A 143,845-nucleotide genomic window follows, 5' to 3' on the forward strand; every position below is an offset into this window, starting at 1 on the left:
TTGAATAAGTAAGACAGGGTTCCATACTTGTGGACAGAATGATGTAACATCCTAAAGATGCCCAATTCAGCTTATTCTTATTTAACTAGATGAAAAGAAAGTTCATGGGGGGGGAAATAAACAAAGCAAATGGCCCTTAAATAGGAAAAAGAGTTCATTTATAATCAAAGTAAAGGGCAAATTAAAACTATATAGAGAACATCCATTTCTTCCTATCAGAAGGTCAAAAATCACACAACCCACCCAAGTTGACAATGTTGAGGAGAAATGGGCATGCTTACATGCTGATGGGAGTGTAAAACAATGTAATACATAGAGTATTTAGGACATTTAGAAAACTTTAACAACATACACCTTAACCTTGGGCCCAGGAATTCCACTTCTAAGAATCTGCCCTGAAAATACAATTCCACACATCTGAAGTAACAAAGATGTACAAAGTTGCTCATGTAGCATTATTATAAATAAAATATTGAAAATAGTGTTAATGTCCATCATAGGGGAAAGGATGAATAATCTCCAGGACAAGATTCACCCTAGAGCACCCGGGAAGCCATAAAAAATGAATGAGAATCATCTTGAAGCTGGGGATGGAAGCCCCCAAAGACCCCACAATTTAGATGTATGGCTCCTAGCCGCCTCGGACCAGAGTCACGTAGACCTGTAAAACCCGTAAAATTGCCTCAGGAAAAACATAAAGTTGCCTCCCCCAAAAGTCTGTGGGATGCTGTTCTGCCTGAGATAACAAACATCATGTGCCATATTTGCAAGAAAAAAATAAGAATAGTTTGCTGCTTAATAAGTCACAGGATATAGAACTTCAGCCCTTGACCTCTAGCTATGGCATCACCACAGCAATCTGCCAAGAATGTTCCCCAGATCCAGTCCCTAAAGCGCAAGGACCAGGCCCCTTGAAGCCGGATGACCACCTCCCTACAATCACACCAAAACCAGAAAGGAAGACACCACAAGGGACAAAATGATCAAGAAAGGAAATATTTCAGCTGGCCTAATCCCTAATGAATCAAGACATTGATCCAGGACCCTGACACCCTTACCCTGAATTTTCACCCTTTAAAACCCCTGCTTATAAGCCATGGGGCAGTTCAGGGCTTTTGAGCATTAATTCCCTGTTCTCCGGGGTGGGCATCACACCAGTCAAAAAACACCTTCCTTCACTGCAAAAGCTTCATGTCAGTTTTTATTGGCTTGCTGGGCATCAGGTGGATGAACTCTCACCTGGTTGGGATCACGTCTTCTTGTGCTGATAGAGAAAGAGCTCCATGATACATTGTGAAGTGAATAAACAAGGGAAAAAGATTGTGTATCAAGTGTTACTTTTGTGGAAAAAAGAGGGAAGTGTGAGCCATGTTAATGTTTCACAGGTTCAAGAAATCAAATTAAATCGAAAGGGAAATAAGCATATTCTGAAATGGAAAACTGAAACCAAATAAGACTAATTATATATTGTGTAGGTAACACAGTCACACAGAGAATAGATTATTTCTAATGACTTTTGAATACAGTTCTCTGATGATACATTCTTGGTCAGATGTCTCCTATTTCTGCCGGAAACTTAAAAAAAAAAAAAAATCCCGGTTTCTGTAAACCGATAGAAAAATACAGTAACTTCTATCTAGAACATCTTGAAGAAAGTGTGGATTAAACTTAAAAGCGGGATGTAGGGTCCTGGGTGGCTCCATTGGTTAGGCATCTGCCTTCAGCTCAGGTCATGACCTTGGGGTTCTGGGATAGGGCATCGCATCAGGCTCCCTGATCAGTGGGGAGTCTGCTTCTCCCTCTCCCGCTGCCTCTCCCCATGGCTTGTGCTCTCTCTCGCTTGCTCACCCTTTCTCTCAAATAAATAAATAAAACCTTAAAAAAAAGTGGGGTGTATCTGTAGCTATTACACTGTAAATAGCCCAAAATATTTTTAAAATATTCCTCCAGTATTCAAAAACTATCTGATTCAGCAAGGTAGTTGCTCATGTCACTGACATCTGAGTAATATTCTGACATAAATTTTTCTGATTTGGTGAAATTTTTAAAAAAGAAATAATAGAAAATAACCAACATTTATGCCAGCACTAAACTCATTGGTCAGGGTATGAATGACTTCTGTGATGAAATGGATGGTAGTCAAAAGCAGTTATTTGTAGTTTGATGTGTAAAAATGGATAGTAGACTTTGCAAGAAATAGCAATTCATTTGAAGTTATATGTCTAACCTGAAAATCAAGGAAGCATTTTAGCTTAAAATTTATTTCTAGAACTATATAAAGAAATATTTAATGGAAATTTTTGCATCAACCTTCAAGCAGTATCATGAATTTTATTTATATGTGTGTGTGTGTGCATGCTTATTTTTCTCATAGAGCCAGTCATTAAACATTTACCAGCACAACCCTGTCTAAACTATGAAACTGAGTAAATAAAACCTCATTTAAAAATGGAGGCAGGTCTACGGCCATACCACCCTGAACGCGCCCGATCTCGTCTAAAAATGGAGGCAGGTGGCAAGAAGGGCGAACTCTGATGTTTTATCTCTTCTGCTCCATTGCATTCCCAACAGGAAGAAGCATACTTTACTACTCCGGCAGAAGAAAGGAAGACTTTCTCCTTGCCCAGCAACAAGCTCAGCCAATAAGAAAATACTACAACTCAGCCAATGAGAAACTGTCACCACCCTGAACTCTCACTTTCCTCCAATGGGCTTTCCTTTGAAGCAGCCCCTTCCACCCTCCGCTTTTTCTCTACCCAGTAATGTTCCTCTCCTCCGATCTCTGGACTTGCCCATGGTTTACCACAGCCGGTGTGTCCCAAATTGCAATTCCTCTGCTATTCCCAAATAAACCCATTTTTCTGGCAAAATAACTGGCTGTTTTACTTCTATAAATTCTATCAATGAGCGAACAAGGACAGGCAAAAGTATACTTTTAATGCTCACTTGTTCTGTGGCTTCAAACCCCAACATGTTTCCTGAGAGGAGGGAGGCCAGATCATGAGAAGAACTCCTTTTCCCTGCACTAGAGAAAAGAGAGGGGAAATAAAATCTGCTCATTATTCCTGTTATAGACTTTCCTAAGTTGAAGACTTTTTTCCCAGGCTCCAAATCCTTGTATCTCAGACCTATGGAATAACAATGATTTAAGTAGCAAAAACAGATGCTATGGCCCCTTTCCAGAAAGGACTGACTCAGGGCTCACAATACTCTGGTCTTGTGGCTGAAAAATCTTAAAGACCAAAGTGCATGGGCACCATGGGGGCATTTACTGGTTTTTCTCCTTAGAGCTCCTTTTATTTGAGAAACTCTCTCTCCCATACCTATTCCAGGTAACAAATCCTCAGAGGCTTTCTAGAAACAGTGCCTTTGCACAAGACTGCTTTGGTAGAGCTAAAAGACATGCCTGGAAATAAATTCACATATTTGACTTAAAGACAGAAGGGATCACTCATGAGCACATTTTGCAAACCTAAAAATAAGTAGAATTAATTGTAATCAACCTGGTGAACTTGAGTGTTTATCACATCTGCAAATGATAAATTCAACAAAAAGATGCACCAGGTCTTATCAAAGGAACAGTGTGATTCAGAGCCATTATAAGCAAGGAAGACATAGTTAATCACAGCATGTTAATCACAGCATGTATTTTGGAAACCTACTTGTTTTGAGAACACTTTGGTTTCTGATGATCTTTAAGTAGCTTATCTGCAGCTGGAGGCCTTGAGAACTATCTCATGGGGTTCCTCCCTGAAACACAAGGATGATTCAGTACTGGTACATCCATAAAGATGATTCACCGACTTAGTAAATCAATACTGCTACATTTTGAAATGTATTTTTAGTAACCATTGTTAGGAATTTAGTGCTGTAGCAGTATTGATTTGGTGATATTCTCAGCGAGCTGCTTTGGGAGGCCCTTGTCCTTCAAATCAAAGACTGTTTTTATAGAGTACTGTGAATTTATAAAAGTTGTGATAAATGAAAGTATCTCTTCATATTGGCAGTGTGTTGCTGGGGATCAGACAGTTGCTACATTCTGACACTTTCTGACTAAAAGAAGCTGCATTATCTGATCACCAAAGGAGCGCCGCCATCTTAGAAGCTGGCTACCACACTGGGTATACAGTTGAGTCATGGGAATGTATGATATTGTCTTAGAGTTGACCATGGTTAAATGCTATACTTAATAATTGTGTCTAATATTCCACAACAAGACATATGGTGGTGACAAGGACTGTTTTTCGCAGGTTCTTGACTTTGATGACAATGAAACTCTTATTTCCCTATTGAAAATATGATGCTGGGCTCTTTTTTATCCATTCAATAACTTTTTAGAATTCATCCCATTATCCTCAGTTTATTAAGCGTTTTTACCTTGAAAGTACTGAGAATATCACCAAGAGAGGAACTCCTGATGCCCATGGCACAGAGGATGCAGGTAGGAAGTGAGCCCACCCAACAGGGTCTTGAGCAGCACTGCCATCCTTTTTGGTTAGGCCATTTGTGGAAGTATCCTAGGGTAACAGAGCAAAGTACAGGTTTTTTTTTTTTGGCATCATGACAACAACACAGTGCTTGAGAAAGAAAAATAAATATGTGCTAATAGTTGCTGGGTGGGGAACTTTATTTTAGGGCTTTTCTTTCAATGATGTAAGGAGCTGGGCTTACAGGGTGGTGGGATTAGCAGCTATAAAAGGAGGCGTGTAAACTTCCAGCCTTCAGCTCGACTGCCTCATGGCAGAATACCCCATAAGGTGGTACGTGGCAGTCTGTTGCTGGTAATCAGTCAGTTGCTATGTTCTGACACTTTCTGACTGAAAGAAGCTGCTTTATCTCTATTACAACCTGATGGCCAAAGGAGGGCCGCCATCTTAGAAGCTGGCTACCACACTAGGTGAGGTGGCTCATGACAAGTACCCCCTTACCTCCAAGGCTGTATAATTTCTCCAAGTATCTTCTAGTCGGGATTAACCTTCCAAGAAACTTAGTATATATTTACATGAGGAAATGTATAGTAGGGGACTTATAATACCTAACCAAAATATTTCCTTTCAATTCATCACCAGTGTTATTGAGAACCTAGAGTTGGTCCTTATTCCCATTTTATTCATTATTCTTCTCCATAAAAATTAATTTTGCTCTGGCTTGTGGCTCTTGAGACAATGGTCAAATGAATTTTATGACTGCCTTGCTCTGGGTAAATATTAGAATGTAATAACTCTGTCTTGGAATTTTGATATATTGGTCATCAACATTCAAGTCTGAGAGAGAATCTTCTATTTAAATGGTCTTAGATTTATGTAAATAAAATGTACTTCCTTCCTATTGAAAAAAAAAAGTAAAAGATTAGTGATTTGAAGAGAAGCCAAAGCATGGAAAAAGAAAAAAAACCCTACGAGTGGTTAAGAGGTATAATGAAATCACAGGTGATTGTAGTGTGATTATAGTTTATCACACTTGGTCCTAAGGCTACAGTGAATATAAAATCACACAATCTATGCCACATTACTGATATTTTTCCTTAGTGAGACTTTATTTTTTACTCTTTCAAAAAGAATCCATTTTATTAAAAATTTGAAATTGTTTTTACTTAAAGTTACGTGACAGTAGTTTCTCTGACATAATCTCATTTGAGAAGGAAGTGACTAGGGAGCAGAGTAGTAGGGGCAGGACTGATATGTAAGACCAGCAGGTACAAAGACTTCTCAATTCTTCTTTCAGAACTAACATTTGGGAAACCTCCATACTGTTTTCCAGAGCGGTTGAACCAGTTTGCATTCCCACCAACAGTGTAAGAGTTAAAACTAGAACTCCCTACCATCCAGCAATTGCTACTACTAGGTATTTACCCAAAGGATACAAAATACTAATTTGAGGGGATACATGAACCCCGATGCTTATAGCAGCATTATCTACAATAGCCAAATTATGGAAACAGCCCAAGTGTGCATTGACTGATGAATGGATAAAGAAGATGTGGTATATATATACAGTGGAATATTCCTCAGCCATCAAAAAGAATGAAATCTTGCCATTTGCAGTGACGTGAGCTGGAGAGTATAAGGTTAAGCAAAATAAGTCAGTCAGAGAAAGGCAAATGCTATATGATTTCACTCACATGTGGAATTTTAGAAACAAAACAAACAAACACAGGGGAAAAAAAAAAAGAGAGGCAAACCAAGAAACAGACTCTTAACTCTAGAGAACAAACTGATGGTCACCAGAGGGGAAGTGGGTGGGGGGCATGGGAAAAGCTATGTGATGGGGATGAAGGAGGGCACTGTGATGAGCCCCAGGTGTTGTATGGAAGTGGTGAATCATTATATTGCACACCTGAAACTAATCTTTTTTAAAGATTTACTTATTTGAGAGAGAAAGATAGAGAGAATATGCACACGAGCCAGGGGGAGGGGCAGAGCAGCAGACTCCCCACTGAGCAGGGAGCCTGATGTGGGACTCGACCTGAGCCGAAGGCAGACACTTAACTGAGCCACCCAGTCACCCCACCTCAAACTAATATTACATGTAGGTTAACTACCTGGAATTTCAATAAAAACTTGAAAAAAAAAAGATTTGGTAGAAAGATTTTCATAAATTTTGGGGTTGTTTAACAATTAGAAACAATTAACAAATTGTTTCTAAAAGTGTTTGCTCATTTTTTTCACATGAATGCTACATTCCTCAGTTTTCATCTTCACAAGTCATTTTTTATCTTAAGTTGCACACAGATAAATCCTTTATTTCATTGCCTTCCAATATAATGTCCTGAAGCCCACTGTTCAAAGAAGAGGGGCTATATTTTTGAACATGAAGCACTTTAATATTGATTTGGTAGTAACTAGTCTATTTTTTCCGGAAAACAAATTGGATATATATGTATAATGTATTAAATTTACATGGAAATTTCAAATAGTAGACCACAAAAATTATATCTAACCCCAAAATGTCATGATCAAATATCCCCTTCCCAACTCATTCACTTTTTATGTTATTAACTATTTATTGTTAAAATTTAAAAACATAAATTTTAACATAGATTTGCTTTCAAATCAAATGTAGCATTTGTGCTAAAAAAACAAAAAATAAAAAACCAAGACCCAAAAATGTGTTAAATTCAAAATTTGCTCAAAGGGCATATGAGCCTACTTATTACTTATTTTACTGAAAAAAGCACTTAGTAAAACAAGACTAATAGTATTCATAACTTATGGACCAAATATATCTCAATCTTAAGTCCAATATCATGTTTGATGACAAAATATCATACTGTTTCCAGGAGAGACGAGATGTAGCAACATGAAATCTTTGTATCACCATCATTATTTGATGATATTTTGTGATTTATTTAGAAATATTAGTCAAGAAATTTTCCAGGTAGTTTATTTATTATTTATTGCACGATATTTAAAAATCTAAAAAAAAAAAAGAAATAAAAACAGAAATGACCATTTTAGCAAAGTGGCCAAAGACATTTCTGTGAGAAAAACAAACAAAAAAACTTTTTTTTTTAACTATGAGGCTATGAGGTAAGACAATGTAATCCATATATCCAGTAAATTATCACACACATCCAAAAGTTACAGAGATTTGGAGCACACATCACAAAAATGTGTAGAAATGGGAAGAAAAGTCTATAGCTCTTTAAGTGGATTAACCTAAGGAATGCCTGGGTGGCTCAGTCAGTTAAGCATTAACCTAAGGAATGCCTGGGTGGCTCAGTCAGTTAAGTGTCTGCCTTCGGCTCGGGTCATGATCCCATGATCCCAGGATCCTGGGATCGAGCCCCACATCAGGATCCCTGCTCAGTGGGGAATCTGCTTCTCCCTTTGCCTCTGTGATCTCTCTCACTTTCGTTCTCTCTCAAATAAATAATCAAATTTTTTTTTAAAGAGGATTAAGCTAAAATTAGAAGAAATGACATACCTTGATAGCTAAGAATAATCACACTTATGAAATCACTTGTTCCCTGAATTAAGCACACGTGTTCTCTCTCCTTTTCTGTGTGTGTGTGTGTGTGTGTGTGTGTATTGGCTGTGGGGTTTTTTCCTTCCCAAAAAAGGCAGAGGAATTCTGGAAAATATGGAGAGAAAATGGAATTACAGATAAATTATACAAAAATACATTTCATTTCATTTTATTTATGTAGAAAACATAATAGTATGTCAAACCTAATGAAGAACATGCTTGAAACTGATCAATATTGATCAGTGTATTTCCCACATTAGAGATTCGATGTCAACTCTGGGAGAACATTAAATAATGAGCATGTAAGGCCAAACTATGATCCAAATGGTTCAATATTCAATAACAGGCAAAAAGACAAGTCTACAGTTGTATCAGTCCCTCCAATCAAGAGAGAGAAACCACACAGTGAACCGAATGAGGAAAGTTTAATAGGAAGACTTACCCACTGAGCGCACTGGAGAAAGGAGGGGGTGGCTCGTGAGAAGAGAGCTCCAAGTACCAGAGGAAGGGCAGAGGTAAGGGCCCGCTGCCACCCCTGGGGCTGAAGGAAAGACCAAGCCTGGGGATCCAGACATTACTAGGGAGGGTGCCTGTGGAGCTCACTGGGTTGCAGAGAAGCTTCCAGAGTTTTGCACCTGCAGGGGTGGCTGGAAATGCAGGCCCCAGGGGGTGGGGTGAAGGAAAGCTCGCCCCTGGGAAGGGTCTGCTGGTGGCCTGAGAGAGGGCGGGCTGGGAGCTGAAGGCAACTGTGCCCTGAGGGAGCCAAGTTCTCAAGACATGCAGCTGCAGAGACTCCACACCTCTCCGGAGAAGCTCGGGGTAGCCCTGGAGTCTGGGGGTGGGGAGGTGGGGGGGTGCACATCCAGCAAGCAAATGCTTCTCCTCCATGTGTCTCTCCAGCGCCCCTGTCTGATGAGGCTTCAGTACCAGCTGACAAAGGCCTAACCCTTAACGGGGGCCAAGTCCACTGCCCAGAGCAGGCGCATGGTAAGTGAAGCTGAGAGCAAGAACATCAATTACTGACACAACGGTCAAACACGGGGCCGCAGGCCCCTCGGAGGACAAGGGCGGTGAAGCCTCAGAGCACTCCTGACATCATCTGCAGGGCTCCCTCTCTCCAGTTCTTGCCACTGCAGCTCAGAATGACCCGAGGAGGTGAGACCCACAGCTGCTTTGTTATCGTCCTGTTATCTTTACAGAGCTGCTCGGAACTGAACATTAATTCAACTAGGTTTACTTCCAAGGCCTTTCTGCAGAGAAGAAATAGAAGCATCACTCTAACACATACCCCACAGGAAACTACACTCCTTTACCCTGGCCATCCCAAATCACCAGTGTTACGGAGTAATTTACTAGCCAAATTTAAGAGATATAAAGCCAGCACTAAGAGAGCTACAGAGTTGTTTCTTTCCAATTATATTTACCAACTCAATTGAGAATGCCCATGACTCTCAATTATTGTTTATCGACATAAAAATTAAGGTCCCTACGACGGAAGGTCCTCTCCTCATTGCTTGTCACACAAAGCCAAGACCTGTACAAAGCCACAGCTTCTCTCATGGGCAAACTAGAAAAAAACACATCTATTCACCTGCTCAGAGAGACGAAAGCTTTTCTCGCTTGACCCACATTCTAGATGGTAAAAACAAAACAAAACAAACCAGACAAACAAACAAAAAAAACCAAAACAAAACAGAACCCTCTCAATAAAATTAATAACTATAGGCTTCTGCATATGTTAGTTTTAGATTCACATATATGCTATTTACAGAGTCCAAGAAGACTAATGACATAAAATGTACAGAAAAGTGGCCTCAGGTTGGTATTACTTAGCAGAAGCAAACACAAAAATCTCTCTGGAGGAATAATCCCTCAAACCCCGACAAGATTCCTTGGAGTAAAGTTTATTGACCATGAGGTCACAATCTGAAATTACACAGCACAGCCAGGGACCCTCCAGCATGAGCAAGAGTCAGGTGAACACAAACAAGATAGAATATCCTTCCCCAGAACTTCAGATAAGAGAACAGCATAAGAAATTTTACAAACTAAGAAAACAGAACATAAGCAAGCACTTCTCAGAGGACAATCTGAGAAGTAATCAGCTGGTTTGCAAATGGGATTGAAAGAAATTGAGAGAAACTAAAAATTCTAGACTTACAGAGTTGAAAGAAGCTACTTCTTCTCAACTCCAACGGTGAAAAAGTAAAATAGAGAAATGATTTAAATAAGAAAGTCCTTTTTAAGCTTGGCCTTGTGCAAATACCAAATCAAGGTGTGATTGTCTTGTCAGTTGTTAAAAAAAAAATTCTCTCAGTAGACTAAGATAATGTCCTGTAAATAACTTTAGTTGGCAAAATGCCCCCCAAAAATGAAACTAAGGTGATGGTTTTCCTATTGAAGTGTAATAGGCTCAAAGTATCCAAAATCAAGAGGGGGGAGGGGAAGGGAGGAGAGGGGAGGAAGGGGGTAGGGAGGGAGGAAGAGGGAAGGAGGTTACCTTGAGCATCAAATGTCAAGAGGAGTTCTGGGTGTGGCTGTTGGCATGTGTAACCAAATATACAAGAAACTGATTAACATTCTGAGTGATAGAATCCCAAAGATTTGTCAACCTGGATAAAAGAGGCTAAAGGAGGCTGTGACTGATCATAGGGGTCACCTGGGGTCCTCCCATTTTTGTATTGTCAGAGGTGGGCCAAGAAATCTGCTCAGTCTGCAAGGACTCTTCAAATACGGCCAAAGAGGATGACAGACAAGGAAGAACCACCCAGAGGGTAGAGCCATGAGTCTTGAAGAAAGATATTCTGGGGGTACCACTGTCCTCCCCATCAAGTGCAGAAGCGCCATCAGGGACCACGCACCAGCTCTTGAAATAGCTACCTACATGATTTCAGATTTCTTTGAACTAGCAACTACCGTGCGTTCCCTCTGTTTGCAATTGCGTTGTCTGTGTTCTAGCCTCACACACTGGGCGAGAAGACCTTTCATTAATTCATGGATTTCGGGAACAAGAGAAGCCACATTCAGACGGATGAGATAATATGGTAAAAATCTTGAACATCAGGCCTGGTGCCATGGTTAAACGGGACTTTTGAGTTGGCTGTCTTGGGAAGGAAAGGATATTTTATGTGCAGAAAGGAGAGTTCACTGAACACAGTTTAACAGAAGGCTGGACTGTGATATTAGTGGTCAGAAATATTCCCTCGCCTTTCTTTGGAAAGGATTGTTATTTCTCTACCTTGGTTTTGCTGAGCTTGGCCATATGACTTGCTTTGCCCCATGAAATATGAGTGGAACTGACATCCAGGCAAAACTTTTACAACTTTTTTAAGCCAGGACCCCGTTCTGGCTTTATCTTTTAGTTCTGCCATTAGACCAACTGTGTTCCAGATAAGGCCTCATTCATCAAACTGAGTCTCAGAGTCAGGAAAACATGGTACACAGCTACAGTCAGAATATAATGGACACGAATCTCCAACATCACATAAACCTTTGCTGTTATAAGCAACTGAGACTTGGGGGCCATTTCTTATCTCATTCCAATCTAGCTTATCCCAACTGATAACAGCCATCAGTTTAGCAGCTTTCATCTGCATCCTGTCATCTCATGGTCTTCACACAGTGCCACATGTTCAGACCTCACATCTACAGTCAGGACAGCAAAAAAGGGGAAAAAAAGACGAGGCACAGGCCTACCTTTTTAATGCATCAATGGCCAAAAATGTGTAGTTCCAAGGCAGGCACAAAAATGAAGTTTTTTTGTTTTTATAACCATTAATGGTAGAGAGGAAATCTAGGACATACTAATTTAGAAACTCTACCTAAAAGTCATAATTTTTATAATTTATTAGAAGTAATTTAAGTAAAATGCTTTGCTCAAATCTGGTCTTCCTCTCCAACCCTTCTGCTACTATTCACTTTTCCGAGTTCTCGAGTAACTCTTCCACGCATCTTGCCCGGGTTACAAATGTGCATTCGTGTTTTTTGAACCTATTTCTTTAGATCTGGGTTTGGAATTGCATGCTTCAACCTTTTTTTTTTTTTTTCCTCTTAATAATCTTTTGGGATTCCTATCCAAACATCCTATTAGAGGTTTCCTGAAAAAAATATTTTCAAGTGTTTTACTTTTTAAATAACATCATAAAACACTGAAATCAACTTGGGGATTTGGGCATCTTGGCAGGAAGAACAGTAAGTGTAAAGGCCCTGAGGCAGGAAAGAGCTTCATGGGGAAGGCAAAGGGAGAGTGGATGGAGCAGACGTCAGCAAGTAGCATGGCCAAGTCATGAAGTCTGGAAGCACCTTAAAGAGATGGAATTTGGTTCATTTTGTCCTAATTTTACTGAGAAGGCTTTGGAAGACTTTAAACCAGTAAGTGATGTACTTGCATATTTACAGGTTTATGTAAGTTACATATACGTATATATATTTTCAACATTCTGCCTGCTGTGTGCAAGTGAACTGAAAGAGAGAGAGAGAGGAGAAATGATGGGGCCAGGTAAGAGTCTGTTTTCTTTCCCCCAGCGACAGGTGACTGCATTAGGACTGGAGGAAATGAAAAGCGACAGGATTTGGGAAAAGGTCTGAAGGCAGAGCTGATAGGACATGCTGGTGGAGAGAATGCTCGCCGAGGAAAAGAGCAGACTGATAGAGGAAGACTCCAAGGTTTGCGGCAAGATGAACTGGCAAAATGGTGATGCCATCAGCCAAGATGGCAAGCCTGGGGCAGGCGTGGAGATGGAGGGGGTTCGGGCATTCTTCTTATGGTCGTGTGAAGCCTGAGATACCCACTGGATACTCAAGGAGAGGTGAGGGCAGGTGAAGAGCCGAAGTTCTGGCTCAGGAAAGGGTCTGAGGAAGGTCATGTAAAGAAAGGAGACTGTGTGGGCTCACCTTGGGAGTGAGTTTGAACAGGGAAGAAATTCAAGGCCACAGTCCTGGGCACACCAACATGAGAGTGTTACAGAAAACATGAGGACCCGCTAAAGGATTCAGAAGGAGGACCCAAGAAGGCATGAGGAAAATCAGGCCTGAATCATGGGTGACAATCAAGTGGAACAGTCCAGGGAAGGAATGAGTGATGAAAGCTATCAGGCCTGACAGATAAGGTCTTGGGACTGGCCACTGGATTTACCAGAATGGAAGTCAGTGATGGCTTTGCCAAGAGCTTTCTTGTCTCGAGTTGGGCAGGGGGACAGGGCACAAGTATGTGTGAGTCTCCTGAAATGTTCTGCCACAAAAGGGAGCAGAATCACAGACTGTGAATGTTCCCAGAAAGCTCAGTGGTCTTTGGCGCCAACAGCTATAATCAGTAAACCACAGAAGTCACTTGAGTCAACCAAAATGGATATTAAGTGTCTGCTCTGTGGAGAGCCTGGTTCTACCAAGCAGTCCCGGCGGAGACAGGACTCAAAAGCGACAGGACATACCCCATCCTAATGAAGAACATAATGAACGGCACTGCAGACAGAGGGTGGGGGGTGTCACGGTCCTACGGGCAGGAACACTCGTTCTGGCTGGAAGATTAGGGAAGATGGACGTGACTTCAGTTGACTTTGAAGCCTGACGAAGATCTAATGAGCTTGGTCTACTTGTCAATTAATAAAAGTTAAAAATTAAACCATCCACCCCCCGCCCAAAATCTTCCCATTGAGTAACATACAGGCTAAAGGTTTTTTAAGGTAATAATTTACCTCCTGGGAGTGTAGGGCAATGTAGAAAATTTTGAAAAGCTTAAAGGAATTTACCGGAAAGGAAGGAGGGACCCCACATTCTAACTCACTCAGGTTAGTCTTCAATCTTTCCCCTTAATATTCTGCTTTTGAGATGATGGGAAGGGGTTTTTCTTTCATTTGTTGCTCTGGGGTGGACGTTGTGGGATGGGGAAGAGAACTCCTCTTTCCTAAGATAATTCTGAGAAGTAAGAGAGGATATCACCTTATCCTAAAAGAAACAAGAGCCCAAACTCCAGAGAATAAAACCTCAGGGAATAAATCCATCCAAAAGAATAGTTGCAGAGACAGAGAGTCTGAATTATCTGAAGCATGTGGAAGTGAACCAGCAATTTTAAACTACGCTTTTAAGGGTTAACGTCACCCAAATACTGGGACCAGACTAGATACCTTCAGCTTAAGATTCATATATTGGGCTTATTTTTGTGGGATGCATTAAGAATAATAATAGTAGTAATAATAATAATAAAGCACTGACCACATCTGTGGTGAGATAGTAAATGTAAAAGCTGAATTCTGGCAAAGGAAGTTTTTTTATCAGGGCTAAAAGATCAAATTAATCAAAACAGATGAGACCTCTCCAGTGAATTTATGCAAATGGAATCCCATGACTTTGGGACGTAGTTATCGGGTGAAGAGTTTGGGGCAGAGGACTCTGATTTTGGAGCTACGGATATGAGCCACAAGCTACTTCTTATACGGGGGAGGAAATGTTCAGTGCTGAGACCAGATATAAAAACATGTGAGCCACTAATAGCTCAGTGCGGGACCTTAAGGAAACGCCTCACTCCACAGTGAACTAGTGAAGAGCAGAAGAGCAAGACAAGGGTTCGTGCAAAGAATAGACACAGAATCAGTCTTGGCCAGGGAGTCGGACAGTAAGTTGATAGAATGACTCATTCAATAACTTTGCAGGTTGTTCCTCATTTACTTAGTCTGTAAGTAAATAGATAAAAGTGATGACTTTCAAATTTATATTTCTCCTTTGGCCCCTGTCTCAAGCTATAGAGTCACAGACACCATGCCTACTGGGCCATCTTCCCTTCTGGGTCTAACGAGCAACTCAAACCCAACAGCGTAGAATGAAACTCTTCTTTTTTCTTCTGGAAACCCGCTTCCCTCTCACTCGCTTTCCCATCTCTATGGAGCATAACGCCATTTACTCATTTGTACAAGCCATAAATCTAGAAGTCTCCAATGATCTCCCCCATTCTCTCTTCTCCTACCCACCTCATTAGCAATTCTTGGTGACTTTCACTCCAGAGCAGATCCCCAGTCTGGTCTTTTGTACCATGACCCGCCTCCCCCATACATTAACTCTTGCCTAGGTGACCACCACAGCCTCTTCCTGACTCTCTTGGTTCCCAGTCTTGCCCCGTAGAGATCATGCATCACCCAGCAGCCAGGTGAATCCAGTCCCCTTACCCAGCCTGTGGGTATGGCCCCTCACCACCACTTTGGTCTCCTCTCCCATATCAACATTCTCACTCACTCTGCATTAGCACTGGGCACACTTGCTGGTTCCTTTGCCCGGAAGGCTTTTACTCGGAGCTCCTTTCTTCTCATCATTCCCAATTTAGCTCAAATAGACCTTTCCCAAACCAGGTAAAGCAGTTGCCCTCTTCTTGTTAGTTACCTAGTGGCCGTCACTGTGACTCTCATTTTCTCCAGAGCATGTCATTCTCACGTTTTCCTTTTCATACTGGCCTCTCCCAGAGGCCTCGCTGGGGTTGACGAGGCAGTGGGAGTTGGCAGTGGAGGATGAGGGCAGGACAAATCTGATGTAGGGCAAGGGATGCAGCCATGGACAGTATGTGAGACATCAGTGCTGGTTACCAGACAACCTGACATGTGCTTCTAATAGTAAGTATAGAGGGGGGACAATTTAATGAGAACCAAGCACTTCAGTCATAAATGCAAGAGAAAGAGCAAAGACATCTGCTTTTGGCTCAGGTCATGATCCCAGTATTCCCGAATCGAGCCCCGCATGGGGCTCCTTGCTCAGCGGGGAGTCTGCTTCTCCCTCTCCCTCTGCCCCTCCCTACCATTCGTGCTCTCTTTCTCTCTCTCTCTCAAATAAATAAATAAATATTTTTTTTTAAGAGAAAGAGCTAAGGAAGCATAACATTCCATTCACTGGTTCAACAAATATTTACTCAGTCAATGAATGAACTAGTGGTCAGTGAACTCTCAGGCACTGGTAGGTGAGAAGAGTCCTTATAGTTATGGCCGTGGCAAAAAAAATGTTAGTCTGAAAGCTGGGACTTCAAGCCTTGTGACTGATATTCTCCTTTCAGTTCAACTAACTGCCCTAAATGTGGACAGACATGATAAGCAAATTATTTTTACAGCAAAATATCCCATCCCTTCATTTGACGGATTTCTTCTCAGAGTTACCAGGGCGGCTCAGAATAAAAGTCCATTCATTAGTCTTAGCTTCCAAATAATCTCATGTTGTAATGAATAGGTCCCGTCTGATGAAGAGCACGAAACTCCAAACTTCATCTAAAAGTAGAGCTTCTCCCTAAATTGATAAAGGGGATCGAGAGTACACTTGTTGTGATGAGCACTGAGTAACAGATAGAACTGTTGAATCACTATATTGTATACCCGAAACTCTGCACAGCCTGGTGCCCGTGGATTCTGAGGCCGGTGTCACGCACCAGTCCCCTTCTCTCTTTCTCTCTCTCTCACACACACAATCACACAATTTGTAAAGCTGTTAGGGTAAAAGATTCCCATGCCCCAGACACTGTGGCCACAGGTTTTAGGGTAGTTTTTTTGTTATTGTTTTAAATATTTTTTAGAAGATTTTATTTATTTATTTGAGAGAGAGAGAGCGCATAAGCAGGGGGAGCGGCAGGCCGAGGGAGAAGCAGGCTCCCCGCTGAGTAGGGAGCCAGATGCGGGGCTCCATCCCAGGACCCAAATGCGGGGCTCGATCCCAGGACCCTGAGATCATGACCTGAGCCAAAGGCAGATGAGCCACCCAGGTGCCCCGTGTACCTTAATTTTAAAACCAGGGCTCAGGACAACGTACAGGAGCGCTGTCATCGTCTTAATGTTGTGATTTTTCTTTTCATAATTTTCTACTCACTTAGAAACATGTAAACTACATAATGAAATGTTGTATGTATATATGTTTTACTTATTTTATTACCTTGGTACTTACTGTTCTACAACTTGCTATTTTCTTTTTTTTAATTTTTATTTTAATTCCAGTTAGTTAACGTACAGTGTCATGTTAGATGCCGGTGTGCAATGTAGTGATTCAACCCTTCCACACATCACCCGGTGCTCATCACAACAAGTGCCCTGCTGCACCCCCGTCACCTATTTCTCCCATCCCCCACCCCCGTCCCCTCTGGTGACCATCAGTTTGTTCTCTGTAGTTAAGAGTCTGTTCCTTCCTTCTTTCCTTCCTCCCTCCCTTCCTTCTTTCCTTCCTTCCTCCCTTCCTTCCTTCTTTCCTTCCTCTCGCTCTCTCTCTTTTCCCTTTGCTTGTTTGTTTTGTTTCTTACGTTCTAAATAACAAATGAAATCATATGGTATTTGTCTTTCTGACTTATTTCGCTTAGCATTATACTCTCTAGCTCCATCCAGGTGGTTGCAAATGGCAAGATTTCATTCTTTTTGATGGCTGAGTAGTATTCCATTGTATATATATACCACCTCTACTTTATCCATTCATCCATCGATGGACATTGGGCTGCTTCCATATCTTGGCTATTGTAAATAATGCTGCTATAAATATAGGGGTGCATGTATCCCTTTGAATTGACAATTAGCTTTTTTCACTTAATACTTCTTTTAAAACTCTAATATGTATATAGATTTTATTAGTTCTTTTTGATGGCTGTAGAGTATTCCAAAATATATGTACTTTACTTTATTTAGCTATTCAAACATTAATGACCATTAGTTAGCTGCTAATTTTTCACTTTTACAAATATTGCTACAAGGATTGTCTTGGGACATGCTTTTGTGTGTCTGTACAGATTATTCCCTGGTAGACGCCACGAAGCAGCAATACCAAATGGAAAGATGCCCTGACTCCTACAAACAATAGCTTAGTTCCCCACACTTTTGCCTAAACTAGGGATAAGTCTCTCAAATATTTATGGAAGCGGACAGGTAAGAAATAATAAGATCTTGTTCTTCTAATGTTCCTGTCTTTGATAGTAAGGCAGGGTGCGTTCTGCATGTCTGTTCTTCATCTGGTTTACGTACTGTACTAATAGTTATGTACTCTTCACCCACTTTCTTATACTTTGTCTTTTTTTATTATCTTGAAGTTTAAAAAGAACACCGCACCCTTATCTGGTATCATACTGTAATCACTTTCGACTCCCCTCCCCCCCACCAAGAACCTCTTATGGTATGTATTGTTACAGATAAGTTTCATGCTTTTTGTATCCCTCAGGATCCTTATGCTATGTCTAGGTATAGCTTTAACTTCATTTCTCTGGCTTCAGACTCCTTGTGATTCCTGAATCTAAGAAATCTTGTTTCCATCTATTCTGGAAAAGCCCTAACCATTATTTCTTAAAGCACTACCTCTCCTCAATTCTGTTCATTTTCTTTTTCCAGAAGTCTTATTCAACATATACCAGACCTTTCAACTCTATTTTCCAAGTCCCCTAACTTTGCTACCATATGTCATTATGTCCCTGAGGTTTAATCTGTATAATATACTTATTCTGTTTAATATTCTGTATAATTATTCTGTATAAATTACTTTATTCTGTATAATTTTGTTCTACCTTCTGTTTCACTAATTCAGTCATTAGCTAGTTGTCTAATGACTAATGACTTCGTTTCTAATTTCAATGCCTAAATTTGTCTTTTGTATTTCAAGTACTGCCTTTCTTAAATATGCCTGTTCTTTTGGGTATCTTCTTATGTTTTAGAGCCTACCTTCTATTTCTTCAATTATTTTAAGCATGGTTATATGAGGCATTTATCAGTTTATCTGACTCTTGGAAGTTCTCAGCAATTTGCTCCTGCTATGTGTTGAGTCTGAGGACTTGCCTTGGATGGTTGCTTCTGTGAGGGTTTCTAATTTTGGATCTGGAAGTCATATTAAGTGGAGCTTCATCTTCAGTAATTCCATGTGATCTGTGTTAAGGAAATCAGCCTGGGCCCAGTTCTTCGCTCAGTTTTTCAGCCGAGAGAGAGTTCTCAGACAATAAAAACAGTATGAATTGAAACCCCTAGCTCCCCATGACATAGTTGCGAATTTTTGGAATTTGAAGGAGAGGCTCTTTCTTTTCAAACCAGAGCTCAGTACGATGTAAATTATCACTGTCCCACTGTTGCAATGGACAGAGCCTCTTTAACTCAGTTTTGAACCCCTTTGAGGGCTCTGGTTCTAAAATAGGATCTCCATTATAATCCCCGTCATGGTGGAAGTCTAAGGCTTTATCCCTCATCCCTAGGGACCTAGATCTCAAGACCCTTGCATCACTGAAACGATGTCTGCTCCCCACCCCAGTCCCAGGGCCACTGAAGAGTTAGTTCATACTGCAAACTCTTCATTACATCCATGGGGATATCTCTTACTATCTTTGGAGCTACGTATTTAAAAAGATATTTGCCATATTTTAACTGGTATATCTAGATGTTTATAACACGCAGTTTTTCAGGTAATTTAAGATATCAGAATCTTCCAGATGAAATTTCAAAGAAGACTGTCAGGTTTTAACATCCAGTTGATACATATATCAGTTGAGAGACAAAGGAACACAGAACTGGAAAGAATATTACAACCCATTAAGGCAGTCCAGGCCAGACCATTCATTTCAGAGAAGCAGAGACTAAGACCCAGGGCAACTATGACCTTCCCAGGGTCACACAATTGTCTAGTGATAAGTCTGGGCAACAGATCAGGTCTCCTGAACCCCAACCTAGCACTTTTCCCACCAAATAGTTCCTCCTAATTTGTAGAACTGGGGCAGCGTCATGTGTGATACAGGACACTTGTCGCCCTGTATTTGCTTTTGCATTCTTTCATTTCAGTAGGTGAACGCCAGTCCCTGGGAGAAAAGCACCAAAATGTCTACTAGAGCAGAAACAAAGGGAGTGGGAGCTATTTCCAGTGACGGGAGTTTAAACATGGCTCACGTGCAAACCTCCAGGAAAGGTAAACTCATGTACTGGCTACGGATAAAACTGGTATCTGTGTCACCTCGACTTCCCTTGTGGTGATATAGAGCAGGATGCTCCCACCAACTGCCAAGGGCTCTACATAGCTACAAAGCCTTTTTTATGGAGAATTATTTCACGTCTTGCAAGAAACCTTGAAGGTATATAGGACAGGTAGGTATCACGACAGTATTTATAGATGAATGAAAAAATTCAGAGCAGATGCTAGGTAGAAAATATGGAAACCGGTCTCGGGTTTTCCGATTCTAAGTCCAGGAGCATCCAATTAGGTCTCTCTGCCCTGCCTCAAAGAGAACAGGCTTTTCCTTTCCACCATGTCACAAAAGTCGCTTTTCCTCCTCTACATTGTCTCTATCACAACCAGGTGCTTTTCTATAATATGTCCTAAGAAAACCTGGTGAACACCTTATTTTCCCCTAAACTTTCAATGGTTCATAATTACGTGATTCATTAATTCTCTTATGGAAATAGACTTTTCATAAGATAACACCTTTGAACAGTAAAGCACTAACTAAGGTGGCATGCTTTACAATCCTCAACGTTTTAGCCAGTGTGTCTGCTCGGAAGTGAGCATGTCTCAAGGACTAGAGGATTCTCCTAATCTTACCCATCAAAGGAGAAATAAGGGGATGTGCATTCTAATACTCAATCTACAGTTAACTAGGAACTGTTTGACCTGGAATGAATCCCATTGCCTCACCTTCCTCATCTGGAGAATGGGAGAGCTTGATTCTTGTATCTCGAGGACCTCATCCACATCTAAGTAGTTAAGAGTCTATCAGCCAAATTCTCCTATCCTCTCTCTCAAAATCAGTAATATAAAGAACTTATAGATAAAATTTTCCATGTTTGCAATCCTGATTTTGCCATTTATGAGCTAGGTGACCTTAGGAAAATTACTTAAACTTTGTGTGTCTCGGTTTCCTTATTCATAAATACATGATAATAATAGTACCTACCTCACAGCATCTCCATGAGAATTAAATTTGTTATAATATGTAAACCACTTAGAACAATGCCTGGCACACAGGAAACACTCTATCAACTTTAACTGTGATTATCACCTCTCACACAGCGTCATCCCCCCCCGCCCCCTTTTCGGCAGTGGTGGGACTCATATGTGGTCTTTCTGGTTTCTTCTACAGTCTTCTAGGGCATCCACCCCACCATGCTGCTTAGCCCCCTGCTGACACTCCAGGAGCTACAGCTATATCCAATCCCTTAGTAACCCATTTGACCTGTCATTACAAATGGCATCATGCTAATAATAATCCTTTTTTGGCTAAATCTTGTCCCGCCTGATAAGGCAGAGCCCCAGCTACTCTTCATAGTCCCACCTGGTTCTTTTGTTGAGTCTCCAAGTATTTCTCACAGTGCTTATGCATAAACCCTGCTGGTTGCTTCATCCGTTGGTGGCCGACATCAATTTCCACTCATCTCTCTCTGGCCCACACTTCCTGGGCACTCCTGGGTCCTCTTCCCACACCCTCAGGGCACTGCTGGGGCTTTCTCTAGGTCCCCGTGTCCCCAGAGGCTACTGACATCTTTGCTGGGCATGACTGCACTTCTAAAGAGACTCACAGAACCAAATCCAGCTATTCCGTGGGACAGAGAAATGCCCCTCCCCCATTACATGTCACATCCAGTCACCTGGCCCACATAATAGAGTTGCTTATGCTCCTGTACCCCTGGAGACCCAGGGAAAAGCTGGACCTTGAGGTTCTGCCAGAGGTCAGTGGTTTCTGCCCATTAGGCTCAGTTAAGGGTTCATGGGGCAGAGTGGGGACAGACACCACCACAGTGACCTTCCTATTCCCTTATCTCCCAGAGGCCTGTGAGATTCTGTCTGGGCTCACTCAGAAAAACAGAAGGCACTCTAGATATTTCAAGAAAAAAGGGGCTTTATATAAGGGACTGGAAGATTCCACAGACTTTGGAAGGCTGGGGAAGCAGAAGTCAGATGAGCCCCTTTCGGGAAATCCAGGAGTAAGGTTGGATGGGTCACTCTGATGACCACGTGCAGCCCCAAGTGGGCGATTTTCAAAAGCCACAGGCAGAAATCCCATGTCCACCATCACTGATCCTCCTCCGTGGACCTCCGGCTACCTCACAGCATCATGGCTTCTCACCACGTTCAGCCTTCCAAACTTTGCCAGAATGCCCTCATGGTTGGAAGCCTGTCTGTCTGCATGATAGATTGAGGGCTGTCACTTCCAGGTATTTGTCTCTCTGTGGAGAACTTGGAAGGGCAAGGATGGCAGCGAGAATTCATGAACAGCATCAGGCACAGCTTCCTTCCTCCCCATCCAAAGCCCACATGGAGGTGAATATACCCCAGCCCATGGAAAGAATGTCACCCAGAGGCCAGGCTACAATAACATCCCTCTCTGAAAGTCCCAGAAATAAACAAGGAATCAACCGCTTGGAGAAAGTATCTCCATCCAGGTTAAAACTAGGGAATTGTTCCACCACACACTATGAATTCTAAGGCTCATTGCTGGGTTGAGAGAAGCTGCCAAGAGCTAACAAAAGCCTCCTCCTTGGAGCATGGTACAGTGATATAGGAAGGAAGGGAGGACACCCATTACTGTGAAGCCTCGGCTCACGCTCCCTAGCTCCGAATGGCAGTGTCTAGAGGCCAGCAACCTCACCACAAGCAAGAGGAGTCTGGGATATGGCGGGTGAAGCTCACATGGCCCACATCCTGCTGTTGCCCCATCCACAGCTTACTCATCTTTCTGAAGAGCTGCATCTTAGCATCTTGGGCCAGTGCCACAGACCAAGGCAGTACATGTATGATGACAGAAATTAACTTGGAATTTTGGGGTCCTCAACATTGACCAGGTCATTGCAAAATTCAAATGGAAGAGTAGTTACTTCCCTTGAACTGGCAAAAGAATTCCAAGGCCTCCTCCTGCCTCCCACCAGCTGCCATCTCCCCCCCCATCACACACTGTCACCGCCACATGGCAGCAGCCTCAGGTCAGCAAAGGTGGCCCATTTCCACACACGGCAAGGGTTTCAACACATGGGAACTAAATCACAAATGACTGATCTTTATGGTCCAAGACTGGGGCATGATGGATGTGTAAATACGCTAGCACAAAGAAAAGAAAAAGAAAAGGAATGCATTAGATCCGAGAGTGATCATGGCATATTAAATGCATGTTTGGTGCCAGGCACTGTTCTAAGCACTTTATGTGGATTAATTCACTGAATCTTCACAACATTCCTTCAAGGAAGATACTCCTCCTAGCATCCCCTCCACTGAAGGAGACAGAATTCAAGCAGAAAGGAAGTAACTCATTTAAGTCATCCAAGCACAAAGAGGTGTCATCTGGATTCACACCAGAGCAGTCTGATTGCTAACCAGCATATTACATGGCTGCACTTCTTTTATCTGGGGAAACTGAAGAATATTTTCATTTCCAACTTAAGATCTCAAGAATAATAAGAAGCTCAGAGTATAGGAAGTAAATCGACAGGAAAATGTGCAAGAAGAGTCCAAAGTAGAGGAGAAAGGAAACTAAAGAGGAAAACATATGACTTCAGAATTAAAATGGAATAAACGGTAGCAAGGAAAGAAATGATCACTACAGAAAATCGAATCAGTGAGATAGAACCAAGGCTTAGAAAAGTCATGGAAGATGCAGAGGGAGACCAAGACAAGTGGTTCAAAAGATGATGGGTATGAAGAAGGGAAGAAAATAGAGACTGCATAAGAACAAATGAAAGCAACTTAATCAAGCATCCAGTTCACTGAGTCTATACCGTCAAGGAAAGTATGTGGAAAAACAAAAGAGATGGGTGCCTGGGTGGCTCAGTTGGTTGAGCGACTGCCTTCGGCTCAGGTCATGATCCTGGAGTCCCGGGATCGAGTCCCGCATCGGGTTCCCTGCTCAGCAGGGAGGCTGCTTCTCCCTCTGACCCTCCCCCCTCTCATGTGCTCTCTCTCTATCTCATTCTCTCTCTCAAATAAATAAATAAATAAATCTTTAAAAAAAAAGAGAGACAACCTCAATGTAGAAAAAAAGTAAACTCAAATCATGAAGGAAATCGCAATGAAAAATATACAAGAGCTGTCTTGGACAGCAGATGCCTTTCACGGCAATAAAATAATTCCTGACTCAGGTTGATCAGGCAGAGAGATTAGGCACACGTAATCGTGGGGACAAAGGAGACAGAAGCATTTCAAACGTGTAAGGTGTTAATCACGGGGAAGCAGATAATGTCCATGATGTCTATGGAAATAACGTTTATAAATTTGAATTAAGAAAAATTGCACACGTCAAAAAAACATGCAAGAAGTGAAGAGAGGTGTCAGAAAGTTAACCCTTTAAAAAAAAAACAATTTATGTCTTGGTGGTTTCACTAGAAAAACTCGGTGAGATTCTCCCAAGCAGAAAATGTCTCTGTATCCAGTGCCTTGAGGAGGTGGGGCATAGTTCCTCACTCCTTATGTGGGAACTGTGCGTGTGACTTCTTGCAGAGCCCAGCATGGAAAGGGACTGAACAAGAGCAACTTCACAGCGGAGAAAACTGACAAACACTGCTTCAAACAGGTTGTTGAGGGACGTTCTACAAAATGTCTGACTGGTACTCCTCAAAATCATCAAGGTCATCAGAAACAGAGAAAGTCTGAGAAACTGTCGTAGCCATAAATATCCCAAGGAGACATAACAATCAAAGATAACTATGCTATCCTGAATGGGATTCTGGAACAGAAGAGAGACGTCAGGTGAAAACTAAGAAGTCTGAACACAGTGTGGACTTTAGCTAATAATCATACATTGCAGTAGGTTTATCAATTGTGACAAATGTACCATAGTAACAGAAGATGCTCATAATGGGAAAGTGGGTGTGAGGTACACAGGAACTCAATACTTCAGCGGCACCTGGGTGGCTCAGTCATTAAGCGTCTGCCTTCGGCTCAGGTCATGGTCCCAGGGTCCTGGGATCGAGCCCCGCATCGGGCTCCCTGCTTCGCGGGAAGCCTGCTTCTCCCTCTCCCACTCCACTTGTGCTCTCTCTTGCTATCTCTGTGTCTGTCCCTTAAATAAATAAATAAAATCTAAAAAAAAAAAAGGAACTCAATAATTCTGTAAGTCTAAAACTGTTCTAACATAAAAAAGTGCATTAAGAAAAAAGAAAATGAGGGGCGCCTGCGTGGTGAGCGCCCAGGTCAGGTCATCATCCCAGGGTCCTGGGTTTGAGTCCCACATCGGGCTCCTTGCTTGGCGGGGAGCCTGCTTCTCCCTCTCCCTCTGCCTCTCCCCCTGCTCATGCTCTCTGCTCTCTCTCTCTGTATCTCTGTGTCTCAAATGAATAATCAAAATAATAATAATAATAATAATAATAATAATAATATTAAAAAAAGAAACTTGTGAGGCACTTAACTGAAGAGAACTAACTGTAAGAATGCAGCTCGGGCCAGAGAAGAAGACGTGAATCCACAGGGAGCCACCCCTGTTCTTGGCCAGGAGAAGACAATGCTCTCCGTGTGGCAATCCCTCGCAATGCCATCTGACACATCTATACGATGCTGATCAAAACTCCAACGTAAATTCGTGTGGATGGGAGAGGGGACAGTCTCATCTGAACGCCCTGCCCCCCGCCAGTTAAACCAAAGGTGGGGGTCCGTGTCTCCACTCCTGGAACTTGACAGGCATGCCATCACACAACAGGAGACAGCCCTGGCCACTTCAACTGCGTTTGCTCCCCCCGCATGAGCCAGGAAACGGGGCACCCACATGCCTTGAGGACAGGATCATATATTACGCTTCTGGAATTTCTCTAGAGGGACAGTCGATCAATCCTTCTAGCTGTTGCCAAACTACCGTACCTGGACTCAAGTCCAGGGATGACCCCAGACCCCTCATGGATCACTGGCAAATTTCGTTCGAGCCCAGATTACAGTATCAAGATGAAGCTGAAATGCTTCTGGAGTCCAACCTAGCCTACCTTTGGTGCCTCATCTCTTCCCAGCCCCTGACCTGCGAATCTGCCTCGTTCCCTGGTAATAGGGTGGGGTCCTTGGGAGTCATTTCCAGCAATTCCTCTCCCTTACTATCCGTAGCCCCTCGACCACTGCCTCCAGCCAGTTTTCTGTCCAATTTCACTTCTTTCCAGTCCCACTCTCATGAGCTCATCCCAGAACCCTGCCTCGAAAACCTTCCTAACACTTGCTCTGGCCAGTTCCACACCTTCTTCAAGTCTCTGCTCAAGTAATAATTCTGAGCAAGTTACTGACCCCTTCACCTCCCGGGGGGGACAGGTGTCCACCAGCCACTTGCAGAGAATGTCTGCTCTCTATTTCTATTTCTCCTCCACAGACTGCAGTCTTCTCCCTCTTCCAGACTTAAGAAAGATGGGAGAAAAGCACCCTGACTATAAGACTTTCTGTGCCCCTTCATCTCAGGCTTTTGTTCAGTCCGACATGGGCTGGCGCTCATCGTGCATCTCTGCAATTTTTCACTTAACTCCCAAAAGATGAGCCTGAGCATCGCCATGCCAGCTATGGTGAACAGCACAGCCTGGCCTGGCCCACTCAATGCCTCCACAGAAAGGCCTTCCGCCAACTCCCAGGACGGATGGAATGAAACTCTACAGCAACTTAAGGCAGTGGTAAGTTTAATGAGACTCCAGACCCTTTCTCTGACTAGGATGGTTTGACCTAAAGGGTTATTTATTAAGCATCTACTATGTTCAATGAACTATACTACACGAGAACATAATGTAGAGCTAAGGAGATTATATCTCTCTTTAGTGTCTAAGAGTGTAACCAGGAACTAAGTTAGAATGCAGGAAACCACTTCGATCTTTAGTGGACATACACTCTTCCCCTACGAGGATGAAAATCACAACCTAAGTTTCACAGATGTTTACTTTTACTTTCTTCCTTCACGTATTTTTAAAGTTACCTTGCCTATAATGCTTTCTTCTTTATAACCTTTCTTTCTTTATGGGATCTCTTACATCTTAATGGGTCAGTTAATTGTGTAACCAGGGAAACTGTGTAAAAGGAAAGAGTACGTTGGGCATATGTTTGGGTTTTTGGTTTTTTTTTTTTTTTTTTTTCATGAAATTTGTAGACTGGAGGAACTGGAGAGAAGTAGAAGGAGAGAGAACTGCCAGTTGTTTTTTTTTTTTTGTTTTGTTTTGTTTTGTTTTGTTTGCCTCTCAAGTTCACATGATAAACACTGTCAACTCTCTGGCCAAAGATGAACAGTGAGATTCTCTTTGTCCCCTAGGCTCCTCTGTATGACTGGAGTCCTGAAATCCAGGGGATCATTCTCAGCTCTACCAACTATGGCTCATTCTTGGCTCCAATCCCTACTGGCTACATAGCTGGACTCTTTGGAGCCAAGTATTTGGTGGGTGTCAGCCTGCTTCTTTCCTCAATCTCGGCCCTCTTTATCCCATTGGCCGCTGATGCAGGGGTGCTCTCGCTCATTGTCCTGCGGATTGTTCAAGGCATAGCCCAGGTACCGAGATGCTTTTAAATATAAGTGAGATATTGGTTACAAAACGACCTCAGATAGCCAGGAATGGAACTTTTTTTTTTTTTTCCAGGTTATGGTATTAACAAGCCAGTATTCAATTTGGGTCAGATGGGCTCCCCCACTAGAAAAGAGTCAACTCATCAACATTGCTTCATCAGGTAATTGATGCCCTAAATTGTCAACTTGTATGCACTGTGCAAGAGTACTCTGCAATGGCCTATCAGCACAAGCAAGACCTTATACTCCAACTACCCTGTCTCCCTGCTCGAAAGCACGGCCATGACTCTCACCCAAAACATCCTCACATCTTCTGTTTAGGGGAATTGATGGGAGCCTTCATTACTTTGCTCGTCGGGGGTTTCCTCTGCCAGACCAAAGGGTGGCCTTCTATCTTCTATATCTTTGGTGAGTTTGGGCTTCTCAAATCTCAGGATTTGGGTTTTTTTGTTTTTTTTATTTTATTTTGTTTTATTTTATTTTATTTATTTGAAAGAAAGAGAGAGCACGAGCTGGGTTGGGGAGGGTGCAGAGGGAGAAGCAGACTCCCCGCCAAGCAGGGAGCCCGACGTGGCACTTGATCCCAGGACCCTGGGATCGTGACCTGAGCCAAAGGCAGACACTCAACCAACTGAGCCACTCAGGCGCCCCTCAGGATTTTGTTTTGTGACAGAGAATGCTGGGCATGCTTTTTGTGATGCAAATCATCTATGGTTAACCAAATCCTAATAGATGTGACTATTTATACAACTAAAGTTGATAATGTTCAGAGCTAATCATGTGAATCTTGCAAAATGACATTTACATCTCAGGAGCCTGGATGCGTAGCTAGAATGACCTAATGACTTTAAAAGCATCATAATGTTCCGTTCTGCTTCTAAACCGAACACACAACGAACCCCAGAGGGATTTCTTTCATAAGATGTTGAAAATGGTATCTTGGTGGGATGATATTTTTAGTTATGCTTATTTATTTAATTCATATTTTAAACTTCTCCTATTATTAAAACCAGAATATTGTAAGACTGTGACCTAATCACAAAATGCTAATTGGCACAAAGAATCAACCAGTAGAACCTGCAAGACAGGGCAGACCGTGTGAAGCTCCAGAGTGGATGTAATGTATTAAGAGATGCTGCAGAAGGTCCCAAAGATGCTCGGAGTATTCCAGAGGCAGCATTCTATGGCTTCACAATTTTGCCTTTACCTGGTGGGGGTCTGCCCAGCTGCTTGCAGCGAATGTTTGTGTTTGAGTTTTAAAACATTCTCTGAAGTCCCATCTGCACCCTGTGTGATTCCAGTAAGACCACTGAGCACCACTGGTGCTTCCATTAGAGGATAATACTCTTATATCAAGGGTTCCTGTAACATCAGGTCAATATATTCACTAGACAAAAAAATGGGTGAAGATGGATTACTTCAGCTTGGTGACCTGCAAAGGCTTTGTCATGGAAACTTCAAAGGGCAGGTTACAAAAATTATTCAAGCAACATGAGAGGCTTACTCTGCTCATGGTTTTCAGAAAGGGAAGCTACAAATGTATATCTGCAAGGAAGGAACTCAGTAAAATACCTGTTGACATCCTCCACCCTCAACCTACTCCAGTGGTAATTTTCGTATCTATTCTTCCCTACTTGATTTTAAGTTCCTTGATGGCAAAATTGTATCTTTGTATTCTTATACTCTCAAAATCTCACAAAATGCCTGGTGTAGGGTAGTTCTATACTCTGTGGTAGCTCTTCACTCTCTATTTGTGAAGCAATGTGTAAAGGAGAAACTAGAAAGTAAAAAGAGCTATTACGATTAGGGCAAGTGTGGTGAGAAGCGCTGGGCGTTACACGCAACTGATGAATCATTGAACACTACATCAAAAGCTAATGATGTACTGTATGTTGGCTAATTGAACATAATAAAAAAGGTATTGGGAAAATTGGTGATGTTTATATAAAATCTATAGATTAAATAATATTTTCATTAAAAAAATAAAATCTACACTCTGCTTCAAAAAAAGATTTTAAGATTCTAAAAAAGAAAAAGAAAAATTTAAGATGAATTTTATTTCCACTCAATACTGGTAACATTGGGTTGTTCAACACTGTCATCATGTACAGACAGGTGGTGGGAAAGCACCCTCCACCAGTGATGGGGTAGGAGTCGAATATTGGGGTCATTCTGCCAACCCCAGGAGTCATGTCAGTGCAGAGTCAAACTGAAAGAACTCCCGTCAGGGGCTAATGGGATCTTCTTTCTAGGTGGAATTGGCTGTGCCTGTTCTCTTCTCTGGTTTCCTCTTGCTTATGATGACCCCATAAATCACCCATTTATCAGCACCAGTGAGAAGGAATATATCGTGTGTTCACTGGCTCAACAGGTGCGTTTGATGAACTTCTCTTCCGGTTCCCTGTGTCCGTCCGGGTGTCTCAGGGGCGGAAGAGGGCACTGGAGCAAAGCTCCTGTCTTCTGATGGAGGGGTGTTGATATCTGCTTTCTTCCAGGACTGTTCACCAGGCTGGTCCCTTCCCATTAAGGCTATGATCAAATCCCTACCACTTTGGGGCATTTTAGTCTTTTATTTCACCGGATTCTGGACTTTTAATATTTTGATGGCATACATGCCAACATACATCAGCTCTGTACTTCAAGCTAACCTCAGAGATGTAAGTATAGAGAAAGCCCAGTCTGTTCTTCTGTCTAAATGCCTCATTATATAATCCTCTGTCTCACTTACAGCCACAAAATCAGGGGATTAGGCCCAGGACCTTCGTGTGGGAAAAGCATCCTGGTTGCGTGAATTCTGAATCATCTCACTGCAACCTACTGCTTACTGGGGAACGCTGGGACGGTTCTAGGGAAGCGTGGCATTCACAGAGTGTCCCGTTTTCTAAGGGACCGATGCAAAACTTTTATGTTCAATCCAATCAGCATTTGCAAACAAGATATTCTGCCGGCAGCATTAACAATACAGTGTTAACAAAACAAATTCTGCCTTCGAGAAGGCTTGGAAGGGACCATGAACAACATCTCCTGAAAACACATCCCAAATAGGACTTCCAACCCAAACTTGCAGAGAATGGTCTTCTAAAAAATGCGTTATTCAAATATGATGCATCCAGAGAAAAGTGCACCTGTGTGTACAGCTGAGTTTTCACAGAATGAACAGGTACCCTGATGGGTGGACAGGAGCCTTAAAATTCCTACAAGATGGAGGTCTTAGAAGTGGCAAAGAGTGTATCAGATTTCAGAGCCTATTAGCGGCAGTTCACAAGGTTACTGAGTGACTGCTACATTCTTGTGTTTGGACTAAAAAAGCAGTGCTCTCATGTTGACTGCGCTCCCCTGCTAACCGGCCAACAGAGAGCTGACTTTCGGAGCAGAGGTCAGAGTCCAGGGCGCACGCATTGCAACAGGCTGGAGGTACCGAGATTAGAAAGCCCAAGGGCTGAGTGGCCATAGGTCTCCACAAAGGAGGAGGCCAGAAGCAGGCAGCGAAGTCAGAATCTCAGGTGAGGCCATCAGGGGACAGGAGGTCCGAACAGACATCCCAGAGGCCAGCTGTTGGGAACGGTTTGTCTCTGCTGTGAGGCCAAGGGGTCTCCCCATCTCAGAGGCCAAGGCTGAGGACAAGGAGGATGGCAGAAGGACTGGAGAGACCAGTGGAGACCAGACAGTTGAGACCAGGCTTTCTCAGCTTGGGAAGAGTCAAGAGGCCCCGACTCCCGTTGGTCTCAGGGTGGCTTCTCCCTAAGTCACAAAACCTTGGTGGCTTCGGTTTACTCATCCATAATATGAACAGTTGGGACACGGTGACAGTTAAAGCCTTTCCATTTGGGGGATTATACACAACACTTCTTTCCTTGCATTTTCCTTAATAACACTGTAATACAAGGGCTGAGCTGATCAAACCAGGGTTCAACATTTTTAAAACTATATCCAAAGATAGGAGTGAAAAATCTTCCTCCCTTTCCCGTCCCCAGTCTGTTCTGTTCTCCCAGCCCACTCCCAGCCACAGATAACTCTTTTTTTATTCATTTCTTATATATTCTTCTGCTGCTTCTTTATGGGGACGCAGGCATACATGAACATATCTTCTTATTTTGTCACTTTTTTTTTACACAAAACATTATGTGCTGTGTACACTGCTATTCTTTGCATATTACACGACTGTGATCTTTTCAGATCAGTACATGGGAAACACTGTGAGACATTTGGGTTGTTTCCAATCTCTGAGCAAAAAACCTTGCTCATCTGCCACACATCTGAGCAACTGTTTCTGCCTGTCTGAGTTCAGGGTAAATGCAGTACAAACTTTTATATCTATTGTCAAATTGCTTTCCATCGGGCACTGATAATATTTGCAAGTACCCAGTTTCCCACGGCATCTCCGTAGATCAGGTCAAAAAACTGTTGCTCGATGAAAAAGTAGTTCTTTTTACTATGAGGTTGGACACCTTTTAATATGTTTAGGAGTCCCTTGTTTTCCTTTTTCTGTAAGTTGTTCCTGTTTTTTGCCTATTTTTCTACTGGGTTTTGTTCTTTTTAAGAAATCTATTTCCAGGTGACCTTTACATATGAAGAGAGCATTGGTCTTTTTTTTTCCAAATCGAACTATATGCATATTTTCTCTCAGGCACCAAAATTGTGTTGGCTCATTCCAGTAACCTGAAATTTGTATTCAAGGAGATATGTATATAGAGAGGAGCTATACAAGTAGACAAGTCACGCACGGGTCAGTGTGTGTCACGGTGTGGGAAGTGAGGCATGCACCTGACTTATCTCTGGTCCTCAGAGTGGAATCCTGTCAGCCCTGCTGTTAGGTGTCGCCTTTATCAGCACTATCCTTAGCGGTCTACTGGCAGATTTTCTTCACTCCAGAAACATCTTCAGACTCATTACCATCAGGAAACTCTCTACCGCCATCGGTAAGGACTGAGGTGGATCCTGGGATGGATGCAGCAAGCTCAGGGTGGTTTTGATTCCCTCTGTGTTTGTCCTCCTGCTGCAGGGGTTCTTGTCTCATCTGTGGTCCTCGTGTCCCTGTACTGGGTCAGATCCAGCATCAGCACCAGTATGGGCTTGTTGGTGCTATCTTCTGCCACTACCACCTTCTGCCAAACAGGAGCCCTTATTAACTTCTTGGATATTGCTCCTAGGTAGGGACCCCTTTACCACATCCGCACAGAAGCTCAGCTCAGGTCCCACAGCCCTAAACTCACTCAGATGCCCCAGTTCCATGGGGGTGATGCGTGCTGCAGGTCACAGGAAATGTCAGCGTCAGCCCTACATCCAAATAATTCCTGGAAGGGACCCAAAGCTAGTCCACCACTGTGCACTCAGTTTTCCAGGTGAAAACGGGGAGGCAGTGGCCACACTCACAGCTCAACTGGGGACAGGAGGTGACTCACACCTATATCTCTGTCGGGAATGCAGCAGTCACATGGGGTTGGATCAGTGAAGGACCCTACGGTGCCGGTTCACTTAAGGCTTTAATAAAGGTAAAGCTTGACTAACAGGAGAGCAAGAGAAACACTGATCTCTGATAGAGGTAGAATCAAAGAGGACTGGGACTTCCAAATGTAGCTCCCAGGATCCTTTCACGGTCAGTAGAACATGCTCCATCTTCAGATAACCAAGCGCCATGACCCATGGGAGATGCCCTGGTCTCAAGGGAGCCAACAACTCATCCAGCAAGGGGTCTTTTTTACCCAAAAACAAGGCTGCAAGATCAGGTTCCGTAGCAGAAACTCAGAGAACGTACAAACTAGATGCAAACCATCCATCTGTACATTTTGTATAAACAATGTTGACAAGTCAATACAGGTGACCCCTGGGAGTCTCAGACCCTCAGGCGGGATTATACTAATCACTAGTCAGTACATTTCATTCAGGCTTGACCCAGGGTCGACTCTCGGCATCCCCAGAGACAAGCACAGAGTTACAACAAGTAAGCTGAGGTGAATGGTTTGCTTATATTGGAATATTCTTTTCTGTCTCAGGTACACCAGCTTTCTCAGGGGACTATCACAAGTCTTTGGCCACTTATCAGGAGCCATTTCTTCCACCGTTGCCGGATTCTTGATCAGTCAGGTGAGGTCGAATGCTCTGACGAAAATAGTCATGAGAGAAACCTATAGAGGTTACTCAGGAGAAGTCAGACTGAAGCTATTTTTGTTCCCTCCCCAACGGGGCTCAACTTAAAGCTCAAGAGTCCTGATCCCCCTCATGACTTCCCCCCAGGCTCAGCTCATGCCGGGCAATTACCACAGGTTTTGGGTGTGGAGCGATGATGAGCGTTCATTTTTATGAGTTTACACTTTAGGGGTTTTTAGAAGTTTTTCATGCTAATCATTGAAATTTATAGCAATATTCATGGCATTTCTTGCAAAGTATGGAGGGGCCAACCATTCTGGTTTGCCCGTGATTAAGGGGTTTCCCTTCCAGTCACTGACTAATACTGTCAGGAAATGACTTTTAATAGGGAAATTCTCAAACTGAATGTTTCCCTTGTCATCCCTTCATTCATCCATTCGTTAATTCCACTTTAGCATGTGCCATGCGGTTTAAGTGGATAAAACAAACAAAAGTCCCTGCCTGGTGAAGCTTATATTGTAGGAAAGAAACTGATGGAAAACTAGTGAAATCAGTAAAATATAGAGTATACTGAATGGTGGCAAAGTGCAAAGAGAAGAATAAAGCAGGAGAGGAGGGCAGGGCACAGAGGAGGGGGTGGGATTTCAAGTTTAAATAGGGTGGTCTTGGAAGGACTCACTGGAAAGGTAACATTTAGTAAGGACTGGATGCAGACAAGGGAGGGAGACAAATGGCTATTGGTAGGAGGACTATTCCGGCGGAGGGGAAGGCCAGGGCCCAGGAAATGAGCTGCGTATTCCAGGAACCACCAGGAAGGCCACAGAGGCTGGAGCAGGGGCTGGGAAGCTGGACATGCTCCAGACCTTTCTGAATATAGAGGGGGGGGGGCAAGAGCCAAGAGACCATTAACACTTTGTAATTTCCTGCTTCCAGGATTCTGAGTTTGGCTGGAGAAATGTCTTCTTGATTTCAGTTTCTATTAACATGTCAGGCTTGGTCTTCTACCTCATCTTCAGCCAAGCAAAGGTCCAGGACTGGGCTACAGAGCAGACCGTCACTCAGCTCTGAGCAAACTGGATGCCTCAGATCCCAATGTTTAGCCGTTCATCGTGTGCCCTCATGGACGTTCCCTCTTAGTACCTGCTTGACTGGTTAGCCATTTAATGTGCATTGACTTTGTTTCCAGTATCTTCTCAGAGAGCTTGGCTGTGGAATACTGAAGGTTCTGCCTGCAGAGGTTACAGTGGTGGGTGCGGGTTGGGGAAGGCCAGTTTTTAACTGTGAGCTCCGGAAAGCATAGGTGTGTCTGAATTTCCAGGTGTTGTCCACTCTGCCCACTATTATTGTGACTTAATAAGAAATATATATTTGGTCTCTGCCCCCACTTTCTGGAACAGAGCTCCAGAATTTCAGATTAGTGAAATCTCAGATTTCTTGAGGGGTGGAGATGATAGGAGCACCTTTTGTCATAATATTTGGACTCAGTCCCTGGTTCCCGACACAAGAGCTTCTGAGACGTTGGAATTTCTGGAGTGATGAGAGTGCCTTGGGTATTCTATTGAGATGACTGGCGGCTGGGGGCTACCCATGGCTTCAGGATGGGGGCTGGTCTCCAGAAAGACCAAGGCATGAGTGGAAGGTTGGAATTCCAGCTCTACCATCCCACCTCCAGGAAGAGGAGAGGGGCTGGAGATTGAGTTATTCATCAGTTGCCATTTACTCCATCATATCTATGCAATAAAGCCTCTATAAAAACTTGAAATGACAGAGTTCCAAGAGCTTCTGCCTTGGGGAGCATAGGGAGGTCCTGGGACAGTGGTGACCCAGAGAGGGCAGGGAAGCTCTGCGTCCCTTCCCACATCCCTTGCCCTGGGCATCTTTTCCTTTTGGCTGTTCCTAAGTTATATCCTTTATAATAAAGCAGTAGTAATAGTTAGCAAACTGTTTTCCTGAGTTCTGTGAATCATTTTAGCAAATTATCAAATATGGGGGGTCATGGGAACCCCCAACTTTGTAGCTAAGTCAAACAGAAGTGTGGGTACCTCAGGTACCCACTACTTTGGTGTCTGGGTGGGGGCCACTTGTGAGACGAAGCCCTTAACCTATGGGGTCTGCACTAATTCCAGGTATTAGTGTCAGAATTGACTTATATTATAGGACACCCAGCAGGTGCCCCCCAGAGAATGAGAGCACTGCCTGGTGTGGAGAACCCACACATTTGTTGTTAGAAGTGCTGAACACAGAAACCCTTTTCCTTTAGTTATCCTGGTAAAAGCATCAGGGGACAGAGGGCAATTTCTCACCAAAGCAAAAAAGGAAGCCAGAACCATGGGAGTGAGGACAGAGGATCACAAGAGGAATTGTGTCCAAAGAACCAGATGATGAACCCCGAGAGCTCTCTTCCAAAGAGAACTTCAAACAATGGAAGCCACAGTGTATACAATCCAAAGCCCGAGGCCAGGGGGTCAGAGCAGGTCGAGCTGCCCTCACATCAAGGAAGGATGGACACAGGGCCATTCTGGGGCTCGGCCTAAGCAAGACGCCCAGGAGAAAAAATACCAAGGAGGGAAGAACGATGAGAACTGAATCCACGATACACAGAGAAATGCTCATGCTTGCGACTGGTGACACTGGGGTAGGAAACCTGGAGCCCCCCCAGATAACTTGCTTTCTGTGGATGCTCGTGCTGGGGTCAGAGCTGCTCTGTCAGGCACGTAGTGCTCAGGGGTCCCCCAGACGCCGCTTTTCCCAACTACCTTCTTTCTGGCTGTCGTGACCTCTGCCCCGCATCTGGTCTGTGGATCCATGTAGAACCCTCGCACCTTAGGGAACAGACGTCGTCCAGGGTCCTTCCTCTGCCCTCGAACATCTGTTCCTGCAGCCTCAGCTGGTCAGGACCCCCTTGCTTGGCTCTTCTGGCTGCTGGACTCCCGCCTGCCTTCAGGGAGCCTCACTCCACGGTCACCTCATTTACCAGTTCTTCCTAAAGTGTGTGTGCGAGACCCACGCTGGCTTGACCCCACTCCACAGTCTGCAGAGTGCGTGCCGTGTGTCCGCTTTCATCAATCCCCCACGTGGGCAGGATCGGGACCGTAAAACAAAGTGACAGCATCGAGCACTAAATCAGTATTAATGAACACATAACATGGGTTCCCGGCAGAGACCAAAGTCAGGCCCAGCTTCAGGGAGGACAACATCTCAGGAGAGTGGATGACACACACACACATGTGGATGATGACTGTGGGAAAGGAAATAGAAAGGGGAACATGGGTGAGGGGTAAACGGATTATTCGCTGTAGGAGATACACCTGACAAGACTCGGATACCGAACGGGTGGCAGGTGTGTGGGGTGACTCCTGGGTTGTGGTTTGCTACTGGACAGATGGAGATGACTGTGGGACAGAGAGCACACCCAAGTGAAGGTGACAGGAAGGAAAGCAGACACGGGGGAGATCTGGGCTTCATGTGTAACTCTAGGAAGCTTCTAGATACAGGTGGTGATTGAAAGGCTTAGCATGGTGGAGGCTGCCCTGGGTGACAGGATGGCGTAAGGAGGGAAAGCCTGTGAAAGAGGCTTACAGAACTCTGAACACTGAATGGCCAGCCTGGAGGATCATTAGCCTTTTTAGGAAAAGGAAAAAAAGAGGAAACTAGAAAGAGAGAAGGAAAACCAAGAGAATATGGTGCTCAGAGAGAGAAGAGAGGCGTGTGTTTCAAAAAGGAGTGGACCAAGAAAGGAGCTTAAAGCAAGCATGATTCAAACCTGGGGGAAGAATCTAGCTGAAAGGAAAAAAATGGACTCTGCTAAAGAACACACACGAGTGCAGGTTCCCGAGGAGGCTGAGGGTAAGGGAGGAACGTGGGCCTGGAGCCCAGGGGGGTGGATGACCGGAGATGCGTGAGGGCCACTCCTGCCCTTTCGCAGCTGGCTCAAGACCACGTCCTGCCCTCAGGGCACCTCCAACACCTCCCCTAGTTCCTCCCTCCACACGCCCCCCCTCCACCCTTGGTTCATTTACAACACTTCCCTCCACCCCTCTGACTGTAGACTCCGGACGCGCAGGAACCATGACACAAATTACTTTGTAATGTCTTTAACACACAACAACCGCATCCTGTACACAGTCAATACGTGTGTGTGTGTGTGTGTGTGTGTGTGTGTTCAATCACCGTGTGCCTCAGTGCACGTAATGGCCTGTGGTGGTGTGGGAGACCAGTTAGGGAAGAAATGGCTGAGAAGGTAAAGGACCCAATTCTTCTTTAATTTCCTTTGTTTTTCAGAACATAGAATTATCTAAACCTACAAATTCCCTTCCTTATCCCATCTGGTGTTGAGACTGAGAGACTGGATCTCTCCTTTCCCCATCTCCGGCAATGACACAGCCAACCCCAGGCTCTCAGCAGCGAGGATCACGGGGTTTGCCCATCAGGGCAGAGGCTCGTACTTGTTTCCGGACCACCCCTGTGGGCATGTGTTTCTCTCCTTTCCTTCAGCGGACTCTTAGGTTTTTTTCCTCATCTGTCACTTTTAGTTGCTTCTGGAAACAAGTTTGATTTCTCTTCGGCCCTGACTAGTACAGTTTCCTCCAAAATGGGCTCCCTTAAAGTACAGAAACCTTCTCAGGTTTTCCACCGATCCACACACCTGCGACACAGAGGAGTGAAAGCTGAAAACAAGGGAAAAGCTCTTTCAGAAAATCTTAGAATAAAATTTATTTTCTTGTGTGTGTTTATTGGTTAACGTAGCAATCATTTATAAAGCAAAGAATTTGGAGTGGAGACAAACAAACCTACATTTATAAAATTCAGACCTGCTACCTGGTACAAACAATATATGGCACAAAAGAGATGCACGCGGGGTGTAGGGCGGGACCGGCCTCCTATAGGAAGGCGCATGCCATCTTCTTCCTCGGGCCGCTGACTGCCCCTTAGTCCCAGCTCCCAGGCTGGTCCCTCTTCCCTTCAGTGAGGAGGTCAGTCCCAGGCTCTCCCAGTGTTCTGCTTTACACGAAGTTTTGTAGAGAAAGAGAAAAGTGCACACAAATGTCACTGGTGAGTCCTTGTACCCTGCGGACATAGGAAAGCTTTAAAAACAGTTCGAAGGACTAGTCTGGCCAAGACTTTTTTTCTCAATCTGTCTTCCTCGTCCCAATGACAGCTTATCCTAGGCATCGGCTACTCTACTCTCCTCCCAACATAAAAATAAATATGACCGAACGATTCCAACATCGTGCTAGGCCCAGGCACACAAGATGAGACCGTCATCACTTGCTCTCTATCTGTGTGGTGTCCTGAAACATTGCACATCTTGGGGTTTGCAGCTCAAGCAGTTTGATGTTGCTGCCCTCCCTTATTAATAAGAATTCATTTTGTCTACAGCAATAACAAGGCCCAGTTTTTGGACTTCAGCAAATGCCTATTTTGTGAAATGAAAACTTCCCTTTGTGCCCGCATACGCTCTGGTCTTGCTCAGAAACATCCCCCGTCCCTTCAAAGAACAAAATGCTAGAGAGCCTGTGCCCACTGGCAAACCGGACTGAAACCCAGCTTCATCTGGTTACAAGATCCAGAGAGGGCAAGTGCCCTAGACACATCGTTCCTCTGCCTAACAAATTAGTCCAGGGCGGCCCAGCAGGGGTGAGGAGTGAGGTCAGGACAGCCTGACATAACGTGATGAAACCTGACCATGGTGTGGACAGCGTCTGTGTTGGCTGACAGCCTGACACAGGGTCTGGAGCTGACACGGGTGCGGAAGGCTAACGTCCATAAGTACCAGTTAACCAACCCAGGTGAGCTTCACATGGGCCAGCCCCCTTCCTGCTTTCTGTCATTCTTCACCTTTCTGACTCTCCTGAGCCCCCACTTCTCCCCTCTCCCCATTCCCTTCTCCTTCCTTTAAAATGCCCCTCACCAGGGCGCCTGGGTGGCTCAGTTGGTTAGGTGACTGCCTTCGGCTCAGGTCATGGTCCTGGAGTCCCGGGATCGAGTCCCACATCGGGCTCCCTGCTCAGCGGGGCGTCTGCTTCTCCCTCTGACCCTCTTCCCTCTCGTGCTCTCTCTCTCTCTCAAATAAATAAATAAAATCTTTAAAAAAAAAAAAATAAAATGCCCCTCACCTCTGTATGAATAAAAATTTGAGTTCGGATCTCTCTAGGCTCGTTTCCCTTTTGCAACAGTATATTACTGATTAAAATCTGTCCTTACCACTTTCAATAGCGTCTAGCTTTGTTTATCCTGGGTATTAGGGTAGGATGTCAGCACCCAAGAGAGATGAGGAGGGTTTCCATGGTCCAGGAGGGGTGCCCCGGGGTAGGGTGTCAGAGCATGGACAAGAAAGCAGGCAAGAACACACACTGGGGAAAAGACGGTCACTTCAATAAATGGTGCTGGGAAAACTGGGCAGCTAAATGCAAAACAACGAAACCGGATCACTTTCTTATCCCACATGCAAAATTTATTCAAAATAGATTCAAGACTTAAATGTAAGATCTGAAACCATAAAATTCCCAGAAAAAAAACACAGGCAATAAGCTCTGTGACATCAGTCTTAGCGATATTTTTTCTGATCTGTCTCCTCAGGCAAGGGAAGCAAAAGCGAAAATAAACGGGACGACATCACTCTAAAAAGCTTTTGCACAGTGAGGAAAACCATCAACAAAACAAAAAAGGCAACCTACTGAAAAGGAGATATTCACAAATACCGTATCTGATAAGAAGTTAACACCCAAAATGCATGAAGAACTCCTACAATTCAATGTGTTTTTAAAAAACCAACAATCCAATTAAAAAACAGGCAGAGGACCTGAATAGACATTTCTCTAAAGAAGACATCCAGATGGCCAACAGACACATGAAAAGATGTTCAACATCACGGATCATCAGGGAAATGCAAAACAAAACTACAATGAGGTATCACGTCATAATTGTCAAAATGGCTATGATCAAAAAGATAAGAAACAACAGGCTTTGACAAGAACGTGGATGGACAAAAAGCCTCATGCACTGTTGGTGGGATTGCAAATTGGTGCAACCTCGATGGAAAACAGTACAGCGGTCCCTCAAAAAATTAAAAACAGAACTATCATAGGGGCGCCTGGGTGGCTCAGTCGGTTGGGCGACTGACTCTTGATCTCAGCTCAGGTCTTGATCTCAGGGTCCTAAGTTCAGGCCCCATGCCAGGCTCCATGCTGGATATGGACCCTACTTAAACAAAAAAACAAAAAAATAATGAAAAAGAAATAAAAATAGAACTATCATAGAATCCAGCAATTCTACTTTGAGGTATTTATCTGAAGAAAATGGAAACACTAATTCAATAAACACATGCACCCTTATGTTTTTGCAGCATTATTTATAACAGCCAAGATAAGGAAGCAGTCCAAATATCCATGGACAGACAAAAGGATAAAGAAGATACAGCATATTTATACGACAGAATATTACTCAGTTGCAAAATGAATGAAATCTTGTCATTTGCAACAATGGGGACGGAGCTAAGATGCTAAATGAAACAAGTCAGGCTGAGAAAGACAAACACCAAATGATTTCGCAGATTTGTGGAATCTGGAAAAACAAAACAAGCCAAACGACAACACAAAGCAGAAGCAGATTCAGAGATTTGGAGAACAAGTGATGATTGCCAGAGGGAGGGAGGGTGGAGGGATGGACAAACAAGTAAATGGAATTCAGAGGTTCAGAGGTATGATCTTCCAGTTATAAAATAAATAAGACACAGGAATGTAATGTACCGCAGAGGGAATACAATCAATAATATTGTAACAACTTTTGAATGGTGACAGACGGTAACTAGACTTATTGCAGTGACCATTTTGTAAGGTAAATATATATCAAGTCACTATGTTGTTGTTTTTTTCAATCCTATGTTTTTATACCTAAAACTAATACAACATTGTATGTCAATTATTCTTCAATAAAAAATTATATAAATAAAAATAAACAACCAACTTATTAGAGTAAAACTAGAGGGGGCGCCTGGGTGGCTCAGTCGTTAAGCGTCTGCCTTCGGCTCAAGTCATGGTCCCAGGGTCCTGGGATCGAGCCCCGCGTCGGGCTCCCTGCTCAGTGTGGAGCCTGCTTCTCTCTCTCCCTCTGGCCCTCCTCCTGCTCATGCTCACTCTCTCTCTCTCAAATAAATAAATAAAATCTTAAAAAAAAAGAATAAAACTAGAGTGTATGCATTTGAAAGCATAGAGAATAAAGGAATACTAACATTAACACATTATTTAAGTTCGTTCTGGAAATTCTAAGGGCCATGATTCAAGAAGGGGAAAAAAGAGATAAAATATCAAAAGGGAGGAAAGAAAATTATTATTATTATTTGCAAATGATGTGATTATCTACCTAGAAACCAGAGAATCAACTCCCAAACTATCCTAACAAGATAACTTAGCCACAGGTAAGTTTTTCAGTTAAAAAAATATATTCAAACAATACCTTCCTTATATCCCAGCCCAAATGTGTGAGAAATTACAATAAATAAAAATCACATTCAGGAAATATAAATTAAATTTTGTTAAGGAATGTACGCTAAATACAGGAAGCAAATTGCAGCACTGGACTCAAGAAAAACTGAACCCACATTCGTCATGGGGGGGGTCTTACTATGTTCCTAGTTTCTCCCAAATAGATTTAGTGCAATTTAATGCAATTAAATTTTAATTTGGTGCAATTTAAATACTGCAGTTAAGTCTTTATTAAAATGGCCCAATGATTATAAATTTTCCTGGGAGAATAAACAGCTGATATTACACAATATCATCTTCAAAAATACAAACGAATAATGTTTGATTGGCCTGATATTTACATACATTGAAAATTTAGACCCATCAATATATTACGACAGGTCCCAGTACCAACAGATATTAAACTATATAGTAAAAGCCCAGAAATATCTATAAATATATAGAAGTTTATTTTACCAAAAGTTGGTATTTTAAACCAGAAGAACAAATGTGAAGTATTAAAAAAAAAAAAATGATGTTGTTAAAACTCACTGGCTTGGGAAACAAATCCAAACCCCTACTTCAGCTCTGCACTAAACTTCTGTAGATGAAGTAAAGACAATAAGGAAAGCATGAATTTCCAGGAACTCTTCTCTCCCTCCTTCCCCCTCCAGGTGAGCTCACCACTCCTTGATGGTGGCAAGGCCAGGGCCGCCCTAACTGGCTGACACAGCCCATTTACAAAGCTTGCAGGAGCCCTGAAGTCTGCAGTCACCACACTGTACACCTGAAACTAATATAACCTTGATGCTAACTCTACTGGAATTGAAAATTTAAAAAAAAAATAATAATAAATAAATAAAAATTAAAAATGAAAAGCTTGCAGGAGATTAAGCTCTGCCAAAAATCCTTGGTATCTCACTGGCCAACTGACCAGGTGGCTGACAGTGTCAGAGGGAGAAGCCACAGGACCGAGTCCACCCACGGGTGCCCCCACGAGGGGAACCTCTTCTGTCCCTCCTATGGCTTCTTTCTGGCCCACAGCTTCAGAGACAGCTGCAGAACTGAGCATTCTATTTCTCTTTACAGACCCCAATACATTCACCTCAATCTACTGGTTCAATAAAATCTATGTTTATCCTCAAAACATAACATGCCAAAATTTAAAAGATTCGAGGCCCACATAACTCTACCTTTTCATGGACAAACCCTTGAGCCAAGGTTTTTGTCACGCAGACTCCTGGAGCGCCTCACTGATAAGGCTTACCCGCAGGACTGATAGTCTCTAAAGTCCTGTGCTGTCTCCCCACGGTAGGAATTCCCCACCCCAACCCGACCCCTATAAAAGGCAACTAAACAGATACAGAAAATGAGGAAAACGAGGGAACTACGTCAAGCCAGAGCCTACACAGGCTATTTACTAAATTCGAGACAAGGAGGACCCAAAGGAAAGGTGACACTGGAATCAACTCACAGCTGCCTGCCTATGAGCTCTGCTCCTTCCTGAGAGGGAGCGGGAGAGGGACTCACGTCCCGGCGGGGGCTGCGGGGCCGGGGTACCCCACGGATGTGTGCTATTCTGGGGCCCAGGCCCTTTGGGCCACACAGGCTCTGGGCTCGAGGGGAGACACGTGACTATGACTCAGCCCTTTCCGATTTCCCCCCCACAGCTTCTTCAGTCAAGATGCGAGGTTGAGATGGACCAGCTTTGCTCCAACGTGTCAGCCTGTGCCTGGGAAACACTGTGGATGCTGCAAGCTGTTGAAGATGCAGGTTGTCCAAAAAGCCTTCCATTCTCCTCGGAGCGCAGCCAGACAGAGAGCGGGGCCAAGGGAGATGCCTCCGGAGCAACCCCGCTCCCTGGGCTGGGGTCCCCGCACCGGCTGTCATCTGGGCTGGGGCGCGCAAGGTGGATTTCAAACTCCCAGCCCTCCCGCGGGCTCCAGCCTGATGGAAGATGGAAGGCCACCAAGGTAAACAGGAGAAGGGAAATTGCACCCGTGGGATGTGTGGGGAATTACAAGCTCAGGGGGACTGGGTTCCAGCAGGAGAAAAGTTACTAGAAAAGTCCAGTGCGCGAGATATTTTCGAAGGGAAAAGAAGGCAGCCAAATATTGCATGCTAGTGAAAAATGGACTCGTTTTCAAAGATTTCATCAGAGCGTGGAAGCGCAACCGGCATTTAAAACATACCACAAACCTGAGTTACTAGGGCCAGGCCAGGCGGCAGGCATGGGAGGACCACGAAGATGGGGAGGGCATTGTTTTAAGGGGATAGAAAATCAAATGACAGAAAACGCAGTCTATTTGTAAGGGTAACAAATGCTGTTGGGTTAAACTCCTCTCTGCAAAGGAGGCAGCTCTCAGAGTGGGTGAAATATTTCTAAGAAACACAGATAAAGTGAAATGACGCAGAAAAGTAGAATTTAAAGGTGAAACTCTATTCCAGAGAATCTGGAACAAGCACACACACAAAGAACTTGAGATAATTTCCTGAGCTGAAGGCAGATGCTTAACCAACTGAGCCACCCAGGTGCCCCCGTGTCCTTAGGATTTAGTCCAACGCATTGTGCATTCTGTAGTCTCCGTATTTCCAACAAAACAGCAGCTGTCTCTACAGGCTTGATGGTACCCAGCTGGTGTTCATAGCAAGACCTTGGTGGAGGTGCGTTCTTTCATCAGGATGTACACAATTATGAGCAAATCTCTCGTTGTGATGTTAACAGCTGTTGATGCACAAAACCTGGATCCCTTCATTCACCGGAGTTTACAAAACTGAGGATATTCGATAAATATCAACTCTTGTTTATGTATTAGCTGAAATAATCCTATAAAGAGACATGTCTAGTCTTTAATTACCCCTGACAGAGTTTCAAGAAGAAAGACCTTTAATGGACCCTTTGTCTCCGTCATTCATTCTCATCAGGGTCAAATCCATGGGTAAATTCTCAGACCTCATGCAGTTTGACCCCTTGGTAGCATTTGCTGAGGGTGCTCAGGCCCACCTTTTTTACTTCTGTTCTAAGAGAACTCATTCCTCCGCTGTTCTTCTTGCTCCACCGAGGATCCTTCCCATCCCCTCGAAAGCGGCCCCTTGTCTTCCTCTCCCTTAATGTTAGAGAGGCCCAGGCTCCCAAAATGTCTGTGTCCTGGCGCCACTCTCGCCCCAGAATCCCAGAGCAGTGCCTCCTCTGGGCTGAATGTCCATCAGGGCACCAGAGTTTTAGATTCGACGCGGCCCATTCTAGTCTAAAACCCCAACTTCTCCCCGTCTTAGCACCCCGTCACCCTCAACCCCGCCCTCTCCCATGCCCCCAGTTTCAAAATCTGACTCAAGCTGATCACTTCTTACCTTCAGAGGCGTGTGTGTTCTTGTATATCTTTAGCCCAGTCCTGAATTTCTGCTTTTCCAAAGACGACACAGAAAAGTAGGCATATCACATTAATGACCGCCATCAGGAAGAAAATTTTAAACCAGGCGGATTCTGGATCCTGAGGGATTATAGTGCAAAGTGATTATAAATTAGTGGGCTTCCAATATAATATTAATTTCCAATATAATATTAAAATTAGTATAGATTCAATACAGGTAACTTAATAGACATGGAAAAACACACTCATAAGGAGCAAAAAAATTATAATTTCACTCTACAAAGATAATTACTATTTATCTTTCTATTTTTTAAAAAGATTTAGTTTATTTATTTGAGAGGGAGAGAGCATGTGAGTGGGGGGAGGGGCAGAGAGAGAGAGGGACAAGCAGACTCCTCACAGAGCTCAGAGCCCGACATGGGACTCGATTCCAGGACCTTGACATCATGACCTGAGCTGAAATCAAGTCAGATGCTTAACCAACTGAGCCACCCAGGTACCCTCTTTCTACTTTTTGATTTATGTCTATGTACATATAATTTTTCATGTATAAAAATAACATTATGATGTACATACTGCTTAAGCCAAGAGTACATATGGTTTTTTATTAGAAATATAAACATGCCTGCATATCAAGAAATATTCGACTGTATCATAACCTTTACTGACTGATTAGTAATCCAGAGTTTAGATTTATAAAATTTATAAAACATCCCTTATTTCTTTATATTTATGTTTTTCACTTTTTGCTACTACAAATCTGAGTATCTTGGTAGTTAATTACATAGCCATCAATGCTTTTGAATAAAATTTATCAAATACCTTTTCCTTATTTATAATGCATTTTCTCTTAAGCCTACCCATATGATCAGTTCCATTAATAGATTTTGTAATATTGAGCCACTTTTACTTTCACAGAAAATGCCTTAATTAGTCATGGTGTTATAGGCATATATTTTATTATGCTGGTGGATTCTATGCACTGATGATTTAGTTCATTTTTGCATCTATATTCAAAGATGACATTGAATTTTAATTATGTTTGAGATTTGTTTTTTACCTTTCTTATCAGCCGAGATTAAATTTTATGTAGTTTTGTATAATGCATCGTGATTGGGTTTAGGTGTCTGGTACAATGCTTTTGAAGGATGTCCAACCCAAAGTTTATATAATTATTAAGGCCTATTTTACTTTAGTATCTTTTTTTTAAGATTTTATTTATTTATTTGACATACAGAGAGAGATAGTGAGAGAGAGAGAGGGAGAGAGAGGGAGAGAGCACAAGCAGGGGGAGCGGCAGGCAGAGGGAGAAGCAGGCGAGCCTGATGTGGGGCTCTATCCCGGGACCCTGGGATCATGACCTGAGCCGAAGGCAGCGGTTTAACCAACTGAGCCACCCAGGCGCCCCTACTCTAGTATCTTTATTGTTTCTCTTCACTTACATTTTTAATCATCTAGAATTAATTTGGGGGTCAGGTATGAGAACAGAGTATAATCGTATTTCTCTACAAATGGGCTTCCCACTACGTTTTTTTTAAAAAAAACAAATCCATCTCCTCTGGTTTGAAATGAAACTTTATCATACAGAATGTATTTTTTTGGAACTTGACCAAATCATCATCAGTTTTATTTAAAATACGATTAAGAGTGGAGGTGCCTTGGTAGCTCAGTCAGTTAAGCGTCTGACTCTTGATATCTGCTCAGGTCATGATCTCAGGGTTGTGAAATCGATCCCCACGAACGGCTCCATGCTCGGTGTGAAGCTTGCTTAAGATTCTCTCCCTCTCTCTCTGCCCCTCTGCACTCCTACTCACTCTCTCTCTCTCTCTCGAAAAGAAAATTAAAATTAGAAAAATAAAATATATTAAGAGTAGACATTGAAAAAATAAAACAATGTTTCCTTCAGATAAGACATTAAATATATTTAATTACAGCGATTTCTCTAATTAAAACAGGCCAAGCTTAACAGGTCATTAGCAAACAGAAAGTCAAGAAAAGGACCAAGATGTGCCCAGAAATTTAATGGTAAATAATAAAGTTTTCAATAATTTTAAGTTGATAGAATTCATTGTGTTTTGGACCTGAAGTCCAACATAAAAACTTGATCTGCCTCCTTCTTCATATAGTTTCACTGATGTTGCTTTAATAGGTGTGCAGTTTTCTTCATATGGAGTTTGCACAATTTTCAGTGTTTTTCCCCCGTGGGTACTTTGTAATATTGGTTGATACTGTGCTTTAGATATTTATACAATATAATATCTAACTTTGATTCCCCCCCCCACCTGCCAGGACAGTCTGTTAACTGTACATAATGTTATTTTGTTCTTCTGCATTTACGTTGTATCTACCTGTAACTTACTTTTATTGACCAATTGGGTTTGCTAACCTTTTCAGAATGCTGCACAATAAGATAGATAGCATTTAAAAGAGTATGCAAATAATGATATTAATAGCTCTTATGGATTGAATACATGAGCATCTGGTACTTGCATGCATGATCTGATTTGGTAAGCCCCTGAACTCCATGAGGTTTCTCTGTCATTTTGGCCATTTATAGCTGGAGACACCAGGACTTAAAATGTTTCCAGGTCGCATAGCTTGTAAGTAGCAGAGTTGAGATTTGAATACACACTGTATATATTTTTAGGAATATGAATATATTTGTTTATCCAGTTTTCCCAAATTTTTAGCATAGAGTTGTTCTTACTGTTCTTAGCTTTTAATCTACAACATCTCCAAAAAAATTTCTCCTTCTCACTTGGTATTTCCGACAGTTTAATCTCGTCTCTTGTATCCTGCTCTAGAAAGATTGTCTATCTGATTAATCTTTTCAGATTACCAATTTTAAGTTTTGTGTGTCTTCTCTACTGTTTTATTAACTGCAGAATTTATTTATTTTACCCTTACTGTTTTAATCCTTCTTATTTGGGGTTGCTATGTTGTTGTTTTCCCCAAGTTCTGGAGTTGAAGGCTTATTAGCTTATTTATTTTTGGTTGGTTTTCTTGTGTTTTCTTTTATAAATTAGGTCAAGTTATAAATTACCTTAAATGTCCAATATATTTCCACATGTAACAATTTCCCTGTCATTCAGTTTTAAGTGTTACTGAATTCACTTTTTGATGTTCTTTTAAACCTAGTAATTATTTACTATTATGTTGTTCAGTTTGTAAATATATGTGATCTTTTTAGAAATCCTATTTGTATTAGTTGTGATGTTATTGCACTTAGGTTTTCTATAGAATATCGATCCTTTGAAATCTAATTTACCATCTATCCCCAGTGGAAGAACCGAGCCACATCACTGAACTTGCCAGTATAGGCAACTGACGGTCTAAAATGTTATTTCTTATTTTCAAAATATGTGTGGATTTTTCTGCTTATCTATTCTGTCTTTGATTTCTATCATAATTTAATTGTGATTGGAGGACACATTCTGTGTAATTACAGTCCTGTTACAATTGCTGGAATTTACATAGTAGCACAGTATGTAGTCAATTTTTACAAATGTTCTAGGACACCTTGAAAGGAATGAGGATTCTGTGGTTGTTGAGTGGGGCGTTCCATGACTGTCAATTAGGCCAAGTATGTTAATTGTATTGCTCAACTCTTTTATATTTTTACAGATTTTTTTCTCCCTGCTGCAACAATTATTACAAGTGATGCATTAAAATCTTTCACTATAGCTATCTTTGTGTCTCTTAATGGTTTGGTTTTGTGGTTACACTAGGGTGCACAGCAGGTTAGCTGGGAGCTGGGCTCTACATCTCCTCATCCCCAGATCCTGGATGGTAGAGATGCAGTCGCCATTCTCATTGTTACAAGTTGCTATGTCAAGAAGAGAATGACCTCCTGCCTCTTAAACTTCTCTTCAGAATTAACACATATAACTTGTGTCATTGGCCAAGCACATCTCATGTGTCATTGGCCAAAATAACGTGCATGAATACATTTAACTTCTCGCAAGTGGGAAACTGCCAAGAGAAGAACCAGAAAAAAATAATTTTTAATTATGTTTTTAAAAGATTTTATTTATTTATTTAGCAGAGAGAGAGAGAGAGAGAGAGAGAGAGCACACAAGCAAGGTGAGGGGTAGAGGGAGAAGCAGACTCTCCACTGAGCAGGAAGCCCGATGCACGGCTCCATCCCAGGACCCTGGGATCGTGACCTGAGCCAAAGGCAGACGCTTCACCGACTGAGCCCCCCAGGTGTCCCCAGAAAAAATTATTGTTGCAATAAGTAGCTGCAATAATTAGCTCCTAGTTCACCATTCTCGTCATGAAATATCTGATTCACTCACCTTACTCCACACAGAGCACACTAATCAAGGCAGACCACTCCAAAAGCCCCCCGGTCCCTACATTGTCACTTCAGGACCTGATCAAAGAACACTCAAGTGCACCCCGAGAGGTAGCTCTCAAAATGTCCCCCGAGCAGGGTGCCGGCATTACTGTAAACCTATAGCTACCGTCTGCACCCTGGTCTTCCTTTTCTGAAAGGAAGTGTTTACGACTAATGGATGGCGGTGCTGCCGCAGTACACAGCCTGATGGAGTACAGTGCCCCTGATGTGGAGGGTCGTTGCGCATGATCGCCCCGATGAAGACAGGACACAGTCTGCACTTTGCACTTGAGGTCATAACGAGGTGGGAGCCCGGGTCCTGACGGAGAAAGTGAAATCGTTCCACCCGCCCCGGGGAGAGTGAACTGAACGTTTGGTGGCCGGAGGAGTGAACCGATGTGACATTTTTGGTCCTCCTTCATGGCGCTCCACAGCCCCCCTGAAGTCAAGGTTAGCCGTGATTGCTTTGGACCATGACCCGGAGCAGAAGGGTAAAGAGCCCCTGCCCCTCACTGCACCCTCCGCTCTGCCTCGGTGACTGGGAGGGCTTAGAGGACCGGCTCTCCCCAGTTACCCCATCGGCTGACTCGAGTGGATCTACCAGTTGAGAAAGAAAGACCTCTGTAGTTTTTGCTGCTGGGATTTGGGCTTGTTAGCAGTGCTGCCATGTCTATCAAATTTGTTTTTAAACTTCAGTTTTAGTCCTTTTTTTCTCACATATTCTATGTGACTTCCTATAGTTCGAGCCTCCTACGGAGAATATCAAGCTTCACTTACCCTTCCCCGTGCAGTGTACGCGAGCTGGTGGCACCAGTCTGACTTGTCTTTGGGGTCCCTTTCTCCTGTCACTGTTATTTGCTCTTTGTTCTGCTGGTTTCCCCCCATTTTGCTGTGTCTCCGTCATGTGCCTGGTTATCTTTTGTTGTATGCAGAAGATTGTACTTAAAAAACGATTTCGGGTGACAGTCGGGTTGGTGATGCCTCTCCCCAAAGTGCTGTTTTTGTTTGCCTCCTGCTGACTCCTCTGGGACACTGTAAGTCCAAGCCCCTTTAAAGTAATATTGGGTATGTTCTGGTCTGCCCAGATGACTCAAGCGGACTGTGTGAGGACTGGTTTATTTCTGTTCACGCTTACTCCTTCCGTGCAACTCTTGGAAGGTCTCAGAGTAAAACAAGAGTTAATTTATTGGGGTCCTCTCCCTTGGCAGACCCTCAAAAGCAGCCAAAAAATCTGCTTTCCTCCGCCCAGTGGAAAATACCCCGTAGTCCTTTGCCTAATTCTTTCACTTCCAGGCTCCTCTCAGATCTTTCCTGTTAAAGTTTTCCATCTCTCTGGTTCTCTGAACCTTCAAAGAAGACTCTTCATATTTTTCCAACCTTTTAAATTGCTTTTACTAAGAGAATTGACCCAAATTATTTACTTTCATTAGTGGAATCAGAAACCACTAATTCTCCTCTTAGCTGTATTTCTTCTGAAATTTTTTATTTCAATTTTTCTCTTTTTAATTACCAGAGGTTAGATTTAGTTCTCTGTCAAATCTTATGCTTCTACGTATATTTTTGACCCTCTCTTTTGCTCCTTTAAACATGTGCATAGATTTCCAATATCTCTGAGGATCTGATTCCAAGGTTTTTTTATTCTTCTCTCATGTGACACCTCATTTCTTCACGTGTTTGGTGATTTTTAATTGATTGTAAAATTGTTCTCACTAAACCTTTATGCATGAGAAAATCCTAGAGTATGAATTTAGGGTGAGTTTCTCCAGAAAAACCTTACTTGCTTCTACTAGGCATCTTTGGACTACTCAAAATTCAATGCTTGGCTTATGGCATTTAAAACAAATAGAGTTTGTCTCTCATAGTTCACCTCCCCCTCTGATTTACCCCCCTTCATTCTTCCCCTTCTGCTATCTTCTTTTTTTTTCTTAACATATCTTGCATTATTTGTTTCAGAGGTACAGATCTGTGATTCAACAGTCTTGCACAATTCACAGCGCTCACCATAGCACATACCCTGCCCAATGTCTATCACCCAGCCACCCCATCCCTCCCACCCCCCCACCACTCCAGCAACCCTCAGTTTGTTTCCTGAGATTAAGAATTCCTCCTATCAGTGAGGTCATATGATACATGCCTTTCTCTGATTGACTTATTTCACTCAGCATAACACCCTCCAGTTCCATCCCACGTCATTGCAAATGGCAAGCTCTCATTCCTTTTGATGGCTGCATAATATTCCATTGTGTATATACGCACCACATCTTCTTTATCCGTTCATCTGTCAATGGCATCTTGGCTCTTTCCACAGTTTGGCTATTGTGGACATTGCTACTATAAACATTGGGGTGCACGGACTCTGAAAAACAAACTGAGGGTTCTAGAGGGGAGGGGTGTGAGGGGATGGGTATTAACGAGGGCACGTTCTGCCTAGAGCACTGGGCGTTATGCACAAACAATGAATCATGGAACCCTACATCAAAAACTAATGATGTAATGTATGGTGATTAACATAACAATAAACAAAATTTAAAGACAAAAAATAAAATAAATAGAGTTTGAATTTGGGCCTCAAACTGTTGGGAAAAATGGTTCATTGTTCCAGATGTCCAGAAGAGTCTTTATTCAGGTTTTCTTCTCTCTTTGAAGCTGAGGCGGAGACAGACAAGTGTCCTTACTGGGCAGAGACAACTTTGGACCGTTCTGGAGGCACATTTCCTCCCACCTTGTGAAAGTCCGCAGAGAAGTTAGCTCACCTTAACGCTTGGAAGTCTGCTCGGCATATCCGAGGGAGTTAAGTGGAAGAACAGGCTGAGTGGGCTCTATATGCAGGGAGAAATCAGCCTGGTCTCCTGGAATCCTGCTTTTCTATCCACTTCTCTGTCCAGGGAGATCCCATGGTTACAGTGATTTTTCCTGCCTTTCTGATACCATAAGTACATAGAACATGACGGTAGTGGGCTCTCTTCTTTGAGAAATTTGGCCGTGGTGAATGCAGACCATCTCTCCTTGGCCCAAGTCATGGGATAAGGAGCACGTGGAGGAATTGCCTGTATACTGCTACTTCTCAGCTCATAGCTTCTCCTCCAAATAAACCAAGTTTGCGTATAAGCTACATGGTACTACGTGTGAGGGTGTAGTGCTTTGTGATTACAGATTTATGCCAGCGTTTCCAATCTGACTTTTTTTGTTTGTTTGTTTTATGAGTGGTTTGGGGATATTATCTCTTATTCTTGATTTGTTCATCACAGCTGAAGTGACAGATCACCCAGCAAGGGTCATGTACCAAGGCATTCCAGGGCTTCAGCAGGCATTGACCTCTCTGGGATCAAGCTCTCCCTTTGTTTTTCATCTCTGAAATTTTCTCTTACATCTTTTTCAAGATCAGGTATGCATTGAAAATGATTGTTTAAATTTGATAGGGCATTTTAGTGTTCTTAAGAGAAGGATTTCAGATAACCTTGTCCACAGCACTTGTCAAAACACAAGCTGACCTTTAGAGAGGGGTTTCTTTTGATCACTAATTCTGTTTGCTCCCGATTTTTCATTCCTTTTCTAACAAAACTGTATCTTGTTACTTATATTACCATTCACCAGCCAAAATTCCTGTTTGGATCAAGCCACACATTCATTGTTAAAAATCACAGAGGTCTATTTCTGTTCCCAAGACCAATGACTGAACTGTTCCCGGCTTGACAACTACTTGACATCCAATTAGAAAGAAATTACATTATCTGTAGATTTGGAGGGATGCCTGATCTGACCAAGTTTAATGTGAGCAAATATCTCATTACTCACGTCCTGCTGATGTCGTGTCTACAATTGTTTGTATATATATTGCCGCCTCTCTCTGTATAAGTAATATTAGAAAAGTAACCACCCGTGTCTGAAGGCTTCTTACCTGATTAAGGATTACTCCACACAGAGTAGAAGAAATGAGTCCTCCTATCATCCCAATTACAGCTGTAACTCCTTTAAGAAATCCGTAATAACTATGCGAAAAAGAACGGCAGGACACAGATGTAAAGTCAGACAAATGCTGCAGGAAAAGACAACCTAACGAAGTGAAGCTTAAGAGTGATAACTGTTGATTTCCTAAATTTTTCATTCCTCCTCAAATTCCATTAAAAGTTGAAAAACTATGTGGGTATAAGTAACTTTCCAGTGGCAGTAAAAAATCAGAAAAGTTGGCTTTAACAGTAAAAACGATTCTGAGATTGAGAGAGAGCCTAGTGGAATGAAAGCCAGCAGGATTAGGAAATCTGTGAATCCAGTTGAGAAATTCAGAAGGTGATGTTTATTGGTGATAGGAACTGGTTTGGGGATAATACAAAAGTGAAGGACTCCATCCACCTGGTCTCCTCCCACGGTCCAAGAGCTACGGGCCCAGTGATTGTTCCCAGTACTTGGATGAGGAAGCCAGAAGCTTAGCTGCCAAGCAGCTGTGCTCGGCCAGTCCTGGGTACCCAAGCCCAGCTCAGCAGAAGGCAGGGAAGCCACGGAGAATGATCAACAGAGGAAGGGTCAGATCCAGCAGCCAAAGAGAACAAGGAAGTGCCTTCTGGAGAGCAGAACCAGTGTCTTACCAAGAAATTAGTTCTCTCCAGGGCGGGGAGTCTTGCCTTTCCTTTTCAAAAGATTTCACTATTAAAGGTTCTGTGTTTCCTTTTCTTCCCTTTTACGACAGTGAGGGTTTTCTGTTTGTTTTGTTCTGTTCGTTTTATTTCCCTAGGTCTATTTTATTCCTATTCTGCCTTCACCTGTTGAATATGGGAGGGAGTATATAGTTTGTCTATTAGTTTCTCTGTCCCTTAATCAGAGAGGCATCACATACAGACCGAAAGTCCCTGCATGTTGAACCGTATGCAGTCACTGGGTGGAAATTTGATTTGATTTTTAGGGGGAGCTGGAGAGTGTGTTCTAATATATAAATAAGAACATTTATGGGTATTAGCAATGATAGGTGCAGATCGGGGCAGAAATCACCAGTTGTCACCAGAATTGATAGTTGCCCTTTTCATTTTAGCAATAGGACCCCTAGGGTTTTTGTGGGGATAGAGCTACATATGCCATTTGTGAGCCTTTGTCACATTTGCCTTCATGAGCACCTCTCCCCCATAAAAATATTAAAAATTATATTTTATGACTCTGTGTGTGTGTGTGTGTGTGTGTGTGTGTGTGTGTGTGTTGAGGGACTTTTCAGTTTCATCTAAATTGTCAGATTTACAGGCACGAAGTTGTTCATAATATTCTGTTATTTCCTTTTTGTCTTCTAAACTTATCATAATGCATGCTTTTGCATTACTGACATTGATAATTTTTCTCTTTTTCTTAATCACCCTTCATTTTTCCATTACTTTCATTAATTTCCAGAGAACCAACTTTTGACATTGTTGATTTTATGTATAACGTTTTTGTCCTAATCTTCATAATTTGGGGGGGGGGTTAATTTGCTGCTTTTCTAGCTACTTGAGATAAGAAACATGATTATTGATTTTAAGACTTACCTGTTTTTCAATATATGTGTTTAAAGCTATACATTTCTCTCTGGGCATGATTTTTTAAAGATATTTTTATTTATTTGTCAGAGAGAGAGAGCACAAGCAGAGGGAGCAGGAGAGGGAGGAGCAGGCTTCCTGCTCAGCAGGGAGCCTGATGGGGCCTCGATCCCAGGACCCTGGGATCATGACCTGAGCCGAAGGCAGACGTTTAACCGACGGAGCCACCCAGGTATCCCTCTCTGGGCATGATTTTAAAAGCATCCCACATGCTTTGAAATGTCCTACTTCATTATGATTTAAAGTATTTTCTAATTCCAGTTGTGATTTCTTCGACTTAAACATTACTCTCAAAGCAATGGGGGTTATGTATCTTTTGCTTTAGATGGCAACCTTAATTCACTGTGATCAAAGAATATATTCTGAATGATTTCAAGCATTTCAAATCAATTGCAGCTTGCTTTATGACCCAGAACATCACCAATTTCAATAACTGTCCCATAGGCAACTGAAAATAACTTGAATCCTCTCCTTGTTGTGTGCAGTGTGATTTTCCACATATGTCAATCCGGTCAACTCTGTTAATTTTTGTTGTTGTTCTAGTCATCCATATCCTTACTGATTTTTTTTGTCTACTTCTGTTTTAGTCCAAGCTATTGAAAGAGGCTATGAAAATTTCTTCCTTCATTGTAAATTTGTCTAGTTCTTTGAGTTCTCTCAATTCATAATGATTATTAATTAAAGCTGTATTATTGGATTCAAACAGAGATATAATTCTGATAATTTTCCCTTCACCATTATGAACTAACACCCTCTATTTCTGGTAGTCTTCCATTTTTTTCTGATACTAACATAGGTATTTCAGGTTTCTCTTGGTTAATATTTGCTTGGACTACTTCTTTGTATTCTTTAATTGCATCCTTGCTATATCCTCATGTTTAATGTGTGTCTTTTATTTGCAGGATAGAGCTGCATTTCCTTTATTTTTGACTTTGACAATCTTGATAGTTACTTGGAGTATTTCTTCTATGTTAAGCTAATATAATTACTGATATACTTCTGATTATCTGTATCTGTTCACTATTTTGTTTTTGACTTCCTCTCTTATATTCCACTTTTTCTTCTAGATTCATCCGTTTTATTTTATTTTTCCTTCTGTGACTTTATTTCAACTGTTCTTTTCAAGCATTGAAGGTATTATAACATGTACTTTTTGCTTAAGTTTATTATGAATTATACTTTTACTATTTTCTCTATGCCAGAGCTTAGAGCATTTTTAAGATTTTAATATTTTGACATTTCTGTTTATTTCCCTCCTGCTCTTTGCATTATTTCATCCTGTATTTTAACTTCTTAACGCAATTTGTTTCAATATGCATTTCAACTCATGTCACTTTCTGTTGTTTTTATAGATCAATAGTCTCTGCAATTACACACATACTTACCGTCCCTAATTGCTCCTCAGTCTTTCTAACATATTCAGATTTCAATAGGTATTTCTTTTTACCTGAACGTTTTCTTTTAGTATTTCCTTTAGTGAAGATCTAAGTGACAGAAGATCTAAGATCTAGGTGACAGTTTCTCTGTTTGTCTGAAAACATTATTTTGCTTTGATTTTCTAAGAATATTTTCATTAGGCATAAAATTCTAGGTTGACATTTATTTATTTTTTAGCATGTTATAGAGATCGTATCATTATCTTCTGGTTTTGATGGTTCCTGTCGGAAAGTCAGATGTCAGGCTTATTATTGTCACTTGAAAGTGACATGCCTTTTTGCTCTAGTTCCTTTTAAGATTTTTTTCTTTGTCTTTGGCTTTTGGCATTCTTACCATATATATAATTTACATTTCATCATGTTTGAAATTCACAGAGCTTTGTGCACGTGTGGTTTACTGTCTTTCGTGACTTTTGAATTATTTGGGCCTGTTTTCTCTTAAAATATTGCTTATGTCACGTTTTAGCTCTCTTTTCCTTCTGAGATTCAAATACAGATTTGTTAGCCTTTTTACTTCATTCCACATTTCTGTTATGCTCTTTTATTTTTTTTTCCTGTATATTTCAATTTAGATGTTTCTTGTGATATGTCTCCCTATTTACCAATCTTATTTTCTCATGTGGCTAATTTGTCATTAAACCTATCTATTTTTTTTTAAAGATTTTATTTATTTATTTGAGAGAGAGAGAGAGAGAGAGAATGAGAGAGAGAACACGAGAGGGGGGAGGGTCAGAGGGAGAAGCAGACTCCCCGCTGAGCAGGGAGCCTGATGTGGGGCTCGATCCTGGGACTCCAGGATCATGACCTGAGCCGAAGGCAGTCGCTTAACCAACTGAGCCACCCAGGCGCCTCAAACCTATCTATTAAGATCTCGATTTCAGGCATTTTATTTTTTCGGTTCTAAAATTTTCATTTGATTGTTTTTATAGATTCCAATACTGGTCAAATTCTTTATCTTTTCTTCTTGTTTCTTCAGTTTTTCCTGGTTTCTTGGGTATATTAATCATAGATATTTCAAAGTTCTTCTTGCCTGATAATTTTAATATCTGTATCAGTTGTAGGACTATTTCTAATGCATTTTGTGGTTATTGATCCCATGGCCCTATCCCTTGTCATGCCTACTAATTTTTATTAAATGCTGGACATTTTTAATAAGAGCTCTAGGGACTCCAAGAATATGTTATGCTTTGTAAGAGAAAATTCACCCTTTTCTCTAATAGATAGACTTGGAGGGGAGGGAGTGGATCACTTTAATCTAATTAGCAAATGCACTGAGATGAGGCTAGTTTTCAATTTTGATAAGACCCAAACCTGTAGTACCTACCCCCCTCACTCCCCCCAGTTCCTTAGGTGTTGCCCTCCATGCTGTTAAATGGAGAGCTTAGTATATCCAGCCAGGTCCCGCCAGGCCTTGGCAGATCTTGTCTCCTTAGTATAGATAGTATGGCAAATTCTGCCATGCTAGATTTGGCTTAGATTTTTTTTTGCCACTTGCCCCATTGAACTTCAGAACTCAACAAATATCTCAAAGAAAGAAACTGACTTTATGTTTAAGTTCCCTTAATTTTCAATGTTGTCACTCCAGCCCTGTGCAACCCAAACGCTTGACTAATTTCTCTATACATAGCAGCAGACTTGTCCCAGGGCCAAACCTGGATTAGCAGCCTTTTGCCAAATGACCCCAATGAAAAAGTGGCGGGAACTGTCAGCTCACCTCAGAGGGTCTATCCTCTTGTATCTTCGGTCTTATAGGGCCTCGGCTGCTGTCTGATGCCTTTGAGTGAACACTTTAGGTATTTTATTTTATTTTTTAAATTTTTAAAGTAATCTCTATATCCAACATGGGGCTCAAAACTTGATCTTGAACAATCCTAAGATCAAGAGTCACATGCTCCACTGACTGAGACAGCCAGGCACCCCTACTTTTGGCATTTTATTTGGTCTTTTCAGATGTTCCCCAGCTGGACTGTCAGTCATCCACAGCTGCCCAATCCTATGCGGAAATTGAACAGTTTTCTCAAATTTTGCTTTACAGTTGTAAAATGTTAGGTACAGAGAAATTTAGAAAATTATATGTTCTAGTGAATTAAAGTAATTCTTTTTTTTTTTAAAGATTTTTTATTATTTATTTGAGAGAGAGAGAATGAGAGAGAGAGAGCACGAAAGGGAAGAGAGTCAGAGGGAGAAGCAGACCCCCCGCTGAGCAGGGAGCCCGATGTGGGACTCGATCCCGGGACTCCAGGATCATGACCTGAGCCGAAGGCAGTCTTTTAACCAACTGAGCCACCCAGGCGCCCCGAATTAAAGTAATTCTTAAAAAATTCTTTATCTCTAGTAATGCATCTGCCTTAAAGTCTACATTGGCTGATGTGGTTTCCTTTATTTTGCTTATAATCAGGTACATTTTGTTATTGCTTTTATTTCCATCCAGATTAACTCAAAATTTGGAAGATATAGTCCTTTTATATTTTGTGTTTTTCTGATACATTTGACTTAAATAGATCCTCATTCTGTTTTTTCCACCTCTTTTATGCTCCTTTTTAAACTTCACTCTTGATTTCTTTTTCATTGGTGTTTTGCAGTATCATCTCCTTTACACTTTTACTATCATTCAATAGTTACCCTAGAGATTAAAACATATATTCTTGACTTATTTTAGTCTAACATAAATTAATATTTTTATAAATTCCCATTAATGAAAGCACCTGAGAACACATTTTCATTTATATCCTCCCATCTTTTGTGCTTTTTATTGTCAGACATTTTAATTTACATATATTTTGTACCCTGCAAGGTATTGCTTTCCTTTTGTGAATTCAGTAATTATTAGATTTACTCTACTTTTTTTCCTCTCCATCTCTCTTTATTGTTCCTACATTTCTATGCTTCATCTGTGATTATTTTGCCTCTGTCCAAAGAATTCCCACTTAAGAAGCTTTCATTGGAGGCCTTTGTTGATGAATTTTCACAATTTGCCTGAAAATATTTTTATATTACCTTAATTCTTGAAGGAATTTTTGCTCGATATAAACCTCTAATTAATGGTGATTTTACTTTTTTCATATTAGAGATTGGCTCTAGCTTTCACTTTTTTTCTCTTGAGAAAGCAGCTCCCAGTCTTATTATTTCTTCTTTGAAAGCAATGTGCTTTTGCATGTGGCTGTGTTTAAGAGATCTCTCTTTCTCCCTCCCTGACTTTCTAGTTTTAGCAATTTTACTACAACAATTCTAGGAGTGGTTTTCTTTATATTTATCCTAGTATATATTCAGTAACTATGACATCTTTAATGACTATGTTCTCCTCCCAGATTCAGACGTCTTTAGCATGCTGTGGCTGTGAGAAAGGATTTGATCTATTTTTACCAAAAGAGGTGTTTCATTCCGTAGTCAGAGAAATAAACAGAATCCTCAGGGTCAAGAATCCTGAGTGCCTTGACAATTCCTCTAAAAAACCGCTACACATCGATAGGATGGAGCAGTTCTTCTGATCTGAGAGTAGGTGACGTTTTATCGTCTAATTCTCATGCCATTCGGTCTTCAAATGATAGGTACATGACATAGGGAGTGAAAATAAGGTTGTTCTAATGCAGGATAATTTTCTGGACCACAGTGATCTCTAAATTGGCTTATCCTTCAGCAGCAATAGCTCATACTAAAAGGCATTTTGGAAATTTAAATAGCCATTAAAGTAGACTTTCAAATTTATTGATTTCATATTTTGGCATACTATGATTTAGTAGAGCCCAAATAAGATTCTGATGTCTGAACTTTACTTCAGGCTCACATGGAGGGGGAAATTCAAGGGTGTACAATCCATGCAATCAGTCAAAAATAATGAAAAGCAATTAAAGCCTTTTTTGGGGCCTCCATTTGAGAATGTCAAGGCAATGACAGGTTCTTGTTAATGCATTACAGAACATCTGTAGAGTTCTCTGTGCTTTTCTACTCTTGCTGCCCACCACAGTGATGGCAGCCACTCCATTCTTAGGTCTCTGTCTCGCTCAGTCTTATTTCCCAGACAATATTATCACAAAATCACCTGTGTGTTTCTTTTTCCTTCCAGACCTTTGTTCCTGCCACCTTTGTTCTGCTCCAACCTATGTAACCCCTGACCGACTCTTTAGTTCTAACAAAGACCAAATTTCCCTAAGAGGACAAATTAGAAATTTATTCTCTAAGGGAACTCTCTATAATAACAAGGGAGGTATATGATTAGGAACATTCTTGCTTAAGTAAGTTTGGTCTCCATCCCATTAATAAACAATAGTTGAAGCAATAGAAATTGATATGGTTGAGCTATAACACACATATGCCCTAAAGATTGAGGATGAACTACCTTAAGGGATAAGAATTTTTTCCAGTTTGTATATTAGCATATTTATTCTCTCTGATTCTACAAAATTACCTGGCTGACATGGAATTTGGGTCCATTGGAATGATGCAACTCAGACAAGTCCTATAAACTCAAGCCATTGCTGGCTGAGATTATTTCATAGCCTACTGACAAGATGCTAGCAAATAGCCCTACTGAGGGAGTGACTACAGCTAGTCAGCTGTGGAAGCAGACATACGTAGGTGTGAGCCCTCAGTGCTTATTACTGTGTGATTTACATGAATTCTTTTCCCTGGTCTTTTGCTTCCTCGCCCATACTATGTGGGTAATATCTCATTCACACGGGGCATGCCAGGCACATAAAAATACTCAATAAATCCTAGCTATTTATAATTTCCTTTCTCTATTTCTGTATACATTATTTTCTTTAAAGATTGATTGATTGATTTTAGAGAGAGAGAGAGCATGAGCAGGCGGGGCAGACAGAGTGGAAGAGAGAATCTCAAGCAGACTCTGCACTGATCACGGAGCCCCACACAGGGCTCCATCCCAGGACCCTGAGATCATGACCTGAGCCAAAACCAAGAGTCAGATGCTTAACCAACTGCGCCACCCAGGCGTCCCTATTTCTGTATACATTCTTGATTTCAAAGTGCATATGACTCAGTTGACATTGTGCTTTCTGTATCAAATAATCCTTACATGTTTTGTATATAATTCACCTGTGGGCATTTTTAAGGAGGGTCTTGGAACTGAATAAAACAAGTGAATACATGTCCTCACTACTCTGGCACTCACCTTGTGTAGATATAATGGACAAGATTCTTTATAAGAATCAAGACAAGTGGATTATTCTTTGTTGATTTCGCCTCTCTACCCCACAGCCACTGCTTTGCTAAACTTCAGAGAATTCTGTTCCTACTGGATCCACGTTCTCCAGGGACTGCTAGCCCTATAGAGCACAATGTAAACAGTGCCCCCTGGAGTTGTGCAAATGGCTGGGCTGCTTCCAGCAGTCACACTTAGAGTATCTTCAAAAAAGGCATCATAGTAAAAGCAAAAGATTTTGCCAGACAGATCTGGATTAAAATCCTAGGTAAGATTCCAAACCAGTGGTGAGATCTTGGCTGACAAGTATCTGACCCTCGGTTTTCTTAGTTATAAAATAAGTACTACTGACTGGTGGGTTTTCATAAGGATTCATAATATATAAACATGTATTCAATAACAATAACCAAGGGGAGCAGGTAACCTGTATACAGTGTTTGCTATGGGCCAGGCACTATTCTGTGTACTTGACCTAAATTAATTTATTTCATCCTCTAATAATCCTATGAGGTAAGCATTGTCTTATCACTCCCATTTTATAGGTGTGCAACAGGCCCAGAGAAGGTAAGTAATTTGTTTGAAGACAGTGGTCATGCTGTTATTAAAACCGAGCCTTCTGACTTTAGAATCTGTGCCCTGAATCATTGGGCTGTACTTCATAAATATAGGGGTTGCAAACATTAATATATCATTAGGTACATAATGATTACTTACATTATATGAATGAACTATATTGATGCTGCTTCTGGGAGAGTTTTGGCCTGGTGGCCACGAACTCCAAAATGGTTGGAATCTTAAAAAACCCTGGAGAGCTTGGATACAGGAAAGAGATTTTTAAAATCCTACCTGGGAGCAATATCCAAGCCATTTATGAGTACTCCAGCCATACAAAAGGTTCCTGTTGAACTGGCAAGTATCAGGAAGATGGTAGTGCTAGAGAAGCTGAAACTCAGGTAGAGCAGGCACACGCTAAAGAAGGCAGGCAGAAGAAGTCCTGGGGAGTGATTCAGACAACACAGTTAGGGGCATCCCAAAGACGGGGCAAAGGGCCTCAAGGAGCTTGAACATCCGGCTGTTCCTTACCCAGTGTGTTGAAGAGGTTCCGGATGGTAACTAAGCGGAGAATATTCCTGGACAGGAAGAAGTCTGACAGGTGACCGGCTAGGATACCAAAGCTCCAGGCAAACAAATAGGGGAGGGCTGACAGCAGCCCATTCTGGGAAGTAAATGTTAGTGTAAGGGTGAGTATGATAGGTAGACTCATCCCGACGCTAAAATTCAGTATCTAAAATTTGTATTGCCATACAAGCTACCATCAACGTGCAAACTCAGAATTCCCACTTGGGGCCACACCACCCAAAAGAAAGAGGAAAATAGTTTTGGGGTCAGGAAGAGTTGTCAGAGTCCATCTAGTTTTCTCTTCTTAGTGTCACGGGACCTGAAAGTACTGGAGAATCGAGATCCGAAGACTATAGTCGGGAATGGGGAATGCCGGCCTTGGGCAAGATGGTAGAGCTAGTAATGACAGCAACTACAGACATACATATGGTGCTGATTCTGAACCACTGCCCTTAATCCTTTCAACACATCCAGGGTCTCACAGAGGATAACACTGAATCAGAGAGCACTTGGCCCCAAGGCTGGGTTACTGGAGGTTGATTGATGAATGGCACTTTGGGCATTCCATTTCTATAGGAGTCTTTTCTGGTTAGTATGGCTTTGAACATAGGTTCAGGGAACAGTCATTCTCCAAGTCAGATAAGAAATGAGAGTGCCCATCCTTTCAAAGCAAGACCCAGGACTCATTGCCTTATCCCAAGAGATAGGTTGGGTGTGAGCTGGGCAGGGTGGCAGGGAAGGATCCCAGTCTCTGTAGGCAACGACGGTGTTGAGCCTTAAATAATACTAATTGGGGTGATCATGCAGTGAATGGGAGGTAGGGAACCTCTGGGAACATGAGTGTATTCTATTGTGGGAGTGCCAGATATGTGCCTACACCCTTTGATCTGGGGAACGTTAACATAAGAATTGGAAACAGTCTCCAGGTACAGCTAAATGGTGTAGGGGTGAGCAAGAGCTAGGGTTAGAGTCATAAGAAACAAAGAAATGAGCAGAGTCCTTCATAAAGCTAAAAGGAGAACACAAGTCAACTTACCTCTTTTATGTTCACATGAAGCTTGGAGCTGATAAATGTTGGAGTGTACAAAACCATGATATTATTTGTCCAGTGAAAAGCAAAAGAACCGAAAGCAATGGCCCAGACGGGAAGAGACTTAATCATAGCTTTGATTGGCAGAGACTGTGTCCTTGAGCTGACCTGGGGAAAAAACCCATTAACTGTTAGCACATTAGGACAAGCAGGAACATGGTTCCATTTGGCACAGAATCTGGAGGATACCACAGTGGAGCATCTGTGTTCTACCTGCTGGTTGAGGGAGGACAAGATGTATTCCTTCTCACTGATGCTTATACATGGGTGGTCCTTTGGGTCGTCATAGAACAGAGCAAACCAGAGAAGACTTAGGGCACAGCCACAAGCACCTATCAAAGCAGGATAGGTTAGAATTGAAATTGCTTCTGTCGGTAGTAAGTCTCTTTCCCAAATTGGCATTTGTCATTATCGGTCAGAGAACCTGGACCTACTCTTCCTTCTTTAAAACTTGGCAACAAGGCTTACAGTTTTGATAGTCCTCTCTGTATCCACGGCTGTGCCTACAGAATGAATTTTGCAGAGAGGGCGGTAAGCCTCTGGCCTCTCCTGATCTAGGCTCTGTATCCCTCCACTCATCATAGTGGGACTCCCTGCTCTTAGGCCCTCATCTCTACAGTTTCCCAACGTGTTCCACCATGAGAATATGGTACAGCTGAACCCTCACAGGGCTTGACTGTCACCTAGCTTTAAGAGCTAGGTCTTGGCCATGCTCCCAAGATTCAGCCCAGGCCTGAGGTATTACACAAGTCCTCTGTGAGGAACCATCTGTTAGGACAGGGAGTATGTAGTACTCATCAGTCAGTCTTCCAGAAAGGCATTCATTCATTTGACAGATATTGATTAAATGCACATTATGTACCATTCACTATTCTATGTACTGGGGATGCAGCAATGAATAAAACACAAAAATTTCTGTCTTCAGAGAGTTTACTTTCTAGTGGATGAGAAAAAGAGGATGAAAAGTAAATAAGTAAAGGGTATTAAATATCCGTGACAAGAGCTCTGGATAGAAGTTACGGGGGTGGGGGGAGTATCATGTTCAGTGAAGGCTGTGACATGGATATGGGGCAAGGACACTCCAGGCAGAGGGAGCAGAGAGTGCTGAAGGCCTAGGTCCTGAGGCCAGTGTGACTGGAGAGGAAGCAAGGGGAGGGTGGGGAAGGTTGAGGACGAGAGCTGATGGGATCAGACCATGTGGAAACCTGGAGCCACTGGAAGATCTTAGGCTTGTACAACATTCTTTAAGCAACATTAAAAGGATATTTCAACTGTATACTATTTCCATGTCATTCTATGACCTGAGAACCCAATCCCAAGGTGAAACATAAGTGGACAGAAGTAAATATCTAATAAATACATGTGCAATGTGTACATTTCAATATATTATTTTAGTCGACTCAGAAACTCATATGGGCCTATTAGCTCTTTTTCAAAATGAGAATACTGATGTTCAGAAAGGTCCACATCCTTGCCCAGGGACACACAGTTAGTAAGTGGTAATTGACACTTAGCATGAATTATATTTTTAGGGCGGGAGTACAGTCCTCAAGGAGCAGCCTGGGGCAGAGCTTTGAAGAGACAAGAGTTAATGGCAAGAGAAGTGGATGAGTCTGCAAAAGACTGAGACAGAGTGGCCAGGAGAACAAAGGCCAATGCAGAGAGTTAGGCAGGGGCACCATTGGTGATGGATGTGATTGAGAGCTCAGGTCAAATGTGGACTGGAGAACTTCCACTTGATTTTTGGGCATGGAGGTTTGGCCATCTCTAACATCTGTGAGGCCTGGGGCAAGACTATACATGGAAATTCACATGAATGTTTAAGTTCTGGATTTATTAAGAAACTCAAATAAGGTATGTCTTCTCATCCGAAGTTGACAAAAATGTAACTTCAAAATGATCTGGAGAGAGACTTCTGGTTTCTGATCCAGCATGTAAGGAACTTGGTAGTCATCCCTCCCATCCTCATTACAAGAAAAATGTTGCACAAAATAAAAATCAACTCTTCTTTGATCCATCAGAATATTGAGGTCATAGGGCAAATTACTGTACCCCAAATTGGAGAGACAGATAAGGGATACAGAGAATTGCAACTTCCTGGAACAGAAGCCCAGAAGCAGAAAACTACATGGGAACCAGTACCAGGGTAAGAAAACCTGGCAATTGATTAATCGCAGTAGGCCGTGTGGACAAGTTTGAGAGGTAAAAAAATCTGGGGTAATCCTGGAGGGACCCTCATACTTTTGTGAGTTTTACCTTCAGGAGACCTAACCAGGTTCTCACAGTGAAGATGAGACAAAAATTCCTACATCCTTTCAGCAGGGGAAAGGAAAAGTAGCAGTTTTGAATTATGTCTAGAGCATCCTGTTCTTAACAAAGCCTGCTGTCAAGGGAAACTTCTACCAGAGTCTAACCTGCTTAAGTAAAAGGAAATACCCAACTGCAACCCCCTACGGCCTTCCTGTCTTACTTAATGGGGGGAACACTGGGAAGGACTTCTGAAGGTGAAGCCCAGAGGCACAGGCTCACTGAAAGGCTGAGACTAATCATATGACTATAGAACACTATCTCCCCCCCACACACCTTACCACCGCATCAGTAGTTTCCCTGTATATAAATGGGAGTACAAATGGAAAAACTGCATGTGTCAAACTTTATTTAAGAAGACTATAAAAACACAAAAACAGGGGAAATTGTAGCCTCTGAAACTTAGAGCTGTAGCAAACAGTAAGCAATGTCTAACCCCTAGCCAAGCCAGATAAATATAAAACCTCACATTGAAAGACTATTTCCATTCCTCTTATCTAGTACATCTTGTTGAGCTTGCAACAACAACAAAAAATCACACGGCATACTAAAAGACAAAAAATATAGTTTGAAGACAGCAAGCATTGGAACCGATTCAGAAATGGCAGAGATGTTGGAATTATCAAATCAAGAATTTAAAACTGTGATTATATTGCTAAGAGCTCTTATGGAAAAAATGGACAACATACAAGAATATATGATTCATGTAAGTAGGCAGAAACTCTAATAAGAAAATCAACAGGAAATGCTAGATCAAAAACACTAACCTAGAAATGAAGAATGCCTTTAATGGGCTCATCAATAGACTAGGCGTGGCCAAGGAAGGAATCATCGAGCTTGAAGAAATGTCTGTAGAAATTTCCAAAACTGAATTGCAAAGAAAAAATAAAAATGACAGGTATCCAAGAATTGTGGGACAATTACAAAAGGTGTAATATATACATATGGCACTATCAGAAGGAGAAGAACGAGAATGGGACAGGAGAAATATTTGAAGGAATAATTAGTCTTCCAAAATTAATGATAGACGCCAAACCGCAGAGACAGGAAGCTCAAGAGAACATACAAAAAAATACATGCTGAGGCATATTATATTCAAACTAGAGAAAATCTAAGACAAAGAAAGTTTTTTAAAGAAACCCAAGGCAGAATGAGGTTTAAACTTAGAATTCTTTGATTCCATTGGTCACAAATCCCTGGTCACTGTGGTCCGAGGCTTGACCTCCTGTTCCTACTCAGATCCGTTTCCATGCTAAAAGAAGTTTTAATTGGTTATGTGTAGAAATTCTTGCCTTCCCCATCATACTCCATTTACATCTCCTGCAAGCAGTTTTGCCTGCCCTTCGTTGGCCAAGTCTAAATTCAGTGGATGTGCAGAAGAGTCCTTCCGTGTCTGAAAAGCCCTGGTGGTTTTTAAGCAAACAATTCTGGGAGTGATGACTAGGAGTGATGGCCGTGGGCTCTGAAGAGTATATAATCTTGACCCCACAGACTCTACGAAGAGGGCCTAGTTGGAGGAGGGCCAAGAATGGGCTCAGTGCGGAATCAGGGCAGCTCTGATGGAAGCTGTAAATGATCTTGTCAAGAGGTGTCTCAATGATAGGACACCTGGGTGGCTCAGTCGGTTGAACGTCTGCCTTCGGCTCAGGTCGTGATCCCGGGGTCCTGGGATCGAGTCCCGCGTCAGACTCCTTGGTCAGTGGGGAGCCTGCTTCTCCCTCTGCTTGCCGCTCCCCTCCCCCGACTTGTGCTCTCTCTCACACACACAAGTAAATAAATAAAAGTCTTTAAAAAAAAAAGAGGTGTCTCGATGGCAGAATGGGTCAGACACGAGTCAGATAGGAGTTGAGGAGAAGTCTGAGAGGTTGGGGCAGTGGGTACAGACAGGTTGAGCAATAATTTCCACTGTTCAAAGGGAGGTGACGTGAGAGAGAAGGCAGGGGAAAGGGAGCCATTTTAGAGAATTGAGGAGACTAGAGAGGTTTTGAGAAGTTTAAAATAGTCTTCGTGGAGGGAAACGGCAGGCTGGACGGCCGTTGTAAGCACAAATGTGAGTTTGTGATCTGATTTGCTCTTTTGGGAGCTTTTCTCCAGCAATTAGAAGCAGCTCAAAGGCAGATGTTATTTTGTTCTTTAAAGCAGTGTGGATTTAGATTTATTTAACTTCATTGAGAAGAACCTTCAAATAGAACAAAACCTCTTGGTTTTAGTCTTGCCTCTGCCACGAACTGGAGCTGACCATTTGGCCTCTGTGGGCATGACACGATGCCTCATGGTAAAGACTTGTGGAGGCAGATGCCTGAATCCCTACCTTGCTACCCTCTAAGTCTTTCCCCCCATTCCGGGGGCCTCCAAATGAGGCAATTCGTGGGAAAGCTGCTGACGCAGGACAACGCATAGTGCCTCTCTCTGAGCTTCATGGAGCCACCCATGAGAACTGTAAATGACCTATGTTGCCATACACATGTATATGACATTGGAATAGGAATACACCATGAGTGTAGGAGGTCATCCAACCTTTGATCAGGTGGGCAGCGTTAATTATTGAGCTTGTCTTTCATGGAGCGCAAACCTCACCTCTCTATAATTTCTGCTCATTAGTTTTAATTTTGTAATACAGGGCAGGTGTGAATTTCTCTTTTATTCATGCTCTCTCAAGTTTTCTTTTCCCCAGGCTAGGCAGTCCCAGTATTTTTTGGCCCCTTTCCTGGTGCAGGGCTTGGGTACTGTCACTATACTGATCATTGCTTACTACTGATGACTAATTTACTGATGAAGAGCAATGGCATTTGGAGGACGGAAGGCATGTGTTCATATTATGGCTTTGCCATTTGCTCACAGTGTGCATTGGATGTCTTCCACTCATCCCTCTAGACCCACTCTTCACCCTTCGATGTCCTGCATTGGTCACAGATGGCTGGCTTGAATGAACATCAGCAGGCCCCTGGGTAGACTGCTTTCTAGATTGATTTGGCAAGCAGCCCAAGAAGAAGGTAAAGAAGAGAGAGTTGAGTGGGATTGGGGTGTCTTCCCCTATCTATCTCCTTCCTAGCATTGCTTCAGTCTGTATGCTCCTTTTTATGAACAATAGTGGGTCATCCCTTTCCCCAAGGGTTTCATATAAGGGGTGTGGATCTCTAGTACCTGCATTATAGAATTGCAGAGGTAATGTACAATAACACATGTATAGTTCTGCTTGTAATGTGAAATTAATGAATGTTGACTTCTCGCTTTCCTTCAATGAGATTCATGATTTTAAATATCATTAGCATTATATAAATTATTACCTTATAGTCAGTTTTTATTTTTAATTTTTTTTCAATTCTGAAGAACAACTGGGATGTTATAGACAGAGACTTACCAAAAATGTAGAAGGCCATGGGCCAGCCCAGGGATTGGCAGATGAATCCAGTCACAAGCAGAACAATGAAGGATCCCAGCAGAATTCCTAATCAGGGGGCACAAAGAAACCCCTAAGGAGCACAGGCATCTGAGAATAGAGATAATGTAGCCTCACGGTAGCAATAAACAAGTTCCAGTGAAATACATTTGTAAGGATAACACTGAGCAGAAGAAAAGAATAAAATCTTCGCTTTTCTCTTTTTTTCCTGTTGTTTGAGATAAAGGAGACTTTTCTTCATTCTAGACAGTTTCCACATCTTTAAAGCGAAGATGCTGGAGCAGATGGTTTCCAAAGCCCTGGACACTTCAAAACACACATCTTTTACAGGTCTAGGAAGAACGTGCTAGAATAAGATGATAGCGGGATTCAAACATTCTAGGCCCTACGTCATTACCTGATAGACTCAGGGAGGTGAGTCGGCCTCGTTCCAAGGGAGGAGCCCACTTGGCCCACATGACGTGTTGAGCTATGAATACCGATCCCTGAAATCAGAAGGATTGGGACATCTGATCTCTGATACTTTCTGTGAATTTAAACCCTGTTCAGTTTTTGCATTATCTTAATACCTGGGCTGCTCCCTGGACTACTCGGCATGCCAGGAGGAAAGCTTCTCCACCTTCAGCTGCCATTGGCATTAACAGGCTAAGTAGAGAGCTGAGGCATAATGCAGAGCCGATCATTTTCTTGATGGAGTATTTTTCAGACAAGTATCCGACAGGAATTTGGGTGATAAGTACACCATAGAAGACGGAACTGAAGATGATACCCTGGATTTTAGGACTCCAGTTATACACGGGGTTCTGAAAGAAACAAGGAGACACATGGAGCCACTCTGCATCCTGTGAGTTACTGTGATGTTTAGGGATGCAGGAGACCTGGTCTGCCCACCCACTCAGTGTAAAGGAGCTCCCCTCTGCCTCATTCTCTATCATGGGATCCTTGCTGTTCCTTTGGAACGTCTTTTCCTGTGTGTACTGACATGTAACCATGGTATCGTCAACTATAATGTAAAGGTCTTGCAAGTCAAGGGCACCCTCTGTAGCCCCAGGACAGCATGGGCACTTAATACTTGCTTCTTGAACATTGCTACACTGCGTGTCAGCCCTTCCGTAGAGTACTACACCCACCACAGTCATGAATGTCCTCTTGCCTTTTCTCTTCCTCTGACTCCGCCATTAAGTTAACCTCATTCACAAAACAACATTCCCCCACATCCAGACTACTCCCAGAGAGAAAAAAATAGTGATTGATCAAATCACAAAGAGAACGTCTCAGGCTGAACTGGAAATAATTGGATGAGACAGTGAAGGAAGAAGGCCATTTCTCTCTCTCTCTTTTTTTTTTTTTTTGGCTTGGTTTCTCTTCTTTTCTAAAATGTTCTAAATGTCTTGTTTTTCCATAATCCTTCCCTGCGTTCTGTCAACTTACTTGTCTTCATTTGTCTACTGGCAGAGCATAGTGTTGCCTGGCCATCTTGGCTTTGAGCTTCTGTATGTTCTTCTCTGCGGTGCTCCTTCCTTAACTGTAATTGCTTCAACTAGCTTTTAGGTTCCTTTTGTAATTTCAGGTTACAATTTAGATCTGCTCTATGGAAACAGTTTTCTGGTGAGTCTTCACATTTGGGAATAATTACATGCTATATTCTCTCATTTTTTTCATCTAGTACCTTTGTATGTCAGCAAAGAGAAGCCCTTTTCTGTGACTCACATTTGAAGATCAGTTTCCCTGGATTACAGTGGGAGGTTCTATAGGGCCTCCACAGCTCGAGCTCCCTCCTTTTTTGCTGATTCAGTATATGGCTCCTGTGAGTAGCCATTTCTCTAGAACATGGAGTTCTCAATATTGAAACCAAAGCAATGAAATACTACAAATATTTAAAGAATATAATCCAAGAGACAATTTGGATAAAAAGAGTTTAAAAGATTTTTGAGGTACAAGTGACACAGGAAACTTCATATTTAATCTTTGGTATAAAGTGTACAAGTTGATAAATTTTTAATTATGTGTATACTCATGAAAGTATATGTATATATATATATATATATATATACATATATAATTATGTGTATACTCATGAAAGTATACCATAATCAAGGCAGTGAATGCATTCTCCACCTCCAGAAGTTTCCTTACTTCTTTTGTAATTCCTCCCTCCTGCTTTTCTCCCACCACTGATCTGCCTGTCACTATGATATAGTTTTCACTTTCTGAAGTTTTATATAAATGGAGTCATACACTATATATATAGTTTATTCTACTCAGCATACTTATTTTGAATTTCATCCATGTTGTTCTGTGTGTCACTAGTTCATTTCTTTTTAGTGCTAAGTAGTACTCTGTTTTATGGATGTACCATAGTTGGTGCATTCATCCATCTACTGATGAACATGTTTATTGGTTTCAGCTCAGGTCTGATCTCAGGGTTGTGGGATCAAGTCCCTCATGGGGCTCCGCACTCAGCACAGTCTACTTGAGTTTCTCTCTCGCCTCTTCTTCTGCCCCTCCCCACCCTGCTCTATCTCTGAAACAAATAAGAATCTTAAAAATAAATGAATAAAAATAAAGTGATTATTGAGGGGTGCCTGGGTGGCTCATTTGGTTAAGTGTCCGGCTCTTGATTTAGGCTCAGGTCATGATGTTAGGGTCATGATTTCAGGGTCATGAGATTGAGCTTTGCGTTGGGTTCCATGCTGGGTATGGAGCCTGCTTAAGATTCTCTCTCTTCCTCTCCCTTTGCCCCTCCCCCCACCTGCTCACAGGCTTTCACTCTAAAATAAGTAAATAAATAATAAATACAGTGATTATAGATATATTGGATTAAAATCTGCCATCTTTTAACATTTCTTTTATGGCAGGCCTACTGTAGCAATATATTACCTCAGTTTTTATTTGCCTGAAATAGTCTTTAACCTCTTTCACTTTTAAGGTAATTTCATTGGATATAGAATTCTAACTTGGCAGATTCTTTTGCCTTCAACACTTGAAAGATTGTTTTGCCTCTCTTCTTAATTGAATCGTTTCTGATAAGAAGTCTTTTGTAATTTTTATCCTTGTTCCTCTGTAAGTAAGATATTTTTCCCTCTGGCTTCATTCAGGATGTTCTCATTGTCTTGGTTTTCTGCAATTTAAATATGTATGTCTAGTTGGTTTTTCTCGTTGTTAATTATTTATCTTTTTAGTATCCTGTGTGGTGTTCTCTGAGCTTCTTGGACTTGTGGTTTGGTGTCCACCAGTAATTTTGGAAAGTTCTCAACCATTAATTTTTCAGATATTACTTCTTGCCACTCTCTCTTTCTTTTCTTTCTAGTATTCTAGCCATTTATATGTTATGTTTTTTTTTTTTTAAGGTTTATTTGAGAGAGAGAGCAGGGGAAGGGGAAGGGGAGAGGGGGAGAATCTTGAGCACACTCCCCACTGAGTGTGGAGCCTGGCGTCGGGCCAAATCTCACAATCAGGAGATCATGACCTGAGCCGAAAGCAAGAGTCTGACACAACAAACTGAGCCACCCGGGCACCCCGATACCTTTGATATTATCCACAATTCCGGGATATTCTGTTAAGCTTCCCTCCCAACCCCTCCTTTCTCTTTCATTTCCGCTTGAGAAGTTTCTATTGACCCATACTGAAGTTCATTGATTCTTCCCTCAGCTATGTTGAGACTACTTATGAGCTTGTCAAGCACTCTTTATTTATGTTACAGTTACCTGGATTTCTGTTTCTTTTTTATTCATTCTCATAATTTCCATCTCTACTGACATTACCCATCTGGTGTTATGTGTTGCCAACTTTTTCCATTAGAGACTTAACAAATTAATTATAGCTATTTTAAATTCCCTGTATGGGAATTCCTACATATGTGTCATATCTAAGCCTGGTTCTGATGATTATGTTAAAAAAAATTAAGATGCAGTACATTGCATATAAAGTGTTATTTTTAATGTAAAAAAGGTGAAAATAAGAAAGTATGTTCATGTTTACCTGTGCATTCATAACAGAACATAGGAAGAGTAGAGTGAAAAAAATATTCTTCCCATTCATTTCCATTTTTTCCCTGTTCTACATCTTCTGACAGGTAGCAAAACTCACTACCTTCCAGAAATGAAATTAGTGAAGCATGTAAATATACTGCATATTCAAAAACTTTTAAAGAAACAATGTGTCTTTACTTCTGCTCTGGTTTGAAATGCTTTCTCTTTTTCCTCTTATCCAAACTTCTCAATTCTAGAGACCCTAATGCTCAGTTTTTATTCTTCTTCACATAGAAGGATTCATATAACAAAGCCCTTCACAAATATTAAGGTGTGCTGTAATCATGGGACATGTTTAGTTAGGTTACTACTAGCAAGATAGATGAAGACTTGAACTTCTTTTTCTAATGATTACTGTCACATCAATTATGATAACATTCAATCTCTACACAAATCAATGAGCAAGATAGGATTTTAAACATGTGACTATGGATAATATTTTTCATATACCTTTATGTGATCCAGGTGCTCCTCTGTGGAGGTGTTGGGTGAACCAAGAGCATCTGTGCTGTTCACCATGGCTACCATTGTGAGGCTCAGACACATGCGCTGTGCCATTATTACAACGTTACAGAAATGCAAGAGGAGAGATAATCCATAGCGGAAGGAACAAAAACTTGGAACTAAGAAGTAAAACAGAAAGTGTCCATTATTAACACAGCTGAGATAAAACCATACAGCAACTTTAGGAAGGGAACTCAGAAATTTGGAACCATATATATATACCTGACCTACAGTTATATATATATACAACCATATATATATTGAATCAATTATATCATATATATATACATACATATATATATATATATACCTGACATATAGTATTATGTTATGGAATCCTAGATATTAATTTAAATTTTTTATTATTAAATTAAATTTAAAAATTTTATTGTACTTAATGGCCTTTAAGAAATTATGATACAATAAGAAGCTATGTGATTGATATAATAGTCCCATACCTCCCTATAATATAATCCCAACAAGAATATCTCAGAAAATTAAACCAGTCCTCCAGATACTTTGTCTCATGCCTGTTTTAATGGGAGGACTTACAAATACTCTGGGTTAGTCTTGGAAGTAAGTCCCCTTAATAACAGCAAAGACTTTCTCTGAAGGAAACTGTTTAATTCTCTAAATTTGTATCAATAGTCTATGAATAGTCATATAAACACATTGCAGAGAAAAATTGCATTTAAAAAAATGTAATGTACTTATTGAAGTAGTTTCAAACTAGAATAATCAGTGTAGTGTTGGTATAAGGCCAAACAAATTCATCAATGGAAGAGAGTAGGGGGTCCAGAAACAGATGCATAGACATGGTCAAATGCTTTTGAATAAATGCACTAGATGCAATATAACAGAGGAAAATAAAGTCTTTTTCAACAAATGGCATTTTCCCAAGAGAAATAGCAACATAGGTCTACAAAAAGACTTGTACCAAAATGTTTATAGCAGCTCTATTCAAAATAGCTGAGTGTTTGGAATGGATGAACATACCATGTTATATTAATACAATGGACATTACTCAAAAATAAAAAGGAAGGAAGTACACACTCAGCAATCTAGATGAATGTCAACAAAAATATGCTCAGCTTAAGAAGCTAGACACCAAAAAAGTGAATACTAGAGAGATCTAATTTTATGAATTTAAAAATAGGCAAAATTAATTTGTGTGGTAGATATTATAACAGCAATTTCCTCAAGGCAAGAGAACCAGAAAGAACCTAATGGGAATTTAATGTAATGTTCTAAGATTCTTGCTCACAACTCTATGCATTTGTCAGAACTCACCTACAGGTACACCTTGTGACTTTATTGTATATAATTAATACTTCAATAAATCCGAAAAACATTGAGAAACTATGATCATGGATCAGATTGGCATAGATCCAAAAGCACATTTGTTGGCCAGCCCCAAAGAAGAGAAGAGAGAACCTACATTGTTACAGCCCAGTGGAGGGTAATTTGGTGTCTCTTTAGTTACATTTTTTATTTGCCTGGGGTTGGTGTAAAGAAATGAGTTAGAGGGTGCCTGGGTGGCTCAGTTGGTTAAGCGACTGCCTTCGGCTCAGGTCATGATCCTGGAGTCCCGGGATCGAGTCCCGCATCAGGCTCCCTGCTCGGCAGGGAGTCTGCTTCTCCCTCTGACCTTCCTCCTTCTCATGCTCTCTCTCTACCATTCTCTCTCTCTCTCAAAAAATAAATAAAAATCTTAAAAAAAAGGAAATAGATTTAAAAAAAAGAAATGAATTAGACTTTTAAAGATACTATATCCAATCAGTTAGCCAAAAGTTGCTATTGTTTCTAAAAATACATCTGCTAATTTGTGGGGGGGGGGGATGTTCTATGTTGGGAATATGCAAATAATGATGATTTTATTTCTTCTTTTGTTATCCTCAGATCTTTAATTTCATGTTCTCCTTGGATCAGAACCACCAGTGTGTTGTTGATTGCACCAGGCATCCCTGGGTTTTATACCATTGTTCCTGATTTACACGGAGTGGTTTTTATGTTTCTACATTTCAGATAATGCTTTGTTGAAGGTTCTGTTGTAGATAGGCTTTACAAAGTGTGTGTTCATTTTCTATCGTTGTGTAAAAAGAAAATTTCTGCAAACATAATGGCTTAAAACAACACCCATTTATTAACTCACAGTTTTGTAGGTCCGAAGTTTAGCATGATATGGTTGGGTTTTCTGCTCATGGTCTCAAAGGCTAAACAATCAAGGGTTTGGCCCGAATGAGTTCTCAGCTGAAGGTTCTGAGCAAGGGTCCATTTCCATTCTCATTCAGGTGATTGGAAGAATTGTTTTCTATGGAGGCAGAACTGAGGTTGCTGTCTGCCTGCCAGCTATCAACTGCTTACAGTTGGTGTGACTTGTCACATGGCCTCCTCCAGGTCCAAAACCAGCCAGGAGAATCTCTCTTACGTTGAACTCTCTTACGCTTTGAATCTCTCTAACTGCTTGGTCTCTGACTCTAGACCCAGATTTAAGGTCTGGGTAATTTCCTGGATAATTTCCCTATTTTAAGACCAGCTGATTTGCGACCCTATTTAAATCTGCTAAATCCCTTCAGGCAGCACCTAGCTTAGTGTTTGCTTAAATAACTAGTGGAAAGTGCGTGTACACCAGGGGTCAGAGTCTTGGGGGTAATCTTAGGATTCTGGCTACCACAGCCCCCCCTCTGGTCCTTAAACGTCTCATCTTATAATAACAGTATCAGCTCAACTCTGTCTCCTCCTCAAAATCTCATTAGCTCAAAGTCACAAATCTTATCATCTAAATGATCTAAAACAGAAGTGAAGGAGGTTCACGCTGGAGCATACTATTTCTGTACCTGTGGACTTGTGAAAGGAGAGGCAAGCTCTATGCCCCCAGTACTCCTGCCATACAGGGGTGGGGCAGGCATTGGGTCATTGCTGCAGAAATTCCAGTTCCGGAAGGGGGAGAGGGAGGGTAAATGGTGTTGCTGACTCATAAGGGTTTTGAAGTTCAGCTAGATAAATGTTGGATACCCTGCCAAGTGGAATTACACTCATGCCTGGAAAATTCATTTTCTGGACTGATCTCCCTTTGTAAACAGATACAAATATTAAATGAAATATTTTTAAAATAAAATATTTCAGGGCATCTGGATGGCTCATTTGGTTAAGCATCTGACTCTTGATTTCAGCTGAGGTCATGATCTCAGGGTCGTAAGATGGAGCCCTGCATTGGCTCCATACTGGGCATGGAGCCTGCTTGAGATTCTCTCTCTCCCTTTCCCTCTGCCCCCCCAAATCAATCAATCAATCAATCAATCAATCAATCAAATTAAATATTTCATTAGAAGTATGGATTATCTGCCAGGAAAAATGAAATATTCAGGCCAAGGGTTCAGTGGAGACAGGCTCCACAAGGCATAGACTGATCATTGAAGGCAGATTTTTCCCTGAAGACATTTGATACCAGCTTTTTTGTTTGTTTTTTGCCTCCCCGGGCACAGAGACAACAGGAGTCAAGTGCCAAGGCCATGGCAATGGGAGGGTCTAGTAAGAGACCCTGTTCTCAGACACTTAGATGCCAAAGACCTACTGACTCAGTGAGGGCTGAACACACTGACCGCCCCCCCCCCACCTTGCCAGGGGGACTGTGGAAACTGGCCCGGGGTGAACGAGCCCTGGAGTTCAGCAGAGGAAGAAAACAACTCAGTCATCAGCCAGTCCTTCCTTTGGCTTGCAGCCTAAAACTCACTGTCCTTGGGCCATCAGAAAAAACGTTTCCAACCACACACGTACATGCACACACTGAGGGTGGCTTGCTCCAAAGCTTTCTAAACCCACTCTTTAAAATCAAAAGGAAAGTGAATGGACCTGGAAAACTAACAGAAATGCTGGGGGAAAGGTCTCTGGAGGAGAGAAAGAAAAAAAGTCCTTCCAGAGAGCAAAGGGGAGGCAGTCCTCACCGTATGGAGAGAAGGACTTGATGTCATTGTCAGTTAGGGATGCCTTTTGAGTTTGTGAACTCGTCTCCTCCACATTGCTCCAGGAAGAACATGAACTAATTCTAAATAAGCCTTGAGTTAAAAAGTAAACCAAGAGAAATTCCAAAGTGCTTGGGATGAGCAACACTAAGATACTGTGTGTTCAACTCATGGACAGTTAGAGCCAAAGTACACCCCTGAGGATATTTATCAAAAAAGAAGAAAGAATTCGAAGACAGAAAAGTAACAAAGGAACAAACCCAAAGAACTGAAAAGGAAGGAAATGTTAAGAAAAAGGGCAGAAATCAATAAGTTATATATATATATATAGGTTTATATGCTTTATATATATATAATATATATATCAGTTTATATGGTTTCTATGTTTCTATGTTTTGTATATCTGTATATAAATTTGAATATAGATTAAATGAACAATAGAAAACTCAAAATCACTAAATATAAAAAATAACACAAGAAGAAATTTAGAAGTTAATAGACCACTCATCTTTACATAAATTGAAAAAGAATGGAATTCATTGCCTGATCCCTCTCCTGGGATTGTATTCCCCATGACACGCACATAACTCTAAGACAATGGTGGTAAATTCTTATTGTCCTTCCCCTGCCCTGCTCAAAGTAAACAGTTTGTCTATTTATTTATTTATTTATTTGAGAGAGTGGGGAAAGGAATAGAGAGAGAGAGACAAACAGCATGGAGCTGGATGTGGGGCTTGACCTCACGACCCTGAGATCATGTCCTGAGCTGAAATCAAGAGTCGGAGGCTTAACCGACTGACCACCCAGGCACCCCTAGGATGTCATATATAAGAAGAAAAAAGCCTGTGCAGTGGGATAGAGAATAATTTCTACCTTTCCTGGGAGGGAACTGGTTATCCATTTGCATAAGGGGTTCCGGTTTCTTTTCTTCTTGCTGAGGGGTGTGGTCTTCGCTGCAAGTGTGAAACATGTTGGTATCAGCATAACGCAGGGAAGAACTGACCAAAAACCACCCAGTACTCCTTTCTGATTTAAAACATGCATCAAAGGGAAGCTTGCTCCGTCCATCAGTTCCCATTTAACTCAACCATGTGCTTCCTTTGACATTGAGCTTTTATGCTTTTTTAGTTGACGAAAAATATACACGCCCCCCTGAAAACTATTTAAAAAGAACAGAAACCCTGCTAACCCATAATTCTATGTCCAGTGAAAATATCTCTCAAAAGTGAAACAAACAAACAAAAGCTGAGGGAATTCACTGACGGTAGACATGCCCTGCAAGGAATGTTAAAACATGTTTTCAGGCAGGAAGAGATTGCTCAAGGTCAGAAACTTGAATGTAAAAAAGAACTTTGGAAAAGGAATAAGTAAAGTTAAATAAATTATTTTTCTTATATCTTAATAGGGCTGAAGAATAACTATCTGCTTATTAATTTTGCCTTCTTGAGGAGAGCCAGGTCACCCCCCTTCCTGCACAGACCAGCCACTGCGCTTACAGGCACTAGTCATGCCCTTGTCTACACCTTGAGCTTCAGCCACATCAGTTTGACCAGATGATCAAAGGATAAATTCCTAAGGCTGGATTTGCAAAATATTTTGAATGAGCAGCTGGTCAACCACCATTATCCCATGCTGAAACATCTTCTGGGACTGCTGTTTATCTCAAAATACTCACAAGTGCAAGCACACATACCCACACACCACACACATACTACACAGACACACACGTGCTCTGCACGCATGTACAACTACACACAAAAACACATCTCAGCACAACACATATATATATAAACTACATACACCACACCACACACATCACAAACATACTTATGCATACCTTCCACTATGCACACCACAGACACCCCACACCACTCACAGATCCGCAAGCACCATACAACACACACCACGTGCTTCTCTTTCCTTGACTGTCCACACAACTGTCCCCCTCACACTAATCCCTAGAAATATGTTCTTTTTACTTTTCCTCAGGAAGAATCTGTGGCAATGCACTTTCCCCCCAAATTTCCCGAGCTTGCTAAACGCCCTTGATAAGATCTTTAACAGAGAAGTCCCGCTCATCACTCTGGGGAATTGTTAATTTCATTTAGTAGCAATGTAAGAATAAGACTGACCTGATTCGGGACAGACAAGCGATTCCTTCTTCCCCTGTGAAGCCTTTGAACTTGAAAAAGTACTGAATTTCTGGATTTCCCAATTTTAGCCCCATTAATCCTTCACCCAATCCTTTGACTTCATTACGTCAAAGTTAAAGGGTTTAATTTTTAACTTCACTTTTACCTTTCCTTGAATCTTCCGATGAGGAGTATGAGTCTTACGATCTTCCAGTGGACTAGAAACCGCCTGGAAATCTGCCATCAAGTTCATGACTGTATAGCCAGACATGGCTGGTCTCCTCCTGCCAGGAGGGAGAACCACACTGTTGCCTAAGTGCTCCCAGGGTAGATGTTTTTGCTTGAGCGTGGCTCTGGGTATGCAGGACCCTTCTGATGGAAAGGCTATGGCTTGTTAAATGCCCATAAACACCCTATTAGCTTTTTGTCTTCCTGCCTTCCTTTTTCCCTCCTTTGCCCTGCCTTTCTTCTCCCCTCCCCTCTCCTTCCCTCCCCCCCTCTCTTTTGCAAAGAACACATCTGCCCAACATTCAAGCTCCTCGGAGAGAGGTACATTTTATTAAGGTATGTCCTCCAAAGAAAGTGACTTCCCCCATAACTTCTGCAATGACTAAGTTCTCCTGGTTCCGCCACCTATCCATAGCGATACCCGGGAGCACTTTTACTTTGGAATTCTTTGAAGGCACCCTACTGATCGGAGAGGAACATCTATGCCCTTAAATCAGGGATTTTGCATGATATATAGTTTCTTACATACTTCAGCATTTTTTTAAAGATGTGTTATTATACTTATAAGGGTCTAATAAAAGTTTGGCTCATAGCAGATGCTCTATTAATTGACCCAGTCATTTCCTCTCTAAAGAAATGTTGAAAACCTTTAACCTATTTGCCCAAAAGACTCTGATGTCTTACATAATCAGTTGGATTTTTTCTTCATTGGAAATCCAGGTCCTGGCTATTCTTGTATTTTTGTACAGTTTGAAGACAAGGTTGGCAGTTTCTGGCGTTCTCTGGCCTTTTAGTGATGGAGAGCCCCAGATCAGCAGTTGCTCAATGTCCATATTTTAAATAAACAGCATTCCCATCTGGTGTCAATGTCTCAGGTTCTCATTACTGATTACCCAGAGGGAACGATCTTCCTGTGCGCTGACCCCAAAGCTTTATGTTGTTCTGGGATATGTTTTTGAAATCACTCCTGGATTCTACCTCTGGATTCTGTGTTTCTTATTAAGTTTTTAAATTTAACATTGTATAGAAATTTCCAAATATATAAGAAATGTAGAAGAGTTTAATATAACCTATGCCCATTAGCCAGCTTCAACAATTATCAATATTTGGCCAATCGAGTTATATAACTATATATAAATTATATACATTACATATAAAAAATTCTCCAATGGTTGTTTTCTGTAGTATTTTAAAGTAAATCTCAGATATTATGTAATTTCTCCCATAAAAAGTACAGCATGGGTATATGACTCATTAGTGCTTTAAAAAACATACCTAGCATGCCATCGGTGTATCTAATAAGCAATCATCTCTTAATATAATCTAATAGCTAGTCATTAGGAAGATGTTTCCAATTTCTTCAGAGTTATCCTTTTCTCTCCCTTCCTTCCTTCCTTCCTTCTTTCCTTCCATATTTGATTTATTTAAATGAGGACCCAAACAAGATCCACATGTGACCCATAACTGTTATGGCTCTCACCTCTCTTTAACTTTGTAACCATTCCTTCCTTCATTTTATATTTGCTGTTACCTAAAAACAACAATAGTAACAAAACAGGGTCATTTGCAGAGTGACTCTCACGACTAATTTGGCTAATTGCTTCCTTTCAGTGTCATTTGATAAATTCTTTACCCCTTATGTCCTGGAACCTGCTGGTATGTGGAGAGGCTTGCTTAGATCAGGGACAAGAATACTTCATGGGGTGCTGGATAATGCCCCCGGTGTCAACTTGGCTCATTTCTAGTGAGATAAGATTGCTCCGTGGGTTCAGATATTCTCAGCTTGATTTATCCACTAATGAAGTTCTCATCAATCTTCACCTGTGCACTTTGATGGCTGTTAGTAAATGCTGCCTAGATCCATTATTTTATTAGAAGTTGCGAATGGTGATTTTCTAATTCTATCCTGCCTTCTTCATGTAGGAACTGGAGTCTTCTACAAAATAGGAAATTTGCCTAATTGAATATTTGGTTACCCTGAAACACAGATTTAATAGGAAAGCCAGGGGCCCCTGGGTGGCTCAGCCGGTTAAGGGTCTGCCTTCAGCTCTGGTCAGGATCCCAGAGTCCTGGGATCAAGCCCTGCATGGGGAAATCCCTGCTCAGCAGGGAGTCTGCTTCTCCCTCTGTCCCTCCCCACCGCTTGTGTGTGCTCTCTCTCTCTCAGATAAATAATAAATAAATACAATCTTAAAAAAATAAGAAAGCCTGGATACTTTATGAAGTTGTAGAATAATAATTTAGTGCCTTAGCAAAGTTGACCAAGGAAAATTATGACTTCATGGGTTTTACTTTATGTGATTCAATCTATTGAGTACCTATTTTTTGATGCTTAAATTGTCCCTTCTTTGGCCAGTAGGAGGCTATTCAAGCCGGTTTCTATCTATTGAGACCTGACCCTAGTTGTCTGGGATAGCTTCCATGTTTTCTAAAACACACACACACACACACACACACACACACACACACACACACACATTCCAGGCTCCTCTGGTGTATTTCCTGTTCTCGAACCTGGGCTTTCTTATGGAGTGCTGGTTCCTTTCAGTAGCAAGTAACATCCAGAGACCACACTCCAAATACTGAGGTACTCCTTGCTCCTAGGTCTCATTGCTTCTAGGCCCTTTCAGTGGAAGAATGTAAAAGAAGTATTTTTTTTTAAGAAAAAGCTACAAATTCTGTCTGGTATTTCCAATTCAAATTGAATGTTAGAGTGATTTTTAAAACTTCTTTGACTTTACGCTCCTGAATCCTGAATTTTTCTCATACATTAAATTACTTGATTACTGATACACAGAATTACTTTTTTGCTTTATGATATTAAGGTTCACCAAATATTTATTGAGTGTCTACACTGAAGACTCAGAAACGCATGGCACAGCCTCGGACCCTCAGGGGCCTCAGCACGTTGGTCATATCCATTTAGTACTATCAGCAACATTAAGAACCTGTCATTAGTGGGATGTCTGGGTGGCTCAGTGGGTTGAGCATCTGACTCTTGATTTCAGGTCATGATCTCAGGGTCATGAGATGGAGCCCCGGGTCAGACTGCACTGAGTGTGGAGCTTGCTTAAGATTCTCTCTCTCTCTCTCCCTCTGCCCCGCCCTCTGCTCACATGCACATGCATGCTCTCTCTCTAAAAAAAAAAAAAACCTGTCATTAACATGGGACATCCTTATAAGAAGGGGAAATTTTGACAAAGAGACATGTGCAGAGGGAAGATGATATGAAGACACAGGGGGAAAGACATCTACAAGCTAAGGAATTCCTGAGGCTCCCAGAAGAGAGGCCCGGAACCAATTCTCCCTCAACACTCAGAAGGAACCAACTCTGCTGCCCTACTCAGACTTCTACAGCTGTGAGACAATAAATTACTGCTTTTTAGCCCCCAATTTGTAGCACTGTGTCACGGCCACCCCGGGAAACTAATACATATCTCAGGAAACTAATACATATCTCGTTATTACTACTAACACAACATGGCCCCAAGTCAACTCATTATCTCCACTCTAAAACGGACTCCTCTTCCTGCATTCTCTGACTTAAGCTCATCAGACACTCTCTATGCAGTCTCTCAGGTTAGACACCCAAACTCAACTCCTCTCTCCTTCAGCACCCACCTAACCAAATGCCGTGACCTTTCAACTTTACCTCCTAAATACGATGCATGTCTCTCTTCTTCTCTCCTTGTCACTATTGCTTGTAGGGTACCCTTCGAGCTCCCTCACATGGCAAACACGACCTTCATGTGCTGGTCACACCCACCTCCCATCTTCTGTGCTTTCCTAACTGACCATGGGGGCAGGTCATTCCTTTCGGAATCCATCCTGTTTCTTGTCTCGGTGTTTTTGTATGTGCTGAGTTCCAGTGTGAGAAATCTTCCCGTAGGACAACCCATTTAGCTCAGGAATTCCTTGTGGAAGGAGATCCCTCCCTGGGCTCTTCCACTTGGGATCGGAACCGCTGGGGTGGGTCTCCCCCAATGGCCTGTATGTCCCCTGCTATTGTGCCTGGGGCAGTGGCCCGGCAGCCATTGTGTCTGTCCTACACGTTAGACTGAAGAATGTGACTGGGTCTAGTTTGCTCTCACGTCCCAAGGGCCTAGATTCTAGATGAGAGCAAGACCTCGTCATTGTCTTCTCTGTCTCCTTGCCCTGGTTTTTCACTCAGAACCGTGCCCATCACATCACCTCAACATAAAATGACCTCAGGCTCTGCCGCCTATGTGGTAAGGATCACCACGGGAAGCAACCAAGGAAACAGCCCTGGCCCCCCGCACATGCTCTGACCCACTGATACCTACACATCACCATTTTACAAAAACACTGCTCCATTTCCCGTTTGGAGCTTTATATATGATTCAACCACTGAGGTACTAGTTGGATCCCAGAAGGAAAATATGGCAGACTCACAGTGGGTAATTTGAAGACAGTGTTGAAAGAGACAACTTACACAGGACTGGGAATGTGGCGCAGGCCAAAAAAGGCCTGAAAGGGGAAGAGAGAAGCCGCCAGCATGTGTGGAGGGACCAGTAGCTGTGAACTGTAGGGGAAGAATCAGCCACCTGCAGATCCCACAGGGAGGGACTTCAGAGAGAGATACTCTCTGTCCTCACTCTTGGGTCTCCATTGAAAATCCAGCAGAAGCCAGTGGACAAGGCATTGTGGATGCAAACCGTGCAGGTCAGCCTCCTGGGGCCTAAACAGGATGAAGAGTGGAACACACAAGGGGAGGGGCATGTGGACAATGTCCAGTCCAACAAATACAAATTAATATTCACTTTTACAGATAGGAAAAATCATCGTCCTACTGAGGTTACCACCCTCAATGAAGAGCTTCCAAACATTGTTTCCTGTTTTGAGATCCAGAAACTGTGAGTCTGGCCTATCGGCTCTGCTCCAGCAGTTCCTCCGAATCCACTGATAATTCTATGAAGACGACAACTTTGTTCTCAGCTATCACTTTATTGGAATTTTCATTCTTCTTACATTTTCCTCAAAAAGAAAGCTTAGTAACATAAAGAACTGATCTCAGATTCGAAAAGAACCAGGCAAATGAAATTCTTTCTGTTGGTATTTTCGTCACCAAAGGCTTCTCATTTGTGAAGGAAGGTGCCCGGTGACTCTCCATCATATCAAGGTGGAATAACTAAGGGAAAAAAAAGTGACAGAGAATTAAAAATTTAAGTAGTGCTTCTCTGGTTAAATCCACAGATGAAATCACTATCCTTTACCTTCATAAATGAGTGAGTTTCCTCTCCTTTGCCCAGTCCTGGACAACTGCTTCTCCAAATATAAGGTAGAAGATCAGTCCTAGTAGGTTAATGGCAAACAACAACAAGAAGACATTTCTCCACCCAAATTCAGGATCCTGAGGACACAAAACCTCAAGTAAATATTACCCCTTTCATCCTTGTCTCTATAAGGCCATTTTATAGTTTGCTAGTGGGTTTCCATTGCAGAAATTCATTCCCCGCGAGCAGCTTGGTAGTTGGATAGAAATAATACGTTCAAAGTGCATTTGGAATAGTCTTAATAAATGGGATTTAGGGACCTTTACAATTAACTTACAGAACTGCATTTGTCACTGTTTACCAAAGTGCCATACGTTGTCTCTTTTGTGCAAATCATGACAACATCAAACACGCTGAGTGTTTTCTTCTTGCGTTGCCATGGCATGGTGGCAACATTGCAGGCTTTGGAGCTAGACACGTCTAAAAAGGAAGAATTCTGATTCTATATCCTCTTAGTGGAAAGACTTATTCTATCAGATTTTCAGCTTAATCATCAGGAAGTGATCCTCACAATTGGTGTGAGAATCAATAATTAAATGAGATTCCCGCATACAACACACCCACAATCATGCCTGCATGTGTCACACACTGCGGCACATCTATTTTAATTATCCCTCTGCGTGGGGATGGTTGTGCAAATGAAAACTCCAGAGGGTTGCAGAAGACATGGCAAGTTGCATATAGGCATGGAATCCTCACCTCATGACATCCGTATGGCTGTGATTTCAGTTTTGAAGACTGAAAGAAATTGTTCTGCATTTTTCTTTGCCAGGTTGATCTTCATGACAAAGCTGACCCACAATTTAATTGTATTTTCTAAAATGCGAATACCATCTTTATGCTACTACCTTTAGATTTGGCAGAGCATTGTAAGAGTCTGTGACAAGAAAGTAAGAGTCTGTGACAAGAAAACCCTACCTGATTGAGGAGAAACCCATTGACAGTGGGCGCGAGGATCGCTGCTATGTATGCGAATCCCCTTGTGGCTCCCATGAGAAAACTGGAATGTCTGTGGGTGATAGGGATGTTCCAGGCTAGATCCAGAGAGGCTTCACAGTGTCCTTCAGCCTTGCTCTTCTAATTACATCAAAAAGGACTTGCACTGTATATGTTTAATGAGAGGCACTGAGACAAATCAAAAATACCCCTCCCCCCACGTGCCTGAAAAAATGGCCACAGGATCAACTGCGGTCCTTGCCTGCGATTTACTACTTCCCAAAGTCTGGGGCTCCCAGAAAGCTTCGTGCTAAATCTTTTTCAGAACACGTGAATATAAGAGCGGAGATTACCGTCCTACCTTGGAGCAATATCTAAGGCATTGATATAGATCCCTGACTGACATATGGCGCATAGTCCACACGAGAGCGTTAGGAGGGTCATTGTCGTGACGTAGCTGGGGGTGAGGTAGGGCAGAACCACAAGGAGTGCTGAAGATGGAAAATTTCCTAGGGAATGTGGGATACATTAAACAATGAGATACATCTTTGGCTGTTGTATGCTTTGTGAATCATCCAACCCTCAAGCCCTGCTCTTACCTAGAAATGTGGCAGTTTTCCTCACAGTAATAAGCCTAAAATTCTTGGTCAGGAGGAAATCTGCCATTTGACCTCCCAGGATACCAAAGACCCAGGCGATGATAAAGGGAAGGGCAGACAGGAACCCATTCTGAGGGGAAGAAAAATTGAGTAAACCATCATAATAGGGGCAGTGAGCCCACACCTTTTGTTGATAAACCATTGATCATCATACTGACAATCCTGAGATCTCACAGTCTGAAGAAAGTCAGTAGCCTCTTCTAACATGTCCTCAGAAAAGCTACTGGCATTAGTGTTAAATACTAGATTATTTCGTGGTGGGTGGTAAAGGATAAACTTTTCTGGAAGGAATGACTTGTGAAGACAAAGTGATTGGTGGGTCGTGCATACTGGAGAGAGGCAAGGAAGGAAATGCACTCACATCTCTCATGTTAACGTTGAACACAGAGCTGATGTAAGTTGGTGTGTACACGATCTGTGTGACTGTTAGCCACTGATGGCCAAAGCCGCAGACACACATGGACCAAATCGGTAGTGACCTGAGCATGGCTGTGATGGGAAGAGGCTGCTTACAAGGGCTGACCTGAACACAAATGTACTGATTAGAACAGTGAGATCTGAGACGTGCTCACGCATGCACCTTAGGCACCCCGAGGAATCCAGAGGTTGACACAAGATCTCCGGAGATAGTTGGAGTCCTTACCTGTATCTGGTGGGCCAAGGAGGATATGATATAGTCTTTTTCTGTGACGTTTATCCATGGGTGAGAGACAGGGTCATCATAAACCAGAACAAACCAGAGAAGGCAGTAGACACAGCCGATGCCTCCTGCCAGCAGAGGATAAAATTGGGAACTGAGCGTGGTTCTGCTTTCTGTGTGAATTTTTTTCCTGTCAGGACATTTGCCAGTATAGGTCCTGCGAAAAGCCCTTGCTCATAATATCCCCCTTTCCATTTCTCAAAAAAATTCACATGAGTAGCACAGCTTTCTAGAACCCTCTTTTTTTTTTTTTTTACATCTCTTGATTATTTATGCGAATGGAAATCACAGACCCTAGGGATGGCAGAAAACTTGGTAATTCAACCTCTTTAATATTACCAAAGGAAAACTATTTAACACTTTTGACACCAAATGTGTGGGTTTTTCACACTAAGAAATTCTCCAATTCTCGATACACACCAGCTTGGCTCCATTTTGACGCTAACTACTGGTAGCACAGACCCCACAGGGTGAGGAGGGCTCAGTCTCATAAGAATGTCCCCCTTCAGATACCAGTCACAAGCAGTGGGGCCCCAGATTACCCACACTTCTGACTTGACTACACAGCTGGGGGTTCCTACAACCCCCCTCTCGGTTTTGATAATTAACTGGAACAAAGTCAGGTCAAAAAGCCAGCGAAACGTTTACTTATGCTTACCAGTTTGTTATAAAGGATATTATACAGGATAGAGATGAGCAGGCAGATTAAGAGATACACACAGAGCAAGGTCCGGATGGTTCTGAGCACAGGAGGGTCTGTCCCTGTGGAGCTGGGATGAGTCACCCTCCCAGCACATGGATGTGTTCACCAATCTGAAAGGTCTCAGAACCCCATAGTTTAGGGACCTTTATGGAGGCTACAAAACGTAGGCATAATCGAGTATTAACTCATCGTGCAGCCTCCTTCCCTCCTGGAGGCTGGAGCGTGGGGCTGGAGGTTCCAAGCTTCGAATCAGTGTTTGTTCTTTCTGGTGACCAGTCCCTGTCTTAAAGCTATCCAGGGGACCACCGAGAGTTGCCTCATTAGAACAGAAGACGCTTGTATCATTCAGGAAATTGCAAGGGTTTTAGGAGCTCTGTGCCAGAGACTGGGGGCAGAGACCACACACATTTCTTGTGGCGTCCCATGAACCATTGTAAGAGGTGTACAGAGGTATCTCCTTGTTCTTACTTGCATTTCCCTAATGATGAAGGATGTCGAGCACTTTGCCCTGTGTTTATTTTCCCTCTCTCTCTCCTCCTTGGTGGGAAGTGTCTTGGTCCACTTTTAAATCATTTTTTTTTGTTTTCTTATTGAGTTTTGAAAATTATTTACACATTCTAAATAAAAGTCCTTATTATATGTGTGTTTTCCAAGTATTTTCATAACGTCTAATAAAGGCAAGTTTTTCACTTTAATGACAGCCAGTCTATCAGTTTGTAATTTTATGGATCAAGCTTTTGGTGTCCTGTCTGAGAAATCTTTGCCTAACTAAAGAAGAAGGATTTCCTCATGTTTTCTTCTAGAAGGATCCTGACTTTCGATTTTAAAATTAGGTTCAGGATTTAGTTTGAGTTCCATTTTTTTTTAAGATTTATTTATTTGAGAGAGCAAGTGAGCATAAACGGGGGGACGAGCAGAGGGAGAGGGAGGGAGAGAATCCCAAACAGACTCCCTGCTGAGCACAGACCCTGACGCTGGTGATCTGACAACCCTCAGATCTTGACCCAAGCCAAAACCAAGAGGTGGACACCTATTTGGGCCCCCCAGGTGCCCCTGAGTTCCTTTTTGTATAGGGTACAAGATAATGGACCAAAGGCCATTGTTGCTGGTTTTGGTTTTTTGTTTTGTTTTGCTTTTTGGTTTGGTTTTGTTTTGCACAGGAATATCCAATTTTTGAGCACCATCTGTTAAAAAGCCTATCCTTTTTCCATTGAATTCCCATTGCATCTTTGTCGAAAATCAGTTTACCTTTTGTGTGTGAGTCTGTTTAGAACTGTATTCTGCTCCACTGATCTATTTTCTATCTATATACTAATACTACAGGGTCTTGATGACATAATCTCATGTCTTGACATCAGGCGGTGTCAGTGCTCCAACTTTGCAAGTCATTTGCAAAATAGCTTGGCTATTCTAGAATCTTTATTTTCATGAGAATTAGGTTTGAGTGCATAGGTCTTTCACATCTTTTTTCCCATTTATCCTTATGTTACGTATTTGTTGATGCTACTGAAGATGGTACTGCTCTCTTTAATTTAAATGTCTGATTCTTTCAACTTTGGTATGTCTAAAAATGTCCTTATTTTGCCTCTGAATTTTTTTTCCTGCCTCCAGAGTTCTATGTTGACAGATTGTTTCTTCCTTGCAGGACTTGAAAGATGTTTTGCTGCCTTCCTCCTTGCTTCAGGCAGGAAGGCTGGACCCCTTCCTTGACTCTGTTCCTCTGTATGTAACCCGGTTTTTAGCTCTGGCTGCTTTTAAGATTCTATATCACTGGCTTTGAGCCATCTGATTACCGTGTAACTTGGTGTCATTTTCTTCATGTTTCCTGTGCTTGAGGCCCATGGACCTTCTTGGGTCTGTGAGTTTGTAGTTTTCATTGACTTAGGCAACGCTTCACCCGTGATTTCCTCAAAGACTTCTTCTGTTCTCCCTTACCACTCCTCTTCTCTGAGCTCACTGCTCTGTCCTCATGGTCTCGTTCACTCTTACTCTTCTTCTCAGGGCGGTCCGTTCTGGATGAGTTATACTGCTATTTTTCGGTACCCTAATCTGTCCTTAATTCCATCCATATATTATAGTTTTCATGTCTGGAAGTCAGATTTGGGTCTTTTTTAAAAAAGATTTTTCCATTTCTCCAACTAACTTCTGAACAAATAGACTTAGGTTATAGCACAATTAGAATAGCTGTCTATTTTAATGCCCTTGTCTGCTAATTCTTAATATTTGTGTCCGTTCTGGGTTGGTTTTCATTGATTTTTTTTTTTAATTCTTCTTTTGGATTGTGTTTCCCTGCTTTTTTTTTTTTCTCCCCATGCCTGGTAATGTATGATTGGAACCAGACCTTGTGAATTATACCTAGTTGGGTGCTGAATATTTTTGTCTTCCTATACATTATTTTTGAGCTTTTGTCTGGGATATGGTTAAATTACATAAAGACAGTTTGATCTTTTAGGTCTAATGTCATCATTTATCAGAGGGACCCACTGCAGCACTTCCTCCCGAGCGAATGATTTCTCACTACCGAGGAAAGTCGATGGTGAGTATTCTGCCCAATGGCCCCTGAACTCTTAAATGTTTTCAGTCTGTCTTGTGGCAAGAGGCACCATCTCTTATTCTCTGTAAGTATTGGATATTGTCCTTGAATCTTTCCCAGTGATTTTTTCCTCCTCTGGGCTCAGATGATGTCTTCACACATGAGACAGTGTCTGATGAGTGTCCTGATGAGTGCTCCGCTGTGGATCAAGGGGGGGACCCTGCAGATAACCGGGTTTCCTGTTCCCTCTTTTCTGCCTCACGCTCTCCTCTCTCCGAGCCCTTAGCTTTGTCTCCTTGACTCTGTTTCTGCGGAGCTCCCTTTCCCTGTGCGCTGCCTTAAACCCCACCCTTCACATTGATCCTCACTGTCTTCACCCCGTTCGTGTTCAATGTTTTCTCTCCTTAGGAAGCTTGCACCTCACCCGGGTCCCCGCACGGAGGCACTTAATCTGAGACACAACCCACAGCAGAGGCTGCACGTCTTTCCTTCCTGTCTCACGAACCACCGCTCTGCAAGCCTGTCACCTGAGGCCTGCAACGGAAGCAGAGCACCCCCAACCACGTCGTGCTAATAATGTTTTATGGCGGGTTAGTAACATCACCGCCTGATACTTGGAAGAAACCCTGGGGATGGGGAGACTGTAGCTTACCCAAGATATAGAAGGCAAAAGGCCACCCAAGGGTTTGGCAGATGATGCCACCCAGGAGGATGATGAAGAAGGTTCCCAGCATCATTCCTGCAAAGAGACAGAGAGTAAGCTGCAGGGCTCTGGACCGCCACTGGAGAGACACCGACGGAACGACGGATGACATGGTAGCAGCATCACCAACCATAATGAGACAGGCATATTAGAATACATGAACTTCTGATGTATCACTCCACGTATTCTCCTGAGGATCCATTTCTCTGGCAGTTCCCTAATAACATTGCAGACGACAGCCATGCTTCTGCCTTTCATCCTATTTTGATTTTTAACTACACAAGTCATGTGACATATGCTTATTGTAAGAGTAAATGACCAGTAAATGAACCAAAGTTCCCCTCATGTGTCCCCCCAACCCATTCCCACCCTGGTCTCTAATGTTAACCAGTTCCCATTATGTGGTCTAGAGTCGAATGCCTTTCCTCTCTGCAAACGTATATAATATATATTGACACACACATTCACCTCTTTGTAAAGGCATTTGTGGCCCATGCAGGCAGAAAGCTACATTTGTCTGGGAAAGTACCAAAAACACTATTTTAATTTCCCTGGCCTCACAGAGTATTCTCATACATGGTAGGGCACACTTCCTTTTTACAACTTTTTCAAAACAAGGCTGTTATTTCTGAACATAAGCATAATTTATTTCGGTACAACAGAATAACAGGAGTGGCCTTGCTTGATCACTTTGTGAATTTTTCATTTTGACAGATGCTGTCAAAGTATCTTGCAAAAAGGCTGTACCGAACTAAATGGCCAAAAATACTGGTTTTTTTTTTTCCTCATCTCCTTGAGAACACTGGACATCTTCAACGTTTCTAAAAAGTCTTCCAAATAGGAATGAAAAGAGTTATCTCATTATTTTCTATTTAAGGTGAAGTTGAATATCTTTTCCTATGTTTATAATTGTTATTTCTTCTGTGGACAGGGAAAGGCAGCATTTGAAAGGAGGCTGCCTGACTTCAGGGCACAATAGATGAAGAGGGAAATCAGTACCTTGTCCACGACAAAGCCTACCAAATCCTCACATTCCCCCCTGAGGCCTCTGCCTTTCCTCCAGTTACAGTAGGGGACAGGTTCCTGCATCCATCCAAGACCAGATCCCTCCAGTCGCCTGGACCACGTCTCCTCCAGTCTGGCCAGGCGCAGGCTACTGTGCGGATGCACCCCCACGCCTGTACCCTCACTTAATTCCTCAGCTCTCGGTTCTCACACATCCACATACACAAACTTATCTTCCTTCATACAGTCTGGGCTCAAAACCAAACAAAACTTTCCACCTCTTCAGAACTCCCTCCATGTATTTAGACAGCTTTCTGTTCCTTTTGTGTCTCTGCTCCCGGCCCTTCCACTGTTGTCAAGGCCTTTCGGGACCCCTGGCTTGCTGAATCCACAATCGTTTTATCCGGGCCAGCAGCAGGTGGCTCTGTTGACTGGTCACTTCAGTCTGAATGTTGTCCAAGGGCCCCTGGAAGGCCTCCCAGTCCCTGCTGCCTGTCCTCCTCTGTCTGAGGCCCAGAGATTGGAAGGCCATGGGGCTATTTCCTTGGGCTTCTTCTCTGGGTGATCACATTCAATCGAAGACTTTGAATACCATCTGCATCCCGAGAGATTTTGGTATGTCTCGTTCTCTGTCATATTCCTGCTGCATTCCATGCATTCCAGACTGTAATTTGATCTCCACCCATAGTTCATAGCTAACACTTGATTTATATATACTGTAAATTAATGCCCAAATCTATCACCTGTCTATGCAATTTGTACCACGTATGTTTGTGCATGTGTATACCTCAAGTGTGTGTTTTTCTTTTCTGACCTTTATTAAAGTGGTATCACCCTGGCTGTTCTCTTTAGGACATTGCAAGGTGTATCTTAAATGTGTTAATTTACCCCATTTTGCATCTTACATCTCACTCTGTGCTTTAGAGTAGTGTAACTGGACAAACGTAGCACCTCATTTGGCCCCTGAACCTATCTGTACCACGACCATTGGGATAGCTTGCCAGGTAGTGTCCTTGGAGCTAACATTGCATCAGGGTGATTTTCCACCATGATACACATGCTTTGTTCATTCAACGCTTATATTTCTAACACTTAGCCATGTTGCTGTATGCAATTACAGGGGTTTTATTTTTTCATATTCACTGCAGTATGATGTTGCATCATCTTCAGACTGCGTGTGTGCATATGTGTATGTGTGTGTGTGTTTCTGTCACCTCAAATATGAGCTGCCAGTTCTGTTTTATCTGCTTAGTCTGCTTCCCTAAAGTGACTACAGAGTTTCCTGCCTATAGATTTGTCTTTGTGGTTCCCTGCAGAGGAAGATGGAGTATGTTTTGTCCTAGAGGCTGGCAGGACCTGGACCCTTCCACTTTTGGGTGTTTTTCTGGGAAGTTTTCCTTCAGTCTCACGGGTTGAGTCATCCTGTTCACCAGTGCAGTCTGCTGAGAATCCCCAGAATCACCAGAAATGGCCATTTCTATAAGAACTAGTGAGGCAAGGGAGTAGGCTCAGCCCACTCCACCTGCCGATGGGTTCCTCCAATGGCTTCTTGTTGGCCACACAGACCGCCATTGGTTTTGTGTTCTCTGAACTAGAAAAGCTTTCTAGAGGTCAGTAAAGACTACCTGTTTGGGGACCCTAAGGTATTTCCCTAACCCCAAGAACAAGGAAGCCTCTGGATCTTGCTCCTAGCCAGTCAGTTGCCCTATTCCAGTAGCTCTTATGCCTATATGACAGAAAATGAGAGAGAAGGGAGCTGCCACTTCTATAAGGTCACTGTCTTCCTTCCAAGATTTTAAACTTTTCCTCCATGCTTTCCATCTCCTGATTCTTGTATTGTATTCTGGGATAATCTCTCAACTTATTTGTCCAATTTGCTAATTTGTTGGTCATCTCCCTTCATTTAGGTATTCAGACCATTCATTGCAGTTAACAATATTAGCAATTATATTATTTTATTAACAATTATTTGATAGCAATCTATTTTCAAAGTTATTTTTTCCCATTTTTAAAAAAGATTTTATTTATTTACTTGAGAGAGAGAGAGAATGAGAGATAGAAAGCACGAGAGGGAAGAGGATCAGAGGGAGAAGCAGACTCCCTGCTGAGCAGGGAGCCCGATGCGGAACTCGATCCCGGGACTCCAGGATCATGACCTGAGCTGAAGGCAGTCGCTTAACCAACTGAGCCACCCAGGCGCCCTATTTTTTCACATTTTTAATCGAAGTATAGTTGACATATGTTAGTTTCAGGTATACAGTATAGTGATTTGGCAATGATACACATGGCAAAATACCACAGTAAGTGTAGTAACCATCTATCACCATACAATCATATTATTGACTCTATTCCTTATGCTGCGCTTCTCATTCCCATGATTATTTATTTTATAACTGAAAGTTTCTATCTCTTAATCCACTTCACCTCTTTGACCGGCCCTCCTACCTCCACCTCCACCTCCAGCAACCACTAGTTTGTTCTCTATATTTATGAGTCTGTCTCTCTTTCCTGTTGTTATTTGTTTGGTTGGTTGGTTGCTTGGTTTTTTAGATTCCACATATAAGGGAAATCACATGGTAATTGTCTTTCTCTGTCTGACTTGCATCACTTAGCATAATAAAGCTCTAGGTCCATCCATGTTGCTGCAAATGGCAAGATTTCATTCTTTTTTTACGACCAAGTAATATTCCATGATGTCTATACCACATCTTCTTCAGCCATCCACCTATCGATGGACACTTGGACTGCTTCCATATCTTTTGCTATTGTAAAGATTGCTACAGGAAAGATATGAATGCAAGTATCTTTTGTATGAGTGGTTTTCATTTTCCTCAGGTAAATACCCAGAAGGGAATTGACTGGATTGTATTTTTATTTTTAGTTTTAGTTTTTTGAGGAATCTCCATACTGTTTTCCACGGTTGCTGCACCAATTTACATTCCCACTAATAGGGCACAACGATTCTCCTTTCTCCACAACCTCACCACCACTTATTACTTCTTGCCTTTTTTTTTTTTAAAGATTTTATTTATTTATTTGACAGAGACACAGTGAGAGAGGAAACACATGTGGGGGAGTGGGAGAGGGAGAAGCAGGCTTCCCGCTGAGCAGGGAGCCCGACAAGGGGCTCTATCCCAGGACCCTGAGATCATGACCAGAGCCAAAGGCATGTGCTTAACCAACTGAGCCACCCAGACGCCCCATATTTCTTGCCTTTTTGATACTAGCCATTCTGACAGGTTTTATTTTTCTTTTTAAATAAATGTTATTATAAATATTCCCTGGGATCTCTTGCACGTTGTTAATCATGTAAAATTTTCTTTTAATTTCTTCCTCATTTGGGTTCATCTTTACAGTTTTTGAGTTTCGTCTCTCTCTTTTGTGCTCTTGGTTTCTTTCAAATCTTTGAGGATTTGAGGGTGGGGGTTTGATCCTTATTTATACTTAGAAGCTCCATTAGTCAGCTGTGATAACTGATGTGAATTTCCTTTGTCCAAATTGGCGGACTATTCCCCTAACAGTGAATAAAAGCTCTGGTGACAGAAAATAATCCTCCACGGTTGTAAAGGGTTCTATGGGGTGTATGAGGTCAGTCAGTGTGTGTGTGTGTGTGTGTGTGTGTGTGTGTGTGTGTGTGTGTGTGGCTTGTTTTCTGGACTGAAGAGTCGCCGGCTCTCTTGGTATCCAAAAGTTAGCTGGAGAGTTACCCTTCTTTTCTTACCCCGTGCCTCCTTCATCAATTTCATGTTTGTTAGCCTTATTCTTTCTGTTTTTCATTCTTCCCCTATATAACGTAGACTTCTTTCTTCAGAATATTCATTCCAGATGCACTGTCTAAGCAAATCATGATCAGAAAGCAGTTCTCAGAACAACTAAGAGAAATCCTAAAGAAGATTAAGTTGGATGCATACCTTATACATAGAATTCTAAAAGAGACTCCAATATATCAGAAATTTAACTATAAAAAATGAAATCATGCAAATTCAAGAAAAAACACAGGTGGATGCCTTTATAACATTTCCATCTATGATTCAAAATCTAGGAGCCATAGAAGAAAAGAATGATCAATTTAACTACACAGAAATATATTTTTTTCAGAAAAGGAAAATCATTATAAGCAAAGTCATGTTACAAATGACCACTTGGGGGAAAACAACCGAAAGTCATGTCACAAAGGATCCATCTCCCTCATTGATAAATACTCGGTCAACATTGAGGAGAAGACAAAGTAACATTCAATAGAAAAATTATCAAATAACCCAGTGTGAGAATGTTACGTTGTAATGTACTCATTTCAGCTATGTGTTTTTACCTGATAAGCCAATGGAGCAGAGTCGACTTCGTTCATGTGGAGGACCCCATCTCTCCCAAAGCGCATACTGACCCCCAAATGTTGATCCCTGAAATCAAAATAGTTAGAGCTCTTGACGTGTGGTACCATATAGAAATTCCTATCCAGCCCCTATTTGCAAAATATCTGGATACCTGTATTAGGCTCTGGACTATTCGAGTTGCAATGAGGCAAACTAGTCCGAGCTCAGCCGCCAGGGGGGTGAGGATACTGAGGAGTGAGGATGCAAACAACGAAACACCAACCACTCTCTTCGTGCCTACTCTTCCAGCCAGGTACCCACTGAGGGCCAGTGTCAGCATCATGCCATAGTTGGCAGAACTAAAGATGATGCCCTGAATTTGAGGGCTCCAGTCGTACACGGGGGCCTTAAGGAAACCGAGAATGCTGTGGTTAGCCATTTGCAAGAAGGTGCTAACATAACTGAAAACACCTCTTTAGATCTTTCACTTGCTTTCAAATCCCTATTTTCCCCAATAAAACTTTTTAACATAGAGGCTCTAAAAAAATACACATCCAAACAAACAAACCACAAAAACAAGAGCACAGCTTAAATCTGGCATCGCTTACCCCTGCGGGAAGACTGTCTGGGGCATTATTCAGGCCACCAAGTGAGTCACCAGGCAGCCCCTCGGCAGAGCCATTAAACTGGAGCTGATGGTCCGTGCTGTTGACCATGGCTACCATAGTGATGTTCATGACAACACACTGTGCCATCGCTATGAGGTTGCAGATATGTATGATAAAGGCTATCCCATAGCGAGTGGGACAGAAGCTTGGACCTGGAAATATTATAACATGACATCAGTGCTTTTCCTTATGAAGCCATCGTTTCTTTCTCACAGGCTGTAATACAGAAAGGTACCTCAGGCCACCACCCGATGGTTTCAGGGGCACTGTACTAGCTTTGGGAAAGGAGGATACTAAAGGAGGAAATCACTGAGTTGACCCAAAGCTGTTTTAATTTATTTTTTATTTAAAAATATTTTTTTTTTAATTTGAGAGAGAAAGTGAGAGAGAGAGAGAGAGAGAGAGAGCACAAGCTAGGGGACAGGCAGAGAAGCAGATTCCCCGCGGAGCAGGGAGCCTGCTGTGCGACCCGATCCCAGGACCCTGGGATCATGACCTGAGCCGAAGGCGGACGCTTAACTGACGGAACCACCCAGGGGTCCCCAAAGGTGTTTTTATACCACAACTATATAGACACTGACTTGCTCTGAGCCATCTGTCCATCCTATAATTCTGTCTCTCCCATTCCTGGGTTATTGTATTCTATAGTTGATGAAATTCCTCAGAAGTAAATACATATATAGAAAATACACATTTTATATACATATAAATAAAAATATGTATATGTACATATTTACGTTCTGTAATTTAAATAAATTATATGATATATATGTACTATATTATAAATTACATACATAAAACATATTTTTTTTAAATTCTGAAGGAGTTGTTCCTTAGTGTAGATGATTATTCTTCTCACATGTCTTCAGGCATTGAGGACAAGCTTTCATTTGAAGTTTAAAATTAAGGGGTGCCTGGGTGGCTCAGTCGGTTAAGTGTCCCATTCTTGATTTTGGCTCAGGTCATGATCTTGGGGTTGTGGGGTCAGAATCAATGCTCAGTGGGGAATCTGCTTGAGATTCTCTCTCTCTCCCTCTGCCCCCCGATTCTCCTGCACACACCCCTCTCTTTTTTTCTCAAATAAATAAATAAATCTTTAAAAAAAAAAAGATTCTCTCTCTCCCCTGCCCCTCCCACCCCACTCATAAGCTCTCCCTCTCTCTCTAAATAAAATAAAATAAAGTTTGAAATTAAACCCCTGGAAATATTTTCTCAGGGAAATTGACAACCACAAACTATGAAAAAAATAGCAAAAAAAAAAAAAGAGTGGAAAAAGAAATGAGCACAGCATTCAAATCTGGTTTTGTATTTCTAGGAAAGATGGCTACTGCCAGGAAGAAGCTATTGCAATAATGCAGAAGACAAGAGGAACGTTGGATGGGGGTGGTAGCAGTACAAGAGCGAAAATGTAATCAGATCCCAGATATCCCCGGGGGGAAGTCACACTAAATCAAGGTTTCAGTTTTATAGACCAGTGGGGGAAAAGCACTGGAGAGGTTCTTATTCTAAGAACTAGAAGCCTGGCTCACTGAGGAAGGGAGTTCTGTGGCAAAAGAGCAGTTTTGAAGGGAGTAGGGATGATCAAGAACTTCTTATTGGACCAACAGAGATCCCTTTTAGGTACCCAAGGGAAGGTGTTGAGAACGTTGTTGGATACACAGCTCTAGAGTTTAGAAGAGATGTAGAGGTTGAGGTATAAGACTGGGCATTAGTAACCTACACATGGTACTTGAAGCCATGATATTTGGGAAAAGAGAACACAGAGAGAAGAGAAACAATGACTGACTCTGGGGCTCTCTACTGTTTAAAGAGGCCAAATAAGTGGGTACAACCAGCGAAGGAAACTGAAAAGGAATGGTCAGTGGGTTTGGAAGAAAACCAGGAGGGTGTGGTATCCTGGAAGCCAAGGGATAAAGGGCTTCAGGGAGGAGGGAGTCAGCAGGTGCGTCAAATGGTCCTGGTAGCTCATCTAATATAATGACTGAGGATTAATTCACTTAATCCTCACACCAATCCTTTGAGGAAGCCACTACTACTATCCCCATTTATAGATGTGCCTATGCTTGACATAGGTACAGACAGGCCAGCTAACAGTGTACGTCAGGTGTCTATGCTCTTCACCATTGTACCACAAGGATATGATGGCTTTTATTTTGTCCTAGATGACTCCATGGGAACGCCTTTGCTGTAACCCAAGTGCACCCATCTGTGGGGTTTATATGGCTATATGGTGTGGAATAGGAGGTCGAGACCCTGTGTCTTCAGGAAGTCCTCAAAACTTCAAGGAAGGAGATGCCTTGAGATAACAAAAGAGCCTTCCTCACAAAGCCATGTTTTCCCTTTAAGTGGACACAAGACTTTGTAGTGAATGGGGGGAGGGGCAGAATTTGGAAGAATGAAAAGCTCAAATATAATATTTTTATAAAGGTTTTCCTTCCTGATTCCGGGCCAAGTAGTGACTTCTATGTCAATCAAATCAACAAATAATTTATGAGTTCTTGTGGTCTCTGATTTCTCCAAGTTGTCTTGGGGTCCTAGAGACCAAAAGAGGCTAATAGCCCACGAATGAGTCGGTTGAACATCTGCCCTATTAGATCGCTGAAAGATTAACCAGAAGATATATTTAAAAGGCTTAGCCTGATGCTTGCTGGCTATTAAGTATACCTTGTTACTACATGTGTGCTTAAAGATGATTTCTGTCCTGTGTCCATTCCGAATGAATAGTTCCAGCCATGTCCACCTAATAGGTTGGTGCTAATGTCATGCTGCCTGTGAATTATTTTCAAGGATTACCCTTAGCTACATGACAATGTATGAGTTTGTGTGTGTGTGTGACAGAGTGTGTGCAAATTAATAAATGTCTTGGAGTTATGGTATTTAACCACTGGAAGAGAGTACTGATACCATGAAATCATGAACTTTTGAAACTGGAAGGTTATATCAAAGAATTCAACATTACTCTAATCAGAGTCAAGGAGACTTGTTTTTTAACTTGATGTGACAAACAGATCCTAAGGTGACTCCAGTGGTACTCACCTCATGGTATTCACAAATTTGTGTAATCCCCTCCACTTGAATGGGGTCAAGACTTAGGAGTTGCTTCTAGCCAGCAAAAGTGAGGGGATGCACTTTCATGATTATATTACATTATATAAGACTCCATCTTAGCAAACTGAAGCTAGATCCTTTTCTCATGGGGTTGATAAAGTGAGCAGAAAGTTGGAGAAGCCCACATGGTAAGAAACTACCACCCCTAGGACAAGAGCGTGGCCTCTAGCCAAAATCCTGCCCAAACCGGGGCCTTCAGCTGTATAGCTATAAGGAGATGAATTCTCCTAACAACCTGAATGAGCTTAGAAGTGGGATCTTCCCCAGTCTAGCCTCCAGTAGAGAAGGCAACCTGGCCAACTGCTTGATTGCAGCTCTGTGAGATGTGGAGAAGAACCAACTAAATCAATGCATGTCTTAAACTCTGACCCACAGAATCTATAACACAGTAAATGTGTGTCATTTTAGGCCCATTAAGTTTGCAGTAGTATGTTTGCAGGAACAGAGAATGAATACAGTTGGCAAAAAATAATAAAGATGAGTTATATATATTAATAGACTACACGAGAGGTTTTTTTGGAAGGGAGGGCAAGCATTGAAAGATACTGGCATTTGCAGCAATGAAATTTGTCACGAGAGTAAAATAAGACATCAATAAGCAAAAAACATCTAAGGAACAATAGAAAAACATGCAAAGAAATCATACAGTGAGTAAAGGACATTGTGGCAATTGATGGAGGAAAGCTAAATTATATAATAAGTGATTGTGAGATAACTGGTTAAATATATGGAAAAATAAAGTTGGAACAACATCCCATATTGTAAATCAAAATGAAGTCTAGATATAATACAGTAGCTGTGCATTTTGTCAAATTAAAGATGCCACTGATTTTAATATGTGTCATTTTTTGTTCTGCTAAAAATCAATTGATCAACGAATCAAAAAATCAAACTTAACAGATTTAAAACTGAATGCCTGAGCTCCCCTCCCCAGCTTGTTCTACCCAGATTGTTTCTCAACTCAGTGGATGGAAATCCCAACCTTCCAGATACTTTGCAATTATCCTTGATTTCTTTGTTTCACACCTTAGATCCCATCTATCTGGAACATACTGTTGTCTTTACACTGAAAATATGTATAGAATTAAACCCCTTCTCACCAAGGCCATTGCTATCTTTTGGTTTAGAGCTGCTTCCCGGGGGTTCTAGCTACCAACATCCCTTGCTTGGATTTTTGCAATAACCTTTAACTTGACTTCCTGCTTCCAATCTATTTTCAATACAGCAATTGGAGTGTTCTAGTCATGCCATAAATTAGATCACCTCCTCTTCCACTCAAAATCTCCTATGTGGCTGCACTTTTATTCAGATGAAAAATTAAGGTCTCTGTAGTAGCCAATGGAAATGAAATAATTATGCCCTTTGCCTCAAAATTTTAATTTCTTAGGAATAAACACTAAAGAAATAAAAATCTTAACTGTAAACAAGTGTTATGTTAAAGAATGTTTATATATATAATACATGTATTTCAAATATGTATAATATAAAATAGCTAAGTAGCAAATACATATATTTTATATATGTATAAAACATATATGTAAAATAGCTAAGTAGCAAAACAAAAATCCATAACTTAAATATCCAACCACAAGAAGATTTTTCAGGTAAATAATGCTTTATCTATTGGACATATTGGAATAATAATAATACACATCCTTTAAGAAGAATGATTGAGTATTATAAAGCAATATGGAAAAGTATGTGTGGTCAAATTAAAATTTTCTGACTTTACCTAATTAAGCAAAACAATTATATTTACAATATATTACATGCAATGACAAGCAGAATACACAACACTAGGTGTATACAAATTTGGTGGCAATGATCAAAAGAATTTAAATGCATATGGACCAAGATCAGAAGATAATCATCAACAATATAAGACTTGTTTTTTATTTTATTTATATATTTATTTTATTTATTTATTTTTTGGTGGGCAGCAAAGCAAGGTTTATTGAGCAATAGCAAAGTGATAGTACACAGCTCCCGAGGAGGGAGGAGACCCAAGAGGGTCGCCCAAAAGACTTGTTCTTTAGTACAGTGGTATTTATTTCCTTCGTATATTTGAAAAATATGCATCAATATTACCTGATTTTAAAAGAGAATTAAACAAATTACAAGGTATGGATTCATTTTTTTTTGTATTATGACACTGCACATAAAGAACCCACCATAAAATCCTAAAACCAAGTAGTCACGCTTGAGTTTACCTTGCTTGGGAACGAGCTTCTCATCCACTTGCGGATCTTGGGAGCACTTTCTCTTCCCAGCTGTGGTACTCGACTCTGCCATTGTGTTCTTTCCCCCTGATGTTTTTCACCTATTAGGGCAATATGCAACCCACAGGTGTCAGCCAAGAGAAAGAGATTCCTTTGAAACATACACAGTGGGCAACAAGCCAACCAAAGCCAGGCCACTCCATCAGGGTTGGGTATAGGGAGGGTCGTTATTCCCTCTTGGCTCACTATAGCAAGTGCACCGCGCTTAGGGTGTGGAGCTATTACTAGAATCTAGAGCCGCTCACCGGGAGCCCGTGCAAGAGCCCTGGCTTCGGAGCTAGGCATTGCCAAGTTCAAATCGAGGCTCATGACTTATCTGATGTGCCAAATGCCACCAGGAGCAAAATTGTGAGTTTCGGTTTCTTGTCCATTATTAATAATGATAACCAGCACCACAACTACAGCAGCACCTGCATCAAGGATGACAAGCATTCAACAGACCGCCCATGACTGGCACTCAGCAAGTGGTCCTCACATGGTTTATTGTCATCGTTGTTGGAGCCCCCACCCACGTGAATCACCTGTGGGTCAGAAGAGCTGTGCTCTTCTGGAATCCTCTACCGTACCCGAGAACCCAGCTTCTAGTGCCCCTGATGATTCCCATACTGCCTCCCCATTTGACCCACTGAGAATGTTGCTCTTCGTATGTCACTCATACTTGGGGACCATATTTGCATGATATGACGATACCATGTTAATCCCATATTATTTCTGGCCACAGATGATGAAGTATCTACAAAGTTCTGGAAATAACTAACATGGAGATCTTGACACTCGTAGTTTGGGGTCCTTACAATTTGGACCCATGACTGCCTCAAATGAACAATGTTTCTGTCGTAAACAGGATCTATTTGGTTTAAAGTTATAAATGTCTTCTTATTTAATTAACAGGTAGTTGGGATTGTGAAGTTGGCTTTAACTGACCCACAGCATGAAAAATTGGAACCATATATAAAATATGGTTTCAATTTTTCCCACAGAAGGGAAAAATGGAGATAAAACTGGATGATCAAAATGTCCTTCCTTAGCAACTGGGTCTGAGATCAAAAATAATGCCCACATGTTTGAATATACCCCATTTTAGCCACCACGAATGGAGGCTTAAGAGTCTGAGTCCTCTCAGCTTTTAAGATGGATCATGTTCTTAGTTTCCCCTTCCTTAGGCTATTTGACGAGGGCCATGTGACATCTGACAGTTGTCTCAACAAGAAATTCAGTAATTTCTGGATGAGGGTGGTCAGTTTTGGTTTTTTTTTTTTTTTGTAGAAGCACTTACACGGAGGTCTTAAAAAGAAAAATAACCAAATAGGCATCTTCAGGAATGTTAATTTATATAGGGAAAAATTATATAAATAGATGAAGGCATGGCAGAACCTGAATTGAGATAGGAAAACAAGAGAACCCAAGAGACGAGTACAGCGTAAGGCAGTGGGGTACTACAGTCAGCTCACCTGGGCCCAGAAAAGCAGACAGTTACATTTTTAGGAATTTTGCAAACTGGTTGTTGAAAACAGCCATTACTGGCAATTAAATTACATAAATTCAAAATTAAATACATTATACTTTTTAAAAAGATGAGACATGTTTACAGCTCACGACTTTGTAATTATTTCGCTGCATCTTCCTATCAGGTACACTCTTGAGAACATTCATGACTCCTGCATCTATATGGTGGGAATACGATATAAAGGCATGTTGCTGCATATTTCTTCCTAACTCTGAATTCAGTGATGTCATGTTGGTAGCTTGAAATTGGCCACAATTGGAGATTAAACACACACACACACACACACACACACACACACACACACACACACAAAGGCAAATGCTACAGATTTGGGCTTGGTTTGTTGATTTCCTGGACTTAAGAAATTTATTAAATAATATTATGTTAGAGCTAGACCCATTATTGATGAGGTGAGTGATGTTTTTGCTTAACTAATTATTAATCAAAAATTTACTTGTAGTCTGATTTTGTGGCACTATGGTTGGTGATAGAATTATAAAAATTCAGAGTGAATTCTGCAAGAAATAGAAAATCACACTGAAGTTAGAGATGTAACTGGAATACAGGGTAAGTATTTTAACTTGAAACATGTTATTTTAAAAATGCTATAGAGATATTAGTATCAGGAGGATTATGTTAATCCTCCAGTGATATTATGAGTTTTATTAACATGAAGTTAAATTGGACAATTTATGCATTTTGTAGATAGTAATGTAGACTCAATCCTTGCAATTATATAAAAAGCTAAACAATGGAGAAAAGGGAACCCTCCTACACTGTTGGTGGGAATGCAAGCTGGTGCAGCCACTCTGGGAAACAGTGTGGAGGTTCCTCAAGACGTTAAAAATAGAGCTACCCTGCAACCCAGCAATTGCACTACTGGGTATTTACCCCAAAGATACAAATGCAATAATCCTAAGGAGCACCTGCACCCCATTGTTCATAGCAGCAATATTTCACAAAAAAGCAAAAACATAGAGCAATTCCGGAGTGATCTAGAGATTGAGGTTATTTTATTCTCTGCTTTTATGCCTGGACCACCTAGCAGCTGGCCTCTTATGATGGAGAGCAATTTCCTGTCAACAGGGCTTGATGCTAAATTCCACTGGATGAAAATGTTATGGGATGTCATATTCCTGGTTTACCACAGCTTTGCCTATTCTTGAGCCTGTGCCCCTGGGACCTTTCTATCATGGCAGGACTGGGTTCTTCAACTCTCCCGCTCTGAGTCTATTCATCCAGGACGGCAGCCCCGGTGAACCCTCTCTATTCCATGGAGGGTATTTGTCCATTTTCAAGTTACTTTCAAGACATGCACCCATGAAATAGAATCTCAGAATTTATTAACAGTGTGCTCAGAATATCGGCTTTCACAGAAGCAGGAACTTAAATAATAACTCGGGTAAAGTAATCTCAAGTACCTTTAGCCCTCTACTATCTCTATTCTAGGCAACTAGGACATGCCTTGTCCTGGAAACCTGAATGCCCAGTCCTAGCAGATGTGACCCTATCTATGATCATTCTCCCAGGAGATTTTACAAGCATTTGCTTACACAGCTAAGCAGGTGGTTGGGCACAGGCAGTGAACAGGAATCCATATAAGGGAAAGTTCTGCAAGCATCTGGCTGCCAAGGAAGCATGTAAACAAGCATTATTCCAGTAAAGCTTGGTGACCTCAAAAAGGTTTTGTGGCGGGATCCCCAGCAGCAGGGGTGCAATGGTATAACACAGTCACACCCTGGCTAGCCTTCAAGGCCTAGGGCTGTACAAAAGAAACAACTTACAGTTGTCACACATATATTATATATCAATGTGTCATCTATATGTTTTGTATGTTATATGTTTTGTGTGTATATATATGTACGTGTATATATACATATATGTGTATATATGAAAATTTTAAAAAGATTTTATTTATTTATATGAGAGAGAGAGAACTCATATGCACAAGAGTGGGGGGAGGGACAGAGGGAGAGAGACAAGCAGACTCGCCGCTGAGCAGGGAGCCCGATGTGGGACTAGATCCCAGGACCCTGGGATCATGACCTGAGCCGAAGGCAGACGCCTGACCGACTGAGCCACCTAGGCGCCCCTATATGCAATATTTTTAACAGCAACCTTGATTTTCTACTACTGCCCAGAAAACTGCTGGTTCCCCGGGTCAGAGACTATATATGGCACCCTGAGATGTTTCTGCTTCGAAGCAGTGTTCATAGGGAATCACACTGAAGGTCAGCTTCCTGCAGACCATTAGGTTTAAAGGCTGTGGGTGTCCTGCTCACAGCATTCTACTTACACCATCTGTGAGGTCACAAGTATCATCAAAAAGCCGCAGCTCCTACATTCCTGCCTTGTGGCCTCTCCCTGGTTAACTCTCTCAACTGCCCTCAGCCCACCCTCCATCCTCTGCTGACCCTAGTGACCCTATTGCCCCATCTCTACATTTCCCCTTCCATCCCCAGCCATCCTGGTTTGGTTAGCTTTCCCTCATATCCTTGCTTCATGACTCAGTGTTCCTCTAGATGCTGTCTTGGACCAGAGCCACCCTCAGCCCTGTCTGTGTCAAAGTCCTGGACCCTACTTGATGTAGGAGGGAAATCAAGGGGGCGAACTTGATTTCAAAAGGCTGGAGTCCTTCAGGCCCCAGGAATTGCCTGTTGCCACAGTGAGCCTGTCCAGGAGAAAAGCCTACTATTGACTTCTTGGCGGCAGCGAATCTTTGTGTAAGGGATGGAGATGTGGTTGCCCATTTTTTCTTTTCTGAAGTATTTCTTTGCAACCACCCTACAACTCTTCCTGTGTGTCCGGCTGGCTGTTGTATAGCGAGTTATCCAGCCGCTGTTGATGACTACTGTACATCAACCCTAGGTGGAGATGTTGACCCTCTTTGTCCAGGTCAGCCAGTTGGTAAATAAAAGAGCTGATACTCGTTGACGAGCCCCAGAATTTAATCGCCTAAATTCAGCTTTCAAACACCTCACGAGAGTGCCTGTTTCTTGGAAATGTCTTGCACAGTTGACATTTTACGCATGTTTATGGGTGATCAGACACACAACTTCAGCTCCCTGCTTATACCTCTCTTCCCCCGGCCTGGTTAAGAAAATAGGGGTGTTCACGTTTTCACTCACCTTTTTAAAAAATCAGTATGAGAAAACCTGGGACTTGGGGAGTATATCAAAATTGTCCGTTGTTACACAGAAAGGACCCTTAGAATTTGCATATCAACACCGGGATAAGTGACTTACCGACTTAGTGTCTGAGGGAGGACTTCTACTGAGCACCTGCTCCTTCTTCACGCTCTGGCCCTTCACCTGCTGGCAGGCCGCGGAGGATTCTTTGCTACCCTGGGGCTGGGATTGCTAATCATTAACGAGATTCATCAAACTAGAAATTGAAGGAAAAGTGCTTCTTGTCAAGCAGCCTCTGAGGAAGTTTCCAGAAATGTGTGCCTTGAGAACCTGGAGTCTAAGCCCCTCTGCAGCTCTGCCTCCTTCTCAGCTGATGTGAGCGTCTCGAGGCTCCTCAAAACCTGAGGCATGTCCTCTAGTTCAGACATCCGCACGCGGTTCTTGCTTTGTTTCGTGGTATCTTTAATGACTTCAGTTCTGTTCTGAAAAGGTGAAAGTATAATTAAGTGTTAAATGCAAAAGTCGAATACCTTTTTCTTCTTTGTGTTTTTCTCCCTTTGATAAATTTTTTCTTTGAAATACATGAGATATAGTATTACAGATAAACTTGGACCTCACTTTTGCGTTCTCTGGTCCTGTTTTGTGCGCATACGCACGCATGCGCGCTTTTGCACGCGCGCGCGCGTGCGCGCACACACACACACCCCCGTAACAAAAACATTTCACGTAAATTAGTGAGGTTTCTCCATATTCTTTGATTTTTACTATCTATAGGTGTGTTCCTAAGCTATATAAAATAATGCTTTCTCTTATTTCTACATTTGTATACCTGCTGTCATGCAGTATGGACTTTTCTGTAACTCACTTTGGACAATAAACAGCATGAATTTGGGACACACACATGGGCACCGTGGAGGCCAATCCCTTTCAATTTCTTTTGCTTGACTTGTTTTCATCTCTACCCTCATGTGGTTGAAAACGTCCTCGCTGCTCTCCAAGCTTTTTCGGAGTTCTGCTTATCCTCATCTCAGGGACGAGGCAACGCTTTCAGATTCCCAGCTTTATGTAGCTAGTTCCTTTCCAGCTCCCTGCATGCTCAGCGCCTGCACACCTTTCTCTATGAGAACATTCGAGTCAGTCTCCCGCCCTGGAAAATTAAACCTGGTTCTGCGCTCCTGGGAACCCTCCTTGCTTCAAGTCCTGCTCATCACCTTGACTTTAAGTTCCTTCTTAGTTTATGGCCCCCGAGGAGATCTCCTTGGGATTTTGAGTTTGACTCTTTATACCTACTTGAACTGTATTGTGGGGGTGTAAACCACCACCCAGCACCTTGGTGGAGGAGTGGGAGCCTGGCAGAGTCCATCCCTGAGCTCAAGAATTCAGAAGGAGGAGCCCGGGTCTCAGGAATTCAGAGCTACTGTCTTCCAGGCATTCATTCTATGTCATTCTCACGCTTTTCTCAGGTAAGTTTTATTATAGTCTTTATAAGATAAGAAGAGAAAAGAAAAATGGATTTGTCCACTTGCGCTTTGGGAATTTAAGCACCGACAATCTCAGTTCATTATGCAGGGGGAAGGGATGACAATTTCGCCTTCTTGTGTAAAAGATTTTTCCCTGAGTCATTTTTGAGGGACTCTGGACCCTGAGATAAATGAGTAACAACTTCCGAATTCAAGTATCCCGTGAAATATTACTAACCCCGAATCAGTAGCCAAGTCAGAAAATGTGGCTTTGGTTTTGTGATTTAATTTTTAACTTCATTTTAAAATGCCCCTGGGTTGTTTGTTCTTCCATTCTATGAACTGGACTCAGTAGAAATATATTCATGTTGTCGTTGTGTGGGAAAAATCCACTAATGTCTATAATTAATTTTTAAAAACTTGAATATAGGTTGAAATAGTTCCTTGACTGAGATTGTAATGTCCACCTTTTTTAAATGTATGCTTTCCTTTTGAAAAATGTTAGTTTTTAAATTACTTTGTTTTCGTCATGTGAATTATTGGAGAAGATAAAGGGCAGGTTTCTCCTTTGATCAGGTTCAAATTATCCTCAGAGTTGTTTTCCTAAGACTGTAAACAACAGTCATTAATAATTAGTCACATGACAATGCAGCATGGTGTTGGCTCTTATTCTAGGTAATATTTCAGAGGACTCCAGTGTACCATCCTATCATGAGCATAGAAAGCCTGTTGTTTCTAGTCTAGGAGGCCGGGAGGGGCCCCAGCAGAGGAAATACCCTTTCTGTGCACACTCAGTGACTCAGGTGATGGAGAAGCTGCTGTCAAGCTCACACACCGGATGAGCTTGAATCCTGGAACAAAAGACTTTACTAAATAGTAATGGTTATTCTTTGGAGCTTGACTGCTTTTTCAAACATACTTTTTTTTTTTAAGGTTTTATTCAGTTATTTGAGAGAGAGAGCACGCGTGAGCAAGAGGGCAGGGGTGGAGGGAAAGAAGCGGACTCCCCCCTGAGCAGGGAACCTGACATGGGACTCGATCTTAGGACCCTGAGATCATGACCTGAGCTGAAGGCAGATGCTTAACCATCTGAGCCACCCAGGCGCCCCTCAAGCATACTTTAAACCATGAACCCACATGCTGTATTGTTACGTCTACTTAGAACCTTACGTCTTCATCATCGTTCCAGCAAATCCTTTTCTGTCCCAAACTCCTGTTTTGCCTCACTGTCCTTATAGCAGATGGGGTCATCAAGCTCACAGTGGGACCTCATTTCTATGAGTTTGTCTTCTTTTTTTTTTTTTTTTGCCTTTTTAAGAGAATTTTATTTGAGTGGTTCTTACAAAGGTTGTTGCAATATGAAAGTCATTTGTTTGATAGAAATATCAAGCTGTCTTGTCAAACACACTGAAGTAACCCAAAAATATATTTCAGAGCTCACAGAGCTTAAAAAGAGCAAAGATTATATGCAACCAGACAAAACCTATTTCTGCATTTCCTATTTCTTGCTCAGACTGCTTTGCTTACCAGACTGTCACTAAACATCTTGAGGAAATGCAGGGATCATTTTGTTTGGAATCTTAGACACACCAGAACACATAATATTTACAAAGAAACTTTTACAGATACATTAATTGAAAAGATACTATCCAGAAATGTAATCTTGAAAACTCCTTTTCTTGCCAATTGATCACGATGCAAGATGAGATGTTAATCAAACAGCCCTTTAGCTGTCTTGAATTTCCATACACTAAATGTGTACTCCAGAATCTGCTAAACCATTAGCCAAGTATCAACATTAGTGAAACGTGAAATGTAACTGCTGTGTAAAAAGTTAGGCTTCTGAAACATTAAAAACATAATTACGTCCCTGTCTGCCTTTTTACATTAAGCACATTTGTTCCCCCCTAGAGCTATTCCTATAGATCCTTAATGTAAATTTCTACATGTACATTTAAAAGGCAGAACAAGAGAACAGCTTTGTATACAGTGGGATTTGCTAGTTAGGGATAATGAGCACACTGCATTCCTGTTAACAGTTTTTCTTTTTCAAGGTAACAGGAATTGTATACAAATGACAGTAGACCCTTGCCTCTTTATTTTTATCTAAATAAAAGATAACTCAAGATGAATTCTCAAGAAAGAAAAAAAGCTATGTACATAGGAGACTATATCTTCCTTCATCCTCTACTTGGAACCAGTAGTTGTGTTGCTGTCATAGAATCAGGGAAGAGGTTGTGGTAAGTTGGAAGAGGTACATATGCTGCTGTTATCATTTTACCAGGAAACCACCTGCCATGCAATGCATTGACAGCAGCAATGGCTGCAGCAATTGATGGGCACTTCACATACACATTGCCCTGAGCTGAATTTTTGTCAACATAAATATGAATAACTCCTCCATGTTTATTACATTCTTCAATCACATCATCCTTAATCTCTGTATCCCATCCAACTTCTTCTTCTGTTTGAGGGTTAAACATGTTAGAAAGTTGGAAACACTGTGTTGCAAGAGGCTGAACAGAGGCAGCTGCAGCTAAAGCCGAAGCTTCAGTCTGTTGAGAAAGTCTTGTTTGCAAATCTATAACAAAAGAGAATTCTGCCGCAGCACCAAATGCCAAAGAGCCACTCATTTGTAGAGCCTGCTGTGCTGCTGGTGGAATCTGCAAACCTGTACCTTCTGCAAGTCTTGCCATTACCTGGAGACGACCAGTTGTTCCCAAGTCAATTCCAGTCCTTTCCAGTTCATCACTGTCCAAAAATGAGCTAGCACTGGAAGCATCAGTATGTTCAGTAACATGACCAACTTTCATTGGTCTTCCTGCTAACTCAAATCCATTAAGTTGTTCCAAAGCCTTCTTGGCACATTCTGAGTCAGAAAACGTAATAAATCCATATCCCTTAGATCGGCCTGTTTCACTATCCATCATGAGTTGGATACTTTCAATCCTTCCAAAAGGCTCAAAGATTCCCCGAAGCATATCTTCAGTTATGTTAAAGTGTAATGAGCCCACATAAAGCCTCATCGGTCCAGCACTTCCCTTTTGTAGATTGTTTGCCATTGCTGCAGCTCTGTTTTTTTCTGCCTGTGAAGCTTGTACTATGATTGGCACTCCTAAAACACATTGGCCAGTTAATCCTATTGCTAGAGGCACTGAGCTAACATCAACAAATTCCACATATGCAATTCCTTTGGAACGTCTTGAATTTCTATCAGAAATCATTCTCACATCTCGAACCTTTCCTACTGTAGAAAAAAACTCTTCCAAATCCCTTGGCCGAATTCTTGCTGCCAGCTGCATGCAGAAAACTGTCCTTGCATCTCTTTCCTCAGGAGTTAGATTATCAATAGGTTCCCTCACGGGGCTCTTGTCTTTTCTGAATGGATTTTTGCTTCGAGAGCGTCGTCTGCTTAATTTGATGCTATGAGGCAACCCAATCTTTCCTCGGATGGCACTGTTAAATTTTGGTCCGGAGTAAGGACTTCTGTAGCGGCCTCTGAATCTGCGATCTCGACTTCTTGAGCGGCTCCGTCTCCTTTCTTTGCTCCTACTTCGCTTCCTTTCACGGCTCTTTTTCCTTTCTCTATCTCTACTTCGTTTCCGTTCCTTACTTTTGCTTCTTTTTCGTTCATGACTACGACTTCTGCTCTTGCTTTTTTTCCTCCTTCTGGAATCTTGAAACCCACACTCCAATCACAAGGAGATGTAGAGCTTTCCAAGGAGGCAGAAACTTTGTTAAGACATTCAGAAGCACGATCCTCTTCATAAAAGCCCAGACAAAAATTTAAGCAAGCAGTATTCTTCTCTATAACAAAATGCAACTTGAAAGAACATTAACTAAAGAAGGGTTATCAAAATCCACACTAATAGTCAAATCCTGTTACAACTTAAAAGGGACTTTCCAAAGTCTTTAGTGGCAGTGGAATTTTGTACTGAACATCATTGAAGTAAATGGTCCACTGGGCTGGGCCTTTGGACTTTTTGGTTATATGGCCTCTGCTGTAAAGGTGTTTTGCTATAACTGGATTTGACCTCTTCCATGTAAGAAGATCTAAAATTTAAATGCAAAGTACTTTTTTGCTACGTTCTTCATGGCCGTTAGCACTGCTCAACTTGTTCTCATCCTTATGATTGACAGTTCACACTGGAATCAAAGGCGAACTCGTGGGAGTAGAGGTGAGATATCGTTAGGCAAGTCTTCTTGTAAGGAGCCTCAAGCATTGCTTCAATATCCATATCGTCTGCCATTCTCTCTAAACGTCTGTGTGGGCTTTCGGGCCCCTGGGGTGCTTGTATTCGGAAAGAGGGGGGCTGCTGCTGCTGCCGCTGTTGCTACTGTTAAGCCGCTAGGCCCAGGCCGAGGTTCCGCCCAGCCCGAATTTCGGGCACCGAGGGCGGATAGGCCCGAGCGAATCTAAAAGAAACAATGGGATTAGAGGAGCCCACGCGGAAGTTCAGGACGGCGGCTTCGGCAGCTCAGGATCCACCCCTGCGACAGCTTCAGCAAGCTCTCTGAAAATCTATGAGTTTGTCTTCTATCAGCTGAGCAGCATGATGTCTCTGTCAGCTATACAACGCATTCAATTACGTGTTGGATTGCTACCCTGCAAATACTCCTTGCCTTTGCCTTAGACATGGCTTTCTGCCAGTCTACTTTCCAGCTTCAGTGGCTCCTATTTTAGCAAACTCCAGTACTGGGAGTACAGGGCTAAAAGTGCAAAATCATATCCTATTGAGGATAGCATCCATAGGAAAAAAAAAATACAAGTGTGACAAATATAATTTTCAGGAGAAGATATGGAAGAAAATTAGGAATGCTAACGAGATGACGTGTTATGTGCTTCCAGATCGGATAGTAAACAAAAGAAAGTGGCTATTTGTTTTGTATCCTAGCTATCAAGTAAGACAGTGTCACACTGAGTTTTTTCCAGGCACCTTTACTGGTTGCCTGGGACTTGGAACAAATGTATTTTACCTGCTGATGCTCACTTATCTGGAGATCATTGAAAGAAGCAGGAGTAAATCATACAACTAAACAAAACCACGCAGCTTACTTTGCATATAATAGAAAACCAATAAATGAAAGTCAGTTGCCATCATTGTTATTATTATTCTTCACACCTCTGAGCTGTCATGTAATGATATTCATAACTAAAGCTATTAAAAATCTAACTTATCCAAAATAATCAAATATAATTAAATTTAAAAAGTTAGAGGTAGTAATCCATGTCAAGGAAACAGCTTGACAAGATTACTATGTGCAATTCAACAAAATGAAAAGGAAAAGCATTCCTGGGAAACTGAGAATAAAACTAAATTCAAATTAAATTCAAATCAAAGAGTATCTTTAAAACCTGCAACAAACATTCCACTCAAAGGTGAACCCCCTGTTAAAATTCGGTACATAAAAGAGGTGCTGGCTACTCATCTCTTCACCATGTTGGAAGGCGCAACCAATACAATAACACAAGAAAGAAACGTGAAATGATTGGAAAAGAAGTAAAACTATAATTGTTGATAGGTGATATGATTGTCTACGTGGCAAAACTAAAATTCTATTCATAAATTATTATAATTCATAAGTGTTCAGCAAGTTTGACAGCTATAAAAGGGACATTTAAAGTTAGATTGGAATTTTTAGTTACCAGCTTGAAACAAAAAAATGATCTTATAAAAAGAGCTATAATTCATAACAACAATAAAAGTACATAGTAGCAACACAAGGAAATAAGGCCTAGGAATAAATCTAACAAAAATATGGCACATCTTTATGTAGAAAATTGCAAAACTTTATTGCAAGGTATTAAATTAGAAATAAATACTAAATATAGAGACATAACATTTTCATGGACAGTAACATTCAGAATTGTAAAAATCTCAGGTTTCCCCAGATAACCCATAGGTTTAACACAATTCCAATCAGTATTCCAACATGATTTTCCATAGAACTTGCTAGCTGAATGTATTTTCAAATAAAGGTAATGGTTGTCTCTTCCTTTCCAATTCTTATTCTACTCCACCCTCACCCCCTTTTCAGTGACTCCTTTGGATGGGGTCACTTATTTAACACTAAATATGTACTGGGCACCATTTTGAACGCTTTACATACAATAGCATTTTTACTGCTCACTCACAGCAAACCCCTATGGAAGGTACTGTTACTATGCCCATTTTACAGAGAGGTTAAGTAACTTGCTGGTAAAATATAGAATTGTGAATCCAATCACCCAAGGAGTCTTGGAATATTTGTCATTTCTAAGAAAACTTTGTTTTTCATGCATCTGATTCTTGTTGTAAGAATGTTTATAACATTCTGGAGGGATGGATGAAATAGTGATGGGGATTAAAGAGTACATTTCTCATGATGAGCAATGATAATGTATAGAATTGTTGAACATTGTTGAATATCATACACCTGAAACTAATAAAACTGTATGTCAACTATTAAAAATTAATAAAAAAAGAATGTTATTCACCAAATATTTCTGTTGTTATTCATTTATCTAATTTAAATATTTATACTAATACTTGCGTATTTGGGGAGGACACTAGTTTTTCCATTAACTTTGCTGCTCTATCTTTAAGGATGTTGAATTGTACTTGCTTAATAATTTTTGTTGATGGTGTTGAGTTACCAGATCGAAGAATATATTTCCACAACCTAAGTGTGAATTACTACTTACATGTGGGTTGACGGGTTTCCTCATTCCTAGAGGCTGCCTTGGGAGAGGAAGGTAAAGATTGGATGTGCCCCTGGGCCTGGTGTGTGAAATATGGGTGTTTCGAATCTTATCTGAAACATTTTTGTTTCTCAGTGACCATGTCAGTCATTTAAAGTATAGCTAGGTTTCAAATCTTGGAGAAAAATGCAAAGGGTAATTTCCCTCTATCTTCTTTTTCTTTTGTTCCTTTGCCCTCTGCGACCTTTATGAAGATGAGGAGTTTGCCTCAGGCTTGACTTGGCTTCTTTCAGGTTCCAAAATTTATATTAAAGCTTTCGATGTGGTTCAATCCCTTTTGATCTTTCCCTCTCCCGCTCAGATACTCACTTCTTTTCTCAGTGCTGAATCAGGATGAGGAGCAAGATCATTCAACACCTCTTGTTGCTACAAAAGAGGATTAGGGGCCAAACTCATTTACTGGCCATTGCAGCCAAGGTTAAGTTTTGATTGTATTCAATTAGTTGTGGCCTCTAGTCATCAGACACTTGTGATTCGAAGTGACAGGAATCCAACCGAAATGGTTTTAGAAGAAAAGAAGAAGAGAAGGTGAAGATTGAGCTAGGCCACAGACAGTAGGGAGGTTGCAGCAGGAACAAACACAGTTCTGAACACCACAGACTGTATCCAAATCTCTCCAAACCAAACACAATGAAACAAAACACATTAAACTCATTTTTACTGTCTTCTTACATTTCCACTTCATTTTCTTAGTCTCCGAGAGGCAACAGACTTGTCTGTTCTGGAGCCTCACTCTTCATATCCATAAAAAGAAAGAAAAGCAGCTGTGGTCAAGCTCCAGGTCTGGGAAATCCCAAGAAAGAGTTGGATTTGCTCAGCACAGGAGACTGCCCCCATTTGACCCAAAATGTCGAGTACTCTGATTGGCTCTTCCCATCATCCCAAGATTGTTCAATGTCACCACTCTCTGGTGAAATCAATTTAATGCCTCATGAACAGCGTGTTTGGCTGGTTTTTTTTAAAATAACAAAATAGGATAAAATAGAATGGAATGAGCCAGAGTGCATCCTACTTAGTAGGAGTAAAGATTGTTTTGTGAAATTTTGATTCTGAAACACGTACATATATCTACAGAATGAACCTGTATATTAGTACTGCATCACAGTGTAAAAATGTATGTTACATACCGTAGGTCGAAAGGGTTGAAATTTTCTTTCTATGACACACATTTTATAAGTCTTAATTTTTATTATAATGCCTCTGCTTTATTAAATCTCCCAGATTTAATGTTTTTGTATGGCATTTCAAAAAAGGACAGCCTGGAGTAGATCTTGAAAGTTCTCATCACAAGAAAAAAAATTGGGGGGGTGACTTTCTATGAAGACAGATGGTAACTAGACTTACTGTGGTGATTACTTCACAATGTATATAAATATTGAACCATTATGTTGTACACCTTAAACCAATATAATGTTATATGTCAAGTACACTTTAATAAAAAAAATCCATGAAGTCATTAAAATTCAATTTATTTATATAAAAATAATAAAAGTTTTAAAACAACAACAAAAAAAGGCCAGCCTAAAAAGTTATTGTTTAACAAGGGCATCTGTGTGGGTCGGTCAGTTAAGCATTGGACTCATGACTTCAGCTCGGGTCATGATCTCAGGGTCGTGAGATCGAGACCCGCATCAGGCTCTGCACTGGGCGTGGAGCCTGCTTAAGATTCTCTCTCTCCCTCTGCCCTCCCTGCTCGTGCTCTCTCTCTAATAAATAAATAAGATAAAATAAAATAAAAATAATTGCTTAACCACATACATACATCATTTTACTGCACTTCACAGATACTGCATTTTTTACAACAAGAAGGTTTGTGGGGACCCTGCATGGAACGAGTCTATCACTGCCATTTTTCCAACAGCATTTGCTCACTTGGTGTCTGTCACATTTTAATAATTTTTGCAATATTTCAAAGTTTCTCATTATACATATCCATTATGGTGATCTGTGATCAGTGATTACTGCTCACTGAAAGCGCAGATGATGCTTAGCATTATTTACCAATATAGTATTTTTTAAATTAAGGTATGTACATTGTATTTTTAGACATAATGTTGTACACCTCATAGACTACAGTATAGTGTAAATACAACTTTTTTGTGCACTGGGAAAACAAAATATTAATTTGACTCCCTTTATTGCGATATTCACTTTATTATGGTGGTCTCAAACTGAAGCCGCAATACCTCCAAAGTGTGCCTGTAATTGTTTTTCATTACTCTAAGGATTAATGGCAAGATATACCCATTTCTCCCCCTGGACTCCAGATTTGCTCTCCTCCAGATCGGGATGTTGAAGCAGGTACATTAGCATCTTGTCTAAGGCCATGTGCATCATCAGTTCCTTTTGCAATGGGTCTTTGAGTGGATCACTGGTGCACCTCCCACCTGGCATATCACCACAGGTGAGTGCCATCACTTCCAGGCCATTCAAAAGGCCATACACTTCCTATGGCCTGGAGAGCTGGCCAAGCAGGCTGTCTGAGGGCACCAACACGAGCTGCAAATGAGTTCCTTTTACCAGAACTTGAATATCATAAACCAAAGACACTTTTAAGAGCCTTCTTAGTTTTTACTTCTTCTTTTTTTTTAATTTTTTATTGTTATGTTAATCACCATATATTACATCATTTGTTTTTGATGTAGTGTTCCATGATTCATTGTTTGTTCATAACACCCAGTGCTCCGTGCAGAATGTGCCCTCTTTAATACCCATCACCAGGCTAACCCATCCCCCTACCCTCCTCCCCTGAGCCTTCTTAGTTTTTAAAATTAAAGTTCTAGTTAATGCTTTTTTTGCTAATAATTCATTGGTTTTGATTTACCCAGTCAGCTAGTAAATGAACACAATTTTTTTCTTAGCTTTAACACCTTTCCTTATGAGTAAATAGGCTTTTTGCAGTTTTTTGTTTCCAAGGTTGTATAGTAAGTACTATGCGCATGGGCTCTGATATACCACTGACGAAATGATGGTCTCTGTCCTTTCCTTTTTGGCTAGAGGCTTTAAATATCATTTTGTGCCATGTTTACAGCTTTTCTTCAATGTTTAAATACCATCTTCATAATGTTTTCAATCTTTTATCTCGGTTTAAGCTGTTTCCTAATATGCTAGTCCAACTATACATTTTTCAAAATTTTCCAATTTACTGAGGTTTTCACTCGGTCCTGGAGACATTGGGGCCTTGGCCCAGGTCTCATGTTTTCCAAGGTCATTCTCCTCCAGGTCAAAGAGTTCTTGCTCAATCTAAGGGTGGCCCAGTCTCTGCCAACAGTTGATTGTGGGAGGGTGGATGGATATGTGATCCAAACGAGGCCAGCAGCATTCCTCATGCACTTCCATTAAGGGGGTCAGTCTCTCTCAATCATTTTTCAAAGCGCTCTTGGTAGCGGCCACACTCAGCTACTAGTGTGTAACTTTCTGGTTGCCTTTTGCTTCCTGGATGGTTCATGCCAAGTATTAACACTATCCAATCAGAGTGAATTTCAAGTAGCTCATTTACATGTAGTCATTCTTTGCTTTCATCCAAACAGAGGTTGGGTTGCACCAATACCTCGTTTGAATACAACAACTGTAAATAGATCCCACTTGGTATCAAATGTCATCATTCTCTTTACTCAAAGTAGTAGGAGGCTGGATTTATGATGCCTGGGTCTTTATTTAAGGATTTCAGTGACTCCAAGAGAGATTTTTTTGTTATCTCTAAAAAGGACTCTAAGAAAACTTTCACCAAAACTCAGAAGATTTGCAGGAGAGATGTTCTAAAGACAAATAATTGTCCATCTAGTTTAATAACATCTTGAAACAGATGTAGTCCAACATGGGCATTTCATCTAATGCCATTGTGTATTGCAAACTATTTTGTCAGAGGTATCTTCAAGCACACAGTAAGGGATGCTTCCCACCTGGCTCATTATAACAGGTGTTGGACCAATTGTCTGTGTGCCTGCTTCTGCCTGTGGAATTGACTAAGCAAGCTCTATCTGAGGACATCAAGACCATTACCAAGTACCCCAGCACTGCACAAATGAGCTGCTGTTAGGAGGACTTGAACAACTTAAAACAAAGTTTCTTTTCAACATTTTCAGTTCATAGCTATCAATATGTTTGTATTTCAACATTTTCAGAGCCATCGACATTTTCAGTTCATAGCTATCAATATGTTTGTATTTCTTTTTTTAAGATTTTATTTATTTGTTTGAGAAAGAGAGAGAGAAAGTGAGCAAGAGTACTGAGCGGGGAAGAGAGGAAGAAGCAAGCTCCCCGTGAGCAGGGAGCCCGATGTGGGGCTCAATCCCAGTACCCTGGAACCATGACCTGAGCCGAAGGCAGATGCTTAAGTGACTGAGCCACCCAGGTGCCCTGTGTTTGTATTTCTAATACAAATATCTTTGATGTTACCTCTTTGTGGACTGTCCAGGGTCCTGTAAAGTTGACAGATTTAGTAAAACTTTTATCCTTTCTACTTTTTTTCAAAAAGACTTTTACTTATTCATTAGTTTATTTTTAAGGTAATCTCTACACCCAGCATGAGGCTCAAACTCACAACCCCTGAGATCGAGTCAGATGTTCTACCGACTGAGATAGCCTATCCTTTCTACTTTAAAATGTCTATTATCCTACCTGGTGTAAAATTAACTTATCTAGGTGTAAATTATAATAAGGGATTTTTCCATCTTATCTTCTCACCACTTTTCTATGTAGGGATATTATTAATATCCCTGCTGAGCACGGAGCCTGGCACAGGGCTCAATCCCACGACCCCCAAGATCATGTCCTGAGCCGAAATCATCACTCGGACGCTCAACCAAGTGAGCCACCCAGGTGTCCCTATGTGGTCTTTTCTAAGTGGCTTCTTTCACTCAGGGTAACGTTTTCAAAGTTATTTGTATTGTCATAATGTATTTGACTGCTTTGCTGAATTCTGTCATTTCTGTCTGTCAGGTTTTCCTCTAGAATTTTCCAAGTAGCAGGGTTTCAAGCAGTCAGGTGGTCTCTAAGCAGAATCACAGTGGTCCTGCCAGGCACGCACACCCCATTTTCATATATTTGGTCAGGAGGAAGACAATAAGCTCGAGTGGATTTAAACAGCTCGTTGCTGATACAGATACCAGAAGCAAGATCAACATGGTGTCACCTTCCTGGTTTCCTAGTGTCACAGGCTGACAGGGACCTGGAAGGGCCAGATGACAAAGGACACAAGCGTGGTGGGTTGGTCTGTCATTGAAGAGCCAACTGAACTGTGGCTGAGCAGTTGTATAGCCTGCATCTATACCCAAAATGTAGAGAGAGAAAGTCCTATGCTTCCCTGGGAGCCGAGAGGCAGGTGACAAGAAACTGCCTCACAGAAGCCTCCCCCAGTATAGGTAACTTCCATGTAGACAGTGGAGGCAGGGGGTGATGAGAAATGGCCTGAAGCAGTTCCTCATGAATGCCTCTTGGCATGTTCCAGGGAGTACTACTGGGCACTCAGCCGAGACTGGTCAGAGTGCAGCTGAGCCCTGCCTGAGTCCCACCTGTGTGGCCCACATGAGAATGTACTGAGTCACCAGGGTGCCAACAGAAGAGTCACTCTTCTACACCAACTATGGGATTATTTTGCCTTATTGTTTTCAGTAGTTAAATTTCTTCTCAAAATACATTGTCCAGAAGACATACAAATGACTAACAGACACATGAAAAAATGTTCCACATCACTCATCATCAGGTAAATACAAACCAAAACCACAATGAGATACCACCTCACACCAGTCAGAATGGCTAAAATTAACAGGTCAGGAGACAACAAATGTTGGCAAGGATGTGGAGAAAGGGGATCCCTCTTAAACTGTTGGTGGGAATGCAAGCTGGTGCAGCCACTCTGGAAAACAGTATGGAGGTCCCTCAAGATGCTAAAAATAGAACTACCCTATGACCCAGCAATTGCACAACTAGGTATTTACCCCAAAGATACAGACATAGTGAAAAGAAGAGGCACATGTACCCCAATGTTCATAGCAGCAATGTCCACAATAGCCAAACTGTAGAAGGAGCCGAGATGTCCTTCAACAGATGAATGGATAAAGAAGATGTGGTCCATATATACAACGGAATATTACTCAGCCATCAGAAAGGGTGAACACCTACCGTTTGCAACAACATGGATGGAACTGGAGGGGATTATGCTAAATGAAATAGGTCGATTGGAGAAAGACAATTATCATATGGTTTCACTCATACGTGGAACATAAGGAATAGCACAGAGGACCACAGGGGAGGGAGGGAAAACCGAATGGGAAGAAATCAGAGAGGGAGACGGACCATGAGAGACTCTGGACTCCAGAACCAACCTAGGGTTACAGAAGGGAGGGGGGTGGGGGAAATGGGGTAACCGGGTGATGGGTATTAAGGAGGGCGTGTGTGGTGATGAGCACTGGGTGTTACACGCAACTAATGAACTGTTGAACACTACATCAAAAACTAATGATGTACTATATGCTGGCTAATCGAGCATGATAATAAATAAATAATTAATTAATTTAAAAATGCATTGTCTAATAGCCAGATACAATGATTAAAAAAATAGTAATAATAGTGGATTTGAGCTTCTCAAGTATAATACACAGACTTTTTGACATATGTTACTAACAGACTTTAATTAAAATTAAATATAAAATATTAGCAACTACCCACTTAGCAACTACTAAATGACATGTGATTCTTTTCTTCTTTAATTAGTATCATGAAATACATTTATGATTTTAACCATCAGCAGCAAGAGGAGACAAACCGATGGAATAATATCATGAAATTGCTTTTGAAAAAGGCAAAAACACTTTGTTCTGAAAAGAGGCAAAACGCTTCTCAATCTAGAATTCTATACACAGCTAAACTATAATTTAAAGATGCAGGTGAGATAAAGACCTTTTCAAAGGCTGCAATTTTGATGACTCAAGGAAGGATGTTTAGCTTAATGTATAGTAAGAGAAAACAGCAAGACTATTTTCACCATTCAGATTTCAGAAATCTAAAAGTCTGATAACACACTGTTGGTAAGGATGTAGGGAAATAAGGAGGGCCTTCGAAGTAGTAGTCATGATCAATTTTAGAAAAATAGTAGGAAAATATGGAAGCCTTGAAGAGCAAATCACCCATTTCATGTCCTCGGCTGGCTTCATAGCCACAGAGGCAAATATTGGAGAGCTATGCCCATAAAAATGAAATTAGGAATGCTCTGTTGTGTCTCCAAGCTCCTTAACAAGGCTAGCCCTGTGGGTCTTTAACCGTAAACTTGTCTTTTAATTTTTTTTATGTTATTTCAACAAAGAGCAAAAACCCATCCTTTCACTGGATTTTAAGCTTCCTCTCTACCTCTCCCTAATTCTCCAAGTAACCTCCCATGACAGAGCGAGATTAAGAACAAAGTCAATCTCATCATAAGGAGGAGGAGGGTCAGGATTGCAGGCCAAGATCGCTTCACTGGCTCTTGTGCTGGGGCTGATTTTCATGGTGTCAGGTGAAATGTTGGAGCTCCTATGTCAGGCATATGTGGATGCACCATGCAGAAAGCCATGTTGGACCAGCTTCAGGACAAGAAGCAGCTGGGGTGGAAGAGCAGATGGGACAGAAAGGACAATGGATGAATGAGCACAGCTCCACAGACCACATGCCTGGAAGGCAGGATTTGTACCCCACTGGTTCCCATTTCCTCTCACATCTCTTTGCCTCTATCCCGCCCTCTCCGTCACTCTCCTTTCCCTCTCTTCTCTCCCTCCTCCTCTCTCTTCCTCCCCCCAACAACCCCAGGCTCTCATTTCTACTGTTTTCTTACACATCACTTTCCTTCTCTTAGTCTCCAAGTGGGAAAAACCCTTTGCCTGGCAGTCTGGAACCTTACCCTTGCATCTTCACCGTAAGGCAAGAAAAGGTGTTCTGTCCAGGCTCCAGATCAGAGAGTCTCATGAAGGACTCTTACTGGCCCAGCTCCAGTTGCATCCCCAACTCTTGGACCTAATACCAGGGCTGTGGCTCTGGTAGAACTCTCCCATTAGTTGAGCCTGTCTGATATGTGCCTGTGATCACCTGTAGGGTTCTGGTTAGCTGTCACCATAGATCCAGAGTAGAGTGAAGAATGATTCTTGACACACCAGTGAAATCAATTTGCATGGCTATGAAGAACCTTCTTGAAAGATGAAATATAATAGGATAGACCAAGGCTTTATTCAATAGAATTGAAAATCGCAGAATATATCTCATGTAATAAAGGTAACTGTTTTATAAATATTTTTGTTTTGGGGTGCCTGGGTGGGGCAGTTGGTTAAGCTTCCAACTCTTGATTTCGGCTCAGGTCATGATCTCAAAGCGGTGAGATAGAGCCCCGCGTGGGGCTCATTTTGGAGTCTGCTTAAGATTCTCTCTCTCTCCTTCTGCCCTTTCTCCCCACACTCTCTCTCTCTGAAAAATAAATAAATAAATCCTTAAAAAAGAAATATTTTTTTCAGTTACATTTGTGTTTATGGGTATAATTTGATGGAAATAAAATACCATATATCTTACTGTGTGATATTGTCAGAAAAGTTTTAAAAAGTCCTCTGCTGCACATAGTTTTTATATTTCATTTAGGTTAATAGTTTCCCATGTTTAATGCACTTATAACATATTCTTCACAGTAAATGGTGCCATTTTTTATTTACTCTTTCAAAAACGTTATGTTATCAAATGATTGCTCGGTCACATAACCTCTTTGCTTTTATTGCGTGCATTGGTGTACTGCATATATTTACCAGTTTCTCCATCTGTTTTTAAATTTTAAACTTTGTTTTCATTTTGTTCCTTACCAAATTCATTTGTGTCTATATGCCCATTTCTACATTCTGTCTCTTTATTCTACCATCTACCTCAATTTATTTTGTGATTAAAGAAAGGGAAAAAATAATACACTTTTCTCATCAATGGCTCACACCTGTTCTCTGAGAAATTTAGCTTCAAGACCTTTAGTTTGACACGACTGCAATAGAGATAGCCTAAATCACAAAAATGTTTCAAAATTGGTCTTTTGTTTATTTGTCTTCTTGGAATATGTCTAAACAAGCATGTTTCTCTCCTATACTGCAGTTTTTATGAAATTCTGGGTGTACTTAAGAGGCTGCATTGAAAGAATATTTAATTGATTCTTAGTCACACATTGTATCACTTTTATTATTTCTGAAATCCATAGGCAACTTAAAATTGGTAATGTTTTAGAACTTCCCTTGACTGTTAGTAGACCCGAAATAGTCACATTATCTATATTTTTTCCAGCTTTGAGATATAATTGACATGCAACATTGTGCAAGTTTAAGGTGCACAACATGATGATTGGAGATATATATATATATATATATATATATATAGTGGAATTATTACCACAATAAGATTAGCTAACATATTCATCACCTCACATAATTACCATTTTGTGTGTGTGTGGTAAGAACATTTAAGATCTACTCTCTTAGAGACTTCAAGTATGTACAACAGTATTGTGTGTTTGTTTGGTTTTTTTTTAAGATTTTATTTATTCATTTGTCAGAGAGAGCGAGCACAAGCAGGGGGAGCAGCAAAGGGAGAGGGAGAAGCAGACTCCCCGCTGAGCAGGGAGCCCAATGTGGGGCTCAGGATCTGAGCCGAGGGCAGACGCTTGACCGACTGAGCCACACAGGCATCCCAAGTATTGTTCACTATAGTCACCATGCTGTGCATTATATCTCCAGAACTCATTCATCTCATAATTGAGAGTTTTTAACCCTTTGACCAATGTCTTCTTTCTCCCACACCCCCGGCCTCTGGCAACCACCAATCCACTCTCTTTCTATGAATTTGTTTTTTTAAGATTCCACATATAAGTGAGATTATACAGTTCTTGTCTTTTTGGATAAATCTCAGTTGTACATGATCAATATCCTATAATTGTCACCTCTACGTGGCTTGCAAATATGTGTAATTTTCCAGATATAAATTATACTTCAACAAAAATTATTTTATTTTATTTTTTTTAAAGATTTTATTTATTTATTCATGAGAGAGAAGCAGAGGGAGAAGCAGGCTCTCAAGGAGCAGGGAGCCCGATGCGGGACTCGATCCCAGGACTCTGGGATCATGACCTGAGCCGAAGGCAGACGCTTAAACATCTGAGCCACCCAGGCGCCCAAAAATTATTTTAAATGAGATAATTGCTACTAACTCTCCTCTAAGGACTTGTCAGCTCTAAAATTCAGAATTCTTCAGTACTGAATATTACATATTTTGAAACAAAAACTCCATTGTAAATATAATTTATTATTTGAACATGTAACACATTCATACGGTTTGAAATTCAAACCTACAAAAGCAGATAATAGAAAGCAAGCAAACAAAATGAAAGCAAACAAATTTTGCTTAGTCATGTTCTCCAGTCCTTCGTTTCCTTCTTGAAAAAACCAGAGTAATGTCTTCTTGTAATTTTCAGAGACAATTAAAAGTATTTTTTTTCTTTTTAACAGAAAGGATGGCAAGCTATCTCTTTTTCAGTAAATTAATATATATGTATTTTTTTCTTTTTATTGCTATTTCAAATAAATTTGGGAAACAGAAAAAACTGCCCAAGATTCATCATCCTAACATACCGAAAATTGTTAATTATATGTATTTTCCTTGTTGGCTTTTTTATTCCACTTGTTTTTTTATTTGGCTGGAAATCACAATGCAGAAAAAATTTAAGGCAAGTACAAAACTTAGAGAGCACCAGGGATTCTTGAACTCTTCATAGTTGGTCACCATTCAAAATGTCGTTATCCCACATCCATTTGGTGTCAGGCTATTTGTTAAGAACTGAGAAGAACAATATGGCTGCCACCCTCCAGGAGATTACCTTCAGACAGAACAAATGAAGGTGGAGAACTTTGAAATAAGCTGTAACAAGACTATCTAGGGTAACTGATTTGCCTGGCATCCTCGGCTGGGGCCGGGGCGGGGGGGGATGTTGCTAAGAGTTTTCCAGGTGGGAAAGCACATGCAATGGGAAATAAATAGGAGAAACTGGCTGGCTTGGGAATCAGGGAGTATATACTGTAACTAGTGGAGAGTCCTGGGGTTTGATGCCTACAAAGAACTAAGGTTTTCGGGGGCTTCTGGACCCGTGAGATGATGGCCAGCGAGGAAGATAGAAGTCTAGGGAAAGGAGGCTTGTCGGAAGCCAAGAAGACATGGGAAGAGGGAAGGAGAGCTGCAGTATCTCAGGGTGTAGGTGGCAATGCTGAAATCAGAGTATCAAGAGGCCAGTGGCAGATGCTATGAAACCCTTCCATGGGGCAATGGGGCGATGACCCTGGAATTGCTGAGTCAGCAGCACTGACATATTCAGTGCCAAATTATATAATGGAAAACAAATCAAATATTGCTGGAGAAAAGCCCAGACCCAAAGAAGAGAGTTTTTGATAGTAACGCAGACAAGAGAACCCTCTCACCTTACTAGGGTGCCGAGATCCCTTCTGTGCCCCAGGAACTCTGGAGAGCTGGCTATGGTGGATCCAGGCATAGAGACTATTCATCTCCCAGTGCAGTCAGGCAACTGCCCACTGAGAGCAGTCCCTTCCAAATGTGACTGCTGTTTAGTTAGGGCTCTCGATAAGCTGATCAACTGGGAACTTATTGATTTTAGGACAGAAATGGAGCAATCTGCAAGGTAAGTGGGGGTTAGCCTCAGGCCGCCTCCCAGATACTCCTCTCATGCATACCTGGAGAGTGTGCCTGCTCTGGTTACTTGGTGCCCCATTGTGTTTTGGAAGCTTTTAACTAATCAGTCTGATTAGCCTTTATTTGAAGTCAAATGCCAAATAATAACCTTCTGTCTTGTAAGTGGAACCATTTTAACTAAAGCATGGTTTAGCCTTGAATCAAATCTTCTCCTAGTTGTTTGCTATTCTTCTATAAGTTCCCTTAAAACACTGGGCACACTTTAAGAAGGCTCTCACCACCCTGCATGAGAAGCTATTAACTTCAATAATGGTGTCAAATTATGTGTTTCTCAAAATCACGGCTAGCTTCCATTTCTGAAAAGCACCATTTCGCATCTTTCAAGATTTCCTGATCGTTAAGATCCAACCAAACTGCCTGTATTCTAAATCTTACTACATGATATCTTTTCTGTCTCTGTTGCCTCATTATATATGAGGGTAAATAATGCTCCCTCGCCACTGGGTGGGTTGTGAGAATTAACTGGCCTATAATAAGCACGCCATAAATGTTGGCTATATTATATTATCATTTTTATTATTCATCTTCTCTTCATACATGCTGGTTCTTTTGCCTGGAACATACTCACTATTTTTCTTTATAGAGTAATGCTTTCTAACTTTCAGAGCTCAGCTCAAGCAATGTCACTTTCTTGATGAGGTCTTTGATGACCATGTGGTGTTCCCCCCAATCTTTTCTGTCCCTCTACACTGCATTCCCAGTGCTCATCCTAATTGTAATACGGGATTGATGATGGCATTTACCATTTAACATCTGCCCAAGTGCTCTTCCTCCAAAGCCCATTCCCCTTTTTCTCTTCCCCTCTCTAGGACTTTACCCAAATGTCTCCTTTTCAGTGAGTCCTCCTTCCCTGCTTAATTTTTCTTCTTAATGTCTATTACCCCCACGCAATATGTAGTTTACTTACTGACTGCCTTGCTCCCTTTCTTTGCACAGGGACTGTATCCGTTTTTCACTACCGTAGCCTGAGTAGGCTTAAAGCAGGCATGGGATATATATATCTTTGGAATGCGGGTATGAGTCCCCATTTAGGATGTCGACTTCTGTGGCGAGGACAACACTGGTTATCACTTGTCACTGGGCCTCCAGCACCTCACTCAGAGACACACAGAAATTGCTCAAAGCATACATAAATGAAGAACAAAAAAGATAATCCCATCCAGAGGCCAGGCTACAAGACAACCCATCTTTTTCTGAGAGGACATGGAGAGCATCAACCTGAAGATGAAAGGCTAGTCTTGAGAAGGAACTATTAAATTACTGTTGAAAATATTCATAAAGATTGATAATAATTGACTTTGAAGAAACATCTGAATAGTGATGATATCTGTATCAGAGGAAGAATTTCTCAATTTCATTGTTTCTTACTTACAAATAATTTTCTAGGTCACTAATCTGAACCTGTTTGACACATTTTAGTTCTTCCCTATATCTGTGTTGTGAAGCCAAAGACCCATTTACGTCCAGCCTTGGAGTGGCAACATCTACATGTACCACACAATGAGATGGCTTAACAGTCATTCCTCAGGATTGCTTCCAAGAACCCCAACAAAATTTATAGCTCCAAATGCCAAATTGGCTTTTTCAAGCTCCTGGGTGATAACAGGGTTGTAAGTAAGGATATTGTACACCAGTTTCAATGATGTTCAGCCTCTCTGCTTCACTGGAGACTTCTATGTCTATGGCACCCAATTTCTCTGCTGGGTTCCCAGGAGTTGGGTCCTTGGACCATCGGGAGTGATTCACCCTTAAAACTAGGGGGCACTTTCTGGAACTGAAGAGTCACATATCAACAGGGAGAGACTACTCCCCTGCTTTCAGAAAAGTAACTAGACATGACCACTTGGAAAGTGGTTTCAACACAAATGGGAAGCCATTATATTCTGGATGGATATGTCCATGCAATCAGCAACCTCTGCATACTCACTAACATGAATTAGTCATTACATAAACTGACATCACTTAGGGCAGAGCTCAGGTCCTAAGAATTGTAGTGGCATCCAGAGCAGCATGGGGCAGTTCTGAAGGAGAAACCATCCTCACTTTATTTTGGCAAACAGCTGTCTCAGATAGAACTGGTTCTCTTCCACAATAATTAAAAAGGAAACAAAATAGATTTCATATAAACCTATTCCCAAGATTTCTTACCCCTTCTTTCTAGTGTTGAAGCTTTATTTTGGGGAATTATCTCTTTCCCATTGTGTGAGAACACATTGTGATGGTGAATCATGGTGTTTTGACCTCCCTCTGGAAGCTGAAGGGGTCAGTTGAGACTTTGCCCCTCAGATCCTCAGGCTCTGTTAAAGCCAAAGAACCAGGACTTGACCTAAATTCCACCAATTAAATTCTCTCCTGAGACCTTAAATACTGAGGAGAGGGACTGGAGAATGGAGAATTTAGAAGTCAACACCATTTATTTCAGCAGGGGAGCAAACTGCTGTAGCTACCTTTCTTTGGGTTTCACTTTGATCCCTGGAGCAGCCCCATTTCAGTTTCTTTGAATAAATCCATGGTGGCATAAATGATCCAGTTGGTTTCTATAACTACAACCCCAAATCCTCAGGAACACAGACTTTTTTTTAAAAAATTCTCAACGTGAAAAAGGAAATCAATACCATGGACTTCAGAGAATGGACACATTTTTCTTGAGATTTTCTCAAAGGAGGAAGAGTAAATTCCTAAAACTTTGGGAAAGGACTCAAAACAAATAAATATTCTATGAAGCAAGTTATAAAAATCAGAATATGACATTGCACTGAGAGGAAAAGGGGGTGGGTTCTATGAAAGAGAGACTCTAGTTAATAACGCTATGGAAATTTTTAAAGAAAACCAGGAATAGTAAGCATCAGAATGGATACTGCTTAAAAATAGACCTTTTATAGAGAGAAACAGCCTTCAAACTCTTTTGATTGTGTACCGCATAAAAGAATTTGGGAAACTTTAGCTACCTCCTTGAACATTTTTAACTTGACATCTAACACTTTTCATCAAAAATATAAATGAGTTGTTTTATAAATAAAAGAAAACATTAAACATTTTATAAGATGAAATAAGAGGAGAAATGATTACAATTAGAGCAAACATTTCATGACATGATTTGATTTTAATAGAGGTTTGAACCACATTATTGTAAAATTCATACCCAATCTAGAAGTAACCACATAATTTTTTATCTGAGAATTTTATCAAATATATCTTGAAACTGGGAAAATATCCCAGCTTCACTTCAAAGAACTGGTTCCCTAACCTTCCTTGTTGCTCTGAATTCAGAACGTTCCAGCCCTGGTCAACCTTCACCTATAATAAAAACACACACAACAGGCCAGGAAAGGCAGGAAAACCAAGAGCTAGGTGAATGTATTAATCATTAACAGGTAATCCCCAACCTGGTACTTGGAATTATCCCTTTGTTGACAAGCCGGAGGTATTTACTCTAAACATTGGCTCACAAAAAGGTGTGCATGCCTTTCTTTTTTTTAAAAATGGGAAGAGGAATAATGTGGACGTCAGCATATTTTCAGGCAATTTTAAGAAATAATTTGGAACTTATGGAAGTTGGAGAAGAGCTTGGGATATGTGTCGGTGTGCTTCCACCAGGGAGAAAGCAAAGTAAAAGATTCAAGGATGAAGTCAGCAGAAACTGGAAGATTGGTAACAAGGTTCTAGCATACAGATAAATAGATGAGGGATTCTTAACAAATAGAGAAGAATCATTAATTAAAAAAAAAAATTGAAGGAAATTCCAAGACCACTAGCCGAAAAGCAAATTACTCATAATATTCAAGGCAATATCAAATTGAAAGTGATTCACACCTTGGACTTCTTGGTGAAAAGTATCGAGTTTCAGGGAAAAGAGAGAACCCTATCACACCTACCTACATACACCTGTCCTACAAAAATTAGTTGGCTGACCAGCCTTCCTTATTGCATTAGATACCAGAAGAGACTCGCAGGAAGTCAATACTGATTGGAAATTTTTGTGAAACAAAACTTTTCCTGGCTAACTTAATATTTTAATGTATTTAGGCTCCATAATGATAGTGTGGCATATTAAGAAAGAAATTCTCTGCTGTTCTGGAATTCAGAGGATTATCCAAGTACTTTCCAAAATACTCTCCATTGGAATATTTTGAGGAGAAGAAGAAGGGGGAAGAGGGAAAGTCAGTGGCCAGAACTAGGTTAAGAAAAAAGTGAGAGGTGCCCAGGACGTGACAATGAAGGGATGCTCACTCTCCTGGGTCAGTTCTGTGCTTGCCCAAGCCTGAGAAAGAATGTCTCCTTAAGTTTTGGGCACCTGGCCTGCCTCACCCTAGGGGGGACCTTGAATTACATCCAAATCACAGTGACAATTGCGATACTTAACAGAATATAATTCTGGTATGGAAAGGACTTAATGCAACCCTAATACATTAACTGCCACAAGTTAGAACACAAATTCAGAGAACAGTAATGAAACCAAGGGGACTGTATTTGGGTGCGATGTCCGGGTGTCTCAGAGACTAGTTTCCTCATGCATATACGGTAGGAGTCAACAGATGTTGTTTTACTCCATGAGTTATTCCCTTAAGAAATAAATGAATTATTTAAATAAATAAATTAATTAAGAAAACAATGAATTTGGGGGCTCAACACAGCAAAATGTAATCTTCCTACAAAGGCGGACTTAGAGGAGAAGTCCTTGGAGGCTTAAGTTCTCTCCATGATTAAATAAAGGTAAAGGAAAATAAATGAACTAAGTATTCAAAACAAAATTTATGAGAAGTAAAACTGAAGGAAATAGGAAGTAAGACTGATAAAAGATAAAGCCAACAGATTCTAAAATAAAAAAACCACTATCTTTGGGGTGCCTGGGTGTCTCAGTCAATTAAGTGTCCCACCCTTGATTTTGGCTCAGGTCGCGATCTCAGGGTCATGAGATTGAGCTGCATATCAGGCTCCGCACTCAGAGGGAAGTCTGCTTGAGCTTCTCTCTCTCCCTCTCCCTCTGCCCCTCTCCTCCCTAAATAATAAATGAAGAAATCTTAAAAAAAAAAGACAACTATCTTTAAAATAAATAAATCACTAAGTTGTCTAATGAAGAAGCAGAAAGAAAGCACCCACGCCTCATGTCAGAAACCTAAAGAAGCTCACACCTCAGATACAGAAAAAATGAATATATTATTAAAAAGATTATTTGATAAAACATTTCAATATCTTGCAAATATGTTTTCAATTATGTATAAAATGAATGATCCTCCAAGATAACATAAATTGTCGAAACTGATGGAAGAATACATAGAACCCCTTCACAAGCCCATAACCATGAAGGAAATTGAGAAAGTTATCCAAAGAGTCTCCTCACAATAGCTTTGCGCCTACATAGTTTTACAAACAATGCTTTCAAGCCCTCAGATAATAAAAGCAATAATACAATTTCCATTCTATTTTTTTTCCAGATTATTGGGCGCTAAAGAGTTTCTCATTCTTTTCTTGAAATCAGCATAAGCTTCATATCCAGGCATGACACGTGTGCATTCAGAGCCAATGTCATAAATCAATAGGACAGCCATGTCCTAAATAAACTATTTAGTGAGTCAAACCTGATGGTGTCAAAAGAATACTCAAGGTACAGTTTGCTCAACATGAAGAAATATATTCATATAATTCATACTATTTAAGTCAAAAGAGAAAAAGCAGCTCATATCATTGTTAGATAGATGTCGATAAACGATTTGAAAAGGTGAATTAATTCGCATGACTTAATGTTAGAAAAAGCTCTTTAGGGAAGGCGGTTGGCTAGAGATGCTTAGGATCAACTCACAGCTGCACCTATTCTGAAGCCCCTGGGAACCATAAATGGTAACCCTTCTTCAAACCATTAGGGGGGGAACAGTAACTACGGAGTCCCTGACCCAGAGATGTTGTCTGCCAGGAATCAATCGTAGCAGCTGCTCCAAAACCCTGGACGTACAGGACCATTGCTCTTACCTTCGAGGCCACGGATGCTTCCAAGGACATGCGTGGGAAGCCTGAGCTCATACATGTTGCTGTTTAGGAATCTGGACTGTGATCCAAAAGCTGACAGCATCGATTGTCCGGCTGCCTTCCCTTCTGCTCTGATGCTGGAGGGTCCCGTGGAGGAGGAGGAGGGGGGCAGCCAGGAAGAACGTGAAAGGGGCTCCTTCCTACCTGCTCCATTGATCAGACCTAAGCCCAAGACAGAAAGAGGCTTTGAGATGAATGAAGCATTGGATTTAAGTAAATGTTTTACTTTTTACCTACATAAATGTACACTTTCCACAGAGTGAAAGCACCATGTGACTAGCACCCAAGTCACAGAAGATGCCAGTGCCCAGAAGCCTCCATTACATTCCTCATCTGGCCACTGCTACCACCTCCACCCGAGGGGAAGCCCTAACTTGATTTTTAAGAGGATAAACTAGTTTTGTCTGTTTTGAAAACCTTTACTTGTGTTTGAAAGAAGATGCTGTTCGTCTTTTTTCACTCAATACCGCATCTATGAGATCCATCCTTGCTGAGGTGTCCTCACTCGCCTTGCTTTGTGAATAGACCATTATTGATTTGCTCATTCTTCTCTTGACAGACAATTGGGTCGTTTCCCGTTGGGCTACTCCGAACATTGTTGCCCATCTTGCTCTGAATATGTAGGGACGTTTCTAAGTGAAGTGTCTGTCACTGGAATGCCTACATTTGGCTTTAGGGGACGTTGCCAAGCAGCTTCCAGAGGTTCTAACTGGCACTCCTGCGCAGTGGGCGAGAGTATAAGTTGCTCCACACCCTTGCCAATCTTTGTTTCCATCTTCTCTCACTTTCTCTGTCCATTCTGTTGAAGTGCGTGGTGCTATCTCACAGTGGTTTCGATTTTCATTTCTCTAATGTCTAGTGAAGTTGACCACCTTTTATATCTTTAGGTCACTTAGAATTTCTCTTCCATGAAGTCTCCGTTCGAGACATTGGCCCATGTTTCTGTTGGGTTGTCTGCTGTTTTTTATTCTTTTTTTCCTGTATTTCATTTGCCCATCCATTTTATGACTCTTCTCTTTTTCTCTTCTTTTCGTTTTCTACAAACTCCCCTTCTTCTCTATATTGTAAATACCCAGAGGACAGAGCCAGAGTGTTCTCATCTTAACATCATCCTCAGAGCCTGGCCATCTGTTTTCTTTGAAACACCCGCTCAGAAATACCTGTTGATGTGCGTTATGAGATTCTTTTCCATCCCTGTGGTTCTGTGGGGCTTTTAAAGATGGCAAGAATTTCTCTTCTAGAACAGTTGTGGCAAAACCAGCGTCAGCTCTGTGTATGAGCTCTCACAGCCTAGAGGATGTGTTTTAAGACGTAGGAACCACAATTAATTCCTGTTGGAGACAGTGGTGACAATCCTAGTCCTGGGAAAATAGGAAGAAGGTCAAACGATCTTTTTCAATCCCGAAAAAGGAACTTCTGTGGTATGTGAAGTCATTCTATGTTTTCTTCCGTCTTGTTATACCGTCAGTATTGTTCTCCTTATAAATCCTCATTTCATTTGGATCATCTGTTGCCTCCCTTCAATTTTCATTACATGGTCCAAACTATCTCCTTGTACCTTCTGGAAGTGCCCAGCTTGCCTCCCCTTGAGCTTTCAATTCTGTCTTTTCTTTCTCTGGGTTTCTAGTTAACCACATTCATTTAACTCTCTGCCTGGTCATTTCCTGGTCATTAATTCCCTGGAATCTAGCTAAGAATAAGTAGATATCTGTTTCAGCTGACAGAAATAATCCTCATCTAAATAATTTGAAAATGGTCTATTTTAATTTTAGCATGTAAATTTTAATTGAATTTAGCCACATAAATAAACATCCATATTTCACACAATGTATACAAATAATAAAAAAGTTAATTCTGTGGATTACAGCCTTAAATTTCTGTTCCATGCTGAGCTCTATAACGCATGACTACAGTTCCTAACAGGTCTTCTCTGTGTCCATAATCACCCCCATGAAGGTACTTATCAGTGATTATTTTCACATAGATTTTTATTCATCCAGTACTTTCCAAAGAGGAAACTTCAAAGGCAACAGGAATTGGCGTTTCCAGTGTGTCCGGCAGCTGTCGACCCTGGCTGCATGTCTAACAACCTGTGGCACCCGGGCTCTCCCTCAGACCAGTTCATTCAGAGTCTCTGCGGGCAGCCCCATCATCCGTGTGGTTTAGAGACTTCCCAGGAAATCCAACACGCAGCCAGAGTTGAGAACCGCTGAGCCTATGGCCAAGAATATGAAGAATGATGACACATAAAAAACATTGCAAAAGTTAACGGTCAGCACTGCGTTTCAGTTTGCAATTCAATATCCTCAGAGGCGGGTGAGGGTCTTCTCTTTGGCCCAGTCCTGGATTTCTACTTGTCCAAATGTGATGTAAAAAAACATGCCAAACATGTTGACGGCAGCGGACAGGAAAAAGACATTCCTCCATCCAGACACAGAATCCTGGAAGCAGAAAACACAGAACTATCAGTCTCACGGCTCCTTCCCCACCAGCTCTAGAAATCCTCCATTTTGTGTATTGCAATATTGATCTCAAGGTATAGCAGGAGTGAGCTGCAATAGCCACTTAACATCTTAACTTATCAAAGAAAGTTGTATGAAGTTGTTGGAGACAGAATGACTCTAAAATGAGCAGTGGGTTCTGGGTCGAGATGGATTTTTCCTTTTTCTTAAAGATTTTATTTATTTATTTGAGAGAGAGAATGAGAAAGAGAGAAAGCATGAGAGGGTCAGAGGGAGAAGCCTGCGATGTGGACTCGATCCCGGGACTCCAGAATCACGGCCTGAGCTGAAGGCAGTTGCTTAACCAACTGAGCCACCCAAGCGCTCAAGATGGATTTTTCTTTAAACCAAAATGAATTAACCTACACTAACGTCTTTCTAGAAATCTGGATCTCAACATTCCCAAAAATATCACATTACTCATTTAGAATTATGCCTAAAGTGACATTTTTAAGCTTTTATCCTTGTGTTCTCTCTGTTTAGTTGTTTTTGGTTGTTGACATCAGTGCCAACACCCCTTAGATGGGCGTCTCAATATAACGTGATTCGTATTTAGCTGGAATGACCCTCCTCACCCAGCCCTGGTAAGTCATAGTTCATTTGTGGCATTAGAATCACAGCAGATTCCTAGCGATTTGGTTGAAAATGAACCTGGAAACTAGATCACATAGAGATGTGTTAAAAATAAACAAAACTTTTTTGTAAGTTGGGGTCCTGGGGGGCTCAGTTGGTTAAGCGTCCAACTCTTGATTTCAGCTCAGGTTGTGATCTCAGGGTTGTGAGATGGAACCCCGTGTTGGGCTCTGGGCTGGGCATTGAGCCTGCATAAGATTCTCTCCTTCTCCCTCTTCCCCGGACCTCCCTCCCCCACCCCGTTCTCTCTCTCTCTCAAAAAAATAAAAAATAAAACTTTTTTATAAGTTGACTCTTGTCATTCTGCCATCCCAGCCTGGCTCTGCTTTTTCTTCTGTCTTCCCAGCCCACACTTCACACGGAGCGAGCCCTGTGGCGCATGCTCACAGCCATGCTCTTGTCGTCATGACCTCACCTCCCTTTATTTAAATTAGCCTTGGGACCCTTTATGCTTCCATGTTGTAATTGTTTCTAATTAGAATGAATCTGAACAGACTCCTCATAATCTTTCCCTTCTGCTCCTCTGTATCTCTTACCATTCCTTGACATGTATCATTCACTCTGGTCCTAACCCAGAACCGTTTCATGCTTTTTTTCCTCTAGGAGCTCATTGGTGCTGTTTTTCTCTACCTGCACTGCTCATTTTCATCCATCCAACATCCATTCATTGTTAGAAGTTCAGCTTATATTTTTCTTTCCCTGGGGAATCTGACCTAATAGACTGTCTTTTCGAGTCCCCTGTGACTAGGGGGACTGAGTAGACATCCACGCTTGCTGTCTCTGTCAGACCACGCCGTCCTGGAGAGCAGAGGCCCCGCCACGAGTCCCTGGGCCTAAAGCAATACCTGCCACTTGCAGACGTTCAAGAAACTGGCCAACCTGACTGATAAGGAATCCTGTGGCCGTGGAGGAGATGATTCCTGCGATGAGCCCAAATCCCCTTGAGATTCCCATGAGGAAGCTTGCATACCTGTGGGCCGAAGATTTTACAGATCATTTTATGTAGAAAGCTATCTGGGGCTTTTCAGCAACTCAAACTTTAATGCAGTTCAATTCTAATAGCAAAGTCATTTTGCCCAATGCAGTGTTTCGTTTACCTAAAGACGTGAGGGGTAATGCCTGTTTGCCAACCCTGAAATCACCTCTCTGCCAAGTCAACAACCAGGGGCCACTTCAGTCTCTGGGGAGAGCCCAAGATCCACCTGCCACCCCCATCCCAAGGCCGCTCAGCAAGACAGGCAGTGTATGCAGGGCCCAGGACCGCAGACTCCAAACAAACTGCCTGGGGCCAAAGCCTGGCTCTGCCTTTGTGTGACCTCAGGCCTGTCACTTCACCTTGGTGTGACTCAGTCCTCTACCCTTTAGAGTGAGGATAACAATCGGACCTACCTCATGCAGTTGTGAGGATTAGATGTGTTGATATTCGCCTATCAAGTAGGATTTGGCTCATGGCAATTGCATACGTATGTGGGAGCTGATATTATCAACACTCTGGAAGCTTTTCCAAAACACATGTGTGTGGGCCCTTTCCCAGAGCATACAGTTCCGTCTCTGGTGGGGAGGCCTGGAAAATTTTTCATCTAAATGATTCCTGGCCGAGATTGGGAACTTTTATTCTTAAAATGCCATAATAGGTCATGGCCACGTACTGACGTTTCTAGTTATTTGTCATTATTGTACTACCATTTTGTGCATGTCGTAACATGAAAGAGTTGCAAGAAAAAGGCTGAGGCCTAACACCTCCGAAAGGGCCTGGGTGAGGGGAACAAATGGGGAAAGGTCTTACCTGGGGGCGACATCTAAGGTGTTGATGATGAACCCCGAATCACACAGGTTGCTGGTCCCAGGAATGAGTATCAGCAAAATAATGGTTGTCACATAACTAGAAGCCACGAAGGGCAAGGCCACGGCACATAGCGATGGAAGGAGGAGCCCTGGGCAATGAGACACAGCATCAGGCCCCCTCTCAGACCAGGTGTGGGAAAAGGGATTAATTAACCAAGCCCAAGCACCTATCCTTACCTAGAGATGAGAAGAGTTTTCGTACAGTGATTAATCTGAGAAGGTTCCTGGACAGAAGGAAGTCTGCCAACTGGCCTCCTAGAATCGTACAGCTCGAAGCAGCAATGAAGGGCAGGGAGGACAGAACCCCACTCTGCAGGAAGGAAACATGTACAGTGAGTGCAGATGTGCAGATGGCCCCAATGTTTATCAGTTCCACAGGCAACTGTTAGCCACCCCCGGATATTCTGAGTGGTTTTTAGGAAGTTAAAAGTTCTTCTTTTCCACAGAAGAAGACCACTGCCTCAGGTAAGAGGGCCAGTTACAAGGGATTACACTGGTCTCCAGAGAAAAATGCTATTAATCTCTAAGAGACACTGAAGAATCGGCTGGTGTGGCGGTGTTGTTCAGTGGCTGAGGACTCAGCTCTTGCAGCTGCTGGGCCACTCAGTGGTTGTGCAATCCAAGGCACATCAGCTGACCTCACATGTCCCCAGGTCCATGCCTGGACAATAGGAATCATTACATGCCTTTCTCAAGGTCACTGTGAAGGTTAAATGAGTGGTTATGTGCAAGGCCAGAGTGCAGTAGGCATCGTGGAACTATTTCTCCTTATCGCCATTATTGTTTCCATAGAAGTACCGGAAGGATACTCACATCTCTGATGTTCACGTGGAGCACAGAGCTGATGTACGTCGGCAGGTATGTTATGATTATGGTGCATAACCAGAAATGGCTGAAAAACCCCGTGAAAATGGCCCAAAGTGGTAGGCATCTGACCATAGCCTTTATGGGGACAGATCGTCTAGGAGAACTGGACTGAAAGGAAATATCTAATCAGCATGGGGTTAGAACAGGCCTGAGGTTGCCTCTCCCATGAGCCCCTACCCTGCCATAGAGGCCTCCGCATGGTCCACAGGTGGAAGGGATGCACTGTACCTGTTGAGCCAGTGAGGCCACGATGTAGTCCTTTTCCCGGACACTTATGCATGGGTGATGCATGGGGTCATCATAAATCACCGTGAACCACAGGAGACAGCAGACACAGCCAATGCTACCTGGGAAGCCGGGACCCCATTAATTTTTGGGTAGATTTCTCTGCTGGGGGAAGGGAGTTTCCTCTGATGTGGTCCACATCCCCCTCAAAACACACCTATCAATTCATGGTTATTCCACCATAAGGAACTAAACTTGCCTGCTTCTTTATTTCAATTATTTTATAAATCTCCGTTTTTTAAAAAAGATTTATTTATTTATTTGAGTGAGAGAGAGAGAAAGAGAGAGAGCACGAGCAGGAGGGGCAGAGGGAGAGGGAGAGAGAATCTCAAGTGGACTCCTTGCTAAGCACAGAGCCCAATGTGGGGTTCGATCCCAGGACCCTGAGATCATGACCTGAGCCAAAACCAAGAGTCAGACACTTAACGGACTGCACCACCCAGGTGCCTCTACAAATCTCCTTTTAAAAGCTCTCCAGATACCAACTCTCAAATTTAGAGTGCTACTTGTCAATGTCAGAGCACTTTGGAGAGAACATGAGCATGAATGTACCATTGCATAGCTGGTTAATTACTCTTAGGACTCCAGTGGTTTACAGTGTTATCTGTCATTAACAGCAATTTCTTATTACACACATTATTGTCTTATTTTGGAAGATCTGAGTAGTCAGGATTGGAGAACATAGGAGTCATACACACATGAAACAACCTGCCCGAAAATCAGTGTGGCAAAGCAAAATTTCCAGCACATTTGCAAAAGACAGTGTTATTTGTATTCAAACAATATGTTCATTACGAATTTCCAGAAGAAATATTTCTTGACAATACCTGATTAACACGTGTGGACCAAAGATGACCTGGGATTAACATCATTAATGAGAGAGCCATACAAGCCAGAATCATATTGAATGACATCATTTGGTTATAACAATAGAACAGAAATGTGTCTCATTGTTGAGATCTGTCATTTGGCTAAAGACTGCATCTGATGTGATAAGTCCCGGAAGTTTCCCTAGGGAAGGTTGCATTTTTTTTTTAAGTAGGCTCCACAACCAGCATGGAGCCCAGTGTGGGGCTCAAACTCACGACCATGAGATCAAGACCTGAGCCAAGAACAAGAGTCAGACAATTAACCAACCTGGAAGGGTGCATTTAAATGAGCTTTGCAAGATTTGCCTGGTAGAGCATAGGTCAAGGGCATCTTGGCAGAAATAATAACTACAATAAAATATGAAGACATGTTAAAGTGTATCCCACCAAACTTTGGTGACCCTGACATTTTAACCACAAGGCAACTAGACCTGGCATTTCAGATGTGGTGGTGGAGATTCTACAGAAGATGCCTGGGGTGGGAGGGGAAGGCTGCATTCCCAGTTCTTCAGACGTCAACACCACACAGAGAGTCGTCTCCTAGATTGGAGGGAGGAAGCTACCAATCTTCAATGTTCTCTCTCACATGGGAATGGGTGACAGATAATGTGGGCGTCCAACCAAACGGCTGGCAAACAGAGGGCTTGTGATTCGGGAGAAAACAACTCACCAAAGATGTAGAAGATAAAAGGCCAGCCCAAGGCCTGTGAGATTAGGCCCCCCACGCAGAGGATGATGAAGGACCCAAACGCTGCCCCTGAAGAGAAGACGGACAAAAAAGGCACGTTATGAAAACAGCAAAGGGCTGAGACTGAGTGGCCTCCCTGGACATTGTCCCAACAGAGAGGAGGCAGACGTAGAATTATGGAGTGAGGAGAGCCTTTCTTCCTGTTCACAGATCTCCCCTAGTAACATCATGTGAAGTACTTAGAATTGACAAATAAGAATGGTATGCCTCCTGACATTTCAAGAGCTCCTTAACACCAGTGAGCCCAGTACAAATCCCTTAGTTTGTCATAGAAACTCTCTGCAATCATAGCCCACTAGTATTTCCTTAGAATCAGAGTTGCATTCTGGCAGGGTGCAATATGAGGTTGAGGACAGGAAAGAAAAGTCTTACGCAGATTAATAAGATACAGTCTCTGACCTCAAGGAGCCTTCAGTCCAGCTGGAGAGAAAAGCATGAGCAAAATTCATGATTACAAATATAATATAGTGTAGACTTTGGAGTGGGAGCATATTTAACAGAGATCCACAATAAGAAATGCATTTTACATGGCGACACTATACATACACAAAGACATACACATGCATAAAACTCAAACAAAAGTTTCATGAATCAATACTTAGACTCACCATGTGTAATGCACTCCAACATTTTCTATTCTATTCTATTTTGTTTTTAAATACTGGTTTTGACCCACTACATTAATTTTATGACCCCTGGATGGGTCCCAATCTGCACTTTGGGGGAACAAAAGGTTGTAGAATACAACTACAGTAATCGACTACAGTATGCTCTGGTTGTGTACAAGCGGCGAGTGTTGAAGCTGACAATGAGCTTACAACTTGTTTACATGAGCTAAGCAGTGAAATGGACGGATTTTGGGTAAAAGAAGCTAGGAGTAGAGAACCTTCCAGGAAAATGGGCAAGGAGAGTAGAGCCAGAAAGAAGTTAAGTACAGATTGTAGGTGGTGTGATGTGAGCCTTGCTTACAGAGGGATGCTGAGTGGAAAAGCAGATTGGGACCACATAGCAGCCGATCTTTGTATCCGTGCAATAAGGAGATCGTTTTTATCTGCAGTCATGGAGGAAAGCACTGAAGTCCAAGCAAGTGAGCAAAGAAGCCTCATCTGTGCTTTGAGGAGATAACTTGGCTTTGATGGGAAGAGAAGTCTGCAGGGAACAAAGCTGGGGAGAGAGGACTAGCTGAGAGTGATGTGGTTTTGGAATACAGGTGAGGTTCGGTGGGGTGAGGTCTGGAGCCGACGACCAACAAAGAATTCTTGAGACGCCTTTGGGGCAAAATGGTGTTTTATTAAAGCCCAGGGACAGGACCCGTGGGCAGAAAGAGCGGCTGCCCCGGGGTTGTGAGCTGTGGCTGATTATATACTGTGGGGTTGGGGGAGGTAAGGAAAAGGGAGGTTTCAAAAGGATTTTCAGACGCTAAAGAGGACCTACAAAGATACTGGAGGCCTTGCCATTGTCGTTAAGGTTGTTTTTCCTCCTCTAGCAAGGCATTAACATTGAGATAGTTGGGGGCTTCCTGGAAGAATATGACACGTATCCCACCCAGGAGTGGGAGTTGCGGGCTGTCAGCTTGTGCTTTGTCCTCCGCTAGCCTTCTGCTCCCTCATCAAGAGCATTTAAAGATAGAGAAGACAGGACAACTGCAGTGGAAGGAGCCAGAATGCAGGAGGGTTGCTTTGGAGTGAAAAGCATCTGTAGGATGCAGCTGTACATTGGAGCTGGGAGTGGGAGGCTTGAGGGAACCTCACTTCTATTCTGCAAGTATACACTTCCAGGGCTACCAGTTAGGGCAAATGGCAGTGATCAAATCATTTAAGTCCTTGGTGTGATCTGCTCACATGCCCTGGAGAGGCAGATGGCCGAACGACTGAGAGTGCGCTCTGGGGCCAAACTGCCTAGGCTCGGATCTCAGCTCTGTCACAGGCTGGCTACCGGTATTTGAGCAATTTACTTGATTTCTGCGTATGTTAATTCCCTCCTTTATAAAATGAGAGTTTAAAAGTTGTTAATTATCAGAGAGTTGCTGTGAAGATTAGCTC

At 41.7% G+C, this 143,845-nt stretch overlaps 5 protein-coding genes and 1 long non-coding RNA gene across 21 annotated transcripts in view; 2 read left to right on the forward strand and 4 right to left on the reverse strand.

Annotated features, from left to right (window-relative positions):
- The first annotated feature begins 13,714 nt into the window (after positions 1 to 13,714).
- SLC17A4 (solute carrier family 17 member 4) lies at positions 13,715 to 35,386 on the forward strand. 4 transcript variants are annotated; one of them, XM_073877693.1, is made up of 11 exons: positions 13,715 to 13,754; positions 19,722 to 19,842; positions 26,284 to 26,489; positions 27,438 to 27,525; positions 27,686 to 27,772; positions 29,617 to 29,735; positions 29,860 to 30,021; positions 32,151 to 32,283; positions 32,367 to 32,514; positions 33,358 to 33,448; positions 34,385 to 35,386. In XM_073877693.1, the coding sequence occupies exons 2-11, from the start codon at positions 19,755 to 19,757 to the stop codon at positions 34,517 to 34,519; spliced, it is 1,257 nt and encodes a 418-aa protein (XP_073733794.1). In that variant the 5' UTR covers positions 13,715 to 13,754; positions 19,722 to 19,754; the 3' UTR covers positions 34,520 to 35,386. The 4 variants fall into 4 exon arrangements, with proteins under 4 accessions (XP_073733794.1, XP_073733792.1, XP_073733793.1 ...); XM_073877691.1 differs by having other exon boundaries at positions 13,716 to 13,754; positions 19,719 to 19,842; XM_073877692.1 differs by lacking the exon at positions 13,715 to 13,754 and adding an exon at positions 15,238 to 15,563.
- A 2,316-nt stretch (positions 35,387 to 37,702) lies between these two features.
- SLC17A1 (solute carrier family 17 member 1) lies at positions 37,703 to 80,407 on the reverse strand. Of its 11 annotated transcripts, XR_012373867.1 has the most exons (14): positions 80,321 to 80,407; positions 79,062 to 79,141; positions 74,173 to 74,345; positions 70,261 to 70,494; positions 70,089 to 70,176; positions 69,653 to 69,739; positions 64,198 to 64,316; positions 63,931 to 64,092; positions 62,859 to 62,991; positions 62,622 to 62,769; positions 53,522 to 53,612; positions 45,265 to 45,404; positions 38,270 to 40,651; positions 37,703 to 38,118 (listed from the first exon to the last, which is right to left on the reverse strand). XR_012373867.1 is itself a non-coding variant. In XM_073877653.1 (13 exons), the coding sequence occupies exons 2-12, from the start codon at positions 79,093 to 79,095 to the stop codon at positions 45,267 to 45,269; spliced, it is 1,407 nt and encodes a 468-aa protein (XP_073733754.1). In that variant the 5' UTR covers positions 79,096 to 79,141; positions 80,321 to 80,407; the 3' UTR covers positions 37,703 to 38,118; positions 45,265 to 45,266. The 11 variants fall into 11 exon arrangements, 5 of the variants coding, with proteins under 5 accessions (XP_073733754.1, XP_073733753.1, XP_073733752.1 ...); XM_073877653.1 differs by lacking the exon at positions 38,270 to 40,651; XM_073877652.1 differs by lacking the exon at positions 37,703 to 38,118 and having other exon boundaries at positions 38,129 to 38,449.
- Positions 70,410 to 91,929, forward strand: LOC141370111 (uncharacterized). The gene is made up of 3 exons (XR_012373873.1): positions 70,410 to 70,535; positions 91,293 to 91,376; positions 91,782 to 91,929. It is a non-coding gene; the product is annotated as an uncharacterized lncRNA (long non-coding RNA).
- On the reverse strand, positions 85,504 to 108,542 carry SLC17A3 (solute carrier family 17 member 3). 3 transcript variants are annotated; one of them, XM_025891148.2, is made up of 13 exons: positions 108,202 to 108,542; positions 103,381 to 103,490; positions 98,003 to 98,214; positions 97,567 to 97,800; positions 97,394 to 97,481; positions 92,026 to 92,112; positions 88,081 to 88,205; positions 87,799 to 87,960; positions 87,378 to 87,507; positions 87,140 to 87,287; positions 86,761 to 86,851; positions 85,783 to 85,919; positions 85,504 to 85,697 (listed from the first exon to the last, which is right to left on the reverse strand). In XM_025891148.2, exons 2-12 carry the CDS (start codon positions 103,460 to 103,462, stop codon positions 85,785 to 85,787), a joined length of 1,494 nt encoding a protein of 497 aa, XP_025746933.1. In that variant the 5' UTR covers positions 103,463 to 103,490; positions 108,202 to 108,542; the 3' UTR covers positions 85,504 to 85,697; positions 85,783 to 85,784. The 3 variants fall into 3 exon arrangements, with proteins under 3 accessions (XP_025746933.1, XP_073733750.1, XP_025746934.1); XM_073877649.1 differs by lacking the exon at positions 98,003 to 98,214; XM_025891149.2 differs by lacking the exon at positions 87,799 to 87,960.
- Positions 108,543 to 110,846: 2,304 nt separating this feature from the next.
- Positions 110,847 to 113,741, reverse strand: LOC112838311 (RNA-binding protein 39-like). Its single transcript, XM_025891143.2, has 2 exons — positions 113,620 to 113,741; positions 110,847 to 113,210 (listed from the first exon to the last, which is right to left on the reverse strand). Exons 1-2 carry the CDS (start codon positions 113,637 to 113,639, stop codon positions 111,725 to 111,727), a joined length of 1,506 nt encoding a protein of 501 aa, XP_025746928.1. The 5' UTR covers positions 113,640 to 113,741; the 3' UTR covers positions 110,847 to 111,724.
- Positions 113,742 to 135,815: 22,074 nt separating this feature from the next.
- The window catches only part of SLC17A2 (solute carrier family 17 member 2), a 17,230-nt gene continuing 9,200 nt past the window's right edge, over positions 135,816 to 143,845 (reverse strand). Inside the window, exons 6-12 of the mRNA XM_025891150.2 lie at positions 141,726 to 141,812; positions 140,130 to 140,248; positions 139,848 to 140,009; positions 139,212 to 139,344; positions 138,976 to 139,123; positions 138,069 to 138,159; positions 135,816 to 136,496 (exon numbers count right to left, since the gene is read on the reverse strand). Coding sequence (XP_025746935.1) covers positions 136,362 to 136,496; positions 138,069 to 138,159; positions 138,976 to 139,123; positions 139,212 to 139,344; positions 139,848 to 140,009; positions 140,130 to 140,248; positions 141,726 to 141,812 — 875 coding nt within the window. The 3' untranslated portion in view covers positions 135,816 to 136,361. The remainder of the gene's footprint in view (positions 136,497 to 138,068; positions 138,160 to 138,975; positions 139,124 to 139,211; positions 139,345 to 139,847; positions 140,010 to 140,129; positions 140,249 to 141,725; positions 141,813 to 143,845) is intronic.

This window comes from Callorhinus ursinus, unplaced genomic scaffold (genome assembly GCF_003265705.2).
Source record: "Callorhinus ursinus isolate GAN/ISIS: 27379988/994484 unplaced genomic scaffold, GSC_fseal_2.0 scaffold26, whole genome shotgun sequence".
In the NCBI taxonomy this organism is placed as follows: domain Eukaryota; kingdom Metazoa; phylum Chordata; class Mammalia; order Carnivora; family Otariidae; genus Callorhinus; species Callorhinus ursinus.

Excerpts from the sequence above, each read along its gene's own strand:
- LOC112838311 (XM_025891143.2), bottom strand. The coding sequence starts at position 113,639 with ATGAAGAACGTAGCAAAAAA. Across the intron at positions 113,211-113,619 it reads ATGAAGAACGTAGCAAAAAA|GAGGAAAAAAAGCAAGAGCA; the intron begins GTACTTTGCATT and ends AGATTCCAGAAG.
- SLC17A4 (XM_025891152.2), top strand. The coding sequence starts at position 19,755 with ATGTCTACTAGAGCAGAAACAAAGGGAGTGGGAGCTATTTCCAGTGAC. Across the intron at positions 27,350-27,437 it reads TTGTTCAAGGCATAGCCCAG|GTTATGGTATTAACAAGCCA; the intron begins GTACCGAGATGC and ends TTTTTTTTCCAG. Across the intron at positions 32,515-33,357 it reads TTCTTGGATATTGCTCCTAG|GTACACCAGCTTTCTCAGGG; the intron begins GTAGGGACCCCT and ends TTTCTGTCTCAG.
- SLC17A3 (XM_025891148.2), bottom strand. The coding sequence starts at position 103,462 with ATGGCAGAGTCGAGTACCACAGCTGGGAAGAGAAAGTGCTCCCAAGAT. Across the intron at positions 98,215-103,380 it reads GAAGCTCGTTCCCAAGCAAG|GTCCAAGCTTCTGTCCCACT; the intron begins GTAAACTCAAGC and ends TAATATTTCCAG. Across the intron at positions 87,508-87,798 it reads TCAACGTTAACATGAGAGAT|AATGGGTTCCTGTCTGCCCT; the intron begins GTGAGTGCATTT and ends TCTTCCCCTCAG.
- SLC17A1 (XM_073877653.1), bottom strand. The coding sequence starts at position 79,095 with ATGCAAATGGATAACCAGTTCCCTCCCAGGAAAG. Across the intron at positions 62,770-62,858 it reads GAACCTCTTCAACACACTGG|GACTTCTTCTGCCTGCCTTC; the intron begins GTAAGGAACAGC and ends ATCACTCCCCAG. Across the intron at positions 45,405-53,521 it reads GTGGAGTAATCCTTAATCAG|GATCCAGAATCCGCCTGGTT; the intron begins GTAAGAAGCCTT and ends ATAATCCCTCAG.